This window comes from Natator depressus, chromosome 13, assembly GCF_965152275.1.
Source record: "Natator depressus isolate rNatDep1 chromosome 13, rNatDep2.hap1, whole genome shotgun sequence".
Classification (NCBI taxonomy): Eukaryota; Metazoa; Chordata; order Testudines; family Cheloniidae; genus Natator; species Natator depressus.
In genome coordinates, this window is record NC_134246.1 from 16,459,081 (window position 1) to 16,603,259 (window position 144,179).

The 144,179-nt window shown below is 44.0% G+C and overlaps 3 protein-coding genes across 4 annotated transcripts; 2 read left to right on the plus strand and 1 right to left on the minus strand.

The window, feature by feature from the left end:
- Nucleotides 1–6,204: 6,204 nt before the first annotated feature.
- On the minus strand, nt 6,205–7,477 carry CEBPB (CCAAT enhancer binding protein beta). Its single transcript, XM_074969594.1, has one exon. The coding sequence runs from the start codon at nt 7,240–7,242 to the stop codon at nt 6,271–6,273; it is 972 nt and encodes a 323-aa protein (XP_074825695.1). The 5' UTR covers nt 7,243–7,477; the 3' UTR covers nt 6,205–6,270.
- A 19,713-nt stretch (nt 7,478–27,190) lies between these two features.
- Nucleotides 27,191–60,018, plus strand: PEDS1 (plasmanylethanolamine desaturase 1). The gene is made up of 6 exons (XM_074970014.1): nt 27,191–27,424; nt 33,879–33,998; nt 52,219–52,310; nt 53,040–53,184; nt 54,008–54,220; nt 58,800–60,018. Exons 1-6 carry the CDS (start codon nt 27,262–27,264, stop codon nt 58,919–58,921), a joined length of 855 nt encoding a protein of 284 aa, XP_074826115.1. The 5' UTR covers nt 27,191–27,261; the 3' UTR covers nt 58,922–60,018.
- Nucleotides 60,019–74,895: 14,877 nt separating this feature from the next.
- On the plus strand, nt 74,896–92,670 carry UBE2V1 (ubiquitin conjugating enzyme E2 V1). Of its 2 annotated transcripts, none has more exons than XM_074970015.1 (4): nt 74,896–75,024; nt 86,495–86,643; nt 90,411–90,536; nt 90,908–92,670. In XM_074970015.1, exons 1-4 carry the CDS (start codon nt 75,003–75,005, stop codon nt 91,052–91,054), a joined length of 444 nt encoding a protein of 147 aa, XP_074826116.1. In that variant the 5' UTR covers nt 74,896–75,002; the 3' UTR covers nt 91,055–92,670. The 2 variants fall into 2 exon arrangements, with proteins under 2 accessions (XP_074826116.1, XP_074826117.1); XM_074970016.1 differs by lacking the exon at nt 74,896–75,024 and adding an exon at nt 84,868–84,885 and having other exon boundaries at nt 90,908–92,669.
- The last annotated feature ends 51,509 nt before the right edge of the window (nt 92,671–144,179 follow it).

A 144,179-nucleotide genomic window follows, 5' to 3' on the forward strand; every position in this document is an offset into this window, starting at 1 on the left:
ATCACAGACAGGAGATGAAGGAACAGGACAGGATGAGGATGAAGACCAAGACCACCATGTGGATCAAAATGTGTATCTAGATTCTGTCCCTTTAATGGGCTGAGCAAAACCGGAACTAAACACTCCAAACTTTGGGGAAGTTGAAAGCAGATGAAGATCAGAACATTGTGGCTCTGTGTGAAATTGGTGGCATCCAGTTGAAGGTCTGGGTCCAAATTCAGCTCTGGGGTAAATGGAGGCACCTCCATTTGTGTCAGTGACATCATTTATACCCGAGCAGAATTTTACCCCTCCTGTCTCAGAATATAATCACCCACTTTTCTAGGGGGGAACAGAAGCTTCCATAAAATAAATAGAAAACAGTTGAGCAGGCAGGTGGTAACAGTTTCCAAAAGGCACTTTGATTGTGAATGAATCACACTGATGGAGAGTCAGAATTAGGATGAACTCAGCGGTTTCACTTCACAGAAACTCATGAATACATTTCCTTTGGCTTTGGTCCATGTAGTATTACACCCCCTAATATTATCTTTTGAGCTTCAGGTTCAAACATATCCAGAAATTCAAAGTGAAACTCGATTGCAGTTCACCGAGTTTTGCATCAGGACCATATGGAACCATGGATTTCACATGAGTCTGATGCCAATCTAAAATGGAATCTATGTGTTTACACAGGGCCCCAGTCACTATAGCAACCTGGTGCTCATCCACCCAGTCTGGATTGAAATGGAGCCCAATTCTACCTGAGAGACTCAAGAACCTCAGGAAACATTTTGGGAGATGTTATCTGAATTTGTTCCAATGCCAAGGGAATTTGCATGGCTTCGCATTCTATACAAACACTTCCCATGGCTCTAGTTATGAAGTATCTTTGGAGCTCAGCAAATAATTTGCAAAGGAAAATTTATAGCCAAATAGAGCCTCTTTTCCTATTCAGGGACTATCTGCCAACGGAGATACAATTTCCTCAAATATATTTTCTGTTTAACCTTGTCAACATATTTTATTTAACTTTTTTTTTTTTTATGGACTGATCACAAATATTCAAAACTTGAGCTGATTTGTTCAGTTGTGATTGGTCAGTTAAGTTTGTGGTGTTGTTTTTGTTCCCTGATTGGATAAGTATTTTCAGCCCAAATACTTGTGGTTCTGTGTGAATTTAACTCTACTTTCCATTCACATTGGTTCCTGCAAATTTGAAATACACCAATTTGTGCTGATAAAACTGTCTCAAATATTTGCACAAAGCAAACATAAAAGGGTGCAAACAGGATTCATTTAAAAATTCATAGGATTTTGTTTGCATTATTTCATCCAGCTCTAATGTTTAGGAGGACTTATATATAGCAAAAGAAGTTAGGGCCCAAACCATCACTGCCCTCTACATGTTGTATAGTCATATCATGTCAAACTGGATGCAAATCCTACCCTTTTGATTTATTCATGTTCTACACTTACTTTGTATTTATGTGACTGACTGCACAGGTGCAGGGAGATAAGTGGACCCTGAAGTTTAAAATATGAACATAAGTGATGAGGTATAATCTGGCTTCCAAATTTTTTTTTCAGTTTCTTAAAGCAGATATTATTTTGAGTTGCAGTATCCTTCCTTCTAATTTAGAACTACTGCGATTGCAAGGGTAAATCTCAGTCATCAAAACTCAGTTATACTGCCTCATTTATAGTTTCCCTGGGCTGTTTTTTAGATATTTGATGGCTATCACATGATTTCAAGAAGACAAACCTGTTATTAAATTAATATACGACTGACCCTTCCAATAATCCTTTTGTGCATGTTTGTAATTTGTAAGATTGCGTTTATTAGTGTGACACAGGAAAAAATGAATGCAGACACAAACAAGAGTAATTTTTAACAATAACTCCTACTGCTGCAAATTCCAGGGGTAACTAATGGAAGGCAATGCAAATTAAGCATCTTTAGAACGTGAAGCGACAGCACATAACATCAGCAATGCAGAAAACTATTGCTAAAATATCGGTGACACGCAGATACCAAGGTGACAAGTGTAGTACAAGGTAGGCAGATTGACAGATAACTTGCGTAAAAGTTAGAACTTGTTAATATTTTTAGTTATGTTCATTTAAACAATACATTTTGAGGAATAGATTTTCTGTTGTGGAATTAAATACCACTGAATCCAAACGGTGTAGCACGGGGGGTCTCAACCTTTTTCTCTCTGAGGCCCCCCGCAACATACTATAAAAACTCTAAGGTCCACCTGTGCCACAACAGCTGTTTTTCTGCATATAAAAGACAAGGCCAGCGTTAGGGGGTAGCAGGCAGGGCAACTACATGGGCCCCATGCCACATGGGGCCCCGCGAACCTAAGTTACTCAGGCTTCAGCTTCAGCCTGAGTTGGGCGGGGCTCAGGGCCCCAGGCTTCAGCCCCATGCGTTGGGGCTTCAGCTTTCTGCCCTGGGCCCCAGCAAATCTAATGCTGGCCCTGCTTGGCAGACACCATGAAACCTTCTTGGGGGCCCTGGACCCCTGTTGAGAACCACTGGTGTAGCAGATTCAGAAGTGGAATGTAGAGCCTTTTAGAAACAGAATGTATATGGCAGGGATTTGATGTTCTCATGAGGAATATTTTATTTCTAAAGACGGGGAAATTCTGCTATGTCCTACCCCAGCAAAACCCCATTGGGTCAGCAAGCATGAGCTGGTAGAAATCAAAAATCAGTTTTAACGATAACTTGGGGGGAAAAGGACTGAAATCTGAATGGTACACACATATTTGAAAGGAGACAAAATTGTGCTCATGGGTCTCATCCTGATCCTTTACTTCAATGGGAATTTTGCTTGCATATAGACTCCACGATCACACCCCAAAATATATTTGGCTCCTCAATGAGCATCCTCAACATAGAGAAGCAGAAGAGACAGAGCAAAGTGGCAAGTGAGGTGCATGAGACTCTGTTTTCAATCACCAGGGGCTCTATTAATGGGACTCTAGATCAATATTGAGAATGAGCTAGATTTGGACAGGGACGGTCCCCATTTCTCTGCTGTGATCATGCTTCAATGAATTGCACAGATTGCTTTGTTTATTTCATTTTTGTTTCTGTTTCCCCCCAGATAACAGTCCTTGCATATTTTATACTAGGAAATCTTTTAATTGTGAGGTATTTTTTCTGAAGACTAATATTCCATGACCCATACACACCTAAAAACATTGCAAAGCTGCTCAACTGTAAGGTAGGTGGCTGGATAAAACATACAAAACCAGGGATTCATGAATTCTTATCCTGGCTTTGACACAGATGCCCTCTGAGGCCTTTGGCAAATTACAACATTTTGCTTCAGTTTTTATCTGTAAACTAGGGGTAGTAATACCTACCTCACCAAAGCTCAGTGTTGCACTGATACATTCCATCTGAGTTACACATAGTCCAAATTAAGGGAGGCATTAGATTCTGTAGCAATAATCCAAGTAGTCTTTATATCAATCTGCATAAGTGCTGGAAATAGGGGTGCAGGGGAGTGCTCCCGCACCCCCTGACTTGAAGTGGTTTCCATTATATACAGTGTTTACAGTTTGATTCAATGGGTCTCAGCACCCTCACAATAAAAATTGTTCCAGCCAGTACCCCTGTCAATCTGTCTTGATTACAGCTGTATGGGTCCCAGTTAAATTATAGCAATTCCAGGCTTAAAGGCAACGGGTTAGCCCATCCATCATCTCTGGTGCAACTCCACTGCTGGAATTTGGCCCACTGATTTATAATGTTATTTTAAACAAATATTAGGATCTTTAATATGTCTTCTCTTTCAATTCCATTCCCCCTCACATCTGCCCTCCACACAAAGATTTGGATGGAAATTTTGTCCTTTATAAATGAAATAAGAAATGTTCCAGCCCTTCATTCAGCAACTCTAAAGCCAACAGTCCTCCCATGTAACTCAGAACTATCACAAGTTTGATAATAAATGGGCCTTCACTGCAGAGAAGAGAATAGGATCTAAATATTAGGATAAGTTTTGTAACTAGAAGAACAGTTCAACAGTGGAACCAGTGGTAATGGGAGGTTGTGGAAATCACCATCACTAGGTAGATTCAAGGCAAGACCTTACATCCATCCAGTCTGCAAGAAGCTAACCTGCCACAGTGCAGGAGGGTTGACTAGATAACCCAAAAAAGCCTGATTCTAGGGGCTCAGAAAAGCCCCTTAATTACTTTGTAAAAACTGCAAAGCAAAAGGGAAATACAGCTGCACTGAATCTAATCCCACACTCCTTACTCTTGCATAGCTCCTAGTGAGGGCTATGGGGGATTTTCATGAACAGAGAGTTACTTGATCAACTCCACTATAGACTCTAGGAGTTTTCCCTGCCTGAGGAAGATGTGATCATTGTGACTGAAAATTAAAAACAACTCCCTCATTAAACCACATATTTCGTGAGTAAAATCAGTATCAACAAACACCAAATGTAAGGCTGCTCCACATCCACTCCCAATCACTGTCCTTTACAGTAAAATATATAACAGGCAGCAAGTTCAAACCCACACTCTTAAAGAAGCAGAACCTTTGTGCCCTACTGTAAAGCACAGTATAGAGGGGTTAAGGAAATTCTTTCCTGTAGTTTTCGACATCTGGATTTAGAAGATGGATGTGCTTAGAGTACGCCTAGTATGCTGGAAAATGCTGAATAAGACCTGAACATGTACCCAACTCCCTGCACGTAATCAGCTCTAGACTCTCGTAACATTTTACAGGCACATACACAAGAGCAAACTATAGAGAGCCATGACATATGCAACTCACAGGCCTTGACAAATCCCACATAGTACAGCTGCTGGCAGAGCCTCTATTATCTTTGTCACAAAGTTCTTACGGCTCCGTACATACATCCTCCTATACCCGACCTTTTACCCTAAACCATTACCACCACCATCACCACACACCCACCTTTCAAAAACTCAACTGTATCAGCAGCTTCTTTTAGAAACACGTTTTTAAAAGAAGGCTCAGTAGGAAATTATAGAGTTGTTCACACATTTCTCACTGGGCCTAGTTATGTGAAAGAGAGGTCCCTCATTGCTGGCCCAACCGCCATCCAACACAAAAAATTCCATGTTATCACTATTCATTGCTGTAAACCATAGATGTCAGAAATGCTGAGTCACGAAACTGAGCGGCTACAAAAACTTGAGCTTTAAAGAAAGACTCCCACCTCATTTCAAGCTTCCTCATCTACTTTTTCTTTTCCCCACCCTCTCCAACACTTTAACCTTGTCCCTTGCTTGGAGGGACTTTGTCAAACATTTTTCATGGTTTGGATGGCACATCTGGGTCTTGTCCTGTTGAGAGTTATGACTGTTGCAAAAATCCCAAGCAGTATTTAACTCGAGGGATTAGAGGAAATTCAGTGAGGCAGCAAGGGGGAACTGGCTGAGGCTCCTACAGCTAGCTGCTCTTCTCTGGTTCTCGCCCGGTTTTTTTGCTGAGTCACAGAGAAAGTCAAAAGGCCAACAGAAAGCCCTGATTCCTGACACAGCCAGATCTAGCTGGCATTTCAACTGATTTCATTCTGGCTTTAAAGTGCCTTTAAAATAAAACAAATTTCCTTTTTTTCCTAGCCATAAAGTTTATTAAAATTGTTCATTAATGCTTCAAATGTAGCAAGAACGTTTATAGATCCCAAAATATACATATGTGTTTTTCTTATAGAAATAGATTATTCTTTATAATAAAAAAAAACCGCAGGAACATCTTTAACAGATTACTCAATCCATGACTGACAGTTACACGAGATTGCATCATGTGTACACAGCATTCCCAGCCATGTTTAAAGGATTGCATCACTCTCGGCTTTTTCTCTCCCTCTCTCGCTCTGTTTTAAATAACACGAACATTCAACAAACTCTGCAGAGAGACCGCTTCGGGGAAAGGGGGGGCTCGGTGGGATTGTAACATAAAAAAACAACATTACCATCGGCAACTCTCATTCCGCCACAAGGTGCCGAGGACCCTCCTAGGACAAACAGGCTGCGGCGGAAGTTTCTTCCACCAAACTGCAAACGAAAGACGACCAAAAAAAAAAAAAACAAAAAACCAAACCAAAACCCAAGCTTGAGTCTCTCCCCATTTCTTCCCCCGCCCCGATCCAATCTGTCCTCATAGTGGAGGGAAAAAGCAGCCACCAGATCCTCCCCCCCCCCCCCCCCCATCCTCCTTCCCCAAATTCAAGCCCTTTCTCCCAACCCCAACCCCAACCACTGCGGCTGTAGCAGTGTCCAACGCTGGGGCTAGCAGTGGCCAGAGGTGGCCAGCAGGGGCTCGGGCAGCTGTTTGAACAAGTTCCGGAGGGTGCTCAGCTCCCGGGAGAGCTGCTCCACTTTCTTTTGCAGCCGCTCGTTCTCGGCGGTCAGTTCCAAGACTTTGTGCTGCGTTTCCAGGTTGCGCAGTTTGGCTTTGTCCCGGCTCTTGCGCACCGCGATGTTGTTCCTCTCCCGGCGGATCTTGTACTCGTCGCTGTGCTTGTCCACGCTCTTCTTGGACTTGTTCTTGCCCCCGGGGGCCCCGGCGTAGCCCCCGCCGCCGGACTTGGAGGAATCGGACGGGTTGGGGGTGCCGGGGGGGCTGGAAGAGGACGAGGTGGACAGGTTGCCGCTGCTGCCGCTGGGCACCGATTGGTAACCGAGGTAGGAGCGCATGGTGCTGCCGTAGGGGGAGGACATGCCCCCCGGCCCCGCGCCGCCGTCTTCCTTGCGGGGCCCTTTGCAGGACTCTAGGGACTCGAAGACCGGCTCCACTTTGGTCTCCACGATCTGGGGCGGGAAGCAGGTCAGCAGCCCCGCCGGCTTGTGGCCCTGGCCACCGCCCGGGTGGCAGTGCCTGGGCAGGCTGATGTAGGTGTAGTCGGGCTTCTTGCTGCCGCCTTTATAGTCCTCGGCGAAGAGGTCGGAGAGGAAATCTTGGCTGCTGCTGCTGCAGGGAGGCTCAAAGTTGCCCCCTGCTGCTGCCGCCGCTGCAGGAGGAGGCGGCGGCGGCGGCTGCTGGGATGCTAAGGGGTCCAGGTAAGAGCTGATGTCGATGGCTCTCTCGTGGTCCCCGACGGTGAGCTCGGTCATGGAGCGGCCCCCTGCCGCCCGCGGCTTCGGCTTGCTCAGAGCAGCCAGATAGTCCGTCTCGTAATAGAAATTAGCCACTTCCATGGATTTAAAGGCGGGCGGCTGGATGGGGAGGCATGCTGGGTCCCAGGCCACCAGGCGTTGCATGAAAGCAAAGGGGGGGTGCAGGGAGGAGGAGACGCCGCAGGGGGGGCCCCCCAGCCACAGGATCAAGCTGCCAAAGGTGACGTGGGGGGCCTGCAACTCCTGCCTCAGCCTCTGGTGCTGGGTCCGGCTTCCCAGCTGCGCTGCCCACCTGGGCTGGCTCAGATCCGGCGGCGGCGGCGGCGGCTGCTGCTTCTCCTCCGGACCATCTGGTTCTAGGTCCCGAGTCCTAAAGTCTCTGACTTAGGAAAGTTCCTTTGCTGTTATTTATAGGGGCGGTGGATCCCATGGCAACAGGAACGTCACTGGCTGGCTGCCTGCCACCTGGTGCACACTTTGTACAGTTGTAATTGTAAACTACCGCCTCTAGCTCCGCGGGGGGCACTTGGTGTGTGTGACTCTGACCTAGTCATTCATAAGAAAAAACAGGGCTGGCTTCGGAGCGGAGGGGACTTATTCACACCGTCATTAAGGGGAGGGAAAGATTTGGGCCGGAGAAACGGATCGCAGCCTTCTCCTGGCTTCTCTAGCTGTTGTCAAATCTCCCGGAGATGTCACTGGGCGGTAATCAACCCTGGTGTGACCCTAGAGCATGGACACAAATGCACACACAGTGGGACACTGCATCTGCCCATATACCAGTATGGGCTTAAACCCTTGAGTCTCTCCCCTGCCTGATCCAATCTGTCCTCATAGAGGAGGAAAAAGCAGCCATCAGATCCACCCCTGTCCTTCTTCCCCAGATTCCAGCCCTTTTCTTCTCCCTCCCCAACCCAAACCACTCCGGCTTTAGCAGTGTCCAGCTGTGGGGACAGCAAGTGGCCAGATGTGGCTAACAGAGGCCAGTATGGGCTGGATCCATTGCCTCTGAGGCTTGTGATGTCTGTAGATTTCATCTGTCGATCTCAAAGTGTTGTGCAAAGGTGGGTGAGTGTCAGTATTCTCATTGTACATATTAAGGCACAGAGGTTAAGTGATTTGCCCAAGGTAGCTCTTCAAGTCAGGGGTAAAGCCAGGCAGAGTCGTCCCATGGGTACGGTGAATCGGGGCGACCGCTCCGGGCCCCATGCTTTGATAGGCCCGCAGGGCAATGCGATTGGCTGGTGTAGTCGGTCCTCTAAGTGACAGGGCAGTCCCAGAAGTGAAGGATTCGTCACTTCTACCCTGGGCCTACACACCTCTAGAGACGGCTCTGGAGCCAGGAATAGAAGCCAGATCTTAATACCAATCCAGTGTCCTATGAATTTGATCATACTGGCAGGCAAAATTGTCCCATACAGATGCACTCAGAACCAGATTGTCACAGTGGTTGTAAAGAGCATACTGTGTTGGCCTCGAACCAGGGTAATGCACTGCTTCAGAAGACCCTCTCTGTATCTGGCCGTGATTAGAAGTGCCAGGCAAATCCAAAACTCCCCTCCCCACCTCTGTGTGCAGGGCTGATGGCCTTAAAGTTTGGCCTGGCATGTTTGCCTTATATGGTATGTTGCAATTGTCAGAGTACACAAGTGATATGGAGTTTGTGCTCTGGGAGTTGTATTTAAAATGAATAGAAAAAAGTGAGATATATATACGTAAAGGCATGGGATGCAATTATTTATTAATTTATTAAGTAGAATTGACTTGCAGGGGCTATGGTAAATTTGGGAAGTAAGAATAAATTCTTATGTCCATTTTAATTAAAGACATCCACCTTGGGAATCAGACTTATGTTTTCCCTTTTACTCCCACATTTACCTGTTTACAAGCTGGTGATTCATGCTCAGAATAAAAGACATCAATTTAAAACAAAACATATAATTAAAGGAAGTAGGAGTGTCCTTCGTTTCGGTAAAGAAGACCCAGCACCGCAGAGAAAATGACACTGCCTCATAGAATAATGTGAAGCAATCCTGCGGTGTGGGAAATATCGCAACGTTAAGCCAGAGGAACAGGTATTGCATTATACGATTCAAACAGTCAACTGTTCATGAATGTTCAAACCTCAGACTTTGAAAAGAGGAAGAATTCAAAAATCGGCCTATGAAGCATCCTTTCTTTCTTTCTTTCTTTCTTTCTTTCTTTCTTTCTTTCTTTCTTTCTTTCTTTCTTCAAAAGTTTTAAACTTCAGTAGCAAATGTACACTAACGGATTTGTAAACTTCAAATATTTCTGTCTTTATGCAGCAGTTTTTGGTGAATTACATTTGTTAATAAGGACATTTAGTTGTGGAGCTGGTCTTGGACAAAGAATTCTGGATCCAGATCTGGATCTGAATGTTGTGGCTTGAGCCTACATCTCTATAGATCCAAACATCTCTACAGAATGCAAATATTGGTAAGTTGCAGTGAGCCAGGACTTGCTCTTACGGCTATTTACACTCCCATTCTGTGTCTTCATCCTCCTAAAGAATTTTTGCTCTGGAAAGCTGCTCTATGTAGGTATTGAGATATAGACATTCCTATTAAATGGAGCGGAGCGCTGGTTCTTTCTCCAAGAAGAAATTGAGAGTAGCAGCACTTTTTATTAAGGCTGATCCAAAATTTTCTGTCAAAACATTTTGACAATTGAGTTATCGACAACATGACATTTTTTGCAGAAAGTGTCTGCTTTTCTAGAATATTTTTGTTGTTGAGGGCGGCCTGAATTTTGTTCTGTTTTGTTTTTGTTCAAAGCATTTCATTTTCTCAAAAAAAAATAATGAATTTTTCCATGGAAAAATTTCCCAATTTCCAACCGGCTCTATTTCTAATGCAATAAAACACAAATTCTTACTGCTTTGCTTGAACAAGAAGAAAGATGCAAACAGTGAAAGAGTGAACCAAAATTAATGTAAAAGGAAAAAGGCAAAGAGAACAGCCTAGTCAGATCTGTTTTACAGAGATCAATCTTGCAGCTTTCCCATCATGTCTTGGATTTTGCTCCTTGATTCACAACTCCCCTGTAGCATCACAGTAGCAACCTGTTTCCCAATATGCTCTTTTCCCAGGCTCAGACCTATGGCAAAGCATTGCAGAAGCTCTCCCACTTGGAGACTTGCTCTGTCCTCTTTTTCAGTGGTTCCAGGATCTCCAATTCTGCACCCACCTCTTTCTACAGTCCAGAAAGAGTTGGTGTCAGCTTTGGGCAGAGGACATTGGTATAATGCCAACAGATCAAAGAGTGAAGTGTTCATAAGAAGATCTGCCTCCTGAAATTATACTATTAGCTGCTCTCTAGTCAGGCTGCATTTGGATAAAAACTGCAAATACTTCCCACTGCAAATTGTTAGCATGTTGTTTATTATTTGTATTGCAATTAATCACGAGAGATCTCAGCGAGGTCAGGGCTCCATTGTGCTTGGCACTGTACAGACATATAGTCAGAGACGGGTTCAGTCGCAAAAAGTTGCAATATCAAAGACAAGACATAATTTCAAACAAACAGGAGGAGAGAGGGGAGAAGGAGGGGCAGGAATAAATTCTTACCACAATTTGGAGATGTAATAAGCCGATCAGTAGCAGTAACATTAACTTGCCACCTGCCTAAACATTATCAGCGGGGTGGGTTTTGTAGGCAGCATGACAGAGGTGAGTTAAGGGGGCATTTGAAGGAAGAGAAGGTGATGGCTGTATGGATTCTATAGGTGAGTTTTTTCTATGCATATTGTGCAGCATGGGAGAAAGTGCAAAGGTGCTTCTGAAAAAACCTGGTGGATGGGAGGTAGGTAGGTAGGTAAGCTTTTCTGGTAAGGCTAGCTGGAGGATCATTGTAACAAAGGCTGCTACACACTGAACTAAAATGTAAGTGTATCTTTATCGTATTTGGATACAGTGCACCATGTTCACTCTGTTTTGTCCCCGACTCTAGCCCTTGCTCCCTCCACATGCACACAGGTCCTTAGTTATGTACACATACCTCTCCACTAACATTGCTTTAAATCACACACCTACAGTGGAATGTTTTGCACTTATAACCTGCCACATTACAAACATAGCATGTGTCTAACTTCCTGCTTCAGGGGCTGGTCAATACCTGAAGCTGAGGGGGTTGGATCCCATTCCCACTTACCCTCCCTCGATCCTTATCCTAATCTTCATATACAAATCTACAAATTATTATTATTGGTCATAAATTAAATTATTATTATTATTGGGCATAACATTCCCTTCCCCTTTCAAAACCCAGCTACAATATTTAACTTTGTAGTCTCCTGCAGCAGTGAGTTTCACAGTCTGACTGCACACTGAAGTTGGCCTCATTCAACTCTCTCATTATAGAGCGTGGATCAGTGATTGGTTGCCAACCCCTTCTCTCCCTTGTGAACTGGTGACGCTTAAGTATTCTTTAGCCCCCTCCCTCCCCCGCTTATTTTCTGCTAACCTCTGACCTGGCACACCCAGCCTCTGCAGTGTTAGATTGCTCAATCACAGCGTTATCTGTCTGCATGTTGCTCTTTGCCCTACAGTGTGCTGAAGAAATGATACCTGGACTCTATAGCCTGTGGGACAACATGACCAAAATACCTTCTTTTACCAGATGGCTCTGAAAAATTTCCAGTGAAACTCCAGGGTCAAATCAGCTGCTCTCTGGCCTCTGTGGAATCAAAAAAGAGAGAGCACAAAGGCACAGATGGAAGGGGCCAGCTACCAACGATGAGTCAAATCATTCAGTCTTCACTCCTACTATATCACAGGCAAAGCTTCTGTTGATGTCTATGGGAGTGTCAGGTGCTCAGCACCTCTCAGGATGTAGCCCAATGGCAATTTTGCTTCAATGAGGACTGCAGGATTTGACCTGATGGTTTATGTTTTATTACTGAAAGAGATTTAATTGCTTGCCAAAGACAATCCTCGAGAAGTCCCAGCTCAATATTATTTTAGAGGTTATGATCTTGACAGTTATACCCATCTGATGTCACTCTGGCTCAGGCAATTGTCATCTTTCCTTTGGTCTCCTAAACTGGCGAATTTCTCATAGATCCTGGAAAATGAAGACAGTGTGATATTGACACTCTTCTCTGTTTTATGCCAGTTCTGAAATGATCCAATCAGATGAAATGGGAAGCTGATATCAATGGGAAACCACTATAAGTATCACTTCCTGGTATCAGTGGACTCTGGCAGTGATTTATTTGGGAAATTCCTATAGCAGGAAAGCCACGCAAAGGCCTTGAAGTTCCTGATTCAGGTAGATAGTACATCACTATTGATGCTGGAAGTAATAACACAAAGCATGAAAAACTATATAGAGCGTGGCAGAGGGAGAGGAAAAGGAAGGGGAATCCATTCCTTGGCTGGAAAGTCACAGAACATTAATAGTTGGAGATTTTACCCAGTTTTCCCATTACAAACAAATAGCTGAGCTGTGGGTGAAGCTGGTGTGCTATCCTCTGGCCTTTGCAATTCATTTTTTTTCACCTGAAAATTGAGGGCCGGGTTCTCAACAGCTGTTGGCTTCTGCTGAATGCAGCAGAGAGGGTGGGCTGTCAGGGAGCTAGTTATGACTATTTGATTCTCTGTCCCAGCAGGTTAGAGCAGCCTTCAGACTGTTCTAACTGGTGTCAGCTGGCAACTGTTGCTTATGGACTATACACCAACTGGAGCTAGCCAGAGCATATTGTGCTCCAGCCGACCCTTTCCTGGACATGACCTTCCCCATCCCCAATACACCCCCTGCACTGGGCTTTGAGGAGGGACGTGTAAGAGCTGCCTATACTGGTTCTACACCCTCTGGAGCCTCCCCCATGCTTGGGATATCCCCAGCTAGGGAGCTGGGGGCTCTCTCTGCTCTCTTTGTGCCACACAGACTGAGAGGCCCACAGAGATGGTACAAATGAGTGGAATGAGCCAGAGAAAGTGGCCTCTAAGTTCTAGCACTTGCACATCTTGACCAGCGAACAACTATGTCTGCCATCATGTTCACCTTCACATCACAATAACCATGAAAAGCCAGCAATGAACCTCATTCTGACTGAAGTCTGATGAAATTCTCTTACCCTTCCAGTACTCACCTCTCAGCACAGGCGCATAAGGAAGAGAAAAGTGACCATATATAGCTGGTGCCATCCTACTGAATGATACGATACCATGATGATTGGGTGGTTTATAAAGCTAGATAGATCAGATAATCCTTTTTAGATCCTTTGTAATCTCTTTGGGGTAGGGACATTCTCAGTGTTGTGCCTTACGCAGAGCTGAGCACATTGTCGGTGCTTTCACAGTTGATGATAATAGACAGCTACAGAGGGCTAGATAAAGTACTTTAAAAGGATGCTGTCAAGGCATTCTACAACGTGTTTAAAATCCTGTTGTGTTGGCAATGTTTATAATAAATAATTCACACACACAGAGGCTAGAAGCTGAAATCTGTTTTGTTTTTTTTTAACTGAATTTTTTACTCTTCACTTTATGTGCAAACTGGTTTGGTACTGATCAGGACTGACAGAATGGAGCTGTCATTTTTAAAGAGCCATATATAGATCTGAAATACATAAAAAGAATTATATGGACTTTGACAACTAAGAGAAAAAGTAAGTTTTGGGCTAAAAAATTACAATTTGCTGCTGAAATTCATTCCCTCGTGAAAGTGGGTGCAACTTCAATTGAAGCCCAGAGAAGTTGCCTCTTACTTACTCCAAGACTGATTTTGTTCCCCACAGGTCTAGCATCCTTGGCAGAGCCTTATATATAGGTGTTTAGGGAGTATGACCATTCTTACTTACATCAGACACAGACTTCTATTCATAATTCCTGACGTCACTCAAGATATGTCCTTTTTACTGAAATGTATGCCTTTTATACCGTTGTATACATATAATGAGGGGGTTTTTTTTTACCCAGAAGAGGTTGGTTTCCAGTTAATATGCGTGCTGTGATTGGGTGGAAGCTGAAAAATCTTCTTGGAGCAGAATCACATTAAGCACAAACAAAGTCATTGCATCGACTCCACACCTTTAGTTGATTCACCTTAACATTCCTCACTGTCCCTGTGTAAACAAGCCCTTAGTGAATTTCAGGGTTCAGGGAGTTGGTTTTTTTCACTGCTGCGTGTGCTTTTAAAGTGCAGTGGCTGAGCTCATACTGCCACCTAATGACTAGCTGCAGAAAGAACATTTATGACTAAATTTTTCAAAAGGACTAAGGCCCTGCCTCCATTTGGACTCATGAAATACGTGTGTGAATATTGGTGCTAGCAAAATGAATCACGGATGTACATTTTGTAGACACAAAATGTGCCTTCAAAAAGGATGGCGGGATTTTCTGAAAATGCAGTCCTTATTTAGCACTTCAAAGTGCAGTACACACTTTAATTCATTGACTTTATATAGCTAATTTTCCTAGAAATCTTGTGGATGGTAAATAAACCCAACAGCTACTTCGCCTGACATACACCTTAAGGCAAATTAAATCCGAATATCACATGCTGTGTGGGTTGCTTTATTAAAACGGGACATTTTGAGGAGAGGAATCTATTCAAAAGAAGAAACTCCATGGGCATGAGTTGAAGGAGCTTTTATTTTATCTGTATTTATCTGTATTTTAACCTGTGTGCCATTACTCTTCAGAGCAACATTCATGTTTTGAGCTAGGGTACCAGAATTTTGCCTGAATAATAGCAGCTTGTCAGGAGCCCAAGGGCCATGCCTCCTCTTTAAAATGGATGTGTGTCCTACATAGACTACAGATACCAGCATTTGGTTCTTCACCTTGAACCAAATGGAAGGCTGAGATTATGAAGGTGGAAGATGGATGCCAGGCACTGCACTGTCCACCAGCTGCACAGTCTACCATATTCATGAAGTGAGCATGCCACTTGGCAAACTTATGAAAAGCCAAAGGGTGAAATCCTGGCCCCATTGAAATCTGTTTTTCCATTGTTGTCAATAGAATCAGAGCTGCACCCAAAATCATTGCCCTGGAGAACATCCGTTCGGATTCAAGCAGGCCAGCCTTGCCCCTGGGATCATCAGATATATTTGTGTCAAGTGAATGCAAAGTGGGTGTTAAATCTGCCAGATCAGAATGGCGGAAGTTTCAAGCACTTTGCCCAGTGGTAAATGACACACAGTGCAAGGCAATGGAGCATCAGGCCTGTATCCGTCGGGGGGAATCTACATGGGAGGGCTTCACAAAAGAAGTGAGTTTTAAGGAGGGATGTGAAGGCAGAGTGGGAGGGCATTTGGGGCCTGGGTAGTGGGAGGCTATTGCAAGCTTAGCAGCTAGGGTCAGACAATGATTACAGGAAGATATATATATAACCAAAGCTAGGAGAATATCTCAAAGGCGTTTCCATAGCAAATATTTTCTCCATTTGACTCCCTGTTGGTGTTTGTTTTACAGGACTGCTCGAGCAAATCAGCTTAATGGCGGGAATGTTTGTGGGAAGAGTGAATTTGAAGTGACTGACCATTATAGAATATTTTGGGGAAATGGATTTCAAACTTGTCATCGTGAGTATTTGTGCCCGAAATTCTAAGAGTTCTTCTTCATGTATGTATCAGTGTGGATCCCGCTGCAGGTTTGCATGCACCTCAGGCACGCAAAATTGGATTCCTTGGAAGATCAGTGTCCGTTGGGGCCACACCTGCACTCTTTGCCTCCTCAAGGGCATAAATGGCAGAGTGGCGGCGACATTCCCTCAGGTCCCTCTTACTGCCGGTGGCAGCAAGGTGGAACCTGGTGACTGCCTGGTTTACTTACTAGTCCTTAGGTTTAGCTAATTTTCTTCAGACCCTTCATAAAATCACAAGAACTTTTCTGATTCTCTGCCATATAATCACTGTGAATGATCGTCAACCCATCAGGACTATTTATAGTCAGGCCCCCCTGTACAGGGCTTCTCAACATGGGCAGATTTGAAACCTGCAAGCTTCAAGCTCTGCTCATCCCATGATGAGCTGGTTGAATTGAAAGATGGACACAGCAGGAACCTCTTCTGTTTAGGAAAGTCCCACGTACTGAGCAGACGCTCTGTGTACTTTCATTTTCCACAAGAAGGTGTATGTTGTGGGATATGCAGCTGAAGCTTTATCTCCTGGAGCAATCTTTGAAGGGCTCCTCAGACCCTGAGGCAATGAACTCCAGGGTCCAGACAGCAGACAAGCCAGCTTTATTCAGTATGCCATCTAGCAGGCAAGTGACTCTGAAGTGCTGACCCACCAAGGAAGGTGGAATGGAAACTCCCTAACAAGGGGTACAGCCTATTGAAATTCCCTGATACCAGGGATAAGAACTATGCATCTGGGAGTCAGCTCAAAGGCCCCATATGAGGTTGACAGAGTACTGTTTATAAGACATGTGGTTTACTTTGGAAGGTGTGGGGACTATATATGACCCAGCACCAAACTTCGACCCTGACAGTGATGGAGTGCACATGTCTGGGGCTGCTGAGCCACTTGTCAGTAGGCACATGCATGACGTTGCTTGCCGGATTTCATCTGAGGCCCTTGCAATTGTGGCTGAAGCCTGTGTACTTCCTGTCAAAGTATCCCCTGGCCAAAAGAGTCAGGCTTCTGCCTCAGGTCCTACAACGCCTCTGAAACTGGGTCTCTGGGCTCTAGCACTCCTGTTTCCCACACCATGAGCTCTGCCTGGCAAGTCCAACTGAGGTGGACACCTGGTCAGAGACTTTTACACTCTGCAGGGACCAGTGCACCTCAGTGAGTTTTTGCAGTGACACTTGGCAGCTGTTTCAAAACACAGTAGGTTTAATTAGTCCACTGGAATGCAGCATCAGAAAGTCCTTGCATTGAGAGGCAAAGGTTAAAACACAGTGCATATTGGACAAGCCAGAACTTCCTTGAGCCATGCTGCTATCAAGAAAACATCTTGGTTTCCTCTCTCGGTCTCTGTCCCTTTGTCTCCCAGTCCTAGGTGAGCCCACATGTCTGCCCAAGGGCCAGCTCTTATCCTAGCCTCCTGTTACCTCTTGGTCCATTGTTCTCCTCCATGTTGAGTTCACATGTTCTGTCTGCCAGAATTTCTTACGGATAAGTGTCAATTGTTCAGTCGGTTCTGGAACCTTCATTCACCTGGGTTGATTTCAGCCAGACCTTTAACGACTTGTTCATACCACAACAGACAGTTATGTGACACAAACACCTCATGCCAACTGATCTGCCCCAAGAGCAGCTTTTTAACCCTTTACACTCTGTGCATAGCAATGCAATACACAGAGGGAAATCGAGGCATGTATAGGAATCATAAAACTATTACCAAAATTCCCCATTTGTCACAAGGTTTGATATAGTAAACATAGAGACTTCAAGGGCCCTAATTAATTCCAAAACCAGAGATAATGATTACCTAAAAATCCATCTATTAATTGTATTTGGTGGGTCTTTGTCCATTTCCCAGTGCAAATCACATCACAAAACCCAACATTACAACTGGTACTTGTCACCAGTCACAGAGGCCATTGGGCCAAGTACTGAATGGGCCATGGAGACTAAACTCCCCTTTCACCACTAGAGGCTATTCCAGTGGTTCTCAGACTTTTGTACTGGTGACCCCTTTCACATAGCAAGCCTCTGAATGTGACCCCCCTTATAAATTAAAAATACTTTTAAAATATTTAACCCTATTATAAATGCTGGAGGCAAAGTGGGGCATGGGGTGGAGGCTGACAGCTCGTGACCCCCCACATTATAACCTTGTGACCCCCCTGAGGGGTCATGACCCCCAGTTTGAGAACCACTGGGCTATTCCTTGGGTTAGGTTTGAGGTGAATTGCTGGGGCAGTGTGTGTGGGAAGTGGGCACTGTTAGCACCTATTCTGTACTCATCTTGTGGATAAAGAGAGGACTTTGGTCTCCGGGCTATCAATCACCACCTTCCTCCAGCACTGAAATGGAGGCTTTTCTATTATAAACCAAACAAGGGCCTAATCCTGCTGTCATTTAAGTTAATAGCAACTCACCCCTTGGCTCTAGTGGGAACCTCTGGGATCAGTCCCAAACAAAAACCAAGTCAGAACTCTGTCCCTAAGTATAATTCATCAGATATCATTATGAAACATGCAAAAACAAAAAAAAAAAGTCTTTCAGGGAGGGGGCCTTGTATTATTAAGAAGTTAAAGGTGCCTTCAACTTAAAATAATGTAATTCTCAACACTGGGATCCAGCAATGAAAAACTGAAGTAAGTCTTGTTGCGGGGCCCAATCGTGCAAGGTGCTAAGTACCCATGGGGAAAGCTGAGGGTCCTTAGCTTCCGCTGATTCACTGTGTTGCAGGATTGAACAGCCACCACAACCTGGGTGAGAATCTGTATAAGATGCAACCTGAACAAAACACACTTGAGAATCTGAATTTATTTCTAACACATACAACACTTTTCCTGTTTAGAATGAGCTTTACAGCACATCAGATCAGTCCTTGAGAACTCATATTCATGTGCTAGGTAACCACCAAGTATGTGTGAATCACTCTTTGGACTGTCATAGACCAAGTGTGCCACAAGATGGAGCTGCAGTGGATATTGTCTTTGGTAATAATGAGGGTGGTACAGCTGTGCACGAAGCTCTGGTTTTGAGCGTAAGAGGTGATTTTTGTCTTTGGCTGTGAGGTTGTTCCCCCTTAGAAGATCTGGCCCCAGAGCCGTACCTAAGCATTTTAGCACCCGGGGCAAGCAGTTGTATCTGCGCCCCTTAGAGGTGATGCATAGTGGGGACACGCGGGATCATGTGCCCACCCCCAGATTTCTGGTATTTATCAGAGGTTTTCAAACTGTGGGGCTCACCACCTGCCAGGAGCCAGCAGATCAGAAGCTAGTGGGAGCTTCCGGGCCCTGTGGTTCTCCGTGCTGTGGGAGCCAGGGCACTGGCTGGCTGCCTGGCAGCCCTCCCTGCCCTGCTCCCCAAGCCGGCTGCCTTTGCACAGCCGGGCGCTTGTAGTGTAGTAAAGTGCTCTCGGTAGTAATGGGCTACTTGTGGTGTACTGAGCATGCTCAGGTTTCAGAGTAGCAGCCGTGTTAGTCTGTACCTGCAAAAAGAACAGGAGTACTTGTGGCACCTTAGAGACTAACAAATTTAATGGGCTCTAAGGTGCCACAAGTGCTCCTGTTCTTTTTGAGCACGCTCAGTTCATCTGCTGAAGCCACTGCCCTTCTCCCTGCCCTTATTAGCTGTAGGATTCTGTGGACTGCTTTTGACAGAGGTTAAAAAGTGGCAAGGGGGCGAATCGGAGCAGGGCGGGTGGCCAGGGTCTGAGCAGGGAGTGGAAATTTACTGGTCGGGGGGTCAAGCAGCTGGAGGCAGGATTAGGAGAGGGGCTAAAGGGCAAAATCAGGAATGGGGGGAGGAGGCAGAGTTAAGCCCAGGAGTCAGGCGCTGGCAGAGGGCAAAACCCGGCACAGGCAGGGGCACAGTGGGTAACAGTTACCTCAGTGGGACTGAGACACCAGTGTTTGCAAAACTGGTGGGGGGCAAAGGGACTTTTTTTATTTCCCCTCTCACAGACAGCACCTCTCAGCATCGGCTTCCCAGGGCTGGGTTCTTAAAGGCACAGGCATCCCAATGCCTAGTCAATGCAACTCCTCTTGGTCTGGGTCTGATCTAACCTACTGAGGCTATGTCTACACTACAAAGTTAAAAGCGCTGCTGTGGGTGCCAGTCCTCCTGGTAATCCACTTCGACCAGGGGATTAGCTCTGAGCACTGGGAGCTGAGCCTGTCCACACTAGCGCTTTAAAGCACTCAACCTTGCTGCGCTCGTGGGGGTGTGTGTGTGATTTTTCATACCCCTGAGCCAGCAAGTTAGAGCGCTTTAACTTGCCAGTGTAGATAATCCCTGAGACTTAATTCAGTGACACATTTTACATATATCCCCTCAGAAACAAAGAATCCCTTATCACTGTATCTGAATGCATAGAGTCTCCTAGCAGTTTCCCAAGTTGTCTTATGTGCTACTGGGATTCCCTGAATTTTTAAATTTAATTTTTTCTTCTCATTTTAGAGCTGACTGAATTTCTGGCCTAGTGTCAAAACTTTGTTTTGAGTCAATCCACCAATGGGGGTTGCATTTTTGCAACTGTTATTTTGCCTCTCAGTCTAGCCCTTAGTGTTTTTCCACATGCCATTGTGTACAACTTGATTCTCAAATATTCAATAAAGGCAGTATACTATCTCCTATAATGTCTTTCTCCCTGGAAAAAAGTCTGTTATAATTTTTGCAGAAAATTAGAACTGCCATCGTGGGTCAGACCAATAGTCCGCCTAATGTAGTATCCTGTCTTGTGACAGTGGCCAATGCCAGGTGTTTCTAAGGGAATGATCAGACCAGGCAATGACTCAGTGAACCATCCCATTGTCCACTCCTAGCATCTGGCACTCAAAGGATTATTTAGGGACATGCAAAGCATGGGCCTGCATCCCTGATTATCTTGGCTAATCCAAGATATGTCAGCATAGAGTCACTATGGTTACTATAAAAAGAAAAGGAGTACTTGTGGCACCTTAGAGACTAACCAATTTATTTGAGCATGAGCTTTCGTGAGCTACAGCTCACTTCATCGGATGCATACTGTGGAAACTGCAGAAGACATTATATACACAGAGACCATGAAACAATACCTCCTCCCACCCCATTCTCCTGCTGGTAATAGCTTATCTAAAGTGATCATCAAGTTGGGCCATTTCCAGCACAAATCCAGGTTTTCTCACCCTCCGCCCCCCCCCCACACAAACTCACTCTCCTGCTGGTAATAGCCCATCCAAAGTGACCACTCTCTTTACAATGTATGATAATCAAGGTGGGCCATTTCCAGCACAAATCCAGGTTTTCTCACCCCCCCACCCCCCTCTAAAAACCACACACACAAACTCACTCTCCTGCTGGTAATAGCTTATCCAAAGTGACCACCCTCCCTACAATGTGCATGATAATTTTGTGCTGGAAATGGCCCACCTTGATTATCTAGCTTGGCTGCTTTTAACCCCCTGCTTATCAGAGTGGGGAAGCCGCCCCACTACAGGCACAGACACAACTTTTTTTGTATAGTGATGTGCCCCGTGAGGGTTAATGTGTATACATTAGGTATGTTGGCAACAAGAAGAAAGTCAAAGAAAGTGTGGGCCCCTTACTGAATGAGGGAGGCGACCTAGTGACAGAGGATGTGGAAAAAGCTAATGTACTCAATGCTTTTTTTGCCTCTGTCTTCACAAACAAGGTCAGCTCCCAGACTGCTGCACTGGGCAGCACAGTATGGGGAGGAGGTGACCAGCCCTCTGTGGAGAAAGAAGTGATTTGGGACTATTTAGAAAAGCTGGACAAGCACAAGTCCATGGGGCTGGATGCGCTGTGTCCGAGGGAGCTAAAGGAGTTGGCGGATGTGATTGCAGAGCCATTGGCCATTATCTTTGAAAACTCATGGTGATCGGGGGAGGTCCCGGATGACTGGAAAAAGGCTAATGTAGTGCCCACCCTTAAAAAAGGGAAGAAGGAGAATCCAGGGAACTACAGGCCAGTGAGCTTCACCTCAGTCCCTGGAAAAATCATGGAGCAGGTCTTCAAGGAATCAAATCTGAAGCACTTAGAGGAGAGGAAAGTGATCAGGAACAGTCAGCATGGATTCGCCAAGGGCAAGTCATGCCTGACTATCCTAATTGCCTTCTATGACAAGATAACTGGCTCTGTGGATGAAGGGAAAGCAGTGGACGTGTTATTCCTTGACTTTAGCAGAACTTTTGATACGGTCTCCCACATTATTCTTGCCAGCAAGTTAAAGACGTATGGGCTGGATGAATGGACTATAAGGTGGATAGAAAGCTGGCTAGATTGTCGGGCTCAACGGGTAGAGATCAATGGCTCCATGTCTAGTTGGCAGCCGGTATCAAGTGGAGTGCCCCAAGGGTCGGTCTTGTGGACGGTTTTGTTCAATATCTTCATTAATGATCTGGAGGATGGCGTGAACTGCACCCTCAGCAAGTTTGCAGGTGACACTAAACTGGGAGGAGAGGTAGATACGCTGGAGGGTAGGGATAGGATACAGAGGGACCTAGACAAATTAGAGGATTGGGCCAAAAGAAATCTGATGAGGTTCAACAAAGACAAGTGCAGAGTCCTGCACTTAGGATGAAAGAATCCCATGCACTGCTACAGACTAGGGACCAAATCGCTAGGCAGCAGTTCTGCAGAAAAAGACCTAGGGGTTACAGTGGACGAGAAGCTGATATGAGTCAACAGTGTGCCCTTGTTGCCAAGAAGGCTAACGGCATTTGGGCTGTATAAGTCAGGGCATTGCCAGCAGACCGAGGGACGTGATCATTCCCCACTATTTGACATTGGTGAGGCCTCATCTGGAGTACTGTGTCCAGTTTTAGGCCCCACACTACAACAAGAATGTGGAAAAATTGGAAAGAGTCCAGCGGAGGGCAACAAAAATGATTAGGGGGCTGGAGCACATGACTTATGAGGAGAGGCTGAGGGAACTGGGATTGTTTAGTCTGCAGAAGAGAAGAATGAGGGGGGATTTGATAGCTGCTTTCAACTACCTGAAAGGGGGTTCCAAAGAGGATGGATCTAGACTGTTCTCAGTGGTAGCAGATGACAGAACAAGGAGTAATGGTCTCAAGTTGCAGTGCGGAAGGTTTAGGTTGGATAATAGGAAAATCTTTTTCCCTAGGAGGGTGGTGAAGCACTGGAATGGGTTACCTAGGGAGGTGGTGGAATCTCCTTCCTTAGTGGTTTTTAAGGTCAGGCTTGACAAAGCCCTGGCTGGGATGATTTAGTTGGGGATTGGTCCTACTTTGAGCAGGGGTTGGACTAGATGACCTCCTGAGGTCCCTTCCAACCCTGATATTCTACAATTCAATGATTAGATTCCAGGGTCTTGTACCATCCAGAAACATATGCAGCAGCGACAGGTCCTACTTTGCTAAAAAAGTAGCAGTCTCAGATACTACAGATAGCAGTCTCAGATACCTCCAGTGTGAGAAACTGCTATCTGCAGAAATAATTAGCTTCATCAGATTGCAGTGTTACAGGTCGCACATTCCTGCAGATTGCACTTTGTACTGTGTGTGTGTGTGTGTGTGTGTCTCTGTGTGTGTGTGTGTGTGTGTGTGTGAAAATGCTATCTGTAGGACCGGGCTACCTGCAGCAGTGACAGGTCCTACTTTGCTAAAAAAGGATATCTGATGTAGCTAATTCAAGCAGCCTCACATGTAAAACCAAACTGATAGCTTTCTTTAACAGTGTAACAAGCCTTGTGGATGGAGGGGAAGTGGTTGACATGATCTATCTTGCCTTTAGTAAGGCTTTTGATACTGTCTCCCATGACCTTCTCATAAACAAACTATGGAAATGCAACCTAGATGGAGCTAAAATAAGATGGGTGCAAAACTAGTTGGAAAACAGTTCCGAGAGTAGTTATCAGTGATTCACAGGCTGAAAGGGCTGAGTCAGGCTGAAAGGGCATAAAGAGGGGGGTTCTCCAGGGATCAGTTCTGGATACGTTTCTATTCAAAATCTTAATTAATGATTGAGATAATGGCATAGAGAGTACAATTATAAAGTCTGAGAATGATAACAAGCTGCACGCATACAAAATGGGAAATGACTTCCTAGGAAGGAGTACTGCGGAAAGGGATCTGGGGGTCATAGTGGACCTGTCACGGAGTGTGGGGGAGTCCAGGCCCTGCACCCCTCTTCCTGGGATTCACTGAGACTCTCAGCCAGCCAGTAAAACAGAAGGTTTATTGGGCAACAGGAACACAGTCCAAAACAGAGCTTGTGGGGACACCCAGGACCCCTCAGTGAAGTCCTTCTGGGGGAGCAGGGAGCTTAGACCCCAGCCCTGGGGTTCCCTGTGTTCCTCCACCCAGCCCCAAACTGAAACTAAACCCACCGAGCAGGTTCCCTGCTGCAGCCTCCGTCCACATTCCTGGGCAGAGGTGTCACCTCCCCCTCCCCCTCCTGGCTCAGGTGACAGGCTCTCAGGTCTCCCGTCCCCAGGGCACATTCCCAGGTCAACACTCCCCCCTCCCTGCTGCTTCCCATCGTCACAGGACCACAAGCTGAATACGAGTACCATGGAAAGGGATCTAGGGGTCCTAGTGGACCACAAGCTGAATATGAGTGAACAATGTAATGCTGCTGCAAAAAATCAGATCACTCTGGGATGTCCACTCTACTCTTCACTGATTAGGCCTCAACAGGAGTATTATGTCCAGTGCTGGGCACTACATTTCAGGAAAGATGTGGACAAATTGGAGAGAGTCCAGAGAAGAAAAAAAATTGAGGCCTAGACAACATGACCTATGAGGGAAGTAGCATCTTTTTACAAAAGCTGTTTCTTACAGTCTACACATTTAAATAACTGCTACAGATAGCAGATTTCTACACTTAGCAATTTCACATACACTACAGTGCAAGAAACTGCTACCCGTAGGCATTTGCTACATCAGGTAGCCGTTTACTACAATAGCAGTTTCTTAGAATCCATTGTGTATCAATAACTGCTACCAGTAGCACATTCCTATGCGGAGCAGTTTAATACACTACACTGGCCAGCGACACTCCCTAGATCCAGCCCCTGCCCATGGAGCCTGGCTGCCATAAGATACTTCCCGAGGTGTGCCCTGCAGTACTCATCCCCCTTGGGCACGTGCCTCTCAGCTCCCCGGCCATCTGGTCACAGCCTGGAGACCCACCATTGCAGCTGTGTAGCTCTCCCCACACCCCCTGCGTGCAGAGCAGAACCGCCCCTTGCTCCCCTTGGCTGCCCTGCCCCAGCCCCATGGCTTCCGGGCTCTTGGTCACACAACCCGAACTCTGAGCTTGGCCATGTGAGCCCAGTGCCCAGCCCAGGCACTGGAGGCAGTTGACTGCTGGCAGGGTGGACTTGCTCCAGTCAGCTCCGGAAACCAAAGCTGTGAGAACAGAGCAACCCCTAGGATTGCCATATTTCAAGTTCCCAAATAGAGGATACTGCCGGGGAGAGGGGGAGGAGGAGCCAGGCAGGCACTTGAGGGGTTTCAGAGGAGTGTCTGTGTACTGGGGGAGTTATTTGGGGCATAGGTGCCGACTCCATGGGTGCTCCGGGCCTGGGGCACCCACGGGGAAAAGTTGGTGGGTGCTCTGCACCCACCGGCAGGTTCCCAACCCGCCCCCACAGCCCAGCTCACCTCCGCCTCTGCTCCGCCTCCTCCCCTGAGCGTGCTGCTGCGTCCTGCTTCTCTCCACTCCCTCCCAGCACTTGCGCCATAAAACAGCTGTTTTGAGGCGCAAGCGCTGGGAGGGAGGGGGAGGAGGAGGAATGCAGCATGCTTGGGAAGAGGCGGGGCCTGGGTGGGGATTTGGGGAGGGGTCCAATAGGGACAGGGAGGGGGCAGAGTTGGGGCGGGGCAGGGGGCGGGCATGAGCACCCACCAGCGTCAAGGAAAGTTGGCACCTGTGATTTGGGGAGTGCTGGAGGGGATATTTGGATGGCACCTGAGGGTGTACCTGCGGCAGGGATACCGACTGGAGGTGGGCTGCCAGTGCTGGGAAGGATGGGCCGGCTTAACAGGGGAGCCCCAGATGCTGCTGCAGAGGGGACACTGCATGTGGTCCCTCCCATTCCCCATCCCCTTCTCTTCCCCATCCCATCCCCCTTTGCCATGGTCTCCTGCCCCATCCCCCTTCCTCTTCCTCATTACCCTATCCCATCCCCCTTCCTGCCCCACTTCTTCTTTCCCCCACCTCACCCCCTTTCCCCCATGGCCCTGGCCCTGCTCTCCCAATGGGCACTCACCCTTGTATAGAAAACAGGATGCTTGCCATATAGCAGGGGTGGCCAAACTGTGGCTTGCGAGCCACATGTGGCTCCTTTACCATTAAAGTGTGGCTTGCAGAGCCCTGCCTGTCCTCCCCATCTACCAGACTGGGGCAGGGGTGCTCAGGACCTCCGCTTTGCAGTGGGGTGGTGCAGTAAGGGCTTCTGCTCAGCAGGGAAGGGGAGTCTCGGGGATTCAGCCCTGCGGGGTGCATCTGCGCAGGCTCAGGGCTTCGACAAGAGCGGGGCTGAAGGCCCAAGTCCTGTCAGGTGCACCCTGGGTCTCAAACTTCTGAAGATTGTCATATGCGGCTTAGAGGGTCAGTAAGTTTGGCCAGCCCTGCCATATAGGGTACCCAGCAAACAGAGAAGGGGAAGACAATCGGCACCAGGAGACAGTGTCCAGCTGCAAAAGTATTGGCAGGAGAACAAGCAACTCTATACCATCCCCTCCACTGGTCTCTTTATGGGGAGTGAGGGGTGAGGCAATGCCACCCCGCCCCAAACTATGCCCATTCCATGGACTCTGGCTTATGCTGCTGGGCCCAGTCCTGCGGGGGCGGGGCTGACGCCACTGGGCCCTATCCTGCGCTGCCCCATTTTTGCACCCTGGACCACTCTGCACCCTGGGCAGCTGCCCCTCTCACCCGTTATGGCCCTGTGCTGCCCCTCGCCTGTTAATACAGCTGGCAGAGGTTCTGCTCCAGCTGTGGTGCTCCTCCCCCATTAATATAGGTGGCAGAGGTGCTGCTCCATATACGAAAAGCCTCCCCATTAATGCAGCTATGTAATGGTGCAGCTTCTCCAAATGTGCTCCTTTCACCCTGTTAGTACAGCTGGCAGAGGGGCTGCTGCAGATGTGAACCCCCCCACCCCCATTACGGCATCCGGGCAATGGCGCTTCTCCAGATGTGATACCCTCCCCCCCCCCCAGTTAATGCAGCGCGCAGAAGATGTGCTCCAGATGCGAAGGCCTCTGCTGTCTTGCCATTGGCTGAGGCATAGCAACCGCTGGTTTCCATTGGCCGAAAGGCGGTGCGGGAGCGGAGGTGATTGGACGAGTGGTGCCGGGGCGTAACCGCCCACTGCTCCCACCTCTCTGGCCGGCGACTCCGGGCAGGCAAGTAAGTGCGGCTGGCGCCGGCTAGTGTCGATGCTCGTGGCGTGAGCGCTCGCGCTCGTGCTCGCGCTGGGCGGTTCCCCCGGCCCTGGGGCCCTGTTGGCTGGGCCGCAGCCCGAAGGCGACGCGCTGCCTCAGGCCGGGGCGCGGGAGCCACAGCAGCAGGCGGCGGCGGAGCGGAGAGGCCGGGCCATGGCGAGCGGCGGGGCCGAGTGCGCCCGGCTCCAGGCGAACGGGGCGGGCACGGAGCTGGAGGCCCAGGCTGTCTGCGCGCAGGAGGAGTCCGAGAGCAGCAGCCGGCGCTGGGGAGCCCAGCACGTCGGGGCGCGGGAGCTGGCGGAGCTCTACTCCCCAGGTGCGCGGAGCGACCGGGCAGGGGCTCTGCCCCGCTGAGTAGGGGGTGCCGTGGGGTGGGGGAACGGGAGGGTATGTGGGGGCGGGGGAGTTGGGGAATGGGGGGGGCTCTGCTCTGGGGGTTGTATAAGGGGACCGCGGGGGGGAGCTCTGCTCTGGGAGGTGTGGGGAAGGCAGTCCTGGGCTTCCCCAAGTGATGCCCAGGCAGGAAGACACCCTCCCCCGCGGGGCAAAGCTACAACTTCAGGCCTCCTCCCCTAGGCCAGGCAGATGTTGGAGGGAGCAGCCTCAGTTGTGCCTGCCCCCCACAGAGTTGAGTGGGGGGGTTTCTTTCCCCCTTGGATCAAGCAGGTCACTATGTATGAACCCTTTGTTCCCTGGGCTAGGGCATAAGCCCCCAGGCTGGTAGCATTCATCTGAAGGGACTTGTCCAAGGGCTCTGACTTCTCAGTTTGAGGCCTGAGGAGGAAGCCCCATGGCCTTGATGCCTTTGTAGCCAGACAGGGAATTTTGCTTGACGTGAATCCCGTGGGGATGGGATGTGGGAGGAGGGCTGGGCCTGGCCTGGACCCTCATGCTCTCTGTGGAGCGGCTGATGATTTGAGCTGAGCTTAACATGTCAGGATTGAGGAGTGTGTCTGAGTGGAGGGTGATGCTGAAACCAGGCTGCCACTTGTCAGTTTTCTTGTAATTCACACCGCAGGGCAGCGAAGTATGCTGCATAGGGGCCATGGCCATGTGGCATACAACTGGTCAAGTCAAACCACAGGTTAGGGCATTTGGACCAGGAAGAGTCCAGTGACTGAGGTCCGTAACGGTTGTGGAATGGACAGTTGGGTGTGTGGGGCAGTAAGCGAGGTAGTCTGGGACCCATGGTGGGAGAACAGATGCTTGGGTAGAGAGGCGGTCTGAGGAAAGTGCAGTGACAGCAACAGGGCTCTTTGAGGAGACCAAGAGGGAGACAGGCAGGAAGGAAAAGTTATTAGGAAGCTGGGTAATGACGAGGGTTTGGGAAGAAAAAGCAAGTGGAAGGGAGACAACAGAAGACTGCAGAGTCAGGGTGAAGTTGGGAGCCTGAGAGAGCCACTTTCCAAAGCTAAGTGAGCTTTAGGCTATTTCCTTACTGCCTGGAAAGGCAAAACGTCGCCTTCCTTGGCTCCAGACCGCAAGGCCTGTGCATGCCAAGAGGTGCAGGGATGCAGCATGCGGCAAATCAGCTACCTGGCTTAGTTCTCTTCTGTCAGCCTTTTCCCTCTGCAGACCTGGGAGACCCATCTTTTTATTCTTCAGACTACTAGCACAACCCCCCAAACCCCTCAAGATCTAGACATGGAAGTTACTGTGAACTTCCCATATCAAAGGGCTTTTGTGTCATCTTTCTTGGGAACACTGTGAAACGGCAATGTCCCACACTTGGTATCTGTGTTCAGTGTGATGTGTGTCTTGTGAAGATACCTGGAATGAACTCATCTGAAGCAGAACTGCAATAATATACACTTAATGAGGCACTCCATGGTTTTTCTGTACTCTTTAGATGAATTTTAATTGTTTGAATTTATTATTTTTATCAGTAATATCCAGCACTCACATATCAGTTTTCAAGCAGAGATTGCAAAGCACTTAAAAAAGATAGTTGGCTGTATCCCTATTTTACAGACAGGGAAAGTGAGGTATGGAGAAGTTAAATGACTTGCTGTCTAGGCCAAATAGTTGAGTCAGGCAGACTGGAATCCAGGTCCCCTGACTCCAGCCCAGTGTTCCAGCCCCGAGAGAGTGCAGCCTTCCCTGTTGCCTAGCAAGAGAAACTATTTCCCTTCCCTCGCTCCAGTCTTGTAGTTCAAGTCTTGTTTCTGGGCAAGGCAGTACCAACAGAAATATTCATGGCATTGGCATGTACTAGTGATATAGTGCTTTGAGATTGGGGCGGGAGGGTTAATTTTTTTCATACCCGTTTTCAAACTTTGCTGCATGTCATTTTTTTAGCCCTAACCATCAATGTGCAATTATGCAGTGGAAATAGCTGCAGAAACTCATCCTAATACCCCTTTCTATGAGTGGAAAAATATATTCTTTCTTTGGAATAAAGGGTAGAGAGTAATTTTTGATGCCTTTGTCATTTCCAACCGATTCCTCCTGAGATGAGAGCGTAAATCTTCAGAAAGAAAAAAAAATACATATTTCAGCACTTCGTGAAACTGTGCCTATTATTGCTGTTTCCAACAAAACAGCCATTAACAGCAGTTCAGCTAAAACAACTTAGCTCACAGATTGGAGGTGGTTAAGAAAAATAAGCTTCACACACAGGCAGAACACGAATATCAGTGAATGCATTTAAGTTGCTTAGCTTTTCAGTTTTCTGGATTGTTTATTTCAAGTGACATACCCACTTGAACTTGTTTCTGTACATTGGTCACATCACAGCTGTGCTGAAAGATCAGGTATCTGTCAGGTATTTGTCATACCATCAATCCAAGTATGCTAACTTAACCCCAGCAATGACTGCCTAGGCTTCAAAGGAAGGTGGTCAATAATTTACCTTGCTGACTTTGTCATGATTTATAGCAGAAGAACTTCTTCCTTACCTCTCTAGTGGTCTGTTTACTCTCTGAAGTATGAGACTGCTACCTTTACCTTCAGCTACAGATAAAAACTAGGGAGCAGTGCTATTGTGGATTTTGTAGGGGTTTTTATACCAATAACTCACTAATGCTAGTAGGAATTAAATGTGTGAACCCTTTATGCACTGGTGGGAACACACTGCAAGTTCCATAAGTAAGCATATTCTGATACTTTAGGGGTCCAAATATGAAGCTAGAGTAATGACTTTGTGGGAGAATGACAGATAGTTCCTAGGTACATCGAGAATGTCTACATGGAGAAACTTACTGGCGTAACTATACTGTTATAACTTCACAAGTAGACATTTTTATTCTGGAATAAGAGTGCCTTTTTCCAGTACAGTGTATGTCACTTTGACTTATTTCCATAATCCTTTTTCAAAATGGTATTTTGTATTTTGTTGATCCTCTCTGTTTGGCAACTGTTAAAGTTCAAGTGTTCCATAAATATCAGGTGATCAGTGCTGACTTGCACTCTTGCAGTTGATTGACCAGTCTGGCCAAGATTGGGGCCATATTCCTGGTTTCAGATGTCAATATGAGGAAAGTGGTCTCAGTATCCCTGATATGCAGAGTTACAGGGTTCTATGCACACACCCTGGGACATGCGTAGAAGTGCCTTGGTGTTTCCCACATTATCAACTAATTGCTCCTTGTGGACCTCTCAAGTTAGCTCTTCTAATCAGGGTGCCGCTTCTCCTTGCAGAATGTGGGTGTTAATTAACTTTAACTTTGGGTACCTTGGAGGCCTTTTTAGAGCAGCCTTCCATATTGTTGCCTTCTGCCTCTTTGAAAACCTGTTCTTTTTGGTGTTCCTTTAATCACTTTTGCTCTTCTTACAAAGTCATCTGCTATCCCAGGATCCAGCTATACAATTTAGATATGTCCAGCCTTCTCAGAACAAAATTCTGCATTGGTGAGATTAGAACATGTTTACCTCTTAAAATTCTTATTCCTATCCAATTCTATGTCTGACTTACTAAAGCAATGCTTTCTGGGCATGCCATGTTACTCAGCCTACTGGAGAATAACAAAATGCCCTGCTTATTGTACCAGACCCTTGATCACCATGATTTTCTTTCGCTCCTCCATATACAGCTCGGCAAGGTTTTCCCTAACACTTGGAAACAGGTATTCAACATATGTTAGCACTGATTGTCTTCTACACTACAAAAAGTATCCCTTACTGGTGGTTGATATCTGAAACATTTGAACTGGTGCTGAACATGATTTAACTGTAAAAGTAGTTAGTGGCTAACCATGTTCAGCACCTTTTCAGAAAAGAGTTAACTTCTGATAACTCGTACTTGACAATGCTTACAGTTAAACTGTGTTCAGCACCAGATCAGCTCTGTTGCTGCTGACACCTGTTGTCATCGGTGAGAGAGAGAGAGAGTTGCTAGAGCAGATGAAATCTAAGAAGGGGGAGTGATTGGGACTTCTCACATCTGATAGAAAATTCATGACCAGTAACCTCATCAACTGTTGTTCTTACTGGCCATTTTAAAAGATTGTAAATTCACTTTTTTATTTTGTCTGAGGAAGGAAAGACATGTCAGTGTCTCGCTGTATTAAACTTAAGTATCTCTTGATTGGCTAGTAGTGGATGCTTTCTAGCTCTTGATTGCCCACAAATCAGAACCTTCCTAGAGTGTAAGTCTATCCTGAAACACATGCTTCCTCTTTGTAAAGGCAAGGAGTGAGCATTTGTTGAAATGTGGAGAACTGTAGCAAGATTCAACTGAAATGACTGATTCTTAGACTGCACTTTCATGTGTCTTCACAAGTGTCTGAGTATCTTGTCACACCTGTATGCCCTGTTATTTCACAGTACATTAGAACCTTAGAGTTATGAACATCTGGAGAGTGGAGGTTGTTCATAACTAAAATGTTCGTAACTCTGAACAAAACATTATGGTTGTTATTTCAAAAGTTTACAACTGAACGTTGACTTAATACAGCTTCGAAACTTTACTATGCAGAAGAAAAATTCTGCTTTCCCTTTGTTTTTTTAGTAGTTTACATTTAACACGGTACTGTACTTTGCTTTTTTTTTTTTTTTCCTGTCTCTGCTGCTGCCGCCTGATTGTGTACTTCCAGCCAGTGATGAGCTGCCAGAATCTTAACAACCGGTTCCCTCCTCACCCCACGAGGGGGTTGTTGCCCACCCCCACCCCCCGAGACTCCTGCCCCATCCACCCACCTCCCCTGTCCCCTGACTGCCCCCAGAACCAGGTTACCTGCTGTGGTGCGGGTGGCTGTCCTCGCAACCCCCTCCCTCTGCTGCCGCAGCTCACCCCCGCCTCCCTGGGCCTGAGTGCGAAGCCGCCGCCTGCTTCTCAGCCTGCCCTGGCTTCCCGTGTGCACAGCTGATTCGCGGGAAGCCGGGGTGGGGGGGGAGAAACAGAGCGTGGCGGTGTGTTCAGGGGAGGAGGCGGAGCGGAGGTGAGCTGGGGCCGGGGGCAGGGTGGGGAGCTGCCGGTGGGTGCTCTGCACCCACCAAATTTTCCCCTTGGGTGCTCCAGGGCTGGAGCACCCATGGAGTCAGCACCCAAGGCGCCACTTTTGGCCAGTTAAATTTAGAAGCCCTTTTAGAACCGGTTGTCCCTCGTGGAACAACCGGTTCTACAAGGGCTTCTAAATTTAACAACCGGCTCGTGTGAACCGGCTCCAGCTCACCACTGCTTCCAGCTCCAAATGAGGTGTGTGGTTGACTGGTGTTTGTAACTCTGAGGTTCTACTGTATACAAAGTTCTGCATGCAACTGGGAGTCAAGACTCCTGGGCTCTATTCCCAGCTCTGTCACAGACCCACCTTGGTTAAGCAATTTAACCTGTCTAACACTCTGAGGATTATCATACCTCACAGGCATTCACTAGTGGGGGGGAAAAGGTGTTCTTAATTTGAGATGGCTAACTTGAGGTAAAATCCTAAGGAAGATTAGGCAATTTGTCATTTTCACACAAGTTAGCAGGCTGAGTTAAAGGCTGTCAGGGAGAGTAGTCAGTATTGTTTTCACACAAGTTAGCAAGTAATATTAAACTCCCTTGTTTTAACTAACTCAAGTTAAGGGGTTTTTTTCCTAGTAAAGATAAGACCTTGAAGGTTTGCGGGGTTAATGCCTAAAGAGCTTTGAGAGCCACATAAAGATGTTATGAAAGCAGCTCTGAGGGGACACAGGAATACCAGAGAACACATTTTCTTTTTCACTCATGTACTTGTTTGAATATGCTGAATGAAACATAAAAACATTTTTTGTTCATTTCCCTAATACGATGGAAGCTTTTCATGATCAGTTTTAAAATAGCCTGTGTACCTGGATATGGGGGACAAAGGGTACTTCAGTCACTATATCTGAGACTCATAAGACTGAAAGGTAAGAAGCCTGCTGAAGGAAAATCAGCACGTTGAGGTTGAACTTCACTCCTGCTGACAATAGTGAAAATGTGCCATTATCGGTGAAGTGGCATGCTGCTTCCTGTTGCTGCATAGAAAAGGTATGGCAGCTACAAAAGCAAGACCAAAGCTGCTGAAGGGCATGACAGTGAATACTGCAAGAAGGAAACTGAAATCTGTGCTAAAAGATGTTTTTTCTGTCCTTGATTTTTTTTTTTTTTTTTTTTTTTTAAATAATGGTGCATAGCAGAGGAGTGTCTCTGACATGAGACAAAATATACTGTTCCCACCACTAAATAAGTTTCTGCCTCATCATTTCTAAACAACATGAAAGAGGAGAAACTGAGCAAATCATACAGGCAATAGATTACTTTCGTACCTTGGCTTTTAATACTAAGTGTTTCAAATATTACTGTTAATGTGCCCTCTTTTATTCAACAGGGAAAAGACTGCAAGAATGGATCAGTGTTATCTTATGCTTCTGTCTGATCTCTTTCAACTTCTACAATCTCCTCTCCTACTTGAGCCTGGACCATACTCTCTCAGTTATTGTTGGGATATGTAAGTAGAAGCTATTCACAAGATAGTAATTGAATTGTAATAACATAAGTGTTCATCTTTCCCTGGTTACCGAAATTCATTTTGTGAAGCTGGAATTATATGCATGATCATAAACGTTTGTTCAGATGCTTGTCTCATAATTTGAGGAAATAGGTAATGAGTATCTGCAACTAAATATTCAGTGTAGGGTGCAACTTCAAATTTGAAGTTCATCACTCTTCTGGCTGTCATTCCAACCATTTCTGTGCTCTTGTCTCGTAGATAAAATGGCTTTGCTTTGTAGAATAATGCTCACTTCTGTATGTGCTTTTCATCAGTGGACCTCAAAGAATTTTACAAAGGAGGTCAGAAGGATCACTAATTGTTCTGATATTTTTCCCCTGTTTTTTTAATTCCTTTGAAATAATTACATGAGAATTGTTCAAAAGATATAGGTGAGTTACAAAATTGTTATGGAAATGTGTCCATTAAACAAATGCCTGCTATAGAAAGTCTTTAGGATTGCACCGTAAAGGTGAGTACAAAGAAAGATCTTGGTTCTGAATTATCAGACATCTGTATAATTTGGGCTTTTGGAGATATACACTCTTCCTTAGTATGTCTGATTATATTACAAATGTCTTTATTTCCACATGTCAGGAGTATCAGAATCTGACCTGGCCTTAACCTTCAAAATGTTAACTCTGTCATTTAACTGAGATTGCAGGTCTTTTCTGCTATCTCCTTGTTGTAAGTAATCCATAAAGAAGTGACTTTTGATCGGTTATTAGTCTGTTGGGCTGGAAACGAATAAATGCAAATTGGAAAGATAAAATAAACAGCTCAGATTGCCAGACAAAATCTGTTCTCTTTACCTTATCTTCCCAATTTGCATTTATGGGTTTCCGGAGTGCCAGGGACAGTCTGGTCCCTTTGCCTCACTCTGGTGGTACAAAGGGGTTGAAAGCTGCCTGGATTGCTTGAGCAGAGAGGTGCTTCTGCTTAAGGGAATGCATAGCAGGCTTCTACTCTGTTCCCTTGTCCCTGCACTGAAATAGGGGGTAAGTGTTGGGAGAGAAGGCTTGTGGCTGAAGCGTTGTTGCATCCTGATATTATCAGCAGAAATGGAGGGTTCTTTGGCTGCTCTGAATTATACTGGAGCCTGAGAATCAGGGAGCCAAATTCTTTTATCCTGTGGGGTGTTCCTCCCACAGGCATCACCGCAGAGAATCTGGCCTAATCACTTTCTGTACATACTGTGGATTAGTTCGGGAATTTCTGGGGAAAATTTGTTTGGAACTACTAATTGCCTTTTTTCCAGACTTTCATCATTCACATTTTATCACATGATGTTACACAAGTGACAGTGATGCTTATCCACCTTACTAAAGTGCTCTGAGATCTACTGGCAAAACTTGTACACTTTGTTTTATTTTCTGTTACAATTATCAATACAATTTTACTGATATATAGTGGAGAGATTCAAAGGGGAAAAGGAATTATGAAAAAACCCACTATTCATAGATTCATAGATACTAAGGTCAGAAGGGACCATTATGATCATCTAGTCCGACCTCCTGCACAACGCAGGCCACAGACTCTCACCCACCCACTCCTGCGAAAAACCTCTCACCTATGTCTGAGCTTATCGAAGTCCTCAAATCATGGTTTAAAGACTTCAAGGAGCAGAGAATCCTCCAGCAAGTGACCTGTGCCCCATGCTACAGAGGAAGGCGAAAAACCTCCAGGGTCTCTTCCAATCTGCCCTGGAGGAAAATTCCTTCCCGACCCCAAATATGGCGATCAGCTGAACCCTGAGCATGTGGGCAAGATTCACCAGCCAGATACCCAGGAAAGAATTCTCTGTAGTAACTCAGATCCCACCCCATCTAACATCCCATCACAGGCCATTAGGCCTATTTACCATGAATATTTAAATGTGAATCCTCAAATTGGGGGGGAAAAACTACCAAATTAGTTACTAAAAATAGTAGGGAAAGAGAATACAGTATGGAAGGCTGTAAAATGTGTTATCAACACAGGCTATATACTATGCTACTTCACTATCTCTTTTCAGGGTTCATAGCATACAGGATTTATGAATCTGAATAGCAATTATTTTTAATATCTGATGTGTTGGAAGCTGTTTATAGTGAACTCCTGCTATAGTAATTCTGTCTATCGAGAAGTAGAACAAGAAGTCGAGTATTTCAATCTCATAATCTTATTTATGGCAACCCTCAATTTATAGAGACAGATTCAACCCTAAATTATACTATATTAACCCGATAGATAGAATGTACGTTGTTTGGATTTAACAGAACACAAAACTGAGTTGAAGGTGGTTCTGGAATATTCATAGAATTGGGCTCCATGTAGCAAGTTGTACTCTTAACAACTTGAAATGCTGCCCAATGTACAGAGGGCAAAAAGCATCCCCAGGTGCCAAATATATCTGCTTTGAAGAGTCAGCATTCTAGTGGAATGACAGTGCTTCAAAAGAACGTCACTGTGATTCTGTGTTGTTCTGAGACTGTAATGGGAATCGGCTTAGAAAGGATTAGAGAGCATGCCTGCTTGGCTTAGATTGTATGTTCTCCTATCTGACAAATTGTAGGTTAAATTCTGGTTTCTCAACAAAGCATGATGCTAACGAACATCCCTAAAATGCTAACTTTCTGCCTCCTCTAGTGTGTGAATTTTGTACCATGTATTAACGATGAATAGTAAGGAAAAATATAAACATGGGCTTTACAGTAACTGCTTCATTAAGTTAATAGAAAAGAGCATATTTGCAGATAAATACCCTAAACTCTTCTCAGTTGCTGTGCTTTCTAATATACTTGTTCTTGGAGAAGGAGCCTTGAATAAATGTAACATGAGGTTTCACATTGTTTCTGAAGGTGGCGGATGGGAATCTAAATCCCTGTTCAGTGTGAGCAGTATGACTTTTTTATTATAGGATACCAAGCAAGTACAACAGTGACAGCTATTGGATATTGCTTGCTCCTTGAACCTGAGCAGTAAATCTGCTTGGCAGTGGCTCTTAAACTTTTGTGTTTTGCTCATTTGGGTGGTTTGGTTTTTTGTCCCATCCCCCCCCCTCCCCCCCCCCCCCCCCCCCCGTCACTATAAATTGTTCCACCTGATTTACTTGAATTTTAGAATGTTGTCCCCTCTTCCCTTCTCTGTTTCCCATGTATGGGATGGGGGTGAAGAGAGAATGATATCTTGCGTGGGAATTATCCCATGATCAAGAGAATATAGATAGGGGAAGAAGTCAGCAATTATGTTTAACCAGGGTGGATAAAAATCAAAGACTTTTTTTTTAATTTAAAAAATTGGATTTTTTTAAATTTAAATTGGACTCTTTTGATAAAATGCTTTTTGAAGAAAAAACCTATCTAAAGATATCTTTGAGCTATAATGTATCTGAATTAAAACTATCTCATCATGGAATAGGGATTATAAATTCTAATTCTATAGTATGAGACAATATATTCATGTAATGTTTAAGAAAAGTTTTGTAAATGAGTTCCAATAGTTCATAGATTAGGGACCCAATTTTATGGGGTTCCAGGGGCTTCTGTATAGATTATTTAGGTTAATCTTTCTATCTACCCAGTGGGATTCAGTGCTCAGTCTAGAAGATACCATTAGAGATGCTTAGTTTTGGAGTTCTCAAACTGTGGATTTGTGTCTCCAGACATAACATGCTTGTTACAGCAAAAATATTTTTAAATATATAGAGGTGAGAAATAACAGACCTCAACCCTATTGTTCCTCTGCAAATTTGTGTACACAGAGTCAATCCCTTACCTCTCTCTAAAAGTGCAGTTTCAAAAAGTTCAATAAATAGAAGATTGTTGGGGCAGACTAGATCTGGACAAGGAGAAGAAGTCTGGAGATAAATGTGAGAAGGGAGGGACAGGCAGTAGAAATAGAAGTGAAACTGTTTGAGCAGCATATTCCAGAAGTCTTGAGGTCTTTCTGAGTGTAGCCTTCATTGATTTGAGATCTACCATACCATTCTCTCAATAGAAGGGAAAGCCTATAATGGCAGCAGGCCATAAGAGACCCAGTTTGGGAATAAGAACCATTCAAGAAATATGTTTGATGATGATGTTTTAAAGAAAGTCACAACAGTGAACTGGTGGAAGTCACCTAAGCACTTGGATTCAGAGACTGTTGAAGTGATAACCTCACTTTTAACAGCAGTAGCTGCTTCTGCTGGTGTAGAAAGAATATTTTCTTCCTTTGGACTAATTCATTCCAAATGGAGAAATCGTTTGGGACCTGGAAAAGCAGAAAAGCTTGTTTTTCTTTGCCAGATTATGAACAAACAGGAAAATGAAGGTGAAAATGACTGAGTTAGCTGCAGAAGCCATATTTTAAATTTTCTCATGTTGACCTGGATGACCTAGTCGATTTAATTTTTGTTAATATTTCATTTAAACTAAAATAGTTAAAACAATTTTAACAAAAACAAACCTGATTTTAAAAAATGTTTAACTAAATTCAAAAATTCATATGCTTGTTTTGTTAAAATATTATATTTTGAAGAAAAAAATCCAGAATACATAACATTTTTGTTTTAGTAAAATAAAACAATTTAAATGTCTGTCTGATGTTCTCCTCCTAATATAGCATGGCAAGAAAATCCTCCAAATATTAATGATTAACCTGTTGAATTGGAGAGAGTTCACCTCCCAATGACTTCATAAATATCTGCTTCAATTACTTTTGGTAAATGAAATAAAGGATTTTGTCCTATCCTGTAAGGCACTGACAGAAAGGGAGTGTAATGTGGCCATTTAAAGTACGTCTGCACTGCAGCTGGGAGCATGCCTCCCAGCCTGGGTAGACAGACACTGGCTAGCTGCGCATGAGCTAGAGCGGCAAAGCGTGGATACCGTGTCTCAGACTACCCAAACAGTCTTTCATTTTCTGATATAGCTGTAAAACTAATCTGAAAAGTTGTCAAAATAAATCACTTTAAAAATGTATAGTGTGTACCTTCTAAAAATGAAACCTACATCTATCAAAGTTGTGAAGAATATGTGTTAAGGTTATAACAATCAACAAGAATACACTTTTATGTAGAAATCCATGATTAAATCGAGTCTTCCTGACTAGTGATTTAAATTGTGATTTAAATCAATTTGATTTAAATCAAATTCACCCCGTGTTTAACCCATAGTATCTGTTCCCAGCTGGCTTTCTTCTCAGAGGGGACAGTGATGAAAGCCTGAGCGTCTGTTGTTCCAGTTACAAGCTTAACTGATAAGGTAGCCAATTCACTGATAATACTATTTAAATAGCAGTGAATGATTAAAGTAGCAGAATTTGGATTCTGTGTAAATATAGTAGTGTGGAAACTGCTGATAAACTATTCAAAAATGAGTGCAATAAAGTAATATAAATGTCACATAGCAACAAAAAAGACACTATGCTCTAATATTGTTCCTCTGGAGAGGGAGATAATACCAGTGTTTCATTTGGTCCAGGGTTATTTAATTTTCCTCATATGCTTTTGCCAGCCTTGTCTTTTTAAAAAAACATTAAACAACTAAGACCAAATTCAGCCCTACAGTAAACAGGTGTATCTTATATTGACGTAAATGAGTGCACCTGCTGATTCGGAGGTTGCTTTTGGTCCACAGTCAAGGATTCTTTGACTTTTAATTCTGAATAATGCTATTCTGAGTATGGGAATGTACAGAAATATTCATCTTTGCACAAATGGCCGGTCTGAGACCCCCTGAGTGCCTGAATCCCTGCCTTAGATGATCTCTGTCCCTGCTAAAGGGTTACCCCAGAGAGCATTTTGGCAAAACCCAAAGGGCTTTGAGCTGAAGAGCAGGCATTATCGCATTCTCTTATTGCAGAAGGTGGCATGTATTGGTGTGAGTGTTAATGTTATGAACCTGCTGGTGTGTTTAACAGTTTTTTTTTTAATTTAAAGCTCTACATTTTTTATTTAATGATTGAAGCAACTAGTAACAATGGAACGCTGCATTATTACTGTGGTGTCACTGGAAGTCCTGAATGTTTAATTGAGAATCCCGAGCTAGATTCAATATTACCTGTCGCTTGTTTGAATCCAGCACTGATCAGTAGAGATCATTGTTCTTTGCCACCTGGCTAGCCTGAGAAATGAATTGTGGGGTCTCAGTCCATTTCTAGTAGATGAACGTTGCATTACAGCATCCACTGAGTTATCTGCCTCCTTTCTTGCTAGTGAAATTGCCTGGGTTTGGAGATAGGGAGGGTCTTTCAAGGGTGACGAATTGATTGGCTGTGTGGGGAAGCAGGTAGTGCTGCTTCCTATGCTGTATCTGTTTTGTAGGTAAACTGAAGTTCTGGCTGAAGATTCCATTCACTAGCACTAAATTTTTTTAATGTAAAAACAAAAGAAATGGGAGGAGTTATTCCCTGCGAAGGTGAAAACATGGGAGACTAGCAAAAACCTGTTAATCTAAAATATTAAAGGTCCAGAACAGCTTCTGAAGTAGTAACTAATAGTTTTCTTGTTGTTAGTTTTCTGGTGCCCCTTCTTCGGGCTCCTTTGCAAAGTGTGTATTTGAGCTTGAGGTTCAGAGTGCCTGGAGATAAGACAGACATGCTAACTCCACTTAAAACAGCACGCCAAAAATAGCAGTGTGGACGTTGCAGCACTGACAGTGGTTTAGGCTGACCACCCAAGTCCAAGCCTGTTCAGCTCCTGGGTCCGAGCTCAAGTGAGTAGCCTGAGACACAGTATCCACGCTTTGGCGCTCTAGCTCATGCACAGCTAGCCAGTGTCTGTCTACCCAGGCTGGGAGGCATGCTTCCAGCTGCAGTGCAGACATACTTTAAATGGACACATTACACTCCCTTTCTGTCAGTGCCTTACAGGATAGGACAAAATCCTTTCTTTTCTACTGTTGAATGTGTTTAAAATGTATTTAGTGACATCCAGTGATTCCAAAAACACTTCCAACTCTAGAGGTCTGGATCCTGTGTGTGCAGGCTGTCACGAAGGCAGTCACTTGCCTGGGCGATTTGAACAGAGTCTTTTATTAGATATCATCTGATTTGGCATGTTGTAATGTGCTATGCCAAATCATATGCTGTATGAGGGAGAGAGGCTGACCAAGAACTTCGTTTGGTTTCAGAACGATTTCTGAATTAAAGATTCTGTATTTGTTTGCTCAAAGGTGACCTGGAGAGGAAAGGAGAAATTGGGAATGTGCCTAAACATGGCCTTTCCTGATGTGCAAAGATGGCCTGAGAGGCTTGTATTTTTTTTTTTTTTAAAGGCGTGGGTGGGTTGTGTGTGTGGGCTTCTGCTTGCTTTTATGTTAGCAGTTCAGGTCTTGTTTGCTGTAGATCTCTCTCTAGTGACTGGAGAGCTGTAGAAAGTCTCATCGTGAGACAAAGCTGAGCCGTTTGAAGGGGAAGTGGTTTTGAGTAAGACTGTTTAAAACTCTGGGGTTTTTAACACTTTAACTCCATTGCATACTTGCATGGATGTCTTTGCCAAATACTTAATACACATGCCCTCTCTGGGTATGTCTACATTAGAAAAATAAGTTCACCAGGGAGAGGGGGCAGCTGAGCTCTAGTTGCCAGGCTTTCTTGTCAATTCCATGGCAGGAGCTGTGAAATTGACAAGACAGTCAACTGCCAATGTAAGGGACCCAGTGTCTACACAGACACTGCATTGCCTTAACTAGACCAACATAAGCCTTACGCCTCTCATGCAGATGGAGTTATTATGTTGGTGTAGCAGGGCACTTACATCGGCAGGAGGAAGACTGTAGTGTAGAAACTAAATAATTAGGTCGATGTAAGCTGCATTATGTCTACCTAACTGTGTAGTGTAGACCAGTCCTCAGTTAAAGTGAGACCTTGGACTACATTGTGAGATAGTAGCTCCCCTCTCTACCTCCTCCCACCCACCCATTCTCCATGTAAGACACCTTACTGCAAAACTAGAGAAGACAAGACTTGCCAGTCTTGACATTTCAAGTGCAATTTCTCCTTTGCTTTTCAGGCCTTCAGTATATGTCATAAAGCAGCAACCGCCCTCCCCCCCCCCCCCCCCCCCCCAACAAATGCAGTTGAAACTTAAAATCTTTTGTACCTTTAGGGCTGACTTGTGGTATCTGGTGTTCTTTTATGTGTTTTAGAGGTTTATTAATTAGGATATTAATTGTCATCCGACTGCAACTTAACAGATAAACTATCAATTTGGATTCAGTTTTTCTCCTTTTTTTTCCTCTGTGCAGAAATAAGTGATTAGCTATAAAACCTCAATTGATTGGCTGCTTTGTTGTAAAAGTTGATTTTTATCTTTAAAAAAGGTTGCTTAACTGTTATGTTACCTAAGCATCAGGGATGGAATATGTTGACTCTAGAACAAGTTCAAAGTCTGGCAGGATCAAGAGAAATTAATGTGTGTTTTTTTTGTTTTGTTTTTAAGAATATAAGGTGCTTGGCTATCCAAGGGACGAGCGCAATATAAATCTTGGTAGACAGGAAATTTATCCCTTCATCTTTTTGAGGTAGATGGATGGAATTCCACGCTGTCCCAAGTACATACCCATGTGAGCACACTAACTCAGTTAGAGCTAACACAAGTGTGTCTAACCCAAGCTGGGAATTGCACCAGTGTAAATATATGTACATAGCCTATTCTGAAAGAATAGATGTCTTGGTTAGAAAATCTCACATTCAGTACTATTGCGGCTGCATTGCAGAAGGGTGCAATGATTCTGGTTAGTATGTAGCTGATTGCTCTGGGTTCCTTCAAAGTGAAAGGTACTCTAGAAATGTAAGTTATTTTATAAAACTGGGCCCTTTAACTTGAGCCCTACACATACTGCACTGTTGAAATGCTGCCACCTTTGGGGTGGAGGTGCTAGCTAGTGCTGCCGGAGGGAGTGTTGAACAGCCACACTAGGGGCAGACCTGGACCTTGCACAAAGTGCACCATAGGATCCTTAAGGTATCTGCAGGTATATTTGAGTATTATTATGTTATCCTCCAAAAGGGACCTCCAGAGTAAACTGTGTGGTACTGCAAAGGGCTGCATTGACCCTGATTGATTGCAACCAGAGACTTCAGAGAGTGAGAGTGTTTGGCAAGAGGATTTGCTCACTAAGCCCCCCGAAGGTGAACTGCTGTGGGGGAGAGGGTCTTTTAGCAAAAGAGGAAGTCTTCCTTTTGGTTCTCCTGCAGCATCTTCTACTGTACCAGCCTCCTCTGGGGTCTGCGTGCTGCCATTGTATTTCTGAAGAGACAGTAGAATAGAAGAGTTCCTATGTGAATATCCTCTGTATAACCATCCAGTTTTCAGTTCTAAACAGATTTCTAGACTAGTGTGATAGGAAGAAAGTCTCATACACTAAAAGAAAAGGAGTACTTGTGGCACCTTAGAGACTAACCAATTTATTTGAGCATAAGCTTTCATGAGCTACAGCTCACTTCATCGGACGCATACTGTGGAAACTGCAGAAGACATTATCTACACAGAGACCATGAAACAACTCTGAAACGTCTCATATACTGCAATCCTGTCTGGCTGTCCAGCTAGCTGGGTGCATCCAAAGCCAGCTAGTTTTGTTGCTGGGTTTTTTTTCTTTAGTTGTCACTTGGTTCTTTAGTTTGCTGAATTGGGGATGGATTGTTTTGCTCAAATCTTCTATCTGATAGATGTTTGCTTAAGAGCCAATTCCTGTGGCCTATCCTTGTGTTTAGTGTCTGGCTTCCCAGCTGATTTTGCTGGCAGCTTCTGGCTGTAACTCAAGCTACAGTGTCTGACAGGCTGTTTTCCATCCTTCTGGGCACTTCTTCCTTTTGGTACCTTCTTAGATGTAACTCTTGTGTATTGGGGAATTTAGAAATGCCTTCAGAGATAAAACTTTAAGGTAGCCAACTTCTGTTGGTTGGTTCCTCTCTAAGGGAACAGAGAGCATCTCAAAAGATGTTTCCATCCCTCTAGTACTTGCTTTTTGAATCTTTTTGACTGAACTGAATGCGACTCCCAATGTGTAAGGCTACCCAGCACAGCTTTCCGAGAACTGTGAGAGGCCAGTTGAGTCATCCGTTTCCTTAGTTTAACAGATGGGCTGTCTGAGGAGAGCGTGACAAACTATCATGTTCACTTTGAATTGATGCTGCTATTTTACATCTAACTCTCTTCCCCTCACACTTTGGCAGTCTAACCAAAAGAACCTATTAGTTTGTTTCTCCCATAAGCATATAACCTTCAGGTGTTAAGTAGCGCAGGAGTCTCAGCGGTCTTTCTCCTCTAGGCCTCACACTGTTTCTGGCTTTTTGGTGGATTCTTACATTGTGTTCAGATGTGTGCTACAATAGTGGGAGGCCAGGCAAGAGATACTGCTGTATTCTAATAAAGCGTTTCTGAAAGAAGTGTAATACAGTGACTAGACAGCATGTGGTTAGGAAACCAGGAGACCTGTGTTCCATCTCAGGCGTTGCCACTGACTTGCCATGTGACCTTGGGTGAGGCGATTAACAACTGTTCCTCACTCTCCTCCTCTTGCCTCACAGGAATACTTGTGGCTTAAGTTTGTAAAGTGATTTGAGATCTTTGCCTGAGAGGTGCTGTAGAATGGCAAAATAGTAGTAGTAATTACACTTGGCAGAATAGTCATTCAGTACCTTAATATTCAAATGCGTCGACCAATGTTTGTTTCAGGTTTTTCTATTTAAATTTTCAGACAATACTGTATATAAGTAGATTTTATCATTAAACTAAACTATACCCACTTTTGAGTAAACTTTGTACACTGTTTTGGGGACAATGCAGCCACGGTTAACATGTTTAGCAGGCTGTTGCGACTTGAGACTGTCACAAATTGTCTTGTCACCACACCCTCTGTCCTGCGCCAACTACACCTGATGAGCACATGACAAGTAGCGACAAAGTTTGTCATTGTCTTGTGCTTGCTTAACCTTCGTTTGTGATGTTCCCTGTAGCTTAGATCGGGTCTTGCCAACCTGTGTGACACATGTTGTGGCAAAAGGAAAAAACCTTCAGCTTCTTCTAGCTAAATCCTTTAGGGATCACCTTTCTACCAGCCATTGGGACTCTGCTGTCTGATACGGTTAGCTCCTTGTCTATGCATATAGCTCCAATCTTGACGGCTTTACTTTGTATTTATCTGTAATGGCCATATAAAATGAGTGACTCTTAATTTTTTTTTTAATTGCAGGAAACATAAAATGTTGCAGGATTCCTCCCTTTACTGCTAATTGTTTTCTAAAACATCGATGTCATAAGTCCTTATTTGCCATGTAAATAATTTTTGACAAAAGTGAGGGAGCGACAAATTTGTATGGAATGTAGATAGGTGTTACTGTTATGGGAATACCTAAAACAAGCTGCTTCTAGGAGTAAAGATGTGTTAGCAGTAAACATCTATCTGTTCTGGGAATTTAGCTTGAGTTTTTTCCCTTCTAACCCCCTCCACTTGCAAATGTTCAGTCATTCACTTTAAACAGCAATTGTGGTTAAGCACACAGCCTAGGGAAAAATACAACACTTCAGTACATGAGACACTCCTCAATCCAACAGACCTATTCCCAAAAATCTCCTGAGTAGGAACTCTGAGTAGGAGTGAAACTTCACTTATTCCAGTATAAGACTGCTCTGTTGGTGGAATTCACTTGCAAATCACAACCAAGGGAAGGTAGTTATATTTAATGTGACATTGGAGTTATCCCCATTAATGTGTCTGATTTGTCACAAATCCAAAAAGAAAAAAGAGAACTTTATCTGTGGAACTCCCAGGCATATGAGGTGCACTGCTCTCTAGCTCCTTCCTATAGAGTTTGGGAGTTCAGGTCATCAGAGAATTGTCAGTGGTGTGTAACTTGCTCTAATGTGACAATTTTTGGTTTTCCGTGCCCACTCCTGCCTGCCATCTATTGCTAAACAGCTCAGATGCTGCCATTCCCTAGGCTTCTGCTTGTATTGGTGCATGGTATAAAAGTTCCAACACGTCGTCTTAACACGTCTCAGTTCTTTTAAGGGTCAGTCACATTCACTGACTGTATCTCACCTGTATAACTAGAAACTCTTTCCTGAGTTCTCCACAATGTTGCTCATTTTGTAACAGTAACCACCTGCTCAAGATCTTGCTCCGTTACATCACACCTTTGCCTCTGCCGAGGTCCCTTGCGGTCTCTCTTGTTTCTGTACCTCAAGACCCTGTATGTATCTGAGGGCAAAACCAGCCACAACCTTTCTGACAAAAACCAGTGCCTAGCCTCTTACTTTAATAAAACTTCCTCCCTCGCATGCCAATGATATGAGGGTTATGCCTCTGGATATTGAAAGCACCTCTGTTACTGTTCTTTGCTCTAGTTAAAATGCCTGATAAATTCTTTGCCTGTGAACTCTGGTTTCACCTTCTGTTGAGGCCTGTCAGTTTTATTCACTTCATGATCAGTCAGCTGTTTTTAAAATAACTCTTCCCCTCCCGCCCCCCTTGTGTACCAGGCCTCTGCTTCCACTTCTTCTTTTCAGCTGAATGATGTTCTGCATTAATAGTCTAAAGTCACTTAAAAAGTAGCCCAAAACTAGCCAAATATTTTTATTGGGCTTCTAGCCCAAAAGTAGCCCAATCCATTTATTGAAATGAAGTGTTTTTTTTATTAACACGTTGGTCTATATATCAAATAACAAATGAAAGCTTTCTTTAGATACCTAGTTCAGAACTGATTTTTTTTAAAAAGCATTAATCAAAACATTTAAAAACAACATTATATATTTCAAATGGACTACCATCATTGAATGTAATGTCCATTATTCTTGGGCATGATATTTTCTGAGATCTTTCTAGTCCATCATGAAAGAATTGTTCAGAGTTCCTATTGATTGGATTGAATAAGATCAAGTTCAGCAAAAGTCCCTTTCTCTGCTGTTCTACAGTGGCCTTGCTTCTGATCAGCATGAGACTCGTGCATCCCTGAATCACAAACTCTGGACTTCCATCTTTACTGGATATGTGACTGGCCCTCCCTAATGTTATCACTCACAATTGGGCTATGTCTTTCTCTCCAGACCTTGCTACATCTCACTCAGTCAGAAAGGAAGGATGTTCTTTATAGTCACACAGGCCTAGGAGTCCAGAGACCTTAGTTCTATCCCATGTGTTGCTATAGGCTTCCTGTGTGACTTTAAACAAGTCACTTAACATCTGTGCCTCAATTTTTCCTCATTTAAAATGGGAGAATGCCTGTGTCATAGGAAAAATGAGGCTAAATTCATTTATGTTTGTAAGGTAAGGTGCTTTGAGATCCTTGAATCCAAGTGTTATAAAGTGCAAAGTATTATCCCCACCACCAGTGCCAGGTATAATCCCACATCCTCTTTCCATACTCTTTTCAGCCAGAATTACTGAGCTGTGAATTGGCTAGGTTGTAAGGGAAACCTACCTACCAATGTTGTTTGCTAGAAAGTGGCTTCTAGGACTTGCTGGGATTTCAAACAGCCTTAGAATAAGACATGTCTTAGCAAACTCTTCACTCTTCCCCGATCTTGGTGTTTGATAGTGACTGCTCCTGAAACGCTGTGTAAAATAGTCTCCCAGACCCTTCCACAGAGACTTTTTTCATCTTTCCTTCTCTTCTTTTTGCAGTTAGCTTCAAAGTTTCAAGGCCACATGATGCTCACAGAACATACTTCAGTCTGTAAGGTCAGGTGAGAGAGAATTGAGTACACGGCTACTACAACCTCCGTATTCGTGGTATTTGAGGCTATGGCTACACTACAGATTAACAGGTATCAGAGGGGTAGCCATGTTAGTCTGTATCAGCAAAAACAGTGAGGAGTCCTTGTGGCACCTTAGAGACTAACAAATTTATTTGGGCATAAGCTTTCGTGGGCTAAAACCCCTTCATCAGATACATGGAGTGGAAAATACAGAGGCAGGTATAAATACACAGCACACGAAAAGATGGGAGTTGCTTTACCAAGTGGGGGTTCAGTGCTAACAAGCCAATTCAATTAAGGTGAAAGTGGGCTATTCTCAACAGTTGACAAGAAGGGGTGAATACCAAGGGAGGAAAAATCATTTTTGTAGTGCTAATGAGGCCACTTTAATCAAGGTGGCCCATTTCAAACAGTTGACAAGAAAGTGTAAGTATCAGCAGGGGGAAATTAGATTAAGTTGACTAGGTTATGTTGCTCAGGGATGTGAATTAGCCACCTCCCTGATCTGACATAAGTGCTGGTGTGGACAGCACTGGGTTGGTGGGAGAGCTTTTCCCGCCGACATAGCTACCGCTGCTCGCGGGGGCTGGAGTAATTAAGCCGACGGGAGAGCTCGCTCCTGTCAGCTTAGAGCAGCTACACAAAGAGCTTATAGCGGTGCAGCTGTATCAATGCAGCTGTAAGCTCTCTAGTGTAGCCATAGCCCAGGTTTTTAAAATGAACCCCACCTATTCCTTTTCCCCTTTAAGTAGAAGCCACACATTCTTTTAGATTCATGATGTGGGGTGATCCCAAAGGCTGAGTGCTGTCCCACACTGGCTAGCTATATCTCTAGTATATCCATCTATCTTAGAACAAGACAGTCTTACAGGGGTGTCTTGTTCTAAAATGTATTAATTGTGGGGGTTTTTTAACGGTAGTACCGAAAGACTAGCCAAATCAGGGCTTCATTGTGACAGGCACTGTACAAGAACAGCAGTGGACAGTTCTTGCTCTGAAGAGCCTACAGTCTAAATTGTCAAGGCAAGACAAAGGACAGAGAAAAGGCATGTTAGTTTCATTATTATTGTTCGGGGCAGAGGGACATATGTCTGGGATTAGCTAAACAAAGACAAAGGGAAGGGCAAAGAGTGAGGGGGACCCTCAAAATATACTTTGTGAGGGGGGTAGTGGGTGAGCTGCACTACCTCTGCACCACATGCAGATGAAGAGAATTCCTGCAGTACTTTGCAGTATTAATAAAAAATAGACTGCTCTTCTCTTGTTTCATAAAAGTATCTGCACTTTGGCAATCCTGCTAATGTCAAACAAAATCTTGTTAACAGTCCCAAGACAGCTGATCTAAGCATCCTGATTGCAACAGGATGTGTGGCTCCATAACCCCATAGTAAAAAGCATGTCAACATCAACTCATGACTAGGAGAAATCCAACCTGTCTCACTTCTAGATAAAAATGCAGAGGTAATTTACTAAAATGATGCATCCTGGAAGGAGGTTTTTGAGGCTCTCTTTAGAGCAGCAGTGAGATGCCAGGATAGCATAGCCAGGCAAACTAACAACGGAACCATTAATTTCTGGTTTGGGTCACAAGAAGTGACATGGGTCTGCTTGTCTCTGCCTAAATCCTAGCAGACCCACATGACAAAAAAGCACCACCTCCTGTGACTGGGGAGCTGAGGTGGAGGAGAAGTCTAAAGGTATGTCTACACTGCAACTAGACACCCGTTTACTGGCGCATGCCAGTTGGCTTGGGCTGCAGGACTGTTTGATTGCAATGTAGACTTCTGGGCTCAGGCTGGAGACCAGGCTCTAGGACCCTGCGAGTTGGGAGGGTCCCAGAGCTCAGGCTACAGCCCAAGCCAGAATGTCAACCCCACAGTTAATTAGGCCTGAGCTCATGAACCCAAGTCAGCTGGCTTGGGCCTGCCATGGGTATCTAATTGCAGTGTAGACATACCCTAAGGCATCTGGAAGAGAAGTTGCTTGCCTGCTGAGTAGAAATCCAGGAGCCCCCCTGCTTTCTTGGAGTGGCAGACCAAGGTCCCAGGGAGAATCGGTGAGACAGTTTGGGTATTTCCATCCAGTTATATACAGCAAAAATAAAACTCTGTTTTTACCTTGTTTTTAAAAACTAGCTGGTGTTTCTAGAGTTAAAAAGTCAAGAGTATGTCTGACGGCTGTTTGTGTAATTCATTAATGTGAATGTAAAAAATGGAGAACTAAAAAAACTTCCAGTAACTAACTCTGTGACCGTGGCTATATGGCTAGTTCTATTATGTGGCTTTCTATGAGCAGTTAACCAGCTCCTCAAATATAGCATGCACCCGCCTTTAGTACACACATTGCTAGACTACTAGCCCCGCCTTGTAAAATACATTCCAAGGGTCAGATATGAATGGTGTGTTTCATTAGGTTTTATACTGGTTGCTAGCCAATCCCTTTATTGAAATGTGTTACACGCACACCCCTCATTTATTTACTTCTCTGATCCCAAGGTGCCCTTTTGACAATGGATTGAAAGATCAGTGTGATGCTTAGCTTGGTAGGAGTTGTGTAAAGTTTCCATGTAACTCCCTCCAGGATAAAACACCTAATCAGTTTCCAGGTATATCTTCTTTGCATATTACATTTCGCAGACATGGAAATTTAGGTCAGTGTCTACTGCATGGCTTTAAATAGAGCTGCAGAAGGAGGGGGTGAGGGAGAGGAGAGTACTGCTGTTTTTGACAGTTTAAGTGCAGTTATACACTGAGAAACTAATGCACCTTTTACTCAATACAGTTCTTCTCTGTGGCTGAATTCAGCAGATAAGACTTTAAATGCACAGAAAGACTAATTCTATTATACCTGCAGAGCCAACACAGCTCCACAAGGGAGTTGGATTCTATTCCTGCTTATGTATCAACAAAATTGTCACCAAATCCTGCCCCTGGTGACGCTTCAGAAACCCCATTCAGAGCAATAAGGGCAAAGTTGGATCTGTAGAATCTATTACTAATGATTTTTTGTACCTGTTGCTGGCTATGTAATGGTCACAGTGTTGGGTTTTGACCTATAAGGCCCTAAATTCCTTGGGACGTGCCTGCTTGAGACATCGTGTCTCTCCCTATGCCATGCTGCCACAGCTGTGGTCAGCAGACACCTTTGAGCTTGACTGCCCTCTTCCCCCATCTTGCCTCTATAAAGTGGCTGCTGGCAGAGCTTTCTCTCTAAGGACTTTCCTGCTAATTATCTGCCCATAATGGGTTGACATTCTGGGCATGCTGTAAATCCTTGTCTGGTGAAGAGCTGAGGCAGCTGATGGTAGAATTTCAATGTAGTGAGGAAGTATGATAGGGTCATCTTAAGATGCATTGGTCACACAACTGATAAGATGTCTGACGGGAAGATGTGCTGTTGCTTCAATCAGTTTTTATTTGTCTTTAAATGTGCCAAAGTTGCCCTGAGCTTTTTGTGAAGAGTATGTATAAAACCAAAATCTAAATAAATCTACTTATCTGCAAGAACAGAAGAATGCTTAAATTTAAATACTTAGTGCACATGGCTGGCAGTTTAAAAAAAAAATTCTTTTTCACAAACTGTCCATGTTTGTCTACAGATTTAGACACACATTCTTCTACATCTGCCATGCCACTTTAATAACTCTTCAGTATAGAAGACTTTCTCCAGGGAATCATGAATGTGGACTCTGATGCTCCTCATTGCATTATTGTAGGTGGCTCCACCCCCTAGCTGGCTGCTAGGCTTTCAACCTTACTTTGTAAACAGCCTTGCTGTAAAGAGCCATGTCTGGAAGCCCCTTCCAGGTATTAAAGTGTGCATCTGTAGCTGGTATTATTTAGTAGTAAGCTGAGAGAGTTCTCTGTGGTTCATGCTTGAAAGCTTTGGCGAGGTCCAAGAGTGTGTGGTGGTAGCGGGGGTCGGCTGGTAGGAGAGTCTCTGCTGAGTGCAAAAAGAATAACAACCATGTTGTGGGTAGTGCTACCCACTAACGCTATGAATATCTGTGCAGATCTGGACAAGGGTGGTCTAAACAGAGTACGTACTAGGTAAAACGAAACTGTCCCTTTACGTTGGATGTTAGGTGTGTGAATTAGATCTACCAGCTATACATCTAGCCATTTGAGGGAGGATCATGTTCAGTGTAAATATACGTTTAAGTAATTGGTTTCACTGATTTGACTATTGTTGTTATAAATTAATTTCTGACAAATCTAGATTTACTGGTATGGAAATTATTATTTGATGATGATAGGATTATAGATCAGATCCAAGATCTTATTGTCAGCTAAGAGAAGACTTAATCTTTTTAATGGCCCCTGTTATGATCACCCACTTTTCATTGAAGGTTGACCTTTCTGCATTCAGAGTGGCCAGATCGCTCTTGTGTTTGGGAGTGTGTATCTGTCCAGAAAATAGTAGTGTTGATATTTTTTTTTTCTCGGGGGGGGGGGGGCGAAATGTGGACATTAAAACAATACTTCTGGATTCCTAACTCTATTTTTCTTAAAGTTGCAGGAGTTATTACTGCTGACTTTCTGTCAGGATTAGTGCACTGGGGAGCAGACACCTGGGGATCTGTGGAGCTGCCCATAGTTGGAAAGGTTTGAGACTCTGAATTTTTAAAATTTCAAATAAAATCACTTTGGGGGAAGCTGCCATCACCTTAAATGTGCTATGCACTATATAGGAGCTTGTCTCTTTCTGTCTTGTCTTATCTCTCCTCCTGGTTTGGCCGACTTGTTGTCCTCCTCACCCTCTCTTTATTCTATGCTAATTGGTCTGGTATATTGGCGGTAGAGCTATGACATACAGTGTTAAACTTCTTCTAGACTGATAAAAGCCAGGAAGTTTGAGGTGACTGTCTTTCTAATGTGCTCCATTCCGATTGGGAGTATTAACAAGCAGAAGTAACAGTAGGCTAAGAATAAGTATCTCTGTTCCCAGATCTGCTGTTGCCTAGCTATGTGACCTTTAACAAGTCATTTAACTTCTGTGCTTCTCCCCCATCTGTAAAATTGTGATAATGTATATCCACCCTTATAAAGCACTTTGAGATGGAAACTGCTAGGTATGTGTTAACAATATTAATACATTGCTTAAAAATGCAAAAACTGGGCTGAAATATAAGCATTGTATGAAGATTTGCAAGTGTAAAGCAACAGATGGATGAATTATTTCAAATGCTACTTCTAAAAGCTTGAACCTTAATTCCTAGGTTCATGGTAGTATGGAAGCCCTTGTATCACTCTTTGGTTTGATGCTTTCATTCTGTTTCTGATCCATTCATTCTTAGGAGTAATGGCCTGGCACTTCTGGCTTTGTTCTTTCAGGCTTTCATCAGACCTTTTAGAGAACATCACATTGACCCCACAGCAATTACTAGACATGATTTTATAGAGACCAATGGAGATAACTGCATGATGACACTAGTGCCATTGGCAAACATGGCCTACAAGTTTGTTTCTCTTTCCCCAGGTAAGCTATTAGCAGTGACTATGTATATGGATTTAGAATCTTCATCGCTGGATAAATTGAATAAGTGCTTGTCCTTGTGTGGGGAAGGGGTTAAAAATTGAATCGGTGATGCATGTCAACAGCTCTAAGTTTTGTTGGAAGCAGATGTTTGGAGGAGAGGGGAAAAAAATTTCCACTATTTGATAATGGGTGATTAACTTCTCCCATGCCAAGGATCTCCCATTTCCAGGAAAGTGTCCTACTGAAGAGTTCAGTAAAGAAACCTTAGAATATAAATTCTGCAGAAGAACTAGCATCTCAGTCTTTCCCAAAGGACTTTTAAACTCAGGCAATTAAGGAAGAAAGTTTAAGATTAAAAACCAGTGACATTTTCTATTTTGCAGAAGTACTTCAGTAAATGTAAAGACTAATAATGCAGCATTACAGTCTCCTATTTAATTGTACCACAGTCAGTAAGTCCATAGCTCAGGTTCCCACTATCCATTAGACTGAATTTATTTTGCCTAATTTGATGTGGTGCATACTAGTCTTGCAACCCTATTACTTTGTGGCATTTCAGAATGTCATATGGGATGAGTTGTTCATGACTCAGCATCTCTGCTGTCACAATCTATTGCTGAAGCAATTTGGCCATGGGCCTTGTTAACATCTGAAGTGTCAGCAACTGCTAGAATAGTGTCAGAATTGAGGGGCAACTTCTAAACAGGGCAGGTATGATTAGAAACTGTCTGGTAGGAATCTGCTTCAATAAAATAAGAGTCTCTGGTTTTTTATGCTTTTTCATTTATTTGTTTGTTTAATTAATTTATTTATTTATTTGCAGAAGCACTGTACCAAACATGCCCTTGGGAGTGTTATGTCTTTGCCCTGGCTATCTTTGTAACCTTGACAAACCAGATTCACAAATGGTCTCATACGTACTTTGGTCTTCCTTGCTGGGTCATCTTTCTGCAGGACTGGCATGTTATCCTGCCACGGAAACACCATCGAATCCATCATGTGTCTCCCCATGAGACTTATTTTTGTATTACCACAGGTAAAGTAACTATATATTCCTGGACTGAGCTTTTTTTCACTGAACCAGAAAGCATACATGTGGCAAGAATGTAGTCTGATTGCATATATATTACTGTTTAGCAGTCTATAAAATGTGGATGATGTTACGTGCCACAACTTGCAGTATGTTTAGCTTTTACTGTACAATTCAACTGAGGCTCTTCACTTGGTATTGTTACATAAATAAGAAAAATCCCAATCCCACAAAGAAGAATCAGGCTTCTGATTGGCTGAAAATCAGTAACTTTCTATAGTTGACTTCAGGTCAGTGATGCTGGGGCTTGGGAAAGGTCAAGCAATTTGATCTCACATGCAAATTAGTGCATCTTTATTTAGTGCAGTGAATTCTGTGAAAGCTTCTGTTCTCATACAAAGGGAATGATTTTATTTTCTTAATCTGCACTGGCTCTCTCCTTGAATGTTAGTTTCCAAAACAAGTTTTTAGACTTCTGAAATTCATGGCCATAATGAGAGAATTTCCAAATGCTTCTAACAAAGGCATTCAGAACATGTGTAACTTCTTTATCAAGGGTTTTTTTGGCTTCTGATTCCCTTGGATCATGATATTCACCTCAACTAAAGTCATTCTGGTTATGTCCATTTTGCAGATGGGCAAGCTAAACCACAGAGTGCTCATAACTTGCTAAAGGTCACACAGTGAGTGATAGCACTGCTGGAAATAAAATTCTAGATTCCTGACTCCATCTCCTGCTCTGACAAATGGACTGTGAAATAAATAAAGATCTATAGATTTGTATTAGTCATGCAGTACTGTGTGCCCTGTGTAAAGCTTTATAACTTGTTCCTGTCATCTGTCAGAAAACCATCTCCTATGCTAGCATTTGTTTCATTTCTATTTCAGCTTCTTTAGCCCACTCCCTGGTACTTTAGGTACGACTATGCTGCTAGCTGGGTCCTCTTTTGATCTATCCGGCCTTTCGTACTTACACTGAAGTCTGGATTTCACGTAACATCAAAATGTGAAGCAAAGCAAATGGTTTGCTCCTAATCATTGTCAGAACGAAATGCAGTGCGACTGAGACAGTATGGTAGGGTGACAAGAACAGAGGATTGGGAGTTAGGATTGAGCTAGTCACTTGACTGACTGTGCCTCCAACAGCAAGCTTCTGTGAAGAACTTTGAGCTGTTCATACAGAAAGCTCTAAATGAGCAAAAACCATGATAAAAAGTATTAATCCCATTCCCTTTTCTCCAGCCCACTTTGATTTCACATCAAGGTAATACGATGGATTGCTTCACTGAATAAAGTGTAGGTATGCAAGGGCTTTTGGATCCCTAACCACAGTGGTCTTAGTTCAGAATAATGGGGAAACCCCCAGCCTTTGAGATGTAAAGCTCTGTGTGTGTGAAGTGCTAATAGATACTGAGGCATGAACTGCACTTTAAAAGCAGCCTTGCTTGTTAGTGACATTGGGCAAGACTTCAAATCCTGAGAGTGTACACTGCTTCAGAGCTGACCCCATGTACATAAGTGTCAGATAACTGAGCACACAGACTCTTAATGGAACTCCTAATGCTAAAGCTTCCAGGCTGACTATTGGGATTTCTTCCGAGACTTTTCCACTTGGCTTACCAGAGCATGTCATCCAGTTCTGAGAGAACACTTTATCCAGTTCTCTGGAATCCAAAAAATTGGTTTGAATCCAGACTTCTCACTGAGGTCTCTTTGTTGGCATTTCATACAGTTATACCTGAGGTGATCAGGTTTAGGTGAGGGGGATGAGCTAAGATGCACCATGTACATAATTATAAATCAGATTATATACCTATTCTAAAACAGACTAACACACGTGCATTACATTCTGCATTGTATCACATGCTTTGATTGACCTCCTAATTTTGTGAACCAATCCCTGTATTGATCTTAAGCTATCCATATACTATAAAGTATGCGTTTTTCACACAATGCACTGTCAACCTGTGGAACTCCTTGCCAGAGAATGTTGTGAAGGCCAAGACTATAACAGGGCTCAAAAAAGAACTAGATAAATTCATGGAGGCTAGGTCCATCGATGGCTATTAGCTAGGATGGTCAGGGGTGGTGTCCCTAGCCTCTGTTTGCCAGAAGCTGGGAATGGGTGACAGGGGATGGATCACTTGATGATTACCTGCTCTGTTCATTCCCTCTGGAGCACCTGGCATTGGCCACTGTCGGAAGACAGGATACTGGGCTAGGTGGACCTTTAGTCTGACCCAGTATGGCCATTCTTATGCTAGGAAGCAAAGCTGCAAGCTTATCACCTATTACTATTATTTATCTACTAGCTACATATTATTTACAAGGCCACTTGTGAATTCATGCTGTCTGTTTGTTTCCTTACATTGTTCATGCAAAGCCTTCAACTGTCACATTTAGAAGTTTGGGAAGGATGGGTCCATTCCCAGAGGGTGCTGGCAGCATTGCTCTGATGAGACTTTACTTGCCTTCCAGAAGGGGTGAGGTGTACAGAGAGGGAGGGTTGCTAGCAGGAGACCTAGTAAATGCTGACCCCTGGGTACAGGTTCTGGATCATTAGCCTGCAGACTGACTTGGTGGGCGAGAGACCTGCTTGGTAGGGAGGAGATGGTGCACCAGTGCCCCGTGCTGAAGTGACCCTGAAAGTGTCCTTGTCTTATTTTGGGATCAATGGGTGCCACTTTAATGTTTGAATCCTGCAATGGGCATATACACAGCATGAAAATCTCACCAGCCTGAATCGGTTTGCTCTTATGTACCACATCTATAGGAATGCTTTGCCCTGACCTGACAAAGCTGGCTATGGGGCAGCTCCTCTGGAAGCCTCTCAGTTCCTCTCCTCATCCTGCCTCCCATCCAGCTCACTTTTTGCATTCTCACCGGCCTTTCCTGCTTGCTCTGTCTCTTGCCCAATAGCCCTTGCATGTCCACGCACCTGTGCTTCTCTTTGGTTTCCTCCTCTCCGCCTGCTGCTGCTTTCCCTGCACTCATCAACTCCTGGGGGAAGAAAATTTGAGAGTGAGTATTCCGTCTGGTGGGTGCAATATTATGTACTTGAGCCAGTTTTCAGAAGCATGGATTCACTGGCGTGACTAACCTAAATGCCTCTGTGCAGGAAAAGATGGATTTAAGGTTTTCAGAGCTGTTCTCAATTGGTAGTATGTGGGTTGGTTTAAAATACAGTATCAGGAAAGAATTGTAACTATCCTGATTAAGATTATGAAGGTGACACACCAAGTGCTTTTGAGTCTTGTATGTTGCATGCTAAACAAAGTCTGAACTGCTGTTTTAGAATTTAAACTTTATACTGAGCACTGCATGTTATTTTACTAAGCACATCCAAGGCATCCCAATACTTTACTCTAGGTAAAATACTTCAAGTGCTCTAATCTCCTGAGTGTATGCGGAGGACATTAATATTACTTAATTTATTGCAACTCTGGGCTCTTAAGATTAAGCTATTTCTCTACACCTTTTAAAATTAGACATAAGGTTGCCTAACAAATCTACCACTGAGCAAGTCTCGTGATAAAAGCATAATCCCAAATGAAACTCATTATAGTCTAACCAAATATCTGGAAGCAAAGGTGTGCTACAAGCCCCTCCCTTTTAAATCAAGAGGAGCACAGCTCAAACATTCTTGATTACATCTGTGGCAGTATTGCATAGCCAAGATCCACGCTACTTACTGTTATAGGCTAATACCAACACTTTGACCATTGCCTGGAAACTTTTTGATGGCTACTTCAGATACTGGAACACTGGAGTTAGGTGCTCCCTTTGTGATGCTTTTCTTAGTAAACACAGTGGCCCCATGCTGTTAGCTTCATGTTGACATTATTTGGAAACTGTATCCCATCTAGAACACACAACAGTATCTAATAACAAGGTGACAAAAGCACAGATAATAGGACATAGTGTACAGTGTGATTAGAATTTATTTTCTGAGTTACCATGTTTAGACAGATATGAGTTAATGTGTTTTAAAAGCTGGAGCTGCCCTAGTTAAGCATGCAGTTTTCCCTACCACTCCCCTGGCTGTGCCACTGAAAACAAGGAATTAATATAAAGCCTATTTAGCTATGGCTGGGGCAACATATACTGGATCTTACAAAATCTGATGAGTTAATAAATCTGTCTAAATGTCAGTGACCAGTTATCTTGTTTGATTTGAATATTCTCTTGCACGGCTTGCAAATGAGGCATTGCAACTGTGTGCTAGTGCACAGGAACCAGAAAGGGAAACCATCTGAACAAAAAGTGAAACTGACGGGTCTGAATGAAGGGCAACTTGTAATCTGTATAACTAGCTAGAAATTTTAAAACAGAAATATCTAAATTCAAAGTGTTTTTTCTCTTTTACCCTAATAGGGTCTCCTTTAGCTTTGTGTAGTGGCCATTCTTCACTGTTTGCCCATAACACACTACCGCTGAACTTTTCTATGACACATTTTTGTTTGATATTTAAAGTGAATAACACTCTTAAGTAGGGAAGAAAAGCAATGCAAACTTGCATTTCTACTGCTATGGTTTAAGCTAATGCTCAATACTTTTTTTTCCCTTCCCCCCCGGGGTCTTTCAGGTTGGCTGAACTATCCATTAGAGAAGATTGGATTTTGGAGATGCTTGGAGAACATTATCCAAGGAGTGACTGGGCAAAAGCCTAGAGCAGATGACATGAAGTGGGCCCAGAAAGTTAAATAAAACTCTTACCAGCCTTCTACAGTTCTTATCTTTGTTGCCAACCTTTAAAAAAAAAAAAAAAAAAAAAAAAAGCCATCAGCCAAATGCAAGACTTGCAAAGAAATAACAGACTAAAGCACAAGCTAAAAAGTGCTAACATCGACTGCAATTAAAAACTCATTCTTCTTCAAACAATACTTGAAATGCGAATGGTTACTTTTCCGTTTGTACTGAGCACCTTTCTTTAGCCATGTCTGCTGATGTCTTAGAAAATATTTCATCACTGAGTCTCATAAAAACCGTCAGGTGAGCCAGAGAAGAAGACGATGCACCATCACTTCTAATACATTGGTGGCACAGTAAACATGTGTTGTATCAACATTATTTAACTTTTAAAAGTAGCTTGTTGTCTAAGACCAATATGGAGAATAGTGAAGATAACTTGTCACGGCATTTCAAGAAATCCCATCCAGATATGCTGCATGAAAACAGCATGTCAGAGTGATGGAAGCCAATAAAATTGTCACCGTTTGTGCGTTTAGTGGTTGATAAATCTGTCAGTTCCATCTTTGCTATTGTGTTAAGTCTTGTTAACGTGGTGTGGAGCAGACTTTGAAATCTTGACTCGATCAATGGGCAAAGAATTCTTAAGTGTTTTCAGTTTCCCTTAAAATAAATCTGTTCATATTTTTATGAGGAATTTGAACCAACCATTTCTGTATAAGCATTCAATTTTACATTAATGAATGTCTGAGTATCTGGAGGGCACGCTGTATATGTGTACCCCACATGCTTGCATTAATTGATTCAGAGTGCTCACTGATGGGATCTTGCCGGTATGTGTTTCCTGTTCCAATAATCAATGTTTAAAGTAGGTGTAGCATTGGGCACATCTGCAAATTGTTGTCTTTTGAGAGCAAAAGACATCAGATTTTGTGTCTTTAGCACGGAAATGTTAATGGTGTTTTTTTTTTAAGATGCTTGTTGGTTTCTGTAAATAATATAAAGCCTTAATCTATTCTGGTGTAACATGGAATAATATTTTAACGTGATGTTCTAAATGTATATAATTTATAACAGCAGTTGGATAATACTAATCACATTTGTTAAGTCTTGTTGCAGTTCTTCATTTATTTGATGGTATAAAATCACACTTCGTCCTCAACACTTAGTCTGAAATATCTAGCATTCACAGGATTAATGCACGAGTCCCCCAGCAGAGTGTGGGTGATTGTTATAATATCAGATGCTTATATACTGAAAGAGTAAAATACACTGCTATAGTATAAGCAAAGGAAAGGCCAGGTTTACAAAGGACTATTCCAGTTTCTACCACCCTACAGAAAAGCTTTACACCCAGATCCTACTAGTGAGCTCTACGTAGGGCAGGGGTGAGCAAACTTTTTGGCCTGAGGGCCACATCTGGGTATGGAAATTGTATGGCGGGCCATGAATGCTTATGTAATTGAGGGTTGGGGTGTGGGAGGGGGTGAGGGCTCCAGCTGGGGGTGCGGGCTCTTGGGTGGGGATGAGGGATTGGGGGTGCAGTAGGGTGTTCCAGGCTGGGACCAAGGGGTTTGGAAGGTGGTAGGGGGATCAGGGCTGGAGCAGGGGGTTGGGGCATGGGAGGGGGGTCAGGGGTGCAGGCTCTGGGACGCGCTTACCTCAAGCAGCTCCTAGAAGCAGTGGCATGTCCCCCCTCTGGCTCCTATTTGGAGGAGTGGCCAGGCAGCTCTGTGCACTGCCCCGTCTGCATGCATCACCCCTGCAGCTCCTATTGGCCACAGTTCCTGGCCAATGGAAGCTACAGGGACAGCATTTGGAGTGGGGGGCAGCGTGTGGAGCCCCCTGGCTGCCACTACACACAAGTCGGACGGGGGGACATGCCATTGTTTCCAGGAGGCGCACGGAGTGGGGCAAGCCCATGACCCTGCTCCCTGGCTGGAGCAGGGCAAGCCCCAGATCCTACGCTCCAGCGGGAGCTCAAGGGCCGGATTAAAACATCTGGAGGGCTGGATGCAGCCCCCGGGCCGTAAGTTTGCCCACCCCTGCCATAGGGAGGACCCCTACCCCTGGGCTGAATGCCTGAGAGAAATGCCCTTAAATTGCTACATTTCTGTTCCTAGCAGTCCCTCGCTCAAGTGAAGCAGATTAGCACAGTAGCTATTTTTTCCCTTTCTTTCAGGGGTTCTCAAATTGGGGGTTGGGACCCCTCAGGGAGTCATGAGGTTATTACATAGGGGAGGTTGCAAGTTGTCAACCTCCACCCCAAACCCCGCTTGCCTCCGGCATTTATAATGGTGGTAGATATTTTTAAAAGTGTGTTTAATTTATTAGGGGGAGTTGCACTCAAAGGCTTGCTGTGTGAAAGGGGTCTCCAGTAAAAAAGTTTGAGACCCACTGCTTTCTTCCAAGAAATGAACTGTTGTGAAATAGAGTGTTTTGATTCTTTTCTTTCCCAGTTGTAAACTCTCTGTACCTCAATATAAAATTGGTACACTTAATTTTGGGGTGGTAAATAAGTTGCATTGGCTTTAAAGTTTGTCACTTTAATAGGAAGGTACATTTTCAAGGTTAAGTATTAGGTCATGTGTAAATCGTGGTGTATGCATAGCCTTGGTCTGAGAATTCTGGCCATGTTTTGATTTTGAGTCTAAATTTTTGAATATCATGACCTACGCTTTTCAAAATGGCTCAGGATGTGGCAGTTCCCTTCTGCTCTCAATGAGAGGTGCTGAGCTCTGAAAATGTGGTCCTAGAGATTTGTGTTGCAGTCGATGCCTTGTTTTTAAGCTTTTCAGGTCCTGTATTCTAACAAGCTAATGAAAACCTGTCTTTCCCCCTCCCCCTCCATAAAATGCGATTATCTGCCTGCTCCAAATTCTTCAGTCAGTGTAACCATGCAAAAGTGTGGGTCTTTTTAAATAGACTTGGGTGAGAACACCCCCCCACTTTGGCTCCTTTACTCCTGATAGAAGGGCCAGAGCAATGTAAAAAGGCCCTAAAAGACCAGCATCCAGACTGGGGGAGGTTTCCCCCAGTACAGGCACTGTGGAAGGCAGCATTATGAGCACACTCTGTGTAGGGTGTTCTGGAGCAAGGATGGGGAAAGGGTGGGAGAGGCCTGTTGAAGCCTGGCTTAAGCACAGCACTGGGAGATGCTGGTCAGCCAAGAGAGGCTGCCATAATTTAGCAGCCCCCCAGTGCTGTCTTAAGTTATGCCAGGAGCCTAGAGGGATGATTTCTCTACAATAGTTTTAACCATCAGTGTGTGTGTGTTGTGGTTAGGTTGCTGCCTCTTACTTTATTGACTCTAATAGTACCGGGGGCAATACCCTTCAGGAAATCAGTTCCTGCCATCTGTTCTACTGAAAGAGGAACACTTACATTGGAGTGGAATTGAAGCAGTCCTTGTGTTACAGGTAAAGTATGCTGTGAAGTTTCCTGGAGTTTAAATGTGTACGCCTTGGGTATGTAAATACAAACATTGCTTCCTGAATAGAAGCCAGTTACTGTGTGATACATTGCATGTTGATAGCATCTTTCTTCGGGATTTCTCAACTTTACAAACATCATGACTCATGCCTTCCTCTACCGTGTGGCTCATGAGTTTATATTCTTTTTACAGACCTTATGTGCTTGGTTTAGCTTACTTTTCCAGGGTCACTAACTTGTGGCTATAGACCCCAGGAACCTGACTCCCAGGCTATCCATTGCATAACACTTCTTTCCTCTTAAATAATAAACCTCTTTTGAGGCAGATGCCTCTAACAGAAATCTCCTTCATTGAGAATGGACATTGAAAATGTGTGAAAAGAGCATTTGGGCTGAATTATATAAACGAGCAGAAGTTGCTGGTATTGTCTGCAGCATCATCTCTTGCCACCTGCTCCCAATCATATTTCAGCAACTTACATTCCACTTAAAGACCATCGGTGTGTCTTTCAGAGAAGAGCAGCACTGTCCACTGTTACTACCTATCCTCCACTTTCCTTCTGCTTAGAATATAAAAAACAGGGGGACAAGGTTAGGCTCTGGCTGTAGCATCCAAGCAGCACCTGTTGACATACTCCTAAACCGTACATTCCTGGGCTACAATTGTGTTCAATTGTTGATGCAACTCTCACAGATCAGTGTCACTCTAGCATGTTTGGGGGATGTTACTGATGTCTGAATGTTTGTAGGACCATGATAACTCAACTTGCAGAGGAAGAGGCAGTGTGGGGAAAGTGGGAGGCCTGGCCAACGAGCCCTGAGCTTTTCGTTATTGTAGTCCTTGTTCTTCCCCTGATTGCTGTGTGATCTTGGACAAGTTTATTAACCTCTGTGCCTCTTTGGTAATGAGGATGCTTACCAGTTTCTCTGGATAAATGCGTGAAAAGCACTACATAAGTTACTCCTAGGGGAATTCTGAGCTACTGCACAATGCAGAATTTTGCAGAAATTAATAGGTTTGCAGAATTTCCTTTCCCCCACAGAAATGGGCTGCAGTGCTGCTAGCTGCCATTAGGGGCCACTGGACTCAGTAGAGCCCAGCTTGCACATAGAAGACACTGCTGGGGAGAGGGAGCTAGAGCAGAGGTTTTTTTATTTATTTTTTTTTTTTCTGGCAACCCAGTTGAAGAAAATTGATGCCTGCAACCCAACAGAGCTGGGGATGAGGGGTTCAGGGTGGGGTGGGGGGGCTCTGGGCTGGGGCAAGCAGTTGGGGTGCAGGGGGTGTCAGGGCTCTGGGCTGGGGTGCAGGCTCTGGGGTGGGGCTGGGGATGAGGGGGTTGAGGTGCAGGAAGGGGCTCTGGGTTTGAGGGCGGGGCTCAGGCCTGAGGCAGGGGATTGGGGCACAGGGTTGGGGTGCGGACTTACCTCTGGCAGCTCCCGGTCAGCAGTGCAGCCAGGGTGCAGAGGCAGGTTTCCCGCCTATCCTGTCACTGTGGACCACGCTGCCAGGCACCGCCTCCCAAGCCTCCATTGGATGGTGCTCATAGGCCCCCTTCTCCCCCACCTAGGAGCCGGACCTGCTGCTGGCTGCTTCCCGGGCACAGCCCAGTGTCAGAACAGGTAGGGACTAGCCTGCCTTATCCAGGCAGCACTGCTGATGGGACTTTTAACGGCCTGGTCGGCAGTGCTGACCAGAGCCGCTGTGACCCAGTACTGGGTCATGACCTGCAGTTTGAAAACCACAGAGCTACAGGGGTCCTGGCAGCTGCAGTTACCAGCATGCTGTGAGGGAAGGAGAGGGCATTGTGCAGGAAACTGTGCAAGCCTGGGACCGAGGATCAGGCTGTTTCTCCCTCTGGATCCCTAGGATCTGAGGTGGGAAGGGATGTGGGTATGTGGGCTTGGAGGGGCCTTGGCTAGGTTCTGGGGAGGAAGGCAGTTGGGTGTATTGGCTGGGGGGATCCCATAAGTGGGCCCTGAGGGAGGGGTTAGGGGTGTCTGCCCCCTCCCCCAGCTTGGCTCTGGGTTGGGTGGGGAGGAAGGGGATAGAGAAACAGGAACTGGGTTGTCATAGGGGTTTCTTTAACTCTACTCCCGGGGGAAATTTTGTGTGTCTCTGTATTGTTACAGACCTACTTGCTGATACATATTTTGAAATAAATTACCAAAATAATTGAAACTGGCGTGACTGACAAAAGTTGTAGAATTTTTAAATGTGTGCAGAATTTTTAATTTTTTGGTGCAAAATGCCCCCAGGAGTAATAAGTGCAGAGTAAAGTAGTGATGTCCGGTGGTATGCCACTCCCTACATGTTAGTTGTTAAATGGGTTCTCTTCTTTCCTTTTGGCCTGTCTACACATGGTCGCACCAGTTTAAATACACCTGTGTTTAAAAATCAGTTTAGTTACACTAGTGCAAAATGAGGCTGTATGGGTGCTCCTAAATCAATATAAATAGCTTATTGGTTTATCTTAAATTGATTAGAAACAGGATAAAGCTGAATTGGAAGAAGCCACTCCGTTTAAATCAGTACAAACCTCGGTATACATTCACTTCTTTCAGTTTAACTGAAATCAGTTAAAAAAGCTATTTAAATTAAACCGAAGAGAGAGTTGTGTATTACAGACATGAGCTCCATCACATCCTGCTCCCACACACGGCCATGTGAGCAGAAATGAGCCCTAAAACTTTTCCAAGTTTTCCTGGCTTTTTTTCTCTGCTCTTTCCTGTAGTAGTGAGTTAAAATGTAGGGTTGTACTGTCTGCTAGGGCATTGGATATAGTAAAAATGGGTTGACGTAGACACGTTCCTGTTTAAACAGACTTGCAAGAGCAAGATTAATCAGCTGCTTTAGAGCTGGAGCATCTACTGAAGCTCTGTGATTACTCTGGTGCCACAAGTACTCCTTTTCTTTCTGGTGCCTAGTTAGCTTTATAGCAAAAATACTTTAAATCTAGGTATTTATCGTTACAGTTTATGGAATTTTTGCAGCCAGTCAGATTACCAGTTGATACTGGCTGTTTATTCACTAACAAGTTTTACAGGTTCCTCCAGTTAAAAACAAACCTCTCTAAACATGAAGTTATGTAAAACCAAGTGTTTCAGCTGGAAAAGGTAAAACTCAAGAGGACTCTAGTCATCAGTCCCTAGATCAGTAGATGCATGTGGTGGGCACTTTACACAAGGAACAAACTGGGCTGTCTGAAAGAACAAGTAGAATGAGCCTCTCCATTGCTTTCCCTCTTCAGTGGTGGTTAATGTTTGAACAGTACTTTTGAAGATAAAAATCACTATGCTAAGCATTACTTGTATGAACAAGTCTTGGGTTCATCTAAACAATTATTTTCCCTAAGAATGTGGGCTTTGCTTTGACACTTTGGTACGGGAAGCAGTGTTATCTTGGTCTCATGCTGTGTCCTAGTAATAAGCTTTCTATTATTAGAGAGGTGCTGAGGAGGAGACAACCTGGAATCAGTTCCAGACTAACTTTTTGGCCTGGGTACCAAAATCTCTCGCTCTTTTCACATTATTTCAGCTGCTGATGGTGGCAGTTGTGTGCTACCTAGGGCAGAAATCTTGCCTGTAGATACCTGTTCTTATGATGTAGTGGCTGGATCCAAACAGAATCTGCAAAACAGACTTCTTCCAGTTCTGAATCCGACATGGAACCAAATCTCTAAAAGGGGCTTTGAATGTGGCAAGGATTCTAATCCCAGTTCAAATGTGGTGGGACTGAGGTTCTTTTTTGACAAGTCTTTACCAACTAGAAATGTTCTGTTCCACAGCAATTTAACATAAAAGTAGGGCGGGGTGTATTTGTGTTCATAGGCTTAAGTGGGTAACGGGAACAAAACCTGTTTGTCCTTTTCCTCTGAAGTTAAGTAGTTCAAACTAACAATTGCGGATGACTTTCAAGATTTAGACACACACTTTGCTTGATGGCTAGACATGACTGGAATATACCATTTCCCCCATCTCTTGGGAACTGCACACAGTGTCTCTGTTATAAAATAACGGCAGTGAACAAGTCCCAGTGGAATTCAGCAACCCATAGACAGTTGTGGGATTTTCATTTGGTATGCGTTGTTGTGGGTATATGTGCTCATAGGGATGGCAACAACAAAATCCTTCTGCTGTTAGAATAGGATAAAATTTCTAGGGAACAGTTCCTCAGCTGGTGTAAATTTTGTCATAGGTCCATCAAAACCAATATGAAAATGACTTCAGTGGAGGTATGACAGTTTACACCAGCTGAGGATCTTACCCCTAAAAATGCTAGAGGACTTTGCTAACTTTTTTTTTTTCTGCCTTTGCAGAGCAGTAATGACTGCACCAGCTAGCAATTGTTTGACCTATGTGAAATGAGTTGGTACTTTTAGATCACAAAAAGCATAATCAAATTTGCTACCTTATGCTTATAATAGAAATGTAAGACTCGAGAGGTCATCAAGTCCAGCCCCCTGTGCTGAGGCAGAACCAAGTAAACCTACTATCCCAGACAGGTGTTTGTCTAACCTGTTTTTAAAACTCCCCAGTGACACTGATTCCACAACATCCCTTGGAAGCCTATTCCAGAACTTAACTACCCTTCTAGTTAGCGTTTCTTAATATCTAACCAAATCGCACTTGCTGCAGATTCAGCCCATTACTTCTTGTTCTACCTTCAGTAGATGTGAAGAACAACTGATCACCATCCTCTTTATAACAGCCCTTAACGTATTTGAAGGCTGTTATCAGGTCCCCCTCAGTCATCTCTTCTCAAGACTAAACATGCCCAGTGTTTTTAACCTTTCCTCCTAGGTCAAGTTTTCTAAACTTATCATTTTTGTTGGTCTCCTCCGGACATTCTCCAATTTTCCACATCTTTCCTAAAGTGTGGGGCCCCAAATTGGACACAGTTCTCCAGCTGAGGCCTCACCAGTGCCAAGTAGGGTGAGAGAGTTACCTCTGGTGTCTTACATTTGACACTCCTATTAATACACCCCAGCATATTAACCTTTTTCACAACTGCATCACAATGTTGGCTCACATTCAATTTGTGATAATCTATAATGCCCAGATACTTTTCAGCAGTACTAATGCCTACCCAATTATTCCCATTTTGAAGTTCTACATTTTGATTTTTCCTTCCGAAGTGTAGTACTTTGCAAAAGTCTTGATTGAATTGCATCTTGCTGATTTCAGAACAATTCTCCAATCTGTCAAGGTCATTTTGAATTCTAATCCTGTTCTCCAAAATGCTTGCAACCCCTCCCAGCTTGGTGTTGGCTGCAACTTTTACAAGTATATTCTCACTTCATTAGCCAAGTAATTAATGAAAACATTAAATAGTACTGAACACAGGACTGATCCCTACAGGACCCTGCTAGATACCCTCTCCCAGGGCTTGGCTACACTTACATTTTATAGCGCTCTAACTTGCTGGCTTAGGGGTGTGAAAATCACCCCTCTGAGCGCAGCAAGTCAGAGCGCTTTAAAGCACTAGTGTAAACAGGCTCCGAGCCTGAGGAGCAGTTCCTCAACTGGTGTAAATTGTCATAGCTCCATTGAAATCAATATAAAAATGACTTCAGTGGAGCTATGACAGTTTACACCAGCTGAGGTGTAACTAATCTAATCTAACTGGTGGCCTCACAAAGGTTGAGGTGTTTAATACCGGTTTTGCTTCAGTCTTCACTAAAAAGGTTAATGGTAACCCGACACTCACCGTTAATATTAACAACAAGGAAGAAGAAACACAAGCCAAAGTAGAGAGGGAGCAGCTGACAATATTTAGATAAGTTAGATGTATTTAAGTCAGCAGGGCTGGATAAAATTCATCCTAGGGTAATCCCCTCGTGGAGATTAGCAGGAGCACTGGGAGAGCGCTCTCCCAGCATTCGCTTGCGACCACACTTGCACTTCAAAGCGCTGCCGCGGGAGCGCTGCCGCAACAGCGCTTTGAAGTTTCCAGTGTAGCCATGCCCTCAGTTGCACAAGAAACCCGTGATGATTCATTGAGAACGGGCTTTTCACCAGTTGTGAACCTACCTTTATAGTAATTTCATCTAAACTACATTTCCCTCGTTTGCTTTTGAAAAAGTCATGTAGGACTGTGACAACAAGCCTTACTGAAATCAAGATGTATCACATCTACTGCTCCCCCCCCCCCATCTATTAGGCCCGTAAGCCTGTCAAAGAAGGAAATTAGGCTGGTTTGGCATGATTTGTTCTTGACAAATCCATCTTGGCTATTCCTTATAGCCATCTTATCCTCTAGGTCAGTGGTTCTCAACCTTTGGCCTGTGGACCACTTATGGCCCAATCAGCACACAGCTGTGACCCATGAGACATCCTCAGGGCCATATAGATAATGTGTGAATGTGGCCCGCATAACTCACAGAGCTGCATATGTGGCCCACAAAGGTAAATGCATTGAGGACCACTGCTTTAGGTGGTTACAAATTGATTGTTTAATAATTTGTTTCAGCATCTCTCCAGGTATTGAAAGTTGACTGGTCTATTATTCCTCGGGTCCTCATTCCTCCCCCCCCCCCCCTTTTTAAAGATAGGCGCTTTGTTTGCCCTTCTTCAGTCCTCTGGGATCTCACCCCTCCTCCATGAGTTCTCAAAGATGGCTAATGGCTTCAGCTAGTTCCCTAAATACCTTAGGATGAATTTTATCCGGCCCTGCCGACTTAAATACATCTAACTTATCTAAATATTCTTTAGCTGCTCTTTCTCTACTTTGGCTTGTTTCTTCTTCCTTGTTAATATTAACGGTGAGTGTTGGGTTACCATTAACCTTTTTAGTGAAGACTGAAGTAAAACTGGTATTAAACACCTCAACCTTTGTGAGGCTACCAGTTATTTGCTCATCTTCTCTGCCAAGAAGAGGACCTGCATTGTTTATCCTTCTCTGCTCCTGATGTATATAAAGAATCTTGTTGCCTGATGTCCTTTGATAGGTTTGTCATTTTGTGCCTTAGCCTTTCTGGTTTTGCTTTTGCTATTCTTTTATGCTCCTCCTTAACAATTTGTCCATATTTCCTCTTTCTATAGAATTCCTTCTTGATTTTCGGGTCCCTGAAGAGCTCCTCATGGAGCCATATTGCCCTCTTACTATTTTTTCTATTTTTCCTTCACATTGGGATAGTTTTGCAGTTGGGCCTTCACCTTGAACAACTGCCAGCCTTCCTTTATCCATGTGACCTTACCTACCAGTTCTCTGCATTTGTTAAAATCTGCTTTTTTGAAGTTCACTGTCCTTGTTTTGCTGCTCTGACTCCTTTCTTTCCTTACAGTAATGAAATCTGTCATTTTTATGATCTTTCACCCAAATTGCCTTCCACCTTAAAATTTGTAATTCCTCCCTGTTGGTCAGAATCAAGTCTAAATAGCTGTCCCCCTAGTTATGTCCTCCATTTTCTGAAACAAAAAGTTATCCCCAATACATTCCAAGAACTTATGGAAATTTTGTGTTTCGCCATATTTACTTTTCTAACAGCTTTCTGGGTATTTAAAGATCCCTATTATTACCAGGTCTTGTGTTTCGGCTATTTCTGTTGTTTGTTCTAGACGTGTCTCATCCACCTCCTCTTCTTGATTTGTTTGTTTACAATAGGACCCTACAATGAGTTCACCCCTGTTTTTTCCCCTTTTATCTTTACAGAGACATTCTACTGATATATAATGCAACACCTCCTCCCTTTTTTCGCCTTTCAATATTCTTCCTGAAAAGTTATGCCACTCTGGACCAATATTCCAGTCATGAGATTTATCCGTCCAAGTTGTAATGCCAGTTAAATCATAATTTAGCTCATCATTTACTTCTCATTCCTCCTATTTATTCCCTATACTCCTTGCATTTGTGTGTAGACATTGTAGATATTGAGCAGATTCACCCACTGGTTTTCCTCTTGTTGCTTCTATGACCCTATTGTAATTTTCCATGTCCCTCTCACCACGCCCAGCATCTAGCCAGCTGTAGCTTTTATTTTTTGCTTACCTGTGTGCTTTTTTCACCTGCCCACTCTGAATCTAGTTTAAAACCCTTCTCACTAGGCTGGGGAGTCAACAAACAAAGATATTGTTTCCATTGTTGGACTGGTGGGCTGTGGGACTCCTCATCCCAGAAGTTGTCCTTACTGGAACAGCATCCCAGGTGAGGAAGCAGAAGGCCTCCTGTTTATATCATCTGCGTAGCCATGAATTCATCTCCAGGATGCATGTGTCCTAGTCAAGGGTAAAGGCCCAGACAGGGAAGATGGATGGGAACACGAGTGCCACCGCCTCCTTCACCCTTGTGCCCAGAGCTCTGTAGTCACTGCTGATCTGCTCACGGTCATACTGGCTGTATCATTAGTGCCCATGTGGATGAGCAGCATAGATGGTAATGGTCAGAGGGATGGATAATTACCTCCCCTATCCTTGACATGTCCAATAGTGAATTCCTCATCTATTCATCTAAATTGCATTATACAATATATGAGCAAGACTTTAAAATCAATGATAATTACTGCTAAGTACCTAAATCCATTCCATGTTGCTGCAAGTACTTTGATCCCAAGCCATTGTGTTGTGTAGTCTGAACTGGCTAAGGCCTGTATTCTGCTGCCCTCTACCGGATGGAATTACAGTTGTGTGTCATGCTGGGCCTGTGCTCTTGGAGCAGTTTGGATCAGAGTTTCATCCCTGCTGCTCTTACTGTGAAGTTACAAGTTGTGAAGATGTACAGTGTGCTGGCAACAATGAAATCCTAGGTATCTCTGGATTTATTAGTACCTTTCACTTCTCTAGCAGTGAGGCAAGGTCTAACCTGAAGAAGAGCTTGGTGTAGCTTGAAAGCTTGTCTTTTATACCAGCAGAAGGTGGTCTAATAAAAGACATTACCCTCATCTACCCTCTCTGCTATCCTGGGACCAACACAGGCTACAGCTCCATCAACTCTGCAAACTTCTATAACACTTCTATCTGATGATTTCAAAGCACTTTACAGACAATTAACTGAGCCTCACAATACCTCTGTGAGTGTTACATATGTTTACAAATAGTTATTGAGGTGTATTAAGGTTAAATGGCCTACATAAGGTCTTGAAGTGGCAGTACTAGGGTGTTGTTTTCTGGAATAGAAACACACATGCTCTCACACATCCCATCTAAAATTAGTGTGTTTTCTGAGTAATGTAAAAGATAGTGATGGCTTTTGGCCAGTAAACCCTAGAGAAAGCAGAGTCCAGTTTTCACCTAAATCCCCCTGTTCAGTGCTGTTGGCTGCTCTGTGCTACACCAGCAGTGCAATCTAGCTATAGAGAGGGCATAACTGACCCCAGGGTGCTAGCCCAGAGCTTGTCTGCCAAGGGGCATAGAGCCAGAGGTTCTCAAGTATTTTACCATCATGCTCCACTTTTATAATGAAGGCAAACGAGCTTAGGTCCCAATTTCCTGTGTGCTGGAGACCATATTCATGTATATGGACTACCAGTGAAATGCTAGAATACCAAAGTATGTGAGAGTATAAGTAACCTTTCCTTGACACATTGCAGTGAAAAGGATGAGCTTGGGGCAGCTGGGGCGTGGGATACTGGAGCCTTGGAGAACATTTGTTTGGGGCAACCTGGAGCAGTCTTATGTCTCCAGCCTAGCTTTCCACCCCTTGAGATCCCTGATTCTCCCCCAGCACATTACTGTCTGCAGTCCCCCTCAGTCTGTTCCACTGTGAGCCCCTGGTCAACCTTCAGCTCAACCCCTATGGTGCCCTGTCCAAACATATTCTCTCCGTGCCATTGAGGCAAGTAGGTAGATGGGTGCTGGAAGCTCCAGGCAAGCTGCGTAAGGCAGAAGGGGGAAAGCAGTAAGGGCAGAGGAGAAGGCAGTGTCCCTGGCCTGCGTGCTGGAGTCCTGGTGGCTGGAAGAGTCACTGGGAGGACGTGCTCAGTGGCTGCAGGCTGTCAGAAAGGCTGTTGGAGGAACCACTGATGGAAATTCCAGGCAGCCAGAGGCATTTTTTATTTTTTAATAATGTAAATAAAAAAAATTAAAGCCAGAGTTTTCTGCACCCACCCAAACCCTGTCCTGCTGTCAGTCTGAGAAGGGATGGTGTAGAGCTGCTGGTGGGCTTGCTCACGCTACACATCTTCCCTGCTACTAGATACATAGATATTAAGGTCAGAAGGGACCATTATGATCATCTAGTCTGACTTCCTGCATAATGCAGGCCACAGAATCTCACCCACCCACTCCTGCGATAAACCTTTCACCTATGTCTGAGCTTATCGAAGTCCTCAAATCATGGTTTAAAGACTTCAAGGAGCAGAGAATCCTCCAGCAAGTGACCTGTGCCCCATGCTACAGAGGAAGGCGAAAAACCTCCAGGGTCTCTTCCAATCTGCCCTGGAGGAAAATTCCTTCCCGACCCCAAATATGGCGATCAGCTGAACCCTGAGCATGTGGGCAAGATTCACCAGCCAGATACCCAGGAAAGAATTCTCTGTAGTAACTCAGATCCCACCCCATCTAACATCCCATCACAGGCCATTGGGCCTATTTACCATAAATATTTAAAGATCAATTAATTGCCAGAATCATGTTATCCCATCATACCATCTCCTCCATAAACTTAACGAGTTTAATCTTAGAGCCAGATAGGTCATTTGCCCCCACTGCTTCCCTTGGAAGGCTATTCCAAAACTTCACTCCTCTGATGGTTAGAAACCTTCGTCTAATTTCAAATCTAAACTTCCCGATGACCAGTTTATATCCATTTGTTCTTGTGTCCACATTGGTACTAAGCTTAAATAATTCCTCTCCCTCTCCGGTATTTATCCCTAGCGTAAAAGGGAAAAGGGGTCACAGCCCAGACTCCCCTGCATCATGCTGGTCCTCAGCTGTCTTCAGTTCCTTGTGCCCTTTGCAGCCCAGTGTACGTTAGAGCAGCCTTCAAGCTGCTCTGAACAATGCAAGAATGACCATGAAGAAAGCAGCAACAAGACCAGACCAGGGCAGAGTAATGCTTTAAGTCATGTTTATAAGATCTTCCTGACATTCACTCTAGGTGTTTTGCCTAGGAACTGGTCCTGAATGTGAATCATGAAACACATGGGGAGCTGTGTATTTCCATAGAAATACACAAGGGGTGGAAAGCTAGGCTGGAGACATAAGACTGCTCCAGGTTGTCCCAAACAAATGTTCTCCAGGGCTCCAGTATCCCACGCCCCAGCTGCCCCAAGCTCATCCTTTTCACTGCAATGTGTCAAGGAAAGGTTACTTATACTCTCACATACTTTGGTATTCTAGCATTTCACTGGTAGTCCGTATGTGTGAAAAAAGAAAAGGAGGACTTGTGGCACCTTGGAGACTAACAAATTTATTTGACCATAATCTTTCGTGAGCTACAGCTCATTTCATCGGATGCATGAAGTGAGCTGTAGCTCACGAAAGCTTATGCTCAAATAAATTTGTTGGTCTCTAAGGTGCCACAAGTCCTCCTTTTCTTTTTGCAGATACAGACTAACACAGCTGCTACTCTGAAACCTGTCATAGATGTGTGGTGTCCCCTGCTGGAAAAGATGTGTATTGAAGAAACCAGGGAGGGTGGGTGGGTGGAGGAGTGTGTGACATTAAAGTTCAATTTTGCTGAAACTTTTCAGAATCATTCACCTTGGGGTAGAGACCAAGCATGGACAATATCCGCCCAAAAGGCACAATATTGCAGCAGTTATGAAAGTAAGGAAACAGGCATTATAATAGAAATTGTTTTGCAACGTTGAATATAGTGTAATTCTAAAATACATGCTCCAATAGATTCCAAATGGTCATTAGAGACACTAACATATTCTTCCTCTATATTCTTCCTATAGATCAGCTTTAGCTCCTCCTCTCAAGGTGCTGTAACTTCTCCTTCTTTTACCCTCTAAGGTCGCTGCTGCCCTACAGAAGATGTGTGGCCTGCGCATCTCTCATATTTGGCTTTCAGATACCAGCATTGTTCCTATATGAAGTGCTTCATGTATGTGCACATGGCTTACCTGACTAACCAAATCCTTTCATCGGTGACACCTGTTTTCTGCCCTGTTATTTTGTTACTTCCGCCTGTGCTGTGTCATGTCTGAAATTCGGTTGTAAGCACTTTGGGACAGGGAGCCTGTGTTTTTAATCCCTCTTATAGGCACATAGGACACATTGGGGGGCTGCAAAATAATACATAACATATTTGGTGTTTGTTATTACTACTGCAACCCCGGGGTGCATCAGCACCCCTAGTTCCAGCACCACTGCCTATAGATGCCACTATGGGTACTATTTCCATCCCTGGTATACTGATGTGGTAATGTCATCTCCCCTATAGATTCTATGCTTGCTCCCCTATCTAGCCTCCAGGCTCTCCGTACTAGTTATTGCTCTCATCTCCTCTTCCTCTTCTAACGTCCATTGTTCTGAAACCCACATACGACCCGTCCGCCCGCCCGCGGGTCTAATTTCCCACACAAGATAACTGCATCTAGAAATCTCTCTGTCTAGGTCCCTCTGGTCAGCCCCGCCCCGCCCCGCCCCCAGCCCCTTTCTTACTGCGCCCGCCTGCACTGCGCCCCTCAGCCAGTCCCCGGACTCGCTTACCGCTGCACTTCCCGCGTTAAGGTGACGTAGGCGGCAGGGCCGGGCTGAGTCGGAGCGACAGCGGCGCAAGATGGCGGCCACCACGGGCTCGGGTAAGCGGGGCTCGGGTAGCCGAGGCCGGGCCGGGGAGGAGGGACTCGGCGCCGCAGGGCGGGGCAGCTTCTACCGGAGGGCGCGGGGGTGACCGGCTGCGGCCCAGCGGGCTCCCGGGAGCGGGGGTTTGTCGGCGGGGCGTGTCTGGGGCTTGAGGGGCGGTGGCGGCTGGGGGCGCTAGGCCGGGGGCCCTAGCGTGAGGGGGCTGCTGCTGGAGGCCCCAGTCCTGGCGGGCGAGGTTCCGGGGGTAGGGGCTTAAGGGGGAAGAGGCGCTTGGAGGGGTGTAGGGGTATCAGGGTGGAGGAGGGGCTGCTTTGTGTGTCAGGGTGTGTGTCCCTGGGGGGAAGGGCGTTCTGGGGTGCCAGGCTGGAGGAGGGGCTGTCTTGTGTACCAGGATGGGGTGTCCCTGGGGGGAAGGGCGTTCTGGGGTGCCAGGCTGGAGGAGGGGCTGTCTTGTGTACCAGGATGGGGTGACCCTGGGGGGAAGGGTGTTCTGGGGTGCCAGGCTGGAGGAGGGATGTCTTGTATACCAGGATGGGGTGTCCCTGGGGGGGAAGGGCGTTCTGGGGTGCCAGGCTGGAGGAGGGGCTGCCTTGTGTGTCAGGGTGTGTGTCCCTGGGGGGAAGGGCGTTCTGGGGTGCTAGGCTGGAGGAGGGATGTCTTGTGTACCAGGATGGGGTGTCCCTGGGGGGAAGAGCGTTCTGAGGGGGGGTATCAGGGTGGAGGAGGGGCTGCCTTGTGTGCCAGAATGGGTGTCTTTGGGGGAGTAAGGTTCTGGGGATACCAGGCTGGGGGATGGCAAGATGGTATGTCCTTGGTAAAATCAGGCTGGAGGAGAACGAGGATGCCTTGTTCCAAGCTGTGAGGATGTTCTTGGCTGCTTCTCCTCTATCTTCAACATGATTTCTCTTAAGCATTCAAACAGCAAACCCCACTTGTTTATCACTTCTGAGTATGATATTGTTTCCTGATTAACAGGGCTATTAGAGTAAAACTGAAGTTACTAAGGGCGGGTATACATTGGGAATTTATATTGGCATAGCTATATCAGTCAGGGTGTAAAAAATCCATATCCCCAAGAGACCTAGCTATGCTGACCAAGCCCCCTGTGTAGACAGTGCTAGGTTGACAGAAGAATTCTTCTGTCAGCCTAGCTACCACCTCTTGAGGAGGTGGATCACGTACACTCGTTGGAGAGCATCTCCTGTTGACGTAGGTAGTTTCTACACTGGGGACTTGTCTACACTTAAGATGCTACAGTGTCACAGCTGTACCCCGATAGTGCTTCAGTGTAGACACTACCTACACCGATGGGAGGGATTCTCCCATTGGCGGAGTTAATCCACCTTTCCAAGAGACAGTAGCTATGTCAACAGAAGAATTCTTCCATCAACTTAGCACGGTCTATATGAGGACGTAAGTCGATTTAACTATGCCACTCAGTGGTGTGGAGTTTTCCCACCCATGACGGACGTAGCTAAACTGAGCTAATGTTTTAGTGTAGAGTAGGCCTGCAGCACTACAGCAGCGCAGCCACAGTGGTTTAAGTATAAATATACTCTGAGACATGACAAATTGCAGCACAGGAGGGGGTGGGAGAAATGGAGGAAGGGAGATAGAATCTGTTTCCAAAAGGTGTTGTGTGTTGGCTGAAATGAACTGAACCCTGTGTATCTGGGTGCAGTAAGAACAACCGTGAGTGAGACCAGATCGACACTAGGAAATTAGGTTGGTATAACTACGTCGCTTAGGGATGTAAAAAATCCACACGCTTGAGTGACGCAGCTAAACTGACATAACCCCCAGTGTAGACAGTGCTATGTGGACAGGAGGGCTTCTCCCCTCAACATAGCTACCACTCCTCATGGAGGAGGAGTACCTATGTGGCATAGGTAGCACCTTCACTGAAGTGCTATGTTGGTGCTGCTGCAGCATTTTAAGGTAGCTCAGCCCTTGGATTCACAGAAGCTACATAAATTGACTTGGCGGAGAATGTTGAGTCAGCTGAAATCTCTGGGAAACTCAGGAAGACATCTCTTTAGCAGTTCATAAAGGAAAAGCTGTCTATATTGTCATTGCTTGTGCCTACCAGAATAATGCATCTCTCCTAAGGTTGCGCCTTAGACCACCTTTGTCTGTTTCACTTATCAGGTATTTATTTATCTCAATTCTGGGGTAAAAGTTTAAAATGAGATTTCAGACACTGGCAACTGGATAAAATAACAATGTGAGTTGGGCTCTGCTTTTGCTTTGTTAATGAAGCAATGACTTGCAGGTGCTACATATTTGAATTTTTTTTTTTTTTCTGGCTAATGCTGTGTAGTGAGACCTGAAAACTCCCAAAATCATTTTGGTCACTTATTGGGCTAAAATTGGTATTGTCTAGATGAAGTTAGCTGTCTTTGTATTCACTTTTGCAGCATATAGCCCTTCACAGGGAGGGCTTGACATAACGTCCTTTACAGGACTGATATATTTCAAAGACTGAGGATTTTGTGGCTTTTAATTTTGTTGTTGTTCTAATCTGAAAGGCTAAACAAACGCTACGAGCATAATCTCTTATTGTAAATAAGCTTCTTTACATCCGTAACTAAATGCTTTAGGTTAAAACTGAAAGAATATTCAAAATCTAGTTACAGATTCTGTAGGCATTGTCTACTTCATTTCTTCAAATTGTATAATAAAGTCAGTTTCACTTTCAGGTTCTTGCCCCAGTGTTTGGATTTCAAATGTTGCATGAGAATAATTATTTTAAAATCTCTGTTGAAATGTAAAATTACACATCCATCCATCAATCATAGGACATTCCTCTTTGAAGTAGGAAATGAACAAATCTTAAGGTCTTTCTCTTGGGGTAGCCTATTTCCAAAGACAGTTTAAACTTTAGAAGAACAATGGTTGTAGAGAATAAAGATTTAAAGGGGGAAAACCCTGATGTTATAGCAGCGCAGTGGCTACTGCCATAAAGCTTGTATTTTATGAAGCTATATATAAAAGTTCTCATAATCCTGATATCATCTCTGTTCTGCCACAAATGTGCTGTATATTTTAGGAGACCATGTTGGAACACTCAGTATAAAAAATGAAACTGTGACATGACCTCATCAAGCTGTCATGTCACTTCATTCTGGCAGCCATATTTTCCCAATAATCCTTTGCAGCTGCGGACTTTTCAATTTATGTTTGTCTGGAAGAATAAGGCAAGTGGCTTTCTTTTGAAGCCAGTTCAGATGCATAAATTCACTGTCTGGGTTGACATGAGGGGATGTGTATGAAGAGATGCAGTAGGAGCTATGCAACCAACATTTCATGGAGACAAAGTCTAAAACTTTTCTTGGTACCTGACTTCCACATTGCATTGCATTGTAGGCCAGACCTGAACAATCTTAACTAACCAGTAAAATGTGTTTTGATAATGGGTATTTTGCTTCTTCTGGATCACGTTCTATCTCCATGTAATTCTAAAACAGGGGTAGGCAAACTTTTTGGCCCGAGAGCCATATCTGGGTTTGGAAATTGTATGGTGGGTCATGAATGCTCATGAAATTGGGGTTGGGGTATGTGAGGGGGTGAGGGCTCTGGCTGGGTGGTGCAGGCTCTGGGGTGGGGTCAGAAATGAGGAGTTCAGGGTGCGGGAGGGGGCTCTGGGTTGGGGCAGGAGCGGTGGGTGCTCCGGCTGGGGGTGCAGGCTCTGGGGTGGGGATGGGGGTTTTGGCGTTCTCTTTGCTGGAACCTAAGAGTTCGGAGGGCAGCAGGGGGATCAGGGCTGGGGGAGGGGGTTGAGGCATTGGGGGATGGCTTGGGGTGTAGGCTCCGGTAGTGCTTACCTCAAGCAGCTCCCGGAAGCAGCAGCATGTCCCTCCTCCGGCTCCTACACGGAGGCGCAGCCAGGTGGCTTTGCTGTGTGCTGCCCTGTCCGCAGGTGCCGTCTCTGCAGCTCCCAATTGTCATGAGTCCCGGCCAATGGGAGCTGCGGGGGTAGCATGTGGAGCAGAGCCCCCTGGCTGCCCCTATGTGTAAGAGCCGGAGGAGGGACATGCTGCTGCTTCCGGGAGCCACGTGGAGCGGTCCCTGACCCTGCTCACCGGCTGGAGCGCCGGAGCAGGGCAAGCCCCAGACTCCGCTCCCCAGCAGGAGCTCAAGGGCCGTATTAAAAGGGCTGGAGGGGCGGGTAGTTTGCTCACCCTTGTTCTAAAAGCTCTGCTTTATTGGCTCTTCTAGTGTTGAAAGTAGAGCGCTTGTACTTGAGGTAATATATGGCTAGAGGGGGAAAAAATGGTGCAGGAACTTTGCATGTCGGTAAAGAGCATGTTCTAATAGTTATGTTCAAGTTTAAATTGCTGCTGGTAGGATGTTGTGTACCTTAACTACTTTTGGCAAAAACTCTTAAAATTGGTATGTAACTTTTTTAACATGGTATGGGAATCCTGAGACTTGCCCCTAACCTCTAATTGTGGAACCTTAGAATATAGGCCAACAACTTAATTTAAATATAACTTAGGGCTTTGTTCAGTTGGTAAATGAAGCAACTGTTTGTTACTGGTAATAGATCCTGCCATGTGGCTAACAATGCAGTTTTTAGACTGTTCTGATAGAGAACAGTGGTGTTCACTCATTTTCAGTAATGTTACAGTGACAACTGTGATACTGTTGGTAATGTACACCGTTGATACCGGAAGCTTCATAAGTGTAATCTTATGGTTACAAGGACCTAGGAAATGAGTCTCTTGGGGTTTTCTGTTTGTCTTTTTTTTCCTTTTGATTTACTATGGGGCTTTGGACAAGCAACTTATATCTTATTATTAAAGTAGATTTTGATAATACTTGTTTCACAAAATCCTTGTGAGGCATGTTTATTTGTAAAGCACTTGGATATCTTTAAATGATATCTGTAGCATATAGTGCTGCAATAAAGGAACTTAGGAGCCCAGCCACTTCCTCTTTACCAAAATTCCCAATTTCTCATCTAAAAACAGCACTGTTCCAGAGGATTGGATGGTAGCAGTTGTACCTATATTTTAAAAAGGCTCCAGGGGTGATTGAGAGAATTCTAGACCACTGAGCTTTACATCTACATCTAAGAAATAGGTTGAAACAATAATTAAAACTTGAATAATGTTTCTGAAATATCTTGATATGATACAGTCTAACCAGTATGGTTTCTGCAAAGGAAGACACTCTTTTATATATCAGAATTTTTTTAAATGTGTGAATAAAGAATAACTGGTTGAACTTCTTATTTTTAGACTTTCAAAAGGCCTCTGACAAGGTCCCTCATGAGAGACTACAGAAAAATCTAAGGAGTCATGAGGAGAACAGCAAAGTGTTATAATGGATCAAAAACCAGCGATTAGACAGAAAATACTGGGATTAAATGGTCAATTTTCATTGTAGCAAAAATTTAACAGCAAGGTACCTCAAGGTTCCATCTTAGGTCCAGTGTCATGTAGTAAACTTATTAATGAGATGAGAAAGGTAACAATCTGCAGATAATAGAGAGTTACCTAGTCTAGTCTACTCTGAAACCTGTCATTAGTCTATTCAAGACCAGAGAGGACTGTGCAGAACTTCAGAGGGAGCTAACCAGACTAGGTGAATGGGCACCAAGATTGCATTTGAAGTTCAGCATTGCTAAATGCAAAATAATACACACTGGGGTGGGGGGGTACTACTCATACACCTTACAAAGTTCTGATTTTTCCAGAGTTAATACAGTTCAGGATTCTAAGCTTCATTGCAGATGAGTTAAGGCAGTTAAGATCTCTGCCTAATATGCAGCTATAGTTAAAATCAAACTGTGAGGATGCATAAGGAATAGGATGGAGAATAATATTGAAAATACTATGCCATCATGTAAATCAGTGGTGTGGCCTCATCTGGAGTACTGTGTGATGGTATTTATCTTTTTTTTTCTTTTTGAAGGTGGAAGTTTGTGAGAGAATGTTGAACTCAGCTTCACCAATATTCTTGTCACGTATAATAACAGATTTTTATCTCATAAGAGTTGGTGTAAATATTTTCCCCAAAATATTAGTTTTGAATGCCTTCCTTAGTAAAATAAATTGTAGTTGATGTAGCTGTTATGGCTTGTTTCACAGCTTAAATACTAAGAAACAACGTTGACGTTGCAACTGTCTAATTTGTACTGCAAAGTTTTCTTTAGTTTGAGAGCTCTTTAATGGAAATGCAAGTTTCTGTCAGCCATTTTAGGGCTTGTGTGCACTAAAGGTTATTTCGGTATAACTTATGGTCGCTCGGGGTGTCAGTAAGCCATCCCCCGAATGACACAAGCTACACCAACCCAAGTGCCAGTGTGAACAGCACTATGTCAGCGGGCTAGTGCCTTTCAGGCAGGTGCTTTTATTATGCCGCCGGGAGAGCTGTCTTCTGTTGGCAGAGAGCGTCTTCATCAGACATGCTACAGCGGCGCAGCTGCACCACTGTAGCACTTCTAGTGTGGACTAGCCCTTAGTATAATTTATAAAGAATGCACTTTAGTATAAAAGTATGCAACTAGCATTTTATCTTATTCAGAAGTATTTCATAGGGTTTGGGGGCTGGTTAAGTATCTCAGTAAAAGTCAGTTTCTGTTGTCTTGTTTGAGTACAATGACATGTAAGGGCAACATATGAACTTTAAATTTCCTGGCTTCTTACAGTTTGTGTCATAACCAAAAGCCTTTCATTAAACAGTGAATATTACATCACTTCAAAACTATTCTGAGGACAAACTTCTGCATCTAAAAGAGTACTTATAATTGTGTAATTGTTGGAAAACCTAGCATTTAAAAATTGTTCCAATACAGTACTCTCTGCAAAAGAATACTTGGAGCAGATATAATTAAGGCCGTAATATCAAACATAACATGGAAAGTATTTTAAAACTTTTTTTTGCTAGCTGTTTTGTGTATTTAGGTACAGAAGATAACTTATGGTTGAAAGACGTGATTTCACTTATGCTAGTTAAATCTGGAGTAATTACTGATGTCAAAATTAAAATTGGTATGAGAGATCAGAATCTGATGTTTCCTCTTTAAATTAGTTATGTAAAATTATCCTTGACAGAACAAGAACTTTTTTGTTAGAGTTCCTAATTACTGAAATGTATTAGCCATAAATTCTTGTGCCTTATCCCTTACAGTTGAGATAAATCCATATGTGCCGAAAGATAAATGCTTGTATCTTAACTCCTCTGTAGAAAGAAAAGCTGCAGATGTAATCTTTCATTGTCATGCCAATGTAAAACTCTTTACTCTGAAGGTTTGATTCTGTGCATATTGAAATAAATGGTAAAACTCCCTTTGACTTTCATGGTGCAGCATCTGACCGTCAAAGTATTTTGACCATTTCATTGTATCAGAACCTACTAGCATTGCTAAAGTACTTTGGTGCTTCCAAAATGGATCCAATTTTTGAGAAGTCTTTATCTCTGTAAAACATGCTGTATGCTTCAGTTTGGTCATACAAGTTCTGAATCTGATATTTAAATTCTATAACTTAAATTTCTTAAGTTGGAAAAGCTCAGAAAAGCAGAGTAATGGACTTTGCTTTTTTTGCCTCATCATAAACGAATGTAAATTTGTGTGACTTAGATGAACTACTTTAAGTGTTTTTAATTAAACTAAAAACACTTAAAAGTATCAAGTCTTTCTGTGCTCTAACTTGTAATACTGTACCTTAGACTGACAAGATGCAAGAGGTCTAAGAGTTAACATATGCCCTGTTAAGTTTTGTACTTTAGTGATTTGATAAGAGTTTAACTTTGGAATGTTTTAAGACCCTTTGTCAAACTAGGACTTCCATATATCTGCCTGGAAGTATATTTTTCTTTCTTAATACAAAAATTATCTTTGATTCTGACTGATAAAGCAAAAAATCCTGTCAATCTTCTGCATCCTTAATTCACTGGATCTGGCAGGGCATTGTTGGAAGACAACTTAAAATCTGAGATGACTTGATAGATAATTACTTACCAATAATCAATTTTAATCTGCTGCTGCTGCTTGGTGAAATTCTGAGGAGCAAAGACTCATGAAGAGGGCACTGTATCACTTGGAATGCTATCTTCATAACCATAAGGCTAGCAACTTCTTTAGGAACTTGAGTTCTGTAGGAATAAGGCTTCTCCACTTATGACTGGCAAGTGGATTTTTTTTTCCAATCCCCACTGTAAAACTAAATGTCCTTCATGGGGTTTGTCAGACCTAGTAAACAAAAGTCTAAGATTGAGGCCTGGTGTGTACAAATTTACTCAAGACTTAAAATTTATATCCAATTTATAAACTTTGTCAGTGCTGCTATAGTTAAGTCTTTAGCAGGTTCACTATGGTAATCTTTCTACTTTTGCTCTGAAGTTTATAATATAATATATATTTCTCTCTGGAATATTTCCATGAGGTCTGCAGGCAGTGAACTAAGATGATGTAGATATTTTCCTACCTTTTGTGTCATAATTTAAATGAAGTTTGAAGCTGCTGCTCAGAATATTCTGGATTCATAAAGAATTGGCTAAATTAAATTTTATAATCTGAGGCCTGTTTTGACGATGTAGTAGTTAAAACTCGAAGTGAACTACTTATTTCTTCTGTTTTCTCTTTTTGTATTGAAGGACTCTTAAAGCAAACAGGTTTGTTTTGTTGTTGTGTTGTCAGTCTCCATAACTACACTTAATAAGAAAGTTATGCAGGTATTTGCCATATGTGGAAAATGTAGTTGACTCACTCTTGAGCCAGCTGATGTAGGAATACTCTTCTGTCATAAAAAGAAAAGGAGTACTCGTGGCACCTTAGAGACTAACAAATTTATTTGAGCATAAGTTTTCGTGAGCTACAGCTCACTTCATCGGATGCAATGCATCTGATGAAGTGAGCTTATGCTCAAATAAATTGGTTAGTCTCTAAGGTGCCACAAGTACTCTTTTTCTTTTTGCGAATACAGACTTACACGGCTGCTACTCTGAAACCTGTCTTCTGTCATAGAACTTGCCCTGGGGTTAGCTTGCAAAAGTAATTTGGCAAATACTGAATATGCACAGAACAGATAAGAACATATATTAGGATATATGATTGGATAACTAACAGTTTTTTCTTCTTCCTACTCTTTCCTCCTCCCCTCATTAAATTCACAAATTGATCTTATCAATTTGTATGGTTTTTTTTTTTTTGAACTTCATTCAAGTACCAGGTTAGGACCAAACTTACACATGATACTTTAGCATGCAGGTAGAAGATGCCCTTGTACCAGCTGCACGAGGGTCATACACTGATTCCCCCCCCCCCCCCAAAAAAAAACCAAAAACAAAACAGAGGATTTCCAGTTTTTTTATATAGTCTGAAATCAACATTTTGATAGTGCCTCATGGACCCACCACTTTCAATTAAAAAATTTCTGTAGCAATAATACTGTTTGTTTTTAGCTTTTTTTTTTTTTTTTTTTCATATGATACAGCAGTTAGGAACAAGGAAACCATATGACCAACCAGCTCTCTGTGGACCACCAGCGATCCACAGACTAGTTTAATTGATATTCTACAATCTCTTATTTCTAGGACCCTTGCTATTCATTGCTTTGACTCATTCTGAATCAGAGTGTTTGGAAGGGCCCTAAAACAGCATTGCCTTCTGTTCCCATAAGAACTTATATTAATATTACACACACTCTTCCCTGTACCTGATTAAGGTTTCAGAGTCGAGCACACTCAGGTTAGGAAATGACAGAGTTAATGTTGCCGTTTGAACTTTAGTTTGACTTCCCTGTGCATTTACATTATGATGGTCTTTAATCAAATGATCACATACTGCTTTCTTCCCACAGGACTCCTGCCTTATTCAGTGCACAGAATTGATGGTGCTCACTGACTGGGTAGCTATTTAATATTTCCTTTTATTCTTGTCAGTATGTGGCTCCATGCCTTACCACAAACCATCCAACCCTTGCACTGAATAGAGAACTAACTTCATCTTAGGCTCTTCTGTGGTATCTACGTATCTTAATGAATTATTTTCGTAGCACCTGATGAGATGAGGTGGTGGTATTATCCCTGCTTTACAGATGGCAAGTTGAGGTGGAATGATATTAAGGCCAAATTTGTCAAGTGTCATAATTTTAGATGCCCAATTTGAGACAACTGACTTTTTTTTTGTGTCCAGATTACTGGGTATTCTTATGTAAATTCACGGGTTTGGATATATATATATATTTTTAATGTATATTGTAGTGTTTGAGGATTAGAATTTTGATTCCACAACAAAATCAGAATTGGCATTCAATCCCTTTTAGTCTCTAAAAGACACTTGAGGGAGACTTTAAAGACACTAAAGTTGTCATATTCTAAGCACTGTCACATTGCATATGAGAACCCTTCCAGGTTCTCAAGCCGTCAAAAGGGATATTTTCAAGGCTCTTGCTTTGCCTCGTCCCTGGTGTCATGTACTAGAGATGTTTCTTGAGCACTAGATGAGCGTAGTCTCATAAACAGAATGTCTGTGTTTCTTCTATGCGAACAAATAGGTGAGGCTGGAGAAGGGGACTAGGCAGTCTCTTCAGTCATATTGCATGTTATGTGACTATTCAATACGTAGTTAACCTTTTGGTATTTCTGTAAACAAAATCTTCTTTAGAAGGTCATGTGAAAAAGAACTCCATTGGCATTCTATGTCCTATTAATGCATCTTTGTTTCTCTTAGAACTGTTCTTAGGCATGTACTGAGAGCAAATAAAAGAATATGACACAGATTAGGATTTATTCAAAATTCTTAATGGCTGAGGCTTGGTCTTAGAGGGAAAGTGACTTAGCCTTTCTGTGTCTCAGTTCCCTATCTGTAAAATGGCACTGATGATGCCTCACAGGGGTGTTGTGGCATAAGTTTGTTAAAGATTGTGAGATGCTCTGATATTACATAATGGGGGCCCATATAAGTGCTTTAGTTAGATCTTGCACTGATGAAGTCCACTGAAATTAATTTCAAATTAACTTGTTTATGTTACAAAACAGATTGATTTGCTACTTTTAAAAAGCTCTGGAAAGATTCATAGATGTCCAGCCTTTTACCAAATGATGTAGCTTCTACCTTTTTATCTTAAATCAAATGGACATAAAGTAGAAAGACAGACTGTAAGGAAGCAGGAAATAAATATGCTGTTTACTTCTCTGAATACACAGAGGTCCTTTTCCTCCTCTGGCTGTATGCACTAATGCAGAGCCTAGCTGCCATGGCTCACTAGCATGATTTATTTATTTATTTATTTTTTAATGCAAATGACTCCTTGTTTCCACTTACAAGCTCAGATGTCAAATATAAAAGTATCTTCCTCACACCATGAAAATACTGCCACTCAGAAATATTGCTGTTTCTCAGTGTTTTGGTCTAAATGTTTTGACATCAGATTACCAAAAGTAGCAGTCCAATTATCCAGTCTTGTATCACTGCCAGATAGTCTCAGTTCAAAGTTTCTTTCTGATTCTTTTTAGGAGTAAAAGTTCCTCGTAATTTTCGACTGTTGGAAGAACTTGAAGAAGGTCAGAAAGGAGTAGGAGATGGTACAGTTAGCTGGGGTCTTGAAGATGATGAAGATATGACACTTACAAGATGGACAGGAATGATTATTGGGCCTCCAAGAGTAAGCATCAACTTACAGATCTAAATGCCAGTGTCACTCAAAATTCTGCTTTCCTGTCCTTTTTTTCCCCCTGCAGACATTCTCATGCATGTATCTGAGTGGGTACGTGTATGCAACCAGGTTTACTTGGCATATAAATTGGGGTTGATATGTCAGTATATCTTTCTGCTTATGACTTTAAACAATGCTAATACCTTTTAATTGATTAGCTCTGTTACACAAATGACATTCACATTTACAGATTAATTTACACAGTAATTTTCTAGTGTTCTGTAACCCTGAATTACAGCAAAGTCTCAAAGCCTGTAAGAGTTCAATATGGAGCTAATACTGGTAATATCTCACTAGCCAGTCCTCATCTATTAACATATTCTGCCTTAGTTCAGTTCAGTTTTTTTTTTTGGTCATCACTTGAGGGAGTTTCTTGAGGATGTGGGGGTTGTGGTATTTCTATTGCAGCAAAACTGGCTTGCTCCTTTAAAGTTTCAGCTAACTCAGATTAGAATTTGAGGTTCTAGCCATAAACTAAATTTTGGTTTTGACTTTCTTGTCACCTGTCTCCCAATCTGTGTATTTAATATGCCTCAGAATGGCTTTTTATAACGCTACCATGCTCTTTACAGTAATACTGCAGCTGGAGAGTATCTGTCCTGTTTAGAAAGGTTAGTAAAAAGGACATCTTGATGATAGGCTTAGTGTTTCCATAGCACTTGATATTTCCAAAGTACCTTATGTACCAACCTCATGGTCTTGTAGTCTGAAACCTACAGTGGTGACAAGCTTAGTATCTCATAGCTAGTTTAAAACATGGCTGGTATGATGGTTCTTCAGAGCTATGGTCCATGTGACTACGCTCTGGCTGTAGTGGACAGATTGGACTAATTTATTTGGGCAGCAACTTTGTTGACGTCTCTACAGTGGGGTGAGCCCCTTTAGGCCCTACCATCTATGGAATGTCCCCATAGATGACTCCTTATCAGTTAGTGATTGGCTTATGCCATGTCTCATGAGGTTTTATCCTTACTTTTTAACAATATAGAAGGGATAATCTAACTCTATGTTCTCATCCATATGTCAAATCCCTTTTTTAATCTGATTAGGCTCTTGGCCTCTACTTTGCAGTAGTAAATTCCACATGTCACTTATGCATTGTGTGTATCTTAAAACAAAAACACACACACAAACCTTCCTCATCGCTCCTTAAATTGACTTGTGGCCTTCCAGTTTCACTGACTATCCCCTTGCTCTTTTACTATGGAAGGATAAATGTGAGTGCCTATTACCTTCACTGTACCGTTGCATTGTGATGTATATCTCATGTCTGATCTGTCTCCTCTCTAAGTTATCCCAGTCTTTTCAACCTATCATTACATGGAAGCCTTCAGATGCTCTCATTGCCCATATCTGCACCTTTCTATTTGTAGCCATTTCTGAGATAGGGTGACTGTCACTGAACATAGTACTCCAGGTGAGGCTTTACCATTCATTTATTATTTAACGGCATTACACTTTCAATATTTTCTCTCATTCTTTGTTCACCTTAACTTTTTTTGCTCTTTGACTGCCACTGTAAATACGTCCTTAAATATGAACAATGACAAGTCTGGTGGCACCTTACAAGGGTCTTGTATTAAACAAATATTTAAAAAGAGACTGAAATCTGCACACACTTGTGTGTTTTTACCATAGAAGTGTTGTCATGGGAGCAAAGTACAGCTAAGTGATTCTATGTCAGAATTGTGTAGGATAATCCAATCTGTCTAGAGGTGACCCCTTTTTGCTTCAGTTCACAACTATCTTCTGTTTTTCACCTTTCCTGTCTGATACCTTTTTAAAAGAGCTCTCCTACCAAAGTCATTAGAAAATCCTGCTCTGCATAACTGACCACTGGATGTCACTGTTGTATAGAAAGACAGCTGCAAATGTATTTGTGTGTGTATTTGTCTGTGAATACCGTGACTCTTGAGTTTCAAACTGGCACGTTCTGGTTTATTAGTATCAGATATATATGCATCTGTGTCTTTGCTCTAAATCTTGTAATAGATCACATCCCAGTGCTTGCTGGCCGCTTTCTCAATCTGTCCTTAGTCAAATTGCGCCATAATTGTGAAAAGATTACACTTAAGCGTGTGTTTACATTGAGGAGAGCTCTCTCAATGTAAAATCGTAGCGGAGACAAGGCATAAGTATTTTTTACCTCAATGTAGCTACATAAGAATGACCATACTGGGTCAGACCAATGGTCCATCTAGCCTAGTCTCCTGTCTTCCATCAGTGGCCAATACCAGATTCTTCAAAGGGAGTGAACAGAACAGGACAATCATGAAGTGATCCATACCCTGTTCTCCAGTCCCAGCAACTGGCAGTCAGAGACTTAGGGACACCGTGAGCATGGGGTTGCATCCCTGACCATGGCTATTGATGGACCTGTCCTCCATGAACTTATCTAATTCTTTTTTTAATCCATTTGTAGTTTTGGCCTTCACAACATTCCCTAGCAGCAAGCGCCACAGCCTGACTGTGCATTGCGTGAAGTAGTTCTTCCTTTTGTTTGTACATCAAGGTTATCCCAAGGGGGGGGGGTATACAGTTGATTTCGGTTAGCGGTGTTAAAGTAAAAACTGCCTGTAGCTTATCTCCAGTAGGATTTTACATAGAGAGCTCTCTGTAAAAAAACACAGCATTATGTTTCTGAACGCCCGTATGCTTGCATGACGACAGAACTTGTAGTTTTTGAGCAATTCCTGTCTTTTTGGCATTCAGAGCCGTGTTGACTCTGCAGGAATCTGTGCTCAGATTTCCCAGTCTGGAGACTTACTGCTCTATCCAGGCCTCCCCGCTTTGTGGCCTTCTGTCATGCTCCCTTCATTGTTGCCTGTTACAGCTGGAATCCCTCCCAGACCCAGTCTATCATGTGGACACTTAAAACTCCTGTTGTTTCTGGTTAGCTTCCCTCCCACCCCCAGCACTCCGTTAGTTGTCCTAATTCCTCTCCCTACTGTCTTAAATTGTCTTTAAAAATTGCAAAACAACAAGATATGTTCTTCAGTCCCTGTGCATTTTGTTGTCCTCCTATCCCTATGTTTAGCTAGATTGTAAACTCCTCGGGGTAGGGACTGTCTTACACTGTGTTACGTGCCTTACAGACATAATTGCTATGAAAAATAATAATCCTTTGACTCCTTCTGAGGATGGGGAGTGACCTGTGAATGTGTTGTGTTTTTGGAGCATTCTCCTTATCTCCCCACAACTCTATCACTTCAGTGAATTATGAATATGGCAAAAAAAATCAAAGTCTAGCTATCGTATTTACAGTTAAATGTTTCTGATAAAATTTAAAAAATGACAGGCTTTTGGGGTAAATTGGGTTTAAATAGCTGGCTAATATAAAGCATTGGTTTCATTTCTGAGGTAGTCTAGCCCATTGAACCTTCAATTCAAAACTGCATATGCCTTTGAATTGCCTGGTATGAAACTGAAGTCTATGGAGAGATACTGGATTACTTTACTCTAAATTAATCTCCAAGCAGGGATGTCAGTTATATTCCATAATGTGATAAATAGATGATAGTTTAAATATTGGTGTGCAGTGTGACAAGCTTTGTCTATGTTGGGCACTAAGTGAATTTTTCTTGCAATTTTCAGAGTGTAGCTTAACAAGCGTGGAAACGTCTGCCATGTGTGTCGCACTCAAACTTTGTGTCCCTGATGACTATTGTAATTAAGTGATTCTAATACTGCCTGACACAGATGTTCCTCTCTTCCAGACAATTTATGAAAACAGAATATACAGCCTTAAAATAGAATGTGGGCCCAAATATCCAGAAGCACCTCCATTTGTAAGATTTGTAACAAAAATTAATATGAATGGAGTAAATAGTTCTAATGGAGTGGTAAGTGTTTTTGTTTTGTGTTTTTTTTTTTTGGTTTGTTAACACGGTTTAAGCTTTGAACATTAATTTGAACCTACATTTTTACTCAGATGTTTCTTAACAAAATACTTTGCTTTCTTTTTGAGTAGTGGAAGTAGGGGAGGGATAAGGTAATTGTAAGATATTGCTAACGACTCCTCTCTTTCGCCTTAGCAACACTCATGTTGTTACACAATATAAGCATTTATTAAGCTTGAAAGAAAACTAAACATATGTTAAGTTTTTCAAGCTTGCTGGCAGGTAACTTGATTAAAAACCACCGTATTTGATAGGCAGCTATATTTTTTTGGACTCGGAGGACTGACAGGAGTGGTGTTTTTGTCTGTTTTTAGGTGGATCCCAGAGCCATATCAGTCCTAGCAAAATGGCAGAATTCTTATAGTATCAAAGTTGTTCTGCAAGAACTTCGGCGTCTAATGATGTCTAAAGAAAATATGAAACTTCCTCAGCCACCTGAAGGACAATGTTACAGCAATTAATTTAAAAAACAACAACAAATCATGCCCCTTTATTCAATTTAAGCTGTCTTCATTTTCCACAGTAGTAAATTTTCTAGATGCATCTTGTAGACCTCAAAGTACTGGAAAGGAAGTTCCCGTTCAAAGGAAGTTTATCTTGAGATACTGTAAATGATACTAATTTTTCATTTGAAATATAAGTTGTGCTATAACAAATAATCTTGTCATGTGTAACCACTGTCCACATAGTTGAACTTCTGGTATCAAGAAAAGTCTATTTAAATTTATTACTGTCAAGACCAGTGTGGCACATTTAATTCAACTGTGAAAACATATATCACACAATCACCTTGCTGTGTGTTTGGCCTGGGTTGTTGGGTTTTTTTCTTTCTCTGTCTTTTGCAATAGAGTTGAAGCTCAGGGCTATTTATTAGAATAGACACAAAGGTTTTAGCTTCCAGGACTATGCTGGGCTTTGTGGACTACTAATGGGGATGTGTGCTAACCTCAATCATCCCTCCCTTTGTGCTATCTCTAGTAAAGGCTGAATGTGACTGTGGTTGGTTTTATTTTTTAAGTCCTAGTAGTCTAGGGCAGGCTTTCCTTCTTCCCTTTGGCCAAGGCACAGATTGTATTTTTCCTCCTGCCCCTCCCCTCCTCCCCGAATAACATGGGCCTTGGATGAGGGATTCAGGGTTTTTTCAATCTTTCCTCTCCCCCATCTTCCTAGAGGGGGTGCTGCTTTATTTTTGCCCCTTTTGTGAGTCTTCTCCTTACCCCTGGCCAGTGGCCAGCAGGAGAAAGTGTTTGGGCAATCACCTGACCTGTCCCCTCATGCTTGTCATTTTGTTTTTCCCAATGAATTTAGTCTTCACCAGCCTGGGAAACAAGAGTATCTATTCTGCTCGCAAACTTGGATCTCCCTTGCCCCCATGGCACTGCTGCCACACCGCCAAGCTGGCCATGGCTGATGTTATTAGATAGGCTTTTGACATGGTGAAAAGAGCAGTAATTTACCAGGATTGCTTGGATTTGCTAGCTGCCAAACTTTAATGGGGAAAATCTGCATGTAGAAATTCTAAACACACACTCCAATACAACCAGTCAAATTTTGGTGCTTCAAAATTGACCTGAGGATGTTAACTAATAAACAGTGCACTTACTTTTGATCCTTTTTAAAGACCTGACAATTAGAAACAAATCAGCGTAGTGTAGACTTTGTTTTGACACTTCACGTGTTGTGAGAGGAACTCTTCCATGAAGATTTAGGAATAAATGGTGTGCACAGCAGATTAGAGAGAGACCTTACTGGCATGCCTCCTGGCAAATCACTGCCTTTTCTGACTTACTGTTTTGGACCACAAACTGCTGATATGTGGATGCAAGCTTAAATACAAACAACCTAGTGTGTCCTAAGTTTTATGACAAATTCAGTGTTTGTGTAAAAACCACATTTTAAAGCAGCGGCTATCAAGTCAATGAACAATTGATGTTTCCATTAACTCTTTTGAGGAAAATATTAGTTGTAAGGATTTAACATCCTCTGTAATTAAAGTTTAACATAACAGTATTCCATAAGCAGCCTTTTTATTGTATCAGACCATTGCCTGATTTTAATATAATAAAAAGTGTGCATTAATATTACAAGGCTTTAATTGTATTTATGTTTAGAATTTTGATCATTTAGTGAAATCTTGAAATGTTTTGGAGTATCTTGTTACAGATCATAATATGGTGATCTGATTTAATAGTAAAATGTGAACATTTTTGCATATAACTTAACGTTGTGTGGAGAAAGAAACAATTGTTCTGGTTCGGGTGTGCTGCTGCCTCCTTTAGAGTACTTTGTAAAGGAGGATTTTACATGAGTCACATCAGTGTGATGGTTTAGGTTAAAGCCAGACCCAAAATAATTGGAGTGTCCTTCCTGTGATGATCTTAAGGAACTGCTGAAATAGAAACTCTGTCAGACAGAAAACTTCTACCCTGGTGCCTACCACGATGGCTTTATTTGCTGCAGTCCCTCTGAGAGAATGAAATACAGGTGTTGCAGCCTGTTCTATTCTACTATCTGTGTAGCCACAAAAGGAAGAAAAGATGAGGGGGAATCGAAGCTGGAAAGTCAATCAGTCAGATTCATTCCCATCATAAGATTTTTTCCTGCTCTCTGTAATAGTGTATTCTGCAAACCTGGACTTCTGTTCAGAACTTCATATTCCCTATTTTTTTTATCTGGGATTTGGTATTTCCGGTTATGAAGAGAGCCTTCTTCAAAAGGGAAAAATTAGATATTGCTTGTGAATTCACCTTAAAGTCTTAGGGAACTGGGCTCTGTGTGTGTGTGGGGTGGGAGGGGGTGGAGGTAGGATTGTGGAGGGGAAGGTGTTATGTTCATCTGTAGAATTTACTGATGTGTTTTGGTTTGAAATACTCACCATATGGTGAAGCAGAAATTATCTTGTAAAATGTGGAAACAGTATTGAGACTCGTGCTACATCAGCTTGTAATGTTTATTTCAAAGACCTTGGCATCTAAAATGATTTTAAATGGAAAGCAGAAGGGTGGCTGATTATTGTGCTTCTTGAGACCAGTACTTTTTTTTTTTAAGATTACCTTTGCAATATCCCATATAACATGGACAACGCTTAGTTGAGGGCCTTAATACCTTGAGTAATCAACTTTTCAAATCCCACAAATTTCTCTGACAACAGGTAAGATGTAGAGGTTAGGGTATTCCAGATCCTTAACCCTGGTCCACACTAATCTTGAAAATGTGCTAGTAACAGTACCATTTAAGTTATGTTTAACCATGGCTATCACAGAGATGAGTTGCTGAGGGAAGGATTTAATGTGTATTTAAAACCTTCATTGTATTTGACTTTTGTTGAGACATGTCAACAGAACACCATACCAGTATTCCAATCTAAGTCAAAGATGATCTGAACCCAAATCACTGAGATGTGCATCCACTGCAGATGATGTATTAATTGCCCTTGTGGAACAGACCCAAAAGTCCATTGCCTGCTAAGAGGTAGGGAGAAGAAACAATCCTGTATCACATCTGCCTGGTTGGTCTTTATACCACTTTTGGAGGGAAGGAGTGTGGGATTTCTGCTTGACCCTTTCAGGCAATTGATTTGTGTCCTGAAACATGTCTCCTCTTAAATGGAAGCTCTAGAGAGAGAAGCGGTGGAATAAGAACAGGTATCAATTGGAAATCAGAATTGGGCCCTGTTGGTCATCACTTGTCTTGAATGCATGCAGCTTCGACTGAAATCAGTGGGAGCAGCCTGCAGGACTGAGTGGGATTTGACCCTAAAAGTGCTTCCCTTGACAGCCCTTTAATTTTTAGCTGCACTTCACAGCTAAACATTCTATATATTTTTATATATAATCACATTCAGCAAGGACAATCCTACCAAGAAATTTCCCATGTCCACTCTGAATGGCCTTAGAAGGAGGTGTTATACTCATGCCTACACTGCATTTTAAAACCCACAACTGGGCTATGAAACTCACTGGTCTACAGACTCGGGCTCATGCTGTGGTGCTAAAAACAGCAGTGTAGGCATTGAGGCTCGGGTTCAAGCTCTGAAACCTGGGGACAAGGGTTGGGCTTCAGAGGCCAAGCCTGAGCCTCATCCGCAGCCTCTACATAGCTGTTTTTAGACCTGTAGTGCGAGCCCTGAAAACTTGTGTCCATAGACCCAGGCTCTGAGATTCGCTGCCTGAGTAGCACCTGTATCTGTAGTAGCCTGAAACACCCGTTGTTTCATGTTCTCTGTGTATATAAAATCATCCTCCTGTATTTTCCACAGCATGCATCCGATGAAGTGGGCTGTAGCCCACGAAAGCTTATGCTCAAATAAATTGGTTAGTCTCTAAGGTGCCACAAGTACTCCTGTTCTTTTTGCCTGAGTATGGTAACACCTCTTTCTATGGCCACTCAAGCAGTAGAAATTGGAGGTTTCTTGGGAGACATACCCTCAGTTACTTAAATAGCATTCAGGCAGTAGAGGGAGCTAGCCAGCTTTACATCATTTTTCTCTGAGCAAAGTGCAGATGTTGTTTAATTTAAATGCTAAATCTTTCTGTGGAGCCACTTCTGTATTTCTTGTATTGATTTAAGACTTTAACAGCCTGTTCAGCATGATGGCTTCCACACTGTCCAGAAGTGGACAGTTATATGTGGCACTGTAGTTTGACATTATTTTTCTAGGAGACAAATCAGTGCTGCAATGAGATTTTTATTAATTAAAACTGTCTTCTTCCTCTGAAATTAAGCAAAGCCATGGGACCTATTTGTGCTTTTTTTGTATCTCTTGCTCCTGCTGTAGCTTTTTAAATGTAAATTTTTTATCACTACTAAGTGATATCAGTTTTTGATTCTCATGCATTAGAAAAAAGCTGCAGTATTAAAGTTGCCTGGAAATGATCTGATTTAAAGAAGAGAAAAAACCTTTTCCCAACAGAATTTAAAATACCTGGGTCTTGGGTTTTGTTTCATTTCTATTTAAAACGGGGAGGGGCAAACAGACTGTTTAGGCACATTTTGGGAAAGTTTATGGCTATCTTGTTTATAAACATTTGGCAATCTCTGATCTGCTGTTAATAAATTTTAAGTGAATTATTAAAACATGCTTAGCCAGAGAATTGACAGTCTATATTTTTACTTGTATATCAAGGAATTGCATAATAGCACATTACTTATTAGATTGCAAAATTACCATTGTCATACTTATAAGTCTACTGACATAATAGCACTCTACAAACAAAAGGACAAAGTTCCTACTCTAAAGAGCCTAGATCCTGCAATGAGCATTGTACCAGTAGACTAGACTCCTCTGCCTGCACAGAGCTCCTTTGGCTTAGGGTCCACATAGTGCCCATTTTGGGCCTGAGGCCTGACATAGGAACAAGCCTTTTGAGCCTGATGAGTCAGACATAGCCATCTATTGCATAGAGCACAGGCCCAGCAGCCAGGCAATTCTGAGTTGTAAGCCAGACCCTGCCATTGACTTGCTGAGGATCAGCTGAAGTTTGTTGCCATTTATCATGCATGCCTATGAGTGCTGTATAAATAAATATTAAGGTATGTTCCCATTTTATATAGTTGGTCAAACTGAGGCACAGAAGGGCTTAAGTAACTTTACCAAGGCCAGGCAGTGGCACAGGAGCCAGAGAATTCAAGAGTGACAGTGATAGTCCTGTGTTCAGTCCACAGTGTTTCCATGAACCATGTCTTTACTAACCATGCTTTCCCCCCATAGCAGCGAGTGTGATATAACAGATGGGAGAGACTGATCAGCTTTATCCAAGAGTGTGCTGCTCAGAAGCTATTGTCTGTATTAGAGTGGCACCTAAATGCTCTAGGACCTCATTGTAGTAGCAATAGGCAGATGCACACAGTAGGAGTAAGAGTATTATTTATCCCAAATTTAACTGAGGGGCTGGAGTGGGGTTTTCAAGAGTGCCTAAATGACTCAGCAGTCAATGGCACTTAAGTAATTTCTGAAAATTCCAATGTTAGTGACTTGTCTATGATCACACAGGAAGTCTGTCGCTTACCTGGGAATGGAACTTAGGTCACTTGAGCCCAGTGCTTTAACTATGGGACCATGTTTTCTCCATCAAGGGGCGATGGCGTAAACACCCACCATAAATACGCCACTATCCTCACCAGAGTACCTGCTAATTCAGCACATAGCCACAGCAATGGCTTCTTCTGCTTGAGTCAAGGGAGGGACAAGAAACTTCAATCGTGGCACTCTTGCAAAACTTTATTTTGTAAGCAAAGCTTTTCTGACTACTTAGCAGAGTTCTCTTATGCCAATGAAAATCATTGTCAGTGTATTAATCTTTGGCCGGACTGACTTTCAGCAATGGGAAGTTGCCTTTCAGCAGGCTCATGTACAGGTAATTTCATTTCTCCCTATCTTCTCTCTGGTCCAGCAAAGCATTGAAGCATGTGCTCAACTTTAAGCCTCTGAAAGAGTCCCCCTGAAATCATAATTGTAGGCACATGCTCAAGTGCTTTGCTGAATCAGGGCCAGAGTGCTCAGCAGCTTGCAGGATTGAATCTTTATTCTCTGTGCTCCTCCCAGTCTTCTTTCCTTCCTGCTCTTCTCCTCCTCATCTGTTTTTGGCTTTGCATTTTTGCACCATTTCCTAAATTTGGAACAGCAAAGAAATCGCAAAGTGCAGTGGTGGTAGATGATGGTGGGAACTAAGGCAAGGGAACTTGGAGGAGTGGGCAGGGAGGGACATGGTGTAAAATGACCTGTAGATCACTTCTCTGCCAGGAACCTCCTTCCCCATCCTCTGTATTTTTCCTTAAATGTATCTGCAAAATATTTCCCAAAAATTGGGTTTGTGTCCTATCCTTCTTCACTCCAGGTGTGATTGTCCATGACTTTGCTACAGGGCCATTGGATATGGTCAAGCACGTTGATGATGAGCTCCACCTTAACTGATTTAGTCTTCAACAAAAATCATTTCTTCCAAAAGATTGCTACATAGGGAAGTTAAATGCATGTTCATAAACTGGAAAAGTAAGTTTCAAATGGTCTGTTTAAAATTCCCTTTCCCTCAGTTGCTCAACTTTCATTCTCTTATGATACATTTCACTAGCTCTCCAGTCACTGCAGAGTGTTCCGTGGGAGACAATCTGATTTCTCATTCAGAAATCACCATTCAAAGCCACTTATTTGGCAGATCCTTTGGCCCCCACATCCTAGGGCCTGTTGCCCAATGTTTCTGTTTACTTTCTCCTGTAAGCTCTGGGGCAGGGACTGTTGTTTGTTGTGCAAAATGCCGACAGACTTATGCTATATTAATCGAGAGGAGGTGGATCGAGAGCTGAAGGGTATGCACATGCTCATACATGCGCACACACAATGATTGGGAGCTGACTTTCTGGGGAGAGATGGCTGCTGTTGACACTGGCAAAGGCCGGTTTTTTTCCTCATTTCTCTGAGAGACACAAGCCATTTGCATACTTCAGAAACGTTCCTGCAAAATGGGGGATGAAGAATGCGGTTGTGATGTATAATTAATGAAACCTTTTGTAGTCACTAATGAGGCATAACAGGCAACGTAAATAGGACCTCTGTTATACCGACAGCCTTTCTGCATGGCAAGTGTAATACTGAAGCTTTAACTGGGGCTTGAGGAACAACTGTGGTTAGAGTAGGGATCTCTATAAGAAATTTGCCAAACTGCATCCCCTCCAAAGAGACCTCTGAAATCCCTGAGCTACCAGATTGTGTCGTCTAAGGTTAACTGCCAGATGTTTCTCAGCTGTTGGACCGATTTCCAGATGAGACCAAATGAGTGGCTATTCAACATGTAAGTATTAATATAAACATTTTAGGGGCCTAGCCTTGAGCAAGCCATTAAAAACTTCCCACGATACTGTGAGTGATGCTGACTTCCTCAGAGAGCATCAGTATTTTGTATATCACACTTGAATATCCTGCGTGGGTCAGACTTGGGCTGCCACCTGCTAATATAGAGCCTGGGCTAGGCCTCCCCCTTGTTTTAGTGGCGCCAGAGCAGTGTGGTCCCTGGAATTTGATTATTTGTGTTAGCAGATAATTTAGGCCAGAAGGCTTAGAGTGCTCCCTTCGTTCTCTGGCTGTCGTCATGCTTCCCAGCAAAACACAATCCCAGGGCCTGTGTCCCTCCTTCTCCCTCCCCTCCGACCCCCGACAAAAACGTTTTCAACTTTGCTCCTTTAAAGAGTTCGTTTTGACTAGTTTCAAGCCCAGTGTTCAGATTTTGGGTAAAAACGGCTAGAAATGAAGCTTTTACCAAGTCCAACATGAAGAAGGTTGTGTTAATGGATTTATTTATTAAATGAGTTCTTCTGCAATGTTGTGAATGCCAGACCAGACCATTGGGGCTAGTGCACTAGGAATGGAAAGTGAAATTGGCCTGTCCTTGGTTTTTTTACTCTCTCACTCCAGGGAAATCAAAAGTAAAATAACCTGGCAAAAAAGGGTGAAAATTAAATGAGAAGCAGCAAGTTTTTAATACTTTCAGTTTTACTTATTTGTGGCCCAGAATGTTGCAGCCTTACTCATGCTGACTAGTACCTTACACCAACAACAGTTCCGTTGGGACTAACTACGTGTAGAGGAAGGCGCTACTACATATGAATACGTGTATTCCAGTCTGAACCTAAGAAGTGGCTGCCAAACTCTGGTCCATGGAGCACTTGTTGGTGTGCTATGTAGAACTGTGAGACAATGCTGGTCTCCTTATTTTAAGTTGCTGAATCATATTAAACTCAGTTAAAAACACATTTTATAGTTTTCTAATGTTACTTTTCAACGTAAACAATTGCCGTAGTGGCCTGATGATGTTGCGATGACAAATGGACAGAGAGGTGTCCACGAGACAGTTTTAGTTTTTCTGGGCTTGATTCTGCTACCTTTGTTTATGTGGAATAGTATCTTGCTCTGCAAATAGTTCAAGAGCAATAATCCCAAATAAATGGAACTAAGTTGCTACTCAAAGTGGTAGAATCACACCCTTTATTCAGATGCATTTCACCTGATGAAAAACTTGGCAGTCACTAACCTGTGGAGCTAGTATGAAAAGGTAAAGATTTTATTTTAAAATAAGAGTCTTAGGTTGAAAACGTCTCTTTGAGACCTCTTCACTAAATGTTGGCCATGTCTGACAGCCTTACTATGGAATAGACTGCAACTGGCAAAAATATTTGAATAAAATAACAAACATAGTTTTCCTTCTGGGTTGACAATCACTTCCATTTCTGTTATAAAATCTAAAATATCAGCACTAAAGACAAGCTTATGCGTTGTTTGGCAGCAAACTGAAAAGCAACTGAAACTTAAGTCCACAGTTTCATTTACTAAAAGCCACAACATAACCCCTAGTAACAAGCAAGTCTTAGCTCTTCATTTGGCAAGATCCTCATTCAAATGTTACTGTCTTCAGTAGCGCTGTGTGGTGCAGTGAGGAAAGAGGGTTTTAATTAATTAAACATGTTTCCCTTAGGTAGGCGTCCCTTCAATTAGTTTTTCTATTAACTGGTCTCTGCTTTTATTATTCTCTTCTTGGGTGGAGGGTATAATCTTGCATATTGCTGTGAGATTTTATACTGTTTACATAGTCCGTGCTTGATCCACAGATTGAATCCATCAGTTTGATAGCCTTGTGACATTTTTACATGGGGTGAACATTTCCTGTTAAACTGTAATTATGTTTAAAAAAAAAAAGTTAAAGAAAGAGAGGTTTTTAAAGCTAACTTTTCAAAGGGGACTGTAGGCCAATCAGTTCCAGTGCCAATGTTTGAATCAGTTATTTCTGTTTACAAACAAGGAGGTTATTTACTCAGGTTGTTAGGGTATATTTCTAACCCACATCTGAAGTTTTCAGTTGTCAAGATGGAGTAAATATATAGTAAAAAATTGTATGTTGGATTACATAATACACTTGTACTTCACAATTGTCCTGCCGCCAAATTAGGACTTTACTTAAACCTGTAGACGTTATAGATTTTGGCCTATGCTTTCCTTAGCTCTTATTCAACCTTCATTTTTGCTCCTAATTTGTCCTACTGGTATTTTGAAGTGTGTTACAATTAGAGCACTGGAATAAAATACAGTCAACACTAGTCAGTCCTGTTTAGTGTATGAGTATCAACCTGACACACAATTGGAAAATGATTGCTCTTATGCACTACCTACAATTCAGAAGGGTGACTTTATTTTGGGTTGTTTTCTTTGTCTGCTTTTAACACCGCTGAACTGGGTATATATTTTCCTTTTTCTCATCTAACACAGGGCCTCAGTCAAAGATTACTAATTGACTTCAATGGGCTTTGGATCAGGCCTAGAGATTTTATCTTTTTAAAATGTGTGAGTGAATGTAGTGGTCAGGAAAAGGAAAGATTAATAGCTCTTGTGTGAGCCATCCCAGTGCAGTGAGGTGTTGTGCAGGCTTCCTCTTCTCAGCAGCTGCAGTGTTTCATGATCCTGGCCTGTACTACATTCTGTAATTCCAACCGTGAGTCCTCACCATCCTCGCGAGATGCACCTTGATGTGTCCTGAATCACACGTTGCTATACTAATCCCGGTAACTGTCCTGCCCTATCAATGCACCTCATTCATATTGTTCGAGTGCCAAGCCTGGTGTGAGCAAAGATGGCCAGTCCTTTCCCATTGGTGCATGTACTGGGGGAGAGAGGGCTTCAGACTTTAATTATCCTTCCTGTTTTACTTGAATCCCTTTGCTTTTTGTGGGAGCTAAGTTTCCAAAGAGGCTATGAAAATGTACAATTTTGAGATTGTTTTCAGTGTAATTGTGTACATATCCCTCCACCAAGAAAGCAACAATTAGGCAGAGTCCTTGAAAGTCACGGGGTGAAGAGAAGCTTTGAAGTTATAAATGGTCACGCTACAAGGTTTATTTTGCCATTCTCTTTTTTTGGACTTTGTTGAATTGTGTTGTTACATTTCCCCACTGATTTGATGGGACACATCTATGAAAATTCATCCAGAAAGGGAGAACTCAATGGCAAAGTGTCACCTTGGATAAAATTTGCAAAATACGTGTGAAACATTAAACTAATTCTTGTGAAACAGACTCCTCCTTTTGCCTAGATTCTGTCTTCTCCAGCTCCACTCAGTGTGTGTCCTGTATTGCAGATTATAGGTTCAAATGTGAATCATTTCTCTTCAAGACCAATGAAAAATACAGACTCGGATCCCACTGCATCACCAGCTCTATATCTGGGGCAATTCCCATTGAATCCACAGCATGGAATTGTGCTTTTGATGGCAGAAGAAAGTTGGTGTCAAGACTCTGATGGAGCAGAGATACCGAGCCCCCCACCCCCGGTTTCATTTGCCTATTGCCTACCAAAGCATGTATTGCCTCTGGACGAAAGGGGTTCTGGGGCTGGGGTTTGTTTCCCTGTGGTGTTTTCAATAGCTGCCAAGTCGTTTGGCTTGATGAGCCCTGCACTTAGCATTGCACAAATCACAATCAAAAGTGATGAAGAACAACAATGATCCAATGGAAAATTTTCAGCATTGTAACATGTCTTTCCTGTAACTTTGATGTTTTCACTTGACATCAGTAGGGGATAGCCAAAGCCTTTTGCCTCCAAATCTCACTCACTTTACTGATATGAGTAAGTGTCTTTGGACCAAATTCATCCCTGGTCTGGCTCCTTTAAGTTCAGTGGAACTGGGTGTCAATTACGTTCCTAATTCTGCACTGACCTGCTGTGTGATCTTAGACAAGTTCCTTCACCTCTCTGTCTCCCACATTTTATCTGTCTCACTTATTGACTATTTACATTGTAAGCTCCTACGGGCAGGAGCTGTCTCTTACGTGTGTGTACACCACCTATAGGGTGACCAGGTAGCAACTGTGGAAAAAATGGGACAGGGCGTGGGGTAATAGGCGCCTATATAAGAAAAAGTCTGAAAAACCGGGACTTTCCTATATAAAAATGGGACATCTGGTCCCCCTAACCACCTGGCATAGTGGAGTCCTGCTGTTGATAGGGCTACTCTACTCATAAGAACAGTCCCTTTTTCATTATTTGTATTAAAGCAAGAAGGATTTGACCCTTAATGCAGCTTAATATTTTAATTCAGAGAAGCCCGTGTGTGAATATTCACTGTCACTTTTCAAGAATACCATTGCAAGCAGTTAATTATTTTTAATCACAGTATCTTGCCTTAAAAATTCAACATATAAAATATGCTTATAATGATATACACACAGGCAAATATTTGACTGCATATATCTGACATTCTAGTTTCTTTCCATTTAATTGTCAGATACTGAACTCATGTTTTTGGACCATTTTATTTTTAATTTTACTTTTGAAAATCTGTGAGCAAAATTCTATGTTCAGTGACTATCAGGAATAACGCTTATCTTCAAAGGATGCTAGTAAATGAGATCAAAATCTGGTCCATTATTTGTAGATGTATAAAAATGACAGATAATTGAGATTTGTCTAACTTAGAGTGATTTAATAATATGGAACGTTCCCAAGCAGTTTTGTGCCAGGGCCTTCATGCTGCTGGTTAGGCAGGCCAATGTTTCATTTCTGTAGCTCCTACGGTTGCATTCTCTCTAATTGAATGCAGTCACATACAGGAATTTTTGACCCTCATTCTTCAAAATCATTCCCCAAACATTCTGTGTAATCCCGCATCCTCCTGTGCTGATTAGCCTCTCTGCATCTTGGAGCTGCCTCCTGCAGTGAGGGAAAGAGAAAACAGAGTCTTGGAACTTGTTCCTGGGGTTCTTTTTAATCCTATTGATTATTCAAGAGCTGTGGAGATGCTGTGTCAATAACCCTTTTAAATATGATGTGATTTTTTTCACAATGATGTTTTTCCTCGTTATTTGGCTTACTGACAAACAACTCTCTGCCTCAAAGCCCTTACACTGAAATCACTTGATGTATTGAATCTTACTAGTTGTTTGTTTGGGAGGGAGAAATGCGTGAGTTTAAATGCTTGTAATAGATGCTGCCCTATTTGACATCTGTCCATGTGATAGATGCTGGACTGATGCTAGGAAATTGAAAAGTTGTTTCTCAGTAGAAGGTACAGCATTGGCTGCCGTAGTGCAAGCTTCCTCCTCTCCTGACCTGCTATTCTGCCTTCACCTTGAGCTGGAAGAATCCTTCCTGGGGTTAGGCTGCCAAAAAGAAGCCAATAAGTTCCAACTGTTAACGTCCGCTGGGAATTGTCCTGAGACCCACCAAACTCTTTACCAACAGGCCACTGTAAGAGTCATCAGATGTTAATGACTCCCAGTTACTGTCAGCTTGGGTTCATTTTTGGAACCAGTGACCGACAGGTGAGAGGCTCTCTATCCCATTAGGAATGCTCATCCAACCCCCTTTTAGTTTGAACCAATGTGACCTTGTTACTAGAGATGGGCCTGCATCATAAAATTCAGAGCAGGGTCTGAACTTCCCCAAAGTTCAGGTGTGTTTGGATGTGGGTCTCTGGGTTCATTTCTATTTCTAACTGGTCGTAGCCGCTACTCCTTTTACAGTCCAGGAATGCTGGATTTTCTAGAGGCGAAGGGGGGAGGTGGTTTAATTGGGAAATAAAATTAAATGTCTCTCTCTCTGCCTACCACAGAAAAGGTATTATTCCAAAGTGGAATTTTCTGCACTGGAAGCTGAGCTGCATGTTTTCAATCATCCTATTTCCTTGTACTTCTTGTTCGCTTTTTACCCCTTCCAATTTATTTTTAATGGCCCTGACACCCTTGCTTATAATAATAATAAATAGCAAATGCATAGACACAATGAAACTGTTTCAGGTTCAAGTGTTTTTAATAACCTTGCAGCAAAAAAATAGAACAAATCCTTCTAAATCTGGTGAAACACGATGAAGACTATCTTTTGCTGCCGTGAAATATGATTTCAGAACTGCTGCTGTGAAAATGCACTCCAAGATAGTTAGCATTTCATTACTTTGACTCCTGGCCAGTCTTTCGAGACAAGACCCCCCTTTGTATCACACACACTTCTGATTTCCAAGTACGGTACTTTTGTCTTCCAGCTTTAACCTGGTTTAGCCAAAGAAAGGACAGGGTGGTAGGTGAAGACATAATATTATATTTGTTTTAATAAATGAAACACTGAAAAGGCTGTGGCAAATAAACAGGAAGCATTAAAGGGTGGGTCTTAGACCAGGATCGTGAGACATGTGCTGCAGGTGAGTTTGAACCTGTATGTTATGGCTATGCAAGCATTTTTATGGGAAGTCTATCATTGCACTATAACTGGTGCTGCCATCCAGTGCTGTTTAGAGGAGGTGGCACTGTGGTCTGGAGGACTGAAGACAATGTTTGGATTGACAGATCCTGAGTTCTAATTCTGACTTTGCTGTGCTGTCTTGGGAATGTCCCTTTGCTTTCCTCTCTTGAGTTTCTTCATCTGGAAAATGTGGATAATAATACAATGACTCTGACTGATGCGAGATCAGAAGTAGGCCCATGGAGTCACAACTGCTAATGTTAGCCCTGAATTTGACCCTGAGATAACTGGGGAGTTCCTGAGTGTCTTGGATATAGTTAGGACATGAAATTTACTATTCTAAAAATCCCATGACTGTGAAATTGACCAAAATGGACCATGAATTTGGTAGGGCTCTAGTTATAGTAAAATACATGCAGAGAGAGCATGATCTGAACAATACGCTGGTTAATCTCTAGCAGGATACCACCATTTTTTAGAGCAAAGGAAAAATGACCACATGGATTGATATGCTCTGTGGTGTTTAATTAGCTTAAAAGGTTATTAACTGTTCTCAGCTGTTTAACAAGTTTGAGAGATGCATTGTTTGCCAAGGGAAATAATCACACAGGTCTCCTAGCATCCTAGGTAGGGTTGTGGCTTTAGTTCCAGATGGATTTCCAGAACAGATTGTGAGAAATGTCATCCTGCATCGGACCCCATCTATTAGCCTTTCAGGAAAACACTTATTTTTAGAAATCATGTACTTGTAACAGAAATAGGGGGTGATTATTAGTGAAACACATGGAAAATATCTAGGGCAAAGGCCACACTGAGCAGATCCATATACAATGGTAAGTGCCACATTCTGTTACCAGGTATTCGGATACGGTGGGGGTGAGCACAGTGTAAAAACCCAAGATAGAAGATGGTCAGTAAGTGCTTGTTCTTGCACCACTGATGTCAAGGAGTTGCACCTCAATTGGGCCCCTAATAGTGTAAGGTTGCTAAGCAGCATAGCTAGCACTGATTTGGAAGGCAACAGATGTGCACAATGCATGCAACTTACACTGATTTGGTACAATCCCACTGAATTTAGTGGAGGCAGTGGCTTCTTACTCTGTGAATGAGATTGGACTGGGGAGCTGGGAACAGCACGAGATGTAAGTTAAAGTGCCATGTGTGCGCCCCAGGAGGCTACTTAAATCTACGCCCTCGTTAGTTGCATTTCCTGCTATGCCCCAGCCCCCTGCAAACTTCTGCCTGGATGTTAAAGTTGTTTTCCACACCCACTGGATAACAGGAGCTTGACTTTCTCGCTTACACCACTTTCATGCCGGCCTGACATCACTGACTTAAACTTTGTCAGACCAATGTAAGTGAAAGCAGCATCGCTCACCCTTTCTCACCGTGCAAACTGCAGGGTGGGGGGTCTGGGGAATGAAATCTCCATGAAGATCCCCTTGTGGAGGACCCCTCATTTCAAAAGGAGGCAGAACATGGTCCCCTGCAGCAAAGGTCTGTTCCCAAGCCTGGTAGATCCCACAGCTATCTGCATGGATGCCCAGTGCCTCTGCACCAGCTGTGGCCCTCAGTGGCTCCCCACTCGCAGTTCCCCAGCCTGCAGCTGTCTCTCTGTGTTGAGCTACTATGCAGAAAAGATGAGTTGTGTTAACCTGCAGCTTTATTGGGATTCTAGAGCTCAGCTGTCACTTTGCTTGTGTTGTCTCTGCTGGGGCAGAGCTAAGGTTGCAGTTGTCATCTGGGTTAGCATTAGTGCTTTGCTTTAGTCATCCCCATTTCCTGGCTTCCAGACTTTTGCTGCTGCTGGAACTCGGCCAGTCTTGGAAGCTCCTACACCCTGAATTCCCAGAGAGGAACTTGCAACCTTAACTCCATCCTAACAAAGGTTTGTCTGGGTTAGAAGGCACTGAAATTCAATGTGATTTAAAACAATATGTATATGGGGTGGGGGGGAAACAAGTCTGCAGTTGAACTGATGATGGGCTTCTCAATCCTGTGCATCGCCCTCCCTTCTTCCCCCCACTGCCCCAAATACTGAATGGATTAGCCCCCTGCTGTGTGACCGATTTCACAAGCTGAGTTAAACAGTGTGAAAGGTCTGGTCAGCAGGAGCTGGGCTCCTGCTTTCCCACTGTGCTGGTGTAAGGGTCACAGACCTTCCAGTGAATTAAAGGACAAAATGCCTTTTATCAAGACCCCCAGACTAGCAGCAGCTCTTTGAAAAGGGCCCGAAGAGAATATTTTTTAGTTCCGTCAGGAATGTAGTCTGAAAATAAAAGTTCCATTCCACCCAGCGACTGTCCTGTAGCCAGCTAGTGTGTGTAAAATGATCATTGTTAATTCTGGAATTTCATAAATTACCCTCCCACCCACCCCCGGCAGCCCTGTCCCTTCACACCACCTGGGCCCGTAGGTACAGAGTCCGAATCAGTGGGCAGGTGGCCAGTTATCAGTTCTGGGTGATGTCTATCAGGCATCCTGTATGCTGGGAGTAGCTAAGTCCCACTGTCCTCATCTTGCTCATAGGGTGAGCAACTGTGGGTTCTCATGTAACTGTAACATCCAAGCAACTGTTTGTGGGTCTTTTTCCCCATGCAATCCTTTGTGAGGTGTTTCCAGGTGCTTCTGATTAGGGCTAGGGAATGATTTGGGTAGAAGATAAAACCTGTGATGTGTGTATCATAGGTGCCAGCTAATGCAGGCTAAAGGCCTGATACTGTGAGGTGCAGAGTACTTCTGCTGATCTCTGTTTCTGTTGACTTCAATGGGAGCGGCAGTAGGTGCCGGCCCACGGGGCGTTGTGGTGCACTTTGGCTTGCAGGGGGTGCTCAGCACCTGGTAGGCAGGCCTGGCAACAGTTCATATGACCCCTTACACACACACCTGCATACTGCCCCTACTTTCACCTGCCTGCCACAATGTCCAGCAATAAAATCAAAGGCAAGAAGAAAAATTGAAGGTGCCAGCAGAGAGACTTGATAGTGGGATGTATGCTGGGAATCGTGGGTGAGACTCCGTTACATAGGTATGAATCTAGAGCGATTTAATTGATGTCCGTGGAATTAAGCAGGATCTACACCAGTGAAGCTGGGAGCAGAGTCTAGTACAGGTTATTTCTCTGCCTTTGCTTTTGCTGGTTCAGAAAAACCCTGGTTGGTATTGTTAATGGGCCTGATGCATCCTGCTGTAACTCCAGTTGCCTAATGGCTGATGATCTTACCTGGGGTACGTTATATAGCAAAATATTGAAGTAGCGGTCATGCCGAAATCAAACCGCTTATGTAGCACCTGTAAGAATGTGGGGACAAACCCAACTTCAGTGGGACCAGGTCCACAGGGCCCAGAGTTACTCCCTAGTTTCAGGGCTAACTTCAGTGAACTTATGCCAGAGATGGATTTAACTAATGAAGCTGACATGATCTTGCAGGTTATTTGATTATACTCAAAGTAATTCAGCAGCTTCTAAGAAAAATTCCCATGGGGTTGGTAGCCTTTTGCTTTTATGGTCAGAATCGTTTAAACTCAGACTGTATGAAATACGTGCAATAAAATCAGAGGGTCTCAGCATGGCAACAGTTTCTTTACTTAGACTGGAAGCTCTTTGGGACAGGGATTTATTTTTGTTTTCGTTCTGTTTGAACAGCTCTTAGCACAATGGGGTCGTGGTCTGTTAGTGAGGCCCCGAGGTGCTACCACAATGAAAGGAATGTTCAGTAACAAAGATGTGACATTTCAGTGTTTTCCTCTTTGGACCACTTTGTGTGGAAAATCCTGAGGTTTTTGCCACTTTCATTCAAAAATGCTTTGGTCTTTGAGCAAAAGCCCTGCAACGCTTTCAGTAGTTTGAAGCCAGTGTTCTGTTTTCAGAAAGATCACTTTTTGCACCAAAATATTGGCTATTTTTTCGAGCTAAGTAGAGGACGGAAGTTCTGTTTCAGGAAGGATTTCAAGATTGCAATTGAAACGCTTTGTTTCCATTCTGATTTTTTAAAAACCGTTGTGTTAAAATAGACACTGTGCTACAAAATCAAACCATTGAACTGAAAAGTCATTTCAAAATGAAAAATAGAAACAGTTTGGAAAATGTCAGAATGGGACGTTTCAACATGGTCAGAACTTTTTTTCCAGTTTTCTTCCTAAACAACATTCTGGTAAAATCAACCCGATTTTGTGAAGTGTTTAGATTGTGACAGAATGGCTTGATCCAATGGAACATGATCCCTTCCTTCAGTCTCTCCAAGCAGCTCTACATCTTAGTTTAAATGAAAGAAATAACCAGACAATTGTTGTATTAGCTCAGGGTACTTAATTAATGAGTACTCCAAAATTGTGGGGTAAGATTTTCACACTGACTGGTGATTTGTACTGCCTCCATTTTTGGGAGCTCAACTTCAGACACTTTAAAAGGGCCTGAATCAGAAAGTGCTGAGCACCCATCCTATCAAAGTCAGGTCCATTTAAGATATCTCGTGTTGGCCACCCATAATTGCTAGTCACCTTTGAAAATCTTGGCCAGGAATTGTTACACTGTGGTTAGAAAGCTATGCAGGGGCTGCAAAAGGTAATGCCGTTAGGCTTTCTGGGAGATTTACACCCAAAGCAACCCAGGGCCCCATCAGCCACCAGTCTGCAAGAAACTATAATGCAACATGAAGGTGTGTTGTAATGAAGATCCCCAGAGGGCCATGGAGTTTCTGAGTATGTCTACACTGCAATTAAAAACCGGTGGCTGGCCCGGGCTAGGCCTGGAGCCCTGGCTCTAGGAACCTGTGAAGTAGGAGGGTCCCAGAACTCAGGCTGCAGCCCAAATGTCTTGTTGCAATTAAACAGCTCCTTGGCACAAACCCCCCTCACCACCACCCCAAGCCCAAATCAGCTGGCACAGGCCAATGTGGGTTTTTAACTGCAGTGTAAACATACCCACAGTGGGTAGCATGAAATGAACTAAATTTATCTCAGTGAGGGTCCCTGGCCCCGCACTAACTAGCACCATTATTGACCTTCTCATCAGCTCGGTGGAAGGCTGGCTCATGGGGACTAGTCCCTGCAGTTAGTAGTTTAAGCACTTGAGTGGGGGCAGCTGGCACTGCTGGTGTTACCTGTGCTGACCCTGTTCAGTGCATAATGTGGGTGTCAATCCCCAGAGCTGTTCAGGCCATTCCCATTCCCACCAGCATTCAATTCACTTGGAAAAGCGTGTGGGTGAAATTCACTGAAGACAATGGCAAAACTCCTATTGACTGTAATGAAGCCAATTCTGGACGCTGATATTGCAGCACGCTCAGCTGGATCTGCTAGGGGCTGCGTTCTGCTGCTCGGAGGGAAATCAGGTTTGAGGGTAACCCCAGCCTTTGCTCCCTGGAGGGGAGAGGCAGAGGGGAGCTGGCTTTCATTCCCCCACCATTTGCCCTGATCCTGGAGAGCAGCTTTAACTGATGCCCCGGAAGATGCTGCTCAGCTACCCACTGCCCTGCAGTCTGTGAGGAAAAGCGAGCGCCCCCCAGTCACTGCTCTGTAATAGCCTGTCTGCTGCCTCCTCCACCTGCTCAGCCCCTGGGCTGGATCCTGGGTGAGGAGTGGAGGATGAGGCTCAGGGGATGAGCCAGGCTTGTGGCACAGATGTGGATTCCCCGGGCCCATGTTGGAGCTGGGTGTCCTTGCCAGGATTAAACACAGTCACGTGCTGATAAAGTAACAACCAGAGCGAGTGCAGCCAACCAAGCTTGATTTCTCTTCTCTCAGGGCTTTAGATCAGAACCGAAAGGGATGTGGCTGGAGCAGAGCCCTACAGTCCTTTCCTCCTGCGGGCAGATGGAAACCTCCACTCTGCTTCCTTTGCCAGCATTCAGCTTTGAGACGTGGTAACCACAATAGCTTCTGCGTAACTGAGGAGATCAGAATTCCAGAACCTCCGTCTCACACGTGTCAATTTCCATTGTTAACAGCCTAAAACAAAAGGCTCTTCCCCAGCCTCTGGCTAAGGACCTTCCTCTCTGCTTCCAGCCTCGGGCGAACCATCACTCCGTTGGGCTGGGGAGGCTTCACAGCCAGGTGGACCCTACAGCAGAGGCAGGAAAGGGTAAGAATGAGCTTCTGGTGCCCCATGGTGCCAGGGTTTGAAGCAAATTCCAGCTTTGAGATTGGCTGAACGTAGTCGTCGTCATCATTATTAACGGAGGTAGACCCGATACAACCCTCAAGTTCATAGAATCATAGACTTTAAGGTCAGAAGGGACCATTATGATCGTCTAGTCTGACCTCCTGCACAACACGGGCCACAGAATCTCACCCACCCACTCCTGCGAAAAACCTCTCACTTATGTCTGAGCTATTGAAGTCCTCAAATCATGGTCTAAAGACTTGAAGGTGCAGAGAATCCTCCAGCAAGTGACCATGCCCCACACTGCAGAGGAAGGCGAAAAACCCCCAGTGCCTCTGCCAATCTGCCCTGGAGGAAAATTCCTTCCCGACCCCAAATATGGCGATCAGCTAAACCCTGAGCATGTGGGCAAGACTCACCAGCCAGACACCCAGGAAAGAATTCTCTGTAGTAACTCAGATCCCACCCCATCTAACATCCCATCACAGGCCATAGGGCATATTTACCACTAATACTTGAAGATCAATTAATTGCCAAAATTAGGCTATCCCATCATATCATCTCCTCCATAAACTTATCGAGCTTAGTCTTGAAGCTAGATATGTCTTTTGCGCCTACTGCTCGCCTTGGAAGGCAGTTCCAGAACTTCACTCCTCTGATGGTTAGAAACCTTCGCCTAATTCCAAGTCTAAACTTCCTGATGGCCAGTTTATATCCATTTGTTCTTGTGACCACGTTGGTACTGAGTTTAAATAATTCCTCTCCCTCCCTGGTATTTATCCCTCTGATATATTTATAGAGAGCAATCATATCTCCCCTCAGCCTTCTTTTGGTTAGGCTAAACAAGCCAAGTTCTTTGGGTCTCCTTTCAAAAAACAGGTTTTCCATTCCTCGGATCATCCTAGTAGCTCTTCTCTGTACCTGTTCCAGTTTGAATTCATCCTTCTTAAACATGGGAGACCAGAACTGCACACAGTGTTCCAGATGAAGTCTCACCAGTGCCTTTTATAACGGTACTAACACCACCTTATCTCTACTGGTTGTGAGCTATTCCCAAACAGAACCCAGATCCAAATTCTATGGCTCAAGCCCACCTGTGATTGATTGCTAATAAAAGTTCACACAGGCAGGTAAGGGAGTCTAAACAAAACTCCAGAAAACATGCAGCAGGGAACAGTCTTGCACCTGCTTCTGTGGGACGGTGTTGATGAGCATCCTACACTAGGTCTTTGCTATCTCCATCCTTTCTCTCCTTTGCTCCCCACCCACAGCAATGCATATCTTTCAAACATTGCATTGGGAACAGGATTTTAGTGCCATTGACCCAGTCACTCTTTCTTAACCTTTCAGAGGGAATTGGACTCCAGTGACACTCTCCATAAATTACACTAATTCACAAACGATAATTACAAGCAGGAGAGTGAGTGAGAGAGGTGTGGCCTGAACACAGGACTCAGAGCCAGGAGTTCCTGAGATTCGATGCACTGATTCCTTTTGTGACCTTGACTAAAGTCACTTCATCTGCCTGTGCCTCGGTTTCCCCATCTGTACAATGGGGTTAATGATACTGACCCCACAGGCTTCCCAGAAGGGCTGTGAAGATTAACTTGTTTGAGAAGAGCACTGTAGATGGAAAATAAGTATTGGTAAGATGCATTTCTCTTCCCTGCTGCTCAGGGCTTCTCTAACCTGGAGTGTCATCAGAGCCAGTCAGATGTTTACAGATGGGTTTAATGGGGGTGGCTGTGTATGTGTGTGGTGGGTGAGGGGGCATGGAGGTATGTCTACACAAAAGGGAACACTTAAACATGTACAAATATATACCTTTATGGCGTCTTATGCCTTATTTAGCTCCCAGATTGAAATGGAAGCTGTTCCTCTAATTCTCCAAAAAATAATAAACTGGAGCAGGCTCTGTAAACAGAAGTCTATCTCCAAACCCGTTTGAAATGTAGACAGACTCAAGTGAATTAGCTCACCAAGTACTTAATTGCTGTCCTGTCTGTCAGCATGTGTAGTGCTGAGGGTTAACAGGCTAACGCTGTGGCACTGGAGATGGATGAGGTCCTGTGATGGGATGGCAACCCGAGGTCACTGCTCTAGCAGCCAAGTCCCCGCGTGACCCTTGGTGAGATAAGCGTTCTCTGCTCAGTTCACATCACTGTCTCTTTCTAGTGCTCACAACCCATCCCCCTTCTCCCCCCAAATCCAGCATGGTCGGGGCCTTGAGGTGGGAATGAAAGAGTTGGGAGAAAAGTGTCTTCTACCCTGATTTGCAAAAACGGGCTGGTGCCCCCAGTGCCTAGCCACATGCTATTGTGCGCAGCTCAGCCGTCAGGGGAATGGTCTTTAGCTGGGATATATTTAGTGTCTAAACTAATTTGAAATCTCATGGCAAAATCCTGTACAAAATGCAGATCAGTCTTGTACGGTCACATTGACGCCGAAGCTGTTTGCACAGAGCTGGTCGCCACGATGTACCGAGTGCTTAATTCTGCCTCTCAAGCTAATAGCAGGAGCCTGAGAGCAGCTAAGCTCTGTCAGTCCCCCCTGGAGTTAATGGAAGCTAAGGGCACTCAGCACTTCGCAGGATCAGGATCTCTGCTCCCATTGACTTCAGTCACAGCAGAGGAGTAGGACCAGTCAGCTGAATTTAGAATGATGTGACCGATAGCTGCCCTGAGCAGCAGGCACTTTAAACCCCACCCAGTCAGAGTGGAGACACACTGTCTTTTAAAGCACCATAGGAAGGAACATGTCTGAAGCAATTCCAAATGGGTTAGAACCTAAGAGCTGCTGCGGCAGAGGTCAGATCCATGCATAATATCAGACTTTGGCAGAAGCCAATACCCAATGAGCAACCCCCAGAATGCACTTAGCCTGTTCCTGGTACCGTGGGTGGGGGTAAGCCATTTTGATCAGCCAGTGCCCGGGCTGCTAACATTTGAGCTTCTTCCTGTGCCTATGGCAGCATGGTGAGCCCTTTCAACTCCCAGCAAGATTGACCAGAGGTGAGGGCATTCAGTACTGTATAAGACTGGGATCTCTCACTCTCTGGTAGCTGTACTGCAAACGGCTATCACATTATCCAGCCATGAGTTGCCTCTGGAATGGAGGGAGCTTGGCCATAGCAATTCGCTGTGTTCTTGTGGAGCTGGTTCCATGCCGTGCTGTGGGATGTGTCCCACAACCTGCCCAGATTGTGAGAAGTGAGAAACCACCAGCATGTCCTTTCCCACAATGTGCTGTTTAGACAAACATCGGCCAGCATCCAGCTCTTAGGGCTTTGCCTGCAGCGCCTGCTAACAGGGATCATCCCCTTTCAGTTCAAGAAGCGGCGCTTGTGCCCATGAACTGCCTTTAAATTGTGTTTGCAAGTAACAAAAAAGAAAAAAAAATCCCCCAATAAATAAAAGTAATACTGCAGGCTTTGCATGCAACAGAAAAATCCCTTAAATCTCAGGTAATCCCAGGCAAACTAATACCCCTAGAAGAAATGGAGAGCTGGCTTTTGACTGCTGGTCACTTCAGTGTGCCAGCAGCTGGTGTATAACAGTGCAGGGTTAGATTACAAAACCAGTCGTACATAAAGCGCTGCCCCATGCTTTCTCATTGCTTCAGTGTTTTCGTGTTGGAGACAATGGGCCTGTTCCTGCTCCCATTGAAGTCAAATGGGCAGGTTCGGGATAGGTTTCCTGTGTCGGAAACTTGGCTGATAGCGTGTGTCTGGGGAAATGTGGTGTAGGCAGAGCCCATGTGCAAGAATTCCCTTAGTGCGGGCCCAGTAGCAGCCTGGCGCAAACAAGGCAAATGGGTTACAGAAAGGGATTTGGAGAATCCACTGCGGAAGACTTCAGTCAAGTCAGCCTCCAGCTTCAAGCAAGACCTTAACTGAAGTGTCTGGCTGTCCTTGCCCTGCCCCCTTTCCCTTTAATTAAATGGCAGAGTTACTTATGTATGTGCAAAGGAAGTGGGGGAGGGAATCAAGCCCTTAGATTAGTTTTTACCCCCTTCCCTTCCTCTCCCCCCCCCCCCACCAGGAGCACAGAAGTAGATTGTCCATTTAATAGAAGCCTATAAATCAGTGCAAAACATTTATAAAATAATTGAAGGTAATGGGAACCATTTGTTTAAATAACATCACGCTCATGCCCCAGAGGTGCAATAAAAGTTAGATTAATTGATAGGATTTTATATCTCACTGTGAAAAAACCTGAGTCACTTTCTAGACACCCACGGTTTGGGAAAGCTGCAAATTCATAAGGCACCCAGTTACTATCCAAATAGTCCCTTCCATGCAAAGAGGCACATTTATGTGACCCTGAAGGGTTTGGGGATGAGAACTATTTACTTAAACTGTGAAGTGAACTACCCAGTGTGAGATCCTGACCCAGACAGGATTTTTCTTCCCTTTGTATCTGCTGTTCCAGTATTATTTTATTTCCATTGTGATAAAAGGAAGAAAAAATTACAGAAGGCTCATGTCTAAGCCCGGGGGTAAAGATCCACCCCATCAATTCGCCCCTGTGAGAATATGACTTTAAAGTCATAAAGAAAATAATATCAGGAAGGCGAATGCTGAACATGGCTGTCAAGAAGATTTAGTCAGCTTCATGGAGGCTCAGGGTCAGATTCCAATCTCCATCACAGTGTGACTCCAATGGAATTACTCTGGATTGACACCAGTGTAACTGAGAGCAGAATCTGACCACTATGCCCAACTGCTTCTCAGTGGAAAGATTTCCTAGTAGGAGTTTCATACTCTATGGGCCTGATACAAACCTCTAGATACAAATACCTTCAAACTTGGTGGGGGGATGGGGGTGTTGAAACACGCTAAGCCCGGGGGGGTGGAGAAGCAAAGATGATTGTATGATACGTTTGTGCTCTCCAATCCCAAAGGCTGCCAGATGCCAGCATGGCACAAGTTAGAGCAGCCTCAGGGGCTGCTTCATAGCTAGAGCAGTGCAACGAGGCCATATTGGAGGACCAGGGTCTAAGAGGTTCAGCTTCAGATTAATGTAAAAGAAGCATAAAGATGGGACTAGGTGAAGTGGAACATGATTCTTGTTGAACAGTCTGGTGACAGATCCTGCACTGGTATATTCTCTTGAGCATCTAGTGGGGTATAGCTTGGAGACTGGAGAGATTCAGCCCATGTCAGCTGGTCAGACTAAAGCTAGTTATTTACTTGATATTTATTAAGGAGATTAAAACAACCCTCTTTGTAGGATGCATTGTCCACCCTGCTCACGCTCCAATATATATTGTTTAAGGACAAACTCACTTGTACTCTAGTACCGAGCATTATCAGCTGGCACTAGGGACAGGCAAACCCAGGGCACTCTGAGCTTCCTTTCAAACTATTTTGGGGAGGGGTGTCACAAAACTAGTCTGAGCTTCCAAACCATTTTTTTGCACATTGCTTAACTTTTAATTTATTAAGCACGTTTTAATAAAAAAACAAAACAAAATGTTTCTAGCTAAACAGCAGCCCGTGCCATGTAATGAGCAGAGATCTCTATGAGAGACCATGCTTCTCTTTCTCCTTCTGTGCTTCCCTTATTACCCTTTCTCTCTGTCCCCATTTGCTTTGCACTTTGCCCCACTCTTGGCTCTGATATTACCCTATTTCTTTTTTCTTTTTTAGTTTTTTTTTTTTTTTTTAATTCTTTCTGCTCCTTTTATTGAATCTTTCCCAAGTGGGACGTGACCCAGATAATGCTGGAATCCAACATATGAAACCACAATGTTTGAGGAGTGAATCTGGAATTAGGAGTTTGCCACCCAAAGTCAAAGCTACTAGCTAACGCTTTGTGTACCGGCCCAATCCTGCAAATGCTTCTCCATCAGGCTTAGTTCTTGGACTCATGCCTTGATGCTAATGGTATTGCTGATAGTAACAAGTACTAGGGCCAGATTTTTAAAAGAGATCTGCACATGGCTGTGGAATAGCGACAGACTTAAACATGTGCTAAGCACTTCACTAAACTGGGGCTTAGAAGGCCAATTATTAATTTGATTAGGCCATGATTTTTATTCATGCGTGCTAATAATAATAATAATATCTTACAGTTAGATAAAGACTTTTCAAACTTAATACATCTGATACGCAGGAATCCTGAAATGCAGCCATCTTTGGGGAGAGGCACAACAATTGTGCAATAATGCAAAACATCCCTGGGACTTTCCCTCTGCAGTATAGAAGGTCTGAGAACAGTACTATACATGCTTAGTGATCTTATGCATTTGTTATACCTATTGCAACTTAAAAGCCAAACAAAGATATTTTTTTGAGAAGGTGCAGATCTAGAGTATCAGAAAGAACCTGCTCATACCTTTCCCTGGCAGACAGCACAATTCAAACCTGAATATATAGGGAGCGCTCGGGGAAGTCAGAGCTTTCCTTTCCTCTCTGGAAAGCCCTTCACATGAGCTTTTGATAAAGCAACTCTGTCAAACAAGGACTGAATAAATCATGATGTGTTACCAAGACACGTTACAGCTTTTAAAACAACCACCATGGCATTCTACCCCACGGACTGATGAGCCTGGGGATGCCAGATCCCTGAAGCTCAGCAGCCATGCTGGAGCCAGCACACATCTGGAGTGCAGTAAACGTACCCAGAAGCAAGAAAGCAGCTCTGTAAGGGTCAGGAGTACAGAGAGCGGCTGCTGACACCAGGCGCCACCCCAGAACCCACATGCATTTCCTTATGTAAACACATGTGGCCAAAAGTCTTCCATGGTCACCTTTCTCCAAAGCCAGCCCTATAAAACCGCCAGCAAAGTGAGGAACAATGTCACTATTATTGTTTCAGAGGAATTCCTCTCAAGCAAAAAAGCATAGCCAGGCTGCCTACAAGAGTGTCTTTAAAAACAGGCCTGACAATTGCCTCCAGAGCTGAGGAAAATCAGCCATTATTTGATCAGTTGCAGTTGTCCTCCATTATTTTAACCTGTTGTGTTCTGAGCACGGCAGGTTTGCTGTAGGCTGAGGTTTGAGCAGAAAAAGACTATGGCATGGGTCCCTATGCTGCTCCCTCCCCCCACGCCAGCTCCCTGTCCCACTCTCTGTATTAGAGGCATGATCTGGTGGTTAAAGCATAGGCCTGGGACTCTGAAGAACTGGATTCCAGCGCTGGCAGAGATTTCCTGGACCAGGGGTAACCATGTGATCTTACTGAGTGAATTTCGGAAAGTCAGAATAAATGAACTCTGCAGGGGGAGAGGAAGTCCACTCATGAAATTATCTTTCACTGCTCATTCAGCCCTATATAGAGGTTTCTAGTTAATGGATCACCCTGTTCCTAGTGTCACAGAACAGGCATGAAGTTCACCTCTGAGTTGCACGGAGCATGCAGTGGCCACTCTGCCCATACTCCCTATCTGTGACACACAAGCCCTGCCAGTGATATAGGGCTGCAGTGGTGTAGAGGACCTTGTGCTAGCCTTCTACAAGGGAGGAGTTAGTCCATCTGTGTCTTGTCAAAAATGAGGTTAATGATGCTGGCATAGTCCACAAGGACAAGAAGCTCACGCTCTGAGTCCAAGGATGCACAGAGAAATTAAATGATTTGCCCAAGGTCACATAAAAACTCTGTGGCGGAGGTGGGAACTGGCCTCTGATCCACTAGGTCCCAGGCGAGTGTCTTAACCACAAGACCAGCCTTCCTATGTTATTCAGATGGCAGTTTCCTATTTAATTTTTTCTTGTAATATATATATATATATATATATATATATATATATATATATATATATAACATATTTACATTTGTTTGTAGTGCTTTACCCTTCTCTTACATTTCATGCCCTGGTTAAAATCTATTTTGGGCCACTGTGCCATTTCCCTGGACCTTTTGCATGTGTCCACCCATTTTTGCAGAGCTGTATTTTACACTGCCCGGGAATAACAAATGCTCTTCAGCATAAGTTAATGGCATGCTTAGCTTTGTGCTGTCTCAGGAGCCCGATGCTGTGTGGCCAAAAGTAAACTATACACATGGTCAGAAAATCCCTTGTCAACTCTGACAGCATCCTCTTGGAGGCTTCAATATAATCTCCAGGTTTGAGGTGCTATTGCAAGGTTGCAAATATTGAAATTATTCTCAGAGCTATTTCTGTCTCAGCGTAAGTAAGGAGAGAAAAGCACAAAGATCTGAAATGAGCCACAGAACTAGGAGAGAGCCACATGCAGACGAAAACTGCTCCAAAACTTGGCAGTTTGTTTACTGCCTGGGAAAAAGAATTTCCCCCAATCACTTTTAGGCCACTGCTGAAACCCTGCTGATATAATCAGAGAGGCCTCAGATCCCAGATCAGCCAGGGGAGATTTGAATGTGATACTTGGAAAAGGAAAACACAGGTGGAGAGTAAGATGGTGAATTCTCATGCAGTCAAATCAAACCAAGCATTTTGGGGCTGATCAAGCTCCCTTTGGAATCAATGTAAAGACTTGCATTGACAAAGTTGGATCATGCCTTTAGGGCTGGGTCTGCTTTCCTGTATGTGAATTTGAGTGACTCCACTGACATCAAGGGAGGGCCAGCACTAGAGTAAGTGACAGGAGAATCAGGCTCCTGGCGTTAACTCATGAAGCGTTTCGGGCCAAATTCTGTCCTTTACGCTGGAGTAAATCAGGAGTAATTCCATCAACGTCAATGGAGTGACTCGGGATTCACACCAGTGTAACTGAGCACAGAACTGGTCTCAGTTCTTACTCAGGCAAAATTCTCATTCGCTTCAGTGGGAGCCTTGCCTGTGTAAGAGCTGCGCCATCTGCCCCTTGAAGTTCCTGCTATAATGAGTCTGCTCCTTTCTGTAGCTGCTTTGCAGACAGGACAATGCAGGGCTGAGAATCCAAGAGCAGGTACAGAACCTGCAATGACGGATCCTGACCTATCTCCCCAGGGGAGGAAGCTTCCCCTCCCCCTTCCTGGATCTAATCCTTTCCTTATTGCTGCCTCTCCAGGATATTACTGCACCTCACACACAGCCAGGCTGAGGGGAAGGAGGTTCACTGGTTGCCCACCTGCATGTATTTAACACTCCATTCAGACCCCGAGCTGAACAGGATATTCCAGCCTCAGCGACACTGGGAAAGCGACGCTAACAGGAAACATACGGGAGAGGGCGAAACGATATTTTAATGAAATAAGAGGCTTTGCTAATTGCATCCCTTGAGCAGTCGATAGAAGAACTGAGGACCTGCAAGAGTGCAGAGCTCTATCCTGTTACCCTTAGGGTCTGAGGGCTCTTAGTGTACGTCTACACTGTGACAAAAAGCCGGTGGCTCCGAATTGCAGGGGCTGGGTCAGCTGACTCAGGCTCCTGGGGCTCGGGCTGCGAGGCTAAAAATTGCAGTGTAGATAGTTGGAGTCACGCTGGAGGCCAGGCCCAGGCTCTGAGACCCTCCCCCCTTGTGGGGTCTCAGAGTCGGGGCTCCAGCCCAAGCTTCAATATCTCTACTGCAATTTTATAGCTCTGCAACCCGAGCCCACGAGCCCCAGTCAGCTGACCCGGGTCAGCCATGGCCATGCCGTGGTCTTTCATTGCAGTGTTACTACAATGGGGCCTGATCCTCTAACTCTATTCACACAAGCGGCGCCATTCAGCTCAGTGTGAGGCAGTACGATTCAGTGGCTAGAGCACTGGTCTGGGAATCAGGAGACCTGGGTTCTGCCTCGGCTTTTTCTCTGATCTACACTGTGGCCTTTGCCTCAGTTTTCTCATGTGTGAAATGCGGATGAAAAATAATAATGATCTTGTCTTTTCCACCTGTTTGCCATCAACATTTTTTTTCCTCTTGTCTGATCTTTAATCCAGGAATTTATTTTATTTGAAAGATATTGGCTCAAGTCCCTCCTACAGCTGAGTTCAGCACAGTGCAGAGGAGTGGAGAGGCCTTTATGGAGCAGGATATAGCTCCTTGATTCTTGGCTGGCCTGGCCCTGGCATGAGTTAGAGCAGTGTTGGGGTAGCTCTTATTTATGCTAATGGAAGATCAGCATAGCGTAGTATAGTGGGGTGGAGCTCTGCCATGCTCCTGTCTCTGGCACACCTCCATTTCCCTGTGCTGGGGAACATAGGGCAGTTGGCACAGGAATTGGCTTTGCCTGCCCTATGGCAGCAGGGTATTTCCCTCCACCAAGGGACCAGAGCGTAATGGATAATTTGGCACAGTATTTCCCTGTTTGCAAGGGAGAGTCCAGAGTATGATCATTGTTCTCAGTGTGTACAAAACACTGGACCAGGCAAGGGCCTTACAATCTAAAATAATCAAGTAATGCAATCTAAGCTAAATGACCCAGTCTTGAAAACCAATGGGAGTTCCAGGTGCCGAGTGGCTGCCCAACTAGGCTCATATATACACTAAGTGATCAGAAGCTGAGATTCCGTCAAACAAATACAATAAACCTGTTAGTTACGAATCAGAGTATTCCTTAGGCAACAGTGTTTCTCTAACTAGCAGAAAGGGGTGCAGAGCAGGTTTCATCAGCAGATTGGTGGGGAAAGGATGTTTCAATGAGGGGTTTGCACACCTCTACCTCCCTATGCTCTCACAAAGCACTGATAAAGAAATATTAATTATTGCCAGAAAGAAGGGGCTTTTTGCTCAAGGGGAACCCATGGAGCAGGAATAGCCAACTGGCTGCAGAGACAGGAGTGAGAGAGTATTGTGCATTTGAATGCTGACAATTGCACAATGCTAGGGCCTTCTGTGCTTAACACCTGACTGGGATGACCTTGTTTCCCGATAAGAGTCTCCCTTCCAGAGGAAAAGATGGGCATTTAAATTTCATTGATAAGCCTATCAAATAGCTAAGTGTATTATAGGCCTCTGTAGTTGAGATATAGGAAAAGATTCTCTAGTGAGTCAGGGACTCTGAAATCCTTTCTTCTAGGCGTCTTATCTTATCTAGCAGAGAATACAACATGTGGCTATGAAACACGGCCAGTTTGCTAAGCCCACGTAATGGCTTGAGCAACAACACTGCAAAACTAGAGGTACCATTCAAAGCCCTTGAAATGATAGAAATGAAAGAGGGTAAAGAAAACCGAGCTGCTGTGTGATCCACTCCCAAATGCACTGTGGTTCCCTAGTTACGCTATGTCCTCCAGTATTATGCACAGGCCAGTTTTGAATGGGTCTTCCACCATTTTCCTCAGTGTGTGACTGAGGAGGCTGTACGACGTGTAGTTGTAGCCATGTGGGTCCCAGGATATTAGAGACAAGGTGGGTGAGGTAAGGCAGAGCAGTACCATACAAAGGTAGGGGACTTCCAGTCAGGGACCAGAGAATAGGGAGGTTACAAGACAGGAAGCTAGCTGAGTGTACCCTGAGAAGTTGTGGGAAGGGACTGGAGGACCAGCATTACTTGATTGTTATCTGGTGATGTTGGCCAGAATTCTCTCTAGGGACACCTTGAGTTACAAACCAGCCACCATACCTCCAAGTGAGGTTGCTGCCTTGCTCTGAGAGGCTTTTGTATCTGTACAGGGGGCGAGTTAACAGGAACACTCAAGACAAAATCTCTAGTGAAGACAAGCCCACAGTTTCCCTAGCCCTTCCAGTGGGGCTCCCCTGCTGTGGATGGACCTAATCTGAAGCCCACTGTGGTCACTGGAAAAAACAACGTGGAATCTTTGTGGCACCTTAGAGACTAACAAATATCTGGGCATAAGCTTTCGTGGGCTAAACCTCAAGTCTTTCCATTGATTTCAGTGGGCATTGGACCATGCCTTATGTTTACAGGCTGTGTAGAAGAACTCTGAGGCCTCACCTCCAAGCAATGAAGATAAGCCATTGCATTCCATTCTGAAGGATTTTAGACTCTTCTTATCAGCAACAAGCTGGGTAGGATGGGAGCTAAAAATCTACTGTAAATCAAATATAAAGTCTAGACAAATTTTTAAAACAGCTAAAGTTTCTGTCAGGAAAGACAATATCAGTGATTATGAGGTAAATATCAGAAAACACAACAAGCAACATGAAACAAGCAATATTAAGATGGTAGGCTTGCGTGTTCCCCTTGTCTCCTCATTTCTTCCCAGCTTGAGTAAATTCACTATTTCCTATCTAGCATGGAAATTCACCTCATGATAATCGCCAGTAATAAATCAAAACCTCCTTGGAGCCTTCTTAAAACCAAGCATATTTCAGCAGGCATCTGAAAATGTCTATGCGTGGAGAAAAGCATTCAGGAATGTGTTGCGTATGGTCCTTATAAATGAGTATTTAAAAAGAATTCCTTGGGATCGATGGAACGGGAAGCATCTAATCTGTGAAAATTCCTTGGTTTCTGCTTACTGTTTGAGTAAATACAAGGCCATTCACTCACTCGATGAGTTTTTCAGACTGGCTTATTATGGGAGAAATGAAGAGGAAACTGGTGATTTAATGCACTTAGCATGAAATCAAAACAGTCTCAGGAATTGATCAGCAATTTTCAGAATATTATGATAATTCTCTTATTTCATGGTGGGAGAGCAGGACAAACCAGAATTCTCACCATAGGAAGTGGCACCAAGTGACTGTCTCACATAGAGAAGGACTCGTGTGGTCCACTAGTTAAAGTCAGTGACTGTGAGTCACAGCTCCTGTGTCCTCCCCTCTCAGTCACTGATTCACTGGGTGGCTTTGGGCAGGTCACTGCACCCCTCTGTGCCTCAGTTTCCCCATCAGGAAACAGGGACAATAATGCTCACCTCAAGCACAGGGAGGGAGGAGGGCTGTGAGGGTTAATTCATTAGTGTCTGGAAAGTGCTTTGAATCCAGGAGGTTAAAAAATGCAAAGTATTATTATTTTATGCCCTTCATTTCTTTTTTACTTCTGGGAAGTAACAGTTCCGGAGAGCAGCCATGCCATTTGGAAGAGCACGGCATGTTTCACATTCACATGTGTCTTTTCCATTGCAGGATTTATTCCGTTCATTTATTTATTTATGATGACAACTGATTGAAGTAGCACCTAGGAGCTCCGGTCATGGACCAGGACCCCTAGGCACTGGACAAGCACAGAACAAAAAGACAGGCCCTGCCCCCCAAAATTTACAATTGAAGTAAATCTATAAAATCTGGTTAGTCTTACTTATGTATATAGTCTGGCTATCTTACTATCCAGTTAATCTTACTTCGGAAATCTACAGTCTACTAAGTCTATTACTATCTACGAAATCCTCAGGCTGCACTTTCTCTCTGTTTTATGCTTTCCATTGAACTTAATGCAAGCCCAAAGGTGGAAGTTCTCAAGTCAAACCCCCCTACCGCCACACTACACCTGGAGTGCTGGGCTCAGATCTGAACACTGTATAACAGAGGACATAGCAAAGGCATAAAAAAGGTACTGAGAAGGACAGCAAGGATGGTGATGGCTCCGTGTTCAGACTGGGTGATGATAAGAGGTTTAATGTGAATGGAATGAGTCTTGGGGGCCAGGGAATATGGGTTCACTCACATGGTGGTGTGGCTGATGCAGAATTTGGCAGCTGGATTGTTAAGCAGAGTCTCTTTCTCTCAACCGGCCCTGGTCACCTGTTGGTATTTGGATTGATTTTAAGATGTTGGTTTAGACCTATAAAGCACTAAATGGCCTGGAACATACCTAAGAGACATCCCTCACCCATGACAGTCTGCCTGAGCTGTGGTCAGTGAGGATGCCTGGGCAGTATAACATAGAGAGGGTGGCTGGCAGGGTGCTCTCTGTTAGTCCCTCATCTTTGGAAACTTGCTTCTTTTCCAGGTCCTTAACAGCCCAGTGCATTGGCTTACTGGGCACACTGCAAGGCTTATCTTTCCTCTCTTTTTGCAGACATAGTTGTTGGGTAGGTTTATGGAGTGGCAGGACTCCAGGGATTGTGTATGGAGCTCCATTCATTTTTGTTGCTTTTACATTGTATCCGGTTTATTGTATTTGATCTGGGGGACCTGATGGGTATGTTTATTGACTAGTGTTCTTCAAAGATCATCAAGGTTGCCTGGAGTGTTGGAGGGTGAGGGGGCGCTGCTTCATTACAGGTAGTGACAATCCAAACAACATAATATTGAAAAATAGATAACGAAGATGAGTGTGCCTGTCTCAGACCTTAAAGAGCATACAACATGTTGCGAAGCAGGTAAGTGCACACACGACAGGCGAGTCTGCCTGTGAACTGAATGTGAGGCATGTGCAAATGTGGGTTCACGCAGGCACAAGGATTCCATCATGTCCACCTTTGCCCCTGGTCTTCTAACGTGTGTGAAACCCCTGAACATGTCAGCCCAATGGATCTTTACCATCTTCATTGCTTCTTCAGTTCCTCTCCCACTCCTTCATCATCCATCCTGCAATATGGAAATCAGACATCTCCCTGGCAACAGCTTTGGTTGAATTGGGCTTGGGATGTGCTGTGGTAACCAACAACCCTATTCATAACTGAGCTGAAAGATATATCAATATTTCTGTCCTTTGGCCAGCAGAGAGAATAATTATCATTTCTTAGGGTGGCACCTGGGGTTGGGGATGCTAGGAAATTTTCATTCAAAAAGTGCATTTCTGTTGTTCACGGGGAAGTATCACTGCTATGGGACTGTCTCTTACTGTATTTCTGCACAGCACCTAGCACAATGAGGCCCCAACTTCTTTGAGGCCTCTGAGCACCATCACAATAGAAATGTTAAAAAATAATAATAAGTGGGGGATGGGAGAGGCAGGAAGCGTCAAGCCTATTGCAGTTCTCCCAAGATACATACAGATCTTGCGACATCCATGGGTTTAGGATGAACCTCTTTGCCCATTCTTCTAGGGATAGGAAGAACCTCCATCAATGCAAGGATGAAGTGAAAGCTCCATGAGTGGGAGCACAAGGACTGGCCAGTATCTTGCGCAGGTATTTCTCACATGTGGGCTGATGTGGCCTTTAATTATGGTTGAACCTAAAAAGGTTCAGCAATTCTGTTTGGTTCAGACAAGTTTGGCTACTTATCTCAGCTCTCTGGACTTTCCAAGGTTCCCAAACTAGGCTGAAAATTTCACAAGACTAAGCTTTCTTATTATGCCATACAACATATAATGATTCACACCATACACAGTCAACCTGTGGAACTCATTGCAATGGGATGTTGTGAAGGCCAAAAGTATAACTAGGTTCAAAAAAGAAGTAGATAAGTTCATGAAGGATAGATCCATCAGTGGCTGTTAGCCAAGATGGTCAGCGACGGAACCCCATGCTCTGGATGTCCCTAAGCCTCTGAGTGCTAGAAGTTCAGACTGGACGATAGGTGATGGATCACTCAAAATTCCCCTGTTCTGTTCATTCCCTCTGAAACACTTGGCACTGGCCACTGTCAGAAGACAGAATACTGGGCTAGATGACCCATTGGTCTGACCCAGTTAGGCAATTCTTATGTCATCTCATCCAGAAAGAGGAAACCCCAAACCCCAAGACAATGAAAAGAAATAGGGTAGAAAAAATATAACCCAAGTTTTTAGACACCTAGACACAGACAGTATTTGGGGGTGAATGGCACTGTCAGCAATAATATATTTATAATTATTCTTCCTTCCCCTCCCTCCCCCCCCTCCCCGCACACACAACGTTTTAGTTGAGGTTCAGTTTGGGTGAAGGTTCTAGGATGGTTCTAATATTTCATGTAAGCTGGATCCCGCCTCCCAACCAACAATCTCCTAGCAATTGGTCCTAGTTTGTATTGTAATTTTTTTTTTTTTATAATATTGTAACTGGCTCCTCTCAGCTGGTTATAAATGTGTTTGCGTCACCTCCTGCTTTCTGAAGCAGAGAAAAATCTTGCTCGTTTTAACAAAGGCCAGAGTTAGCTTTAAAAAAAAACCCACCAAAAAACTAACAGCGTTTGTTGTGTAAAAAAGTTTCTCTGAATTAGTTATATCTGGCTTGTGATCCCTTTTTGATTGAATAGTTAATAGCAGCCAGGTGCAACCAATAAGGGATGCTAGCCTGAGTCTCTGGAAGCAACATGGGAACAGAGCTTGGTAGAATATTCCAAGAGGGTGGCTTAATGTGTGGGCTTCCTATGTTTGTCCTTCATTATTTTTCTTTTGTCTAATAAAAGAAACAGCCTCTGTTTCTCCCACTCTCAGTGCTAAGCCTAGAGGAATGGGAAGTGTAGATACACACACACACTGTATACATGTGCATATATAGATAATAATTGTACTACATAAAAGAACTCTTTGCAGAGAGTGTTGAGACTTGCCAGTTACAGCTGGGTTGTTCCGGGACCTGGCTGATAGTTCCAGGAGGGGACTCTAAATTCATTCATTCATAGGCTCACTTGTAATTAATAAAGTAAGAGTTCTTAATACAGTCTGGAGTGGAGCTGTGGTGACTGGCTTTTCCTGCAGTGGCCTTCAAATAGCATCCACCGTATTTATTAGTGAGCTCCCTACTCCTGGGGACAGGGTCCTTGAAAGAAGGGATCAGAGCGAGAGGGTTATCCAAGGTAACATTTGCAGGTGCAAAGCACGGTGGTGGCAGCAGCCACGCAAACTGGGGGTGTCGGAAACCCAAGTCCATAGCAATGTTTATATTTTCCAATGTTCAGTTCAACCGTATATTGACTTTGCAGAGAAGAATGATAAATATGTCATTGCTGACACTGCCATTCACCCCTGAAGAATCCCCTGTGTCCAGGTATTGCACTTCTGGAGTGCAACATCCCAGCTCTTTAAAGCATCCATTCCAAGAAGCGCTAAAGCACATGCTTAAGTTCCATTGGGATTTAATATGCTTAAAATGAAGCATGTATTTCCCACTTTCCTGAAAGAGGGCTTTCCAGGGCACAGCAATGCTAGGCAACAGTTCAGGACAGGATCTCAGCTTTACTAACCCATTCCTCACTGGGCTGGGGGAATGGATTCTGCATTGACTGCAAGTACAAATGCTGAGACTCCGAGCATGTGCGGTTTCATTCATACCCCTGCCAGTGGCATTCCTTGTCTGGCTCAACCTTCAGTGTCTGTCTCAACGTCAAATCTATGAGCCCCAATTTCAAGGGTTAAATACAGTTACTAAATCCCATCTGCTATCAGGTATCAAGGCAGGTGGCTGAATCCCCACCTCTCCAAAGGGGAGCTGGTGGGTGGACCCTGCTGGCCAAGATTTCCCAAAGTGACTGGTGATTTTGAGTGGCTCCGTTTTTCAAAGCCCAATGAGAGATGCATTGAGGAGGTCTGATTTTCAGAGAGGGGGCACTGAGCACTTTCTGACGATCAGGTCTCTTTTAAGGCATCTCGAGATGAGCACCTAAAAATTGAACCACCTAATATCACTAGTCACTTTTAAAAACCTTGGCCGGGTATCACAGCATGAATTACTGCATCCATTCACACACATCCATATTAGATGGGAGGTTCCCAATAGCTCATGAGGTAACAAGGAGACACTGGGTCATTTTCTGGAGAGTTTAGCTGACATGCTGTCCCCACTGAAGTTAATGGGAATTTTGCGATAGACTTCAGTGGGGCCAGAATGTTGCATTTTGTGTTTTGCCGTATCAACGTATGCAACTACCATGGAGCCACCTGTCATTGAAACACATCTATTTCTAGGGAGGGAGGTTCTTTTTATTCAGCATCTTCGTAAAAACTGGAGCCCACTTTCCTGTCCATGCACAAATGATGCAATTTCCACCCGACACAGTTCTGGAGAAAGATCTACTGTGTGTCATTTCCAATAGCTCCTTGTGGTGTTGGCTGTGGGCTGTGTGGGTAGCTTGATTTATGTAGCTTCAGAACCTTTCTAAAGAAATGCTCTGATTTTATATGAACAATTCCTTTATGCCTGAAAATAGCATTTGCCAGAGACTAGTGTTTTCTGGGTGTTAAGATCTAGAGAGTTACGAGTGCCAGTAACAGAAGAAATCATTATGGGCTCCCGTTGTGGAATGTGGGGCAACAGCTGCTCACACTTCAGAAGTGTTGACAAAAAATATACAGATATTATAGCTCACACTGCCTACAGGTGTGGCAAGATCAGGGCTCAGCATTTATTCTCACTAGGCCAAGTCCTAGTTTTATTGAAGTCAAAGGGAGTTTTGCCATGAGTTCTGTGTTACCAGGATGTGGCCCTAAGGCGAGAACAAGGGTTTAAGCTGCAGCAGGGAGCCCTTCAGTAAAATATCAGCTAACGTTCTATGGCTCCTTTCGACAGTCAGGGCAGTGAAACAAGTTGCCCAAGTAGGTGGTGGAACTGCCATTGCTGCAGAGAGACAAGAGCTGACCTCCCTGTGTCAGGGAAAAGTTAGAGATCATGAAAATGACCAGTGTAAAGGGGGAGGGATATGGGGAGCCTCCCTCTGCAAACCAAACTCTGATTTTATTTGTTAATACTCTCAAGTGTCCAGGGGTTAGAGGTTGGGCATAGGAACCTTTAATTCTATTCCTGACTCTGCCACTGAATCACTGGGTGACCTTGGCCAAGTCACTTAACCTCTCTCTGTCTCACTTACTTACATACTTGTGTAAAGTGCTTTAAATTCTGAGGATAAAATAATCTATGAGTGCAAAAGTATTTATTTATTATTCTGAGTGTGCTAGGTACTTCACAGAAAGAAGTAGAGACCTGTTCTCTGCCATGATGAGCTAGCAACCCAAATCCCTGGATCCTGCAAATGCTTACACACATGTAGTTGTACTTATGTGAGTAGGATCACTGATTTAAATTGGGTTGCTCACATGAGTAAAGTTAGGCATGGAAGTGTTCTCAGGCTTGGGGCCTATTCAAACATGGCACAATTGGGGATCCTAAACAACCAATAACGCTAGCAAAAGGCTGGGGGGAAAGGAGAGAGAGGAATCTACCACAGCTAACACACCAGCTTCGAGAGTTTCCAGATTTGCTGTCCTGTATAACTCCCAGAGTAAAGCTTTCCAGACCCTAAAGTGCGGAAATTCATAATTTCCATTTTAGGAGATAGTCAAAAATGCAAAGTATAAGGTTCTAAATTTCCTAGATTTCTTAATGAAGCAGACAAGATAGATTTCCTGGGTTTGGTTGCTGTGGTTGAGCTTTTTGTTTGTTTGGCTTTGTGTGTGTGTGCGTAGATGTAGCTGTGGCAGAAGTGAATCTATTTACCTGTTTTGTGACTATTTCTCTCTCTCTCACACACACATATATACACTCCCCCACCCCCAGGGGTATGTTGCTTATACAGATTGACCCAAATGGCCATTTGCCTGTACATGCAGTGGATTTGTGCATGCAATCATGATGATTATGTATGCAAATTAGATGTGCAATTGCTCCCCTGCCTCATGGAAATTGCACATACAAAAACATACATTCAGTAATGAATGTTTTGTTCCCATTTTTGCTGCTTTTGCACTGGTGGAAGTTTCCATGTGATAACAGGCAAGGAAATTCTTCTGTCACACAAACCACTGGGTAAACTGGCTGTCTCCTGGGAGCAGCTGGCAGACGCTTGACGGACATGCTTGTGGGATTGTGTGCAGTTTGACAGAGCAGAGCCCCCTTGCAGGCTCCTTATATGGGGCTCTTTGCCTGCAAGTGCTTTTTTATTGGTCACAGGAGGAAGCCTCTTTTCCATTAATCAACACAAAATAAATTGGACTTAAATACTAAATTGCAACATTGTGAGCAATTTATACAAATTACAAGGAAGGGACAGAGCTATATTTATCCTGGGATTGTGTCATTAACAGTGGGGGACTTACATTCTTCTGCGTCAGTGTGTTTTAGGCGTAAGGAGACTATTTTCTATGGAAGAAATCTGTAGTCTGTAGAAAGAGGTTAGTGTTAGGGCTGAGAATGGGCAAATATCCTGATTAATGGAGCTTTGACGTTCTTCTGGAAAATGAAGATCTATGAGGGCAAATCGCCAAAACAGATTTTTCAAAAGTGCCTAAGGGTACTGGGTGCCTAACTCCTATTGAATGTCAGTAGGAACTGGGGCCCAGATTTTCAAAGGTATTTAGTTACATAGGAGCTAGGCACTTAAATGTCCGTGAGGATATGGGTCTGGGTGCCTAACTCTCCAAGGTACTTTTGAAAATATCACCCTTGGAGGCCTGGCTGAGGCCCCTTCGGAATGTTTCAACTATAGATCCTTACTGTTCAACCAGCCAATACTATGGCCCAGATATTTAGAGAAGAGGCCCAAAAAGTGTGTCCATGTCCTGCATGCTCATGAAATTTTGCACCTGAAATGACCACAGTTGTGGCAATAGAAAGCACAGATGGCTAATTAGACACATTTACTTGTGAACTGATGTGCACTGCTGGAATAATTGTTTGCACAAGTTAGGTGAAGGCTTTTTATGCATGATTACAGGGCTTGTTTTTATTTCTTTTAATTCAGGCCTTGTACCTGTGTAGTTTCACCCCAGGAGCTTGCATGAGTAACCTACACTCACTGCTGTTAGATGTCTAAAATGAGCAGCTGCAGACATGAGTAAGTACTTGGCTTGGTGTGCATAACGTACACTTTCTAATTTACACCCACAGGCATTTTATAACCTGTGGCCAAAACTCCACCTCCTGGGTATGAGGATTTGGCCCACAGAGCCTCTTTCACGGTAAGGCAAATGTGGAATAGTCCCGACTGTGAAGTGCAGATCAGTCTGAGTGTAGTTGAAAACAGTGGTTTTCCAGGTATCTATTAAGACAACCCTCAACTCCTATCTTTCTGCTTGGAGCTGCAGAATGTGATGGGCTAGTCTGCGGCTGATGAAAATCAATGTAGCTCTATTGGCCATAATGGAGCCATGCTGTTTCACACCAGCTGAGGAGCTGACCTGATGTGTTTATAGCAGCCCCATGAGATGAATGAGACTTTTGCTGTGGATCAAGGACAGTACAGCATAACCTTGACTATCCAAACTCTATAATCACCCAAACAGGATTGTGTTACCCAGTCTATCTGAGTTACCAGGGAAATCTCACGACTCTACAAACCTGCTGCCATTGGAACATATTCCGTGTGCCCCCTGGCAAGTCGAACCCCTGATGCCTTGGGTCTAACTGGGCGCTTTGAGCTGCTGCAGTTTACTAATGCCAATAAGAGAGAGAGAAACTCAGGAGTGAATGGCCAGCTCTGTCTGACCTACACTTCGCACATGCTTTGCACGTGGAAATGTCTGCATCCTCAATTTTGGGATGGAATCCGTTATGTTTGGTTGATTGCTCCTGCAAAAGCGGGACCATTGTATCAGTGTGGGTAGATGAAAAGCCTCCCCTTTTTTACTGCCCTTGTCTATGGAACAAGCAGTGGCGGTCTTTGGAAAGCAGGAAGTCCATTTTCTAGTCTGGACTTTGGAACTTTGTGGTTTAGCCTTGGGCAAGGCATATATATATATAGTGCCAGATTTTCAAAATGTTTAGGCATACGAATGTATGTCCAAAAGGCACGCTCGGCTGCAGAACCAATCTGTGCAATTGCTGTGACTGCAAGTGCAAAATGGTCAGTTGTATACCGGTATGGTTCACCACCCAATTTGGAAGCCTAATTCCTCAATTTATATGCTTAACTTTTGTGTCTGTCTATGCAAATTAGATACACAACTGAACATGCATTTTGTACACAATGTTTTCATTCCTTTAACACTTTTGACAAATCTGGCCCTAGGTAACTGTGTGCCTCGGTTTCCCCCCAATATGTGCATAATCCCTCTCCCGTGTAGACAGCGTTGTGAGGGTTTGTATGGTGCTTGGCATAGGGGCTGTGCTGGGTAAAGTCAAACAGCCACGCAAAGAAAGAAACCCAAACACAAAGGAACATGTGATTCCAGGAGTCTGATTGGCCTTTAAGTCACACCCAGTCCTGGCAAGGACCTGGCATACAGAGACACATGTTGCACTTGCACTCGATGCAAAGGTGTGGACCTTGGAGCTGGCCTCCCCACCGCTGCCCCCGCAGATCTGCCCCAGCAAATGTTAATTGTTTTCTGCAAAGAAAAAAAAAATCTTTTGGGGAATAGATGGAAAAAGGAGATAGCGTCAGGCAGTCATGGCCTGTTCTCCACCTGTTGTTATTTTGGTCTGGCCCAATCAACCTGCTAGCCAGGCTGGAGCCAGAGACCATCTGGAAAAACTGCAGTGTTTATAAAACTGACATGGAGCGGCACCCCAGGGCCCTGACCTCCCACACAAATCTGGAAATGATTAAAATGGCCCTGGCTGTCTTCGCTGCTGAGAGCTCCATGCTGAGAGCAGCCCACTGAGCACATTTGGAGTTCTCATTAGCAAAGCTGGAAACGTAACCAATTCTCTCGTAGCCCTCATTCTCCTCCCCCAATTGTCTGTTTTCCTTAGTCCCGAAGCAGAATGCAATGCTTAAAAAACAACACACAAAAGCAAGAAACCCAAGGCTAAAACCTTCCCATTGGAAATGTAATAAAGTAGTTCTGTGAAAGCACTTTCCGAATGGGGACAGCAGCAGTTAGATTAATGGGAAATATAAGAGGGATTGTCTTGAAAGTGGGAGCAGCTTTCTATACATATAAAATTTTGGCTGGTGCCAAATGACTGTTCCAGGAAGTGAGGCTCTGTGTGTGTGTGTGAATGACGATGTACTGTACGTGGTATATGTGTGAGGAATATAGGAACATGAATTGTGCTGTATATGTGTACTACGCATGTGATGAGTCTAAATGGTGCCAAATCTGTGATGTATGTGTGTATACCTGTGTGTGTATGTGTGTGATTATGACACTATGAGTAAGATTGAGTGTGTGTACATGACTGAATTTCTGAATGTGTGTGTGTACATGGGTGTAGGTAGCAATGGGTGTTTTGCAGCTGCGGTATTTCCTAAACAAACATAAAAATACTTCATATTTCAGTTGGCCTCTGTTTCCAGATAAATGCCAGACTCTGTCTGGGTAGCAGGCACACTGCTAACTGATTAAACGGCCAGATTGCACACACCTCCATGTGCAAAACGTGCTCAGCTGTGTGCGGCTAATTTGTATGCACAGAAACTGCAACTGCATGAGCAAATGCCTCTAGTCTGTGAAAACTCTGCCCCAAGGTCTGTGTGAAGGGTTCCTTCATTTAACAACCTCCCCTGCTTACAGCTACGGTCACTGTTTATTTTGGGGAGCCTGAATTCCAGGCCTATCCAGCTAGTTTTACTATATCATCATCCTCTGTATGCTTGAAAAACCAGCAGCCTACCTGCTGCACCTGACAGGCCTTGCCCAACCCAGCTTCGATGGTCTACAGCTTAATCAGATCCCCTATTTCTGTAGCTAACCAGAATTAAAAGGGAAAAATCAATAAGTGCCCTGTAGGGCTAGTGCCCCAAAAAGCTGGCCGCAGGTTCCAGTGAGCTCCTTCTGCATGTATGTATTGAAATAAATAAATTGCGGGAATCCAAGTCACTGCTTCCACTTTGGAACAGCATTTAGCCCCCTGATCCCAAGGAAATGGAAAGACTTTGTTGGATTTGGATCAGGCCTTTAATTTGCAGGATTCCTTCCTGAGTGGCTGCACTTCACCTCTGCTCAGAGCTTTCAAATCTTCCATGTCCTGAAAGGTCACCTATCCTAGTTACCCTGTGCTTTGGATGCAGCAGGGTAAGTGATACTACACCCAAAATTCAAGCCACATTGGGCCTTCCTGACCCAACCTGGCCAGGGGGACATTTGGCTAAATCCCAGCCCTGTTTAGCCTGCTGGGCAGCATTTTAATTAGAGATGTGTGGAGAATGAATTATCCATGACTCTAAGCTGCCCATGGAAAATGCAAATCAACTTGATTTTAGTTGACAAGCCATGGGCTCAATGTCGGCCAAAGTAAAAGAAAAACTCCCGACTGCCTACCCCTGGAGAGTGTAAGCTGGTCTCCGCACTGGGTGAAAATGGAATGCTAACACTGGAACATGTGGCCTTTGGTTAGATTCAGGGCCTGATCCTGTAAGGTGCTGGGTGGCTAATTCAAGGAGAGTAGAGGGAGCTCAGCACCTTGCAGGATAGAGCCCTTAGTCTGTAAACCACAGGCTGAGATTGCCAGGCGTTGATCTAATAGACCGCCTTAGAGCGGAGTGAGAATTGGCAGCAGACAGCGTTGGGTCAGATCCTTGCTGTGTCATCACCCTCTGCTGCGTCTGCTCACTGGTACGGAACCTAAGAGGCATGGAGAGGTGAGGGCAAGGCTGGAAGCTCAGCCACATCCGGGGATCGGCAGGGCTGGCCACAGCTCACTAAGAGCAGTCAAGTGATTGTCAAGCAGTTCTTGGCCCAGGTTCTCTTGCTGAATTGGCTCCAGATCCCAGGAAGGTTGCACAAATACAGATGAAGCACCTGCAAAGGCCTCTGGGACGCTTGCAGAGAAGCGTTCTTTACCTGGAAGCCAAAAGAGCAGCGTGGGATTTCAAAAGTGCTGAAACTGTGCAGTCAAAAAACCCCTCCAGGGAAAGAATAGAAAATCAATTGCCATGTTGGCCCTGCTATTTCCCGTGGACCCTGGGAAGAACACAGCCTTATAAAGCTGCAGGATCCACTCCAGCGTATTCCTTGTTCTAACTGAGAGAGGAATGATCACCCGGTGCTTAGTGCATTTGCCTGGAACTGAGGAAACCTGGGTTCAACTCCCTGCTTTTCCACAGATGTCCTATGTGACCTGGGGCAAGTCACTTAGCCTCTCTGTGCCTCAGTTCCCCAGCTGCAAAATGGGATAACAGCACAGTCCTACTTCACAGGGGTATTGTAGGCATAAACACATTAAAGGTTGTGAGGTGCTCAGACATTATGGTAATGGAGGCCATATAAGAGCCTTAGATTAATAGCATGGCGTCACGTGCATATTGGAACCTACAATAAGAGCAATATAGGAACACAGGAAATGCCCTACTGATCAAAACCAGGGTCCATCCAGTCCCATATCTTGTCTCTGACAATGGCCACTGCCAGATGCTTCAGAGGAAGGGGCAAGAAACCCCACAGAGGACAATGAAGAAATAATTAGCCCCTTGGGGAACTTTCTGCCTAATCCCAGACACTTAATTGTTGGTTTGAGTCAACAGAACCTGAAGATCCTTAATATAACTGTTTAATCCTACTAATGTAACTGGGTGCTCTCCTATTTAATCTTCTTCTGAATCCTACAAAGCTCTTGGCCTCAGTGACATCTAGTGGCGGTGAGTGTTTTGGAATCGATTGGCGTGTAAGTCTCAGACTACGCTCTCCTGGGTGTGTTGGACTCTGTAGTGTCATCTGACCACTTGGGTACTTCTCATAACTGACCCTGTGAACCCTGGGCTTAATCCTGTGTGATGGTGAGTGCCTTCAACTGGACAGCACCTTACCGATCGGCTTTCCCCTCGACTAGCATTCATCCTGTTACTCTGACGATGTTCTCCTGCACCACAAGGATTGCACAAAGCTCCCCACCCATTTCACAAACACCAGCTAACGTTGATTTAGTTTTGTAACTGCTGAAGAGGCTGCTCGTAACCCAGCTTCACAGATCTCTGTGGCTATTTGCTGTGATCTGAAAAAAAAATCACTCTCTTCCCAGCTGTGTGGTGACGTCAAGTGTGGTTTGTTTTGCAACAAGCAGCCTTTGGTCATGAGTTGCAACATGAGCAGGCATATCTAAACCATTTGGAAGTTCCTCGCATCGCATGTGAGCCGTGGGTGTCTGTATTTTCTCAATGCAGAGACAACATAAGCGTCTGGATCAGAGGGAAGCACATTGGTAAAGTACAGGCCTTTCCATTATTTCAGCCATGTCTGTTCCTATTGTAATAAGTCATGGGTCCTCTTCTCCTGCACTCACTGTGGTGTCTATTACAGCCTGTGTAGCTCATATTCTTATCACACCAATTATAGAACCAGGCTTGGCCCCTTCCTCTCTCCTCTTTGTGCTGCTCTGGTGGCCCAAAGAAGGTGGACAGTTGCCCAAAGAGGATGGAGAGGCTTCCCAGATGTAGGGGAATCCTTGGGGGATGTAAAGCCAGCGCAGCTGGCTCTATGCCACTTACCGATCTCCTCCCACAAGATGTAGGGAGGATAAGGGACATGAGGGGTGGAGCTGGGGCCCTCTGCTGATCCTTGGCCAGCGGAATGCTCTAAATCCTTAAGCCAACGATCAGGAGAGCGGGAAGGTGGCTTAGAGCCACGTCCTCCACACAGCTCAGCTCCTGCACTAAGTACTGCACAGCCAGATTCTGGAATCAGGCCCATAATGTTGGAATGACTCATCCGTTATTGCTGGGTCTCCTCTGAGCTCTTTTCCCTCCTGACTCCTCAGAATGATCCTTATTTTTTAAAGTTCTTTGTAAATACAAAGTACATTTATGTGAAAATCATGCACGCGTTTGTGCACAATTCCAGTGACTGTGCAGGCGATCTGACATTCAGCTGATCAGTTACTGGCACATGTCTAACCAGCTGGTTTGTATGGGCAACTACCCACTTTGCTTGGGCAACTGTAGTTACTGCATGAGCAAATTAGACACGCAAGTGCATGCATGCTTTTGTGTACAGAATTGCCATTTAGGATCTGCTTTTCACAGGGCGTTATGAGTAATTTTCTATGGCCAGTCACTGAATTTTCTGACTGTTCTTGTCCAATTCTCCTTCTCTGTTCTCCTGGTGAAAGGAGCCCACGGATGGTGTATCCATGATGAGTACCCAGCCCAGAGAAGATGGGCAGGTAGGTCATGGCCATGTATGAAATATGCCTTTGGAAGTGCATACAATGAGGGTGTGAGGGGACTAACCTTAACACACATTTCTGATAGATTTCCACTTCTCCCCGGTCCAGGCAGTGTGTGGGTTTCAACTCTTCCTGTGGTTACAAAGGAAAGACAAGCAGTGCAGATGCATATTTACAATATGCTAAGAAACATGCATGTACCCTAGGCACTGACACAGGCTGGGTGTCCAGTGCCCAACTAAAGTTTCCATATGGCCACTAGCTCTGTGGTTATATCTCAGCCCATCTCTTCCTGCCAGTTACTGTTACATTCACCCTCACGCGATGTCTCCATTAGAACGATTGGGCTTTCCTGCCGCACTGTGTCAGTGAGCCTGCCTAGATTACTATTAGTAAGTAGGAAAATACGTGACTCATACAAAGCACCCGGGACCTAATCCCTGAAAGAGCTCTGGCCTTGGGCCTCAGAGGTGCCAATTTGGAACGTGTTTATCTTCTTGACCCCTCTGTTTTACATGCTCAGTCCCACTAAGCTCTGACCCTGGCTATTGTTTCCCCAGCCAATGAAATGAGCAACAGGATAAACTTTGAATAAACTCCAAGGCTCCCATCCCCGTGGACTACAGCATCCGGCAGCTAGAGTGCTGCCAGGCCAATGGGGTACAGGAGGGAGGGTGGAGGCATGTGCAGGATGGGGTGGTGCGGACTGGAAGATGAAGGCAAGGAGCTGTAACTTATTGTGGTTCGTTACTGCACAATACTGCCCTGTTGTCTTTATCTAGCTAAGCTTCTTATCTGGCCCCCATTATCTGAGCGACTCACAATCTTTAATGCATTTATTATTATTAATAGTAATTCTTTGTTATGCAGTACAGCCTAGGAGCCCCAGTCACAGGCCAGGACCCCAGTATGGACAAACACAGAACAAAATTATTCATCCTCCCAACGCCCTTTGCAAGTGCCATTATTCCCATTTTACAGGTGGGGAATGGAGGCACAGAGAGACGAGAGGCCAGATTTTCAGTGCACCAAATGATCCAGGTGGGCAACGAGTGGGATTTTCAAAAGCTCTGAGCTGCATCTTTAGGTGCCTAAAACCTGGCCCTAAATGACTTGCCCAAGCGGTCACAGAGGAAATCTGTGGCAGAGCAGAAACTTGAAGAGCCTCCCAAGACCTAGGCTAGTGCCCTAACCACTGGATAATTAGCCCTGCCTCTCATTTTATAAGGGAAGCTTCCTCTGTCCATAATGCTCGTGTGTCCCTGCTGCTGGGCCTTTGGCCCAAACTGACTCCTTGGCAGGCCGAGAGCACGGCAGACTTGCACGGCCTGTGTGAGAGGGGCTGACCTCTTGACAGTTTTGTGTGTTTGTCCCTCTCTGTATAAAGCAGCTCCCTCCCCGCACCAGCTGTTGTTCTTTCCTGTTCCTGGAAGCCAGGTTGCGCATTAGGGTCAGACCCAATTATAACGTGGTAGGTACTTTGGAGCCTTTAAACCTAGACACGTTCCCCCCCAGTAAAAAGAAGCATTGCTGCGACTGCTTTCCTGTTCTGTATCTATTCATAGCTAGAACGATCTAGCTTCTGAAGGTAGCATCCGTCATTAGTCTGCTCAATGGAGCCATTCAGATTACCTTATCATTATCAGCCAGATGGATGAGTTTGAAATAACCCCATTGACATGCTCTGGTTATGCACCATTATAAACCAGCCGCACCAAAACACCCAAGCTGAGGTGTTGGCTGAAGGGACCGATTGCTGGGGAAGCCGTGTGTCGCTTCTGTGTTTGCTTAACCTACTGTGTGAATTCTTGCGATGAGCACAGTTTGGCTTCAGTCCCTTACAAGTAAAACCTCCCTTGTTACCTGGAGGGAATATTGATACATGAACAAAGGTAACGTACGTAGGGCGGCGAGAGCAAAATAAACAGCTATGGAATGGAGGAAAGTTTGCATCAACGCCAAGCATATTAAAAACAATGTCTCAGTTGGGAGGTGTCTAGACATTGATCCCGTGTAGCGGACACAAGGCTCTGCTGCAGCAGACCCTGCGAAGAGCTTGGGAGACACATGCAGAGAGCAGAGAAAGATGACTGACAGAGCATGACTCTCCCATGTGCCCTCTCACAGAGACTGTTTTCTGCTGCAGTCGTGTTCACAGTGAAAATATTTTCGCCACTCCAGGGTTTTTGTCATGCAGGCTTGAAGGGCCACATCATCATCATAATACACACTGCTGTGGTGGTGTCCTTCCAAGGAGCTGACGGCTTTTAATGCCTTGGAATGAATTAAGCCGCAAAGAGCCCTTCTGAGATGGTTAGGGATTGGCAGCCCTGCTTTACAGATGGGGACAGTGAGGAAGAGAAAGATCAGGTGACTTGTCCATAGGCCCCTGGAATTTAGGGCAGAGCTGGGAAACGAGCTCAGGTCCCCTGATACCACAGCTGGGGTCTTAAGCACAAGCCTATCCTTCTTCCTAGCTGCAGCTTCCAAAATTGTGCACTCGGCTGATCTGGTCCGTAAAAGCTGGCGTGGACTAGCTTTGTCCATGTACATTAAAAAAACGGGATGTGTTCCAAGATGTGCAGGGTAGGATGACCCAGTGGTGTAATGACGGGGGTGTGTGTATCCTTATTGCTGCCTGCCCTCTGTTCCTGTTTGTTTTTTGGAGCCTGCTCCCTCAACTCCGTGGTCCAGTTTGCACACATGTGTATGCAGGGGTGTGTGTGTGTGTGTGTGTGTGTGTGTGTACATAGCATTAGGTGTGTGCAGTTGCTGCTACATACCTGCCATTTGGACTGTATTATGTTTTGTTCAGGCTGTTGCTGGTTATTACATGTTTTGATTGACCACCTACCTGTGATTCTTGTCTTAATTTCCTTGTATTTGAGATGGCTGTTCTGGGTGCAGCAGATCATAACAAGTGGTAAAAACACTTGCACCCACTGTCTGCCCTACTGTTCTCACCAGGGGAACTGCACTAGCACTAGACCAACGGAACAGGGGTGGGAAGTGCTGAAATTTCCCAGTGTAGACGGGGTCCCTGACACTTTTGCTTCCTGGGACAGGCAGGGCTAGGAGGATCCAGGAAGGTGGTTTGGGGGGAATTTTGCACCCCACCATAATACCTTCTCCTCACCCCGATATAGCCTTTTGGGTCCTTGGCTTTGTGGGGTGAAGTGTTTGCATGGAGCATGCAAGTTTGCATTGTTGGAGAGGGTACTGGGGTGAAAAGGGGGCTGCCTAGAATGCTTGAAGGCCCTAATCCATATCAGCTCCTTGCCTGAACTGCCTGCCCAGTAGGAAATGAGGGCTCGCTTAGCACCCGCCTGAGGTACAGCCACCTGCTTAAGTCCCTGCAGAAGGATGACAAATGGGATGCCAAAGAACAATGACTAACTCAGTGGGCCCCAGACCTGTGGGCCTGTTTGCTCTCCTCAAGCCCAAGCAGTGGCTATAAAGCAGAGCAGTGTGTATTTCCTGGCGGTATGTACCTGCTCAACGGCACTGTGTCCCCCTGGCGGGTGCTGCTTCAACAGACAACTGCCTGCCCGCAGCAGAGCTGTCATGCACCTCTGGCTTTCAAGCTTGTGTCTCGTGGGCAAAGTATCTGCACCCTTAGATCTTGCACAGCCCTAGGAAATGGCTGTGCTTCTTGAGCACACGGGCTGTGGAAGATGGTGTCACCTTGAAAAGGGATCAGAGAAACTGATATGTAAAAGGCGCTCAGCTACTACAGTGACGATGAGCATGGCATTAATGTGCAGACAGATAGATTAGATAGAAAAGGGCAAGCTCAGAGCTAATTCTCAGCAGCAGGCGAAGAACCTCCAGCTCACTTCAAAGTAGCAGCCCACACAGCCCTGCTGAGATAAACCAACACAGCCCCTGTTTAGTGACTGGCTTTCTCTTGCCGTATTCATGCAGGGCTAGATTGTTCCTCTAAGGCACAGCCCTGGGCAACACTTGCTGCATAAAGTGCTCTTCCTCAAGAGACCCTTCTGAGTCAGAGTCCCCTCCCTACTTCCCCATGCTTGGCGGGGAGTGGGGTGTGTGTGTGTGTGCGTTTCTGTGTGTGTGTGTGCGCGTAACATCCTGCTGGTCTACCCTGGCAGCAAGCACTGCACCACAGTGCAAATCAGCTGTGTTGGCCAATACGTTGCGGGTAGGGTGGAGCCAAGATCTGGCCATTCCCTGTTCACCCCCTCCCCGCTTGCATGGTAATGCACAGCGCTTGCCTCCGCCTTTGCACCCAGCACCAAGGTCCCAGGCCCAAGGTCCAAATTGCCCCCACTGGGAGATGGGCCAGGTTCTTACTTCACTTCCCTGCACAGGATGTGGGCCGAGTTACCATCCCCCTACCTGGACTCCCACTGCTACTTGTCTCTCAGAGACAATCTGTGCCTGGAGGAGTCCAGCCTGCCTGCACGTTTCTACAGTGCTGGTACGGAAGCAGACAGACAGGCAGCTTAAAGAACACAGCCACGGTAACTCCAGCTGTACCCTGATAAGAGTAACAGTTGACTCAGAGGAACACACTGCTCCAAAGCAGCTTAGAAACAGCCCAGACAATCGGAGCGTTTCAGAATATTTCTTCTGGGGCCACAACGTTTTCTAAAAAATCCATTGGCCGTTCCTGCCATTCTCCGCTAGTTGCTGCTCCCTTTCCAGGGATCGTGATAACAGGGGCTGTCCTGGAAGCCTCTCCAGAACTCATGCTTTTCAACAGTATCTCTCTGCTTGACCTCGTGGGCTGAAGAAGGTAACTACTGGCCAGGTTTGGCCTGGTGCTGGCCCACGGGACACCCCTGCTTCCAAGGAGCTGTGATTGTCCTCTGAACATAAAGGAGTTTTGGTCGTGGGCTCTGCTCCAATTTTCAGCACTATTTAAGCGACTCTCCTCAGCTGGTGATAAGTGGCTGTGAATCTTATTCTGCCACCAGGGTTTTAGGGTTATAGGCTCTTAAACTGGTAGAGAATAGACCTTGCCTTTGATCTGTAATGTGACTGCCTCTGCTTACATATATATATGAAAATTGATTCATATTAACAAAGAACCAGTGCAAATATATTTTGAAGGTTCACGAAGATCAGCGAACTCTTTCCCCCCATTATGGGACATGTATGTGGTCATGTAGCTAAGATACAGGGCTTGGAGCCCAAGGATCTGAGTTGTTTCTGGCTCAACCACAGACTTCCTGTATTATCTCAGGTGAGCCATTTAAACTCCCCGTGCCTCAGTTTCCCCATCCGTGATAAGGATATGAGACTATTCATCTTTAATAGGGCTGTTGGGCGGCATTAGCAGTTTGTGAAGCACTTTGCAATCTTCATATGAATGGTGCAATATAAATGGCAAGTATTATTATTTTTCATTTTCATACCATCACCACCTGTGTTCAGCTGGGACTGAAAGGAATAAGTGTTAAAATATCACAAGAAGGGCTACTGAGAGATCACTCCCAAGTTCTGCAGCCCCAAGAGGTTGGGACAGGACTGGATAAACATCTGGGGGCAGAGCCTTAACGAGTGTAAATCACTCAGTGAAGTGACACTGATGTACACTGGCTGAGGATCTGGCTCGTTCTGGATGCTTAGCCTAGTTGTGCTGGACCCTTTGAAGTTTGCTCATCACCAATGAGTAGATAAGATGTATAGGAACTTTTTCAACCATCTGGCAATATTTAATAACTGCTAGACTCCATAGCAGACACTATTTGTAAGATGTGTATAAGGACTGATACTTTCAGGGACACAGCTGCTTTTCTCTTCACAGCAAAGGCATCAAACTTTGGTTCTATTCTGGGAAAAAAATTGAAAATGGTTGCATGTTTATTGTCTCTCATTGAATCCAGATGAAATGTGCTGATTTTACATGTGCTGAGTTTACCATCGTTGCCCCTTTTTCCCAGCAGTAGCAAAATTCTGGGACCTTGCGGATCAGCTTTCCAGGGGATGAGAAATCTGTCACACAGAGTCTGGGTATAATCTAAGTGTAACCTGGTTTATTTACACATATACATCCATTCCTAGAATAGGGGCAGTTGCAAATAGCATGCAGACAGTCCCCTCTTCCAGAAATCTCAGCCCTATACTACTGCCCAGTTATGCCTCAAGAATTACCTCAAAATATAGAGAACAAAGCAGAGAGCTGTGGTTTATTGAGGACTGTGTTGGAACTCCAACCTATCACTTTGAGAGAGCTGGGTGGTAATTCCTGTTCCTGCTTTCAGGTGAGGGGCTCTGTAGGAAAGTGCAATCAGAGACAGAGTCAGTCTGGAAAGAACCAGCCTAGAAAAAGATGTGGTGAGTTGTGCCTATCTGCTTTGGGGAGCAGTCTGCTTTGTCTCTCTGAGTGTTTTTGGTTACTGTGAGTTATTTTGGATTCTAAGAATAAAAGTAATGTTATTTTGCAGACTTCCAGCAAGAGTATTTGGTATGTTTATCTAACATCAATGTGTGTATGCCGTGAACATAACAAGTGCAAACTCTCTCCTATCTGCCACAGCTTCTCTCAAAGGACTGGTACATATCAAAACTAACAACAATACAGCATTTCTTCAAAGACTAAAATCTTGCTCAAACATGAAAACTGTAAGTGTTTACATTAAGACTATATGTGTCAGAGCTATCT

What these genes read in the sequence shown, in the direction of transcription:
- CEBPB (XM_074969594.1), bottom strand. Translation starts at nt 7,242, where the DNA reads ATGCAACGCCTGGTGGCCTGGGACCCAGCATGCCTCCCCATCCAGCCG.
- PEDS1 (XM_074970014.1), top strand. Translation starts at nt 27,262, where the DNA reads ATGGCGAGCGGCGGGGCCGAGTGCGCCCGGCTCCAGGCGAACGGGGCG. An exon ending in CTCAGTTATTGTTGGGATAT is followed by an intron (nt 33,999 to 52,218) that starts GTAAGTAGAAGC and finishes TTTTTCTTAAAG; the next exon opens with TTGCAGGAGTTATTACTGCT. An exon ending in GTTTGTTTCTCTTTCCCCAG is followed by an intron (nt 53,185 to 54,007) that starts GTAAGCTATTAG and finishes ATTTATTTGCAG; the next exon opens with AAGCACTGTACCAAACATGC.
- UBE2V1 (XM_074970015.1), top strand. Translation starts at nt 75,003, where the DNA reads ATGGCGGCCACCACGGGCTCGG. An exon ending in TGATTATTGGGCCTCCAAGA is followed by an intron (nt 86,644 to 90,410) that starts GTAAGCATCAAC and finishes CCTCTCTTCCAG; the next exon opens with ACAATTTATGAAAACAGAAT. An exon ending in TAAATAGTTCTAATGGAGTG is followed by an intron (nt 90,537 to 90,907) that starts GTAAGTGTTTTT and finishes GTCTGTTTTTAG; the next exon opens with GTGGATCCCAGAGCCATATC.